Source organism: Oncorhynchus gorbuscha, linkage group LG17, assembly GCF_021184085.1.
Source record: "Oncorhynchus gorbuscha isolate QuinsamMale2020 ecotype Even-year linkage group LG17, OgorEven_v1.0, whole genome shotgun sequence".
Taxonomy (NCBI): domain Eukaryota; kingdom Metazoa; phylum Chordata; class Actinopteri; order Salmoniformes; family Salmonidae; genus Oncorhynchus; species Oncorhynchus gorbuscha.
In genome coordinates, this window is record NC_060189.1 from 37,279,526 (window position 1) to 37,423,704 (window position 144,179).

A 144,179-nucleotide genomic window follows, 5' to 3' on the forward strand; every position below is an offset into this window, starting at 1 on the left:
GTATTGATAGCTAGCATAGCATTAAGCCTAGCATTCAGCATGCAACATTTTCACAAAAACAAGAAAAGCATTCAAATAAAATAATTTACCTTTGAAGAACTTCAGATGTTTTCAATGAGGAGACTCTCAGTTCGATAGCAAATGTTCAGTTTTTCCAAAAATATTATTTGTGTAGGACAAATCGCTCCGTTTTGTTCATCATGTTTGGGTAAGAAAAAACGTTGTTTAGAATCAATCCTCAAGGTGTGTTTCACATATCTATCGATGATAAATCATTCGTGGCAGTTGACTTTCTCCTCTGAAGAAAATGGAACGCGCATGGACCTGGAGATGCAATAATTTTGACGGAGGACACCGGGCGGACACCTGGTAAATGTAGTCTCTTATGGTCAATCTTCCAATGATATGCCTACAAATACGTCACAATGCTGCAGACACCTTGGGGAAATGACAGAAAGTGCAGGCTCATTCCTGGTGCATTCACAGCCATATAAGGAGACATTGGAACACAGGGCATTCAAAATCTGGACCATTTCCTGTATGAAATTTCATCTTGGTTTCGCCTGTTGCATTAGTTCTGGGGCACTCACAGATAATATCTTTGCAGTTTTGGAAACGTCAGAGTTTTTTATTTCCAAAGCTGTCAATTACATGCATAGTCGAGCATCTTTTCGTGAAAAAATATCAAAAATTAAAAGAGTGCCATCTATCTCGAAGAAGTTAATTACATTGTGTCTACCAATGCTCCAGGTATTTAGCAAATAACATTTGCTAAATAATTATGACAACTCAGCAACACAATGGTACCAGTGGGACGGGAGCGTCCCACCTCGACAACAGCAAGTGAAATTGCAGGGCTCCAAATTCAAAACATCAGAAATCCCATAATTAAAATTCCTCAAACATACAAGTATTATACACCATTTTGAAAATAATCTTCTTGTAAATCCAACCACAGTGTCTGGTTTCAAAAAGGCTTTGCGGCGAAAGCACACCATATGATTATGTTAGGTCAGTGCCTAATCACAGAAAACCATACAGCCATTTTCCAGCTAAGGAGAGGGCTCACAAAAGTTAGAAATGTGATTAAATGAATCACTAACCTTTGATGATCTTCATCAGATGGCACTAACAGGACTTCATGTGTTTTGTTCGATAAGGTTAATATTTATGTCCAAAAACCTCAGTTGAAATTGGGGCATTATGTACAGTAATCATTGTCTCAAACAAATATCCGGTGAAAGTACAGAGAACCACATCGAATTACAGAAATCCTCATCGTAAACATTGATGAAAAATAGTGTTTAACATACGATTAAAGATTAAACTTCTCCTTAATGCAACCGCTATGTCAGATTTCAAAAGGGCTTTACTGCAAAAGCACACCATGCGATTACGTTAGGTCAGCGCCTATCCACAGAAAACCATACAGCCATTTTCCAACCAAGGAGAGGTGTCACAAAGTCAGAAATAGCGTAACATTAATCACTTACCTTTTATGATCTTCATCTGGTGGCACTCCCAGGTCTCCAAGTTAGACAATAAATGTTTGTTTTGTTCAATAATGTCCCTCTTTATGTCCAAAAACCTCAGTTATGTTGGTGCGTTTAGATCAGTAATCCAAAGGCACAATGTGCGCTCACAACATCCAAATGAAACGTTTTTTAAAAGTACAATAAAAGTTCGTAGAAACATGTCAAATGATGTTCCTTTATGCGCCCATCCCGTTAGCGGGATCATTTCGTCAACCATCGCTGAATAGCAGAGCGCCAAATTATAATTAAATTACGAAAAATATTTAATTTTGATGAAATCACAAGTGCAATATAGCAAAACACAGCTTAGCTTGTTGTTAATCCACCTGACATGTCCGATTTCAATAAAGCTTTTCGGTGAAAGCATACCAAATGTTTATGTAAGGACATCTCCTCAGTAGACAAAATATTACAAACAGCTAGCAGCCAAGTAAAAAAAAGTCAGAAAAGCAATAAATTAAATCACTTACCTTTGATGATCTTCAGATGTTTGCACTCACGAGACTCCCAGTTACACAGTAAATGTTCATTTTGTTCCATAAAGATTATTTTTATATCCAAAATTCCTCCATTTGGTTGGCGCGTTATGTTCAGAAATCAATTTAGCTTCTTCAATAGGAGAGAGAGAGAAAATGGCTGCTTCAAGCTGTTGCGCATAGAAAACGCTGCTGGCACCCAGCCATACAATGACGGGATGTGATCTTTCTCACTCCTTTTTCAGAATAAAAGCCTGAAACTATGTCTAAAGACTGTTCACACCATGTGGAAGCCATAGGAAAATGAATCTGGTTGATATCCCTTTAAATGGAGTGAAGGCAGGCTATGGAACATGCAGCTTTCAAAATAGAGGCCACTTCCTATTTGATTTTCCTCAGGCTTTTTCATCCAAACATCAAAATACTGCCCCCTACACTCAAGAGGTTAAATAATATTTAAACTGGACAAAAAATGTGCGCTCCCGATCACGCGCTGTGCTCGTGGCTGGAAATTTCCACTGACCTCTCATTGAAAGTGATGTATCTCCCTCATTTTTCAGAGTAAAAGCCTGAAACAATGCCTAAAGACTGGCCACATGCAGCGGAAGCCATAGAGATCATGTACTGGGTCCTAAGTCTTTGTATGGTGGATAGGCTTTCAATGGAAAAACAGTCTTTCAAAATAATAGTAGTTCCTGGATGGATTTTCCTCAGGTTTTCGCCTGCCATATCAGAACTGTTATACTCGCAGACATTATTTTAACAGTTTTGGAAATGTTAGTGTTTTTTATCCAAATCTACTAATTACATGCATATTCTAGCTTCTCGGCCTGAGTAGCAGGCAGTTTAATTTGGGCATGCTTTTCATCAAAAATTCCTAATGCTTCCCCCTTCCCTAATGAAGTTAATTGAGCTGGGCTTGGGTCATTGATAAGTCATTGTCTCAACGTTGCTTTATAAGGTGGATTCCATCCTCCTTATAAAACGTGTTTTGCATCCAAAAGGTATCGAAATTGTCAACAAAAGTTAAACCCATTGAGCTGCAATAATCACATAGCCAGTTGTGAAGAGAAGGAATCCTGCTAAAGCACTCAATGCCACGGTTCAGAGAGGGCACAGGGCCAGATATGACAGTTATTTTATCAGTGTCTAGCAGAGTCAATCAGCTCTTTGAAATCCAGTTTCAACTATTCAAATCCGTCATTCATAATGTCATTAAAACACACATGGACTCCAATATAATCGATTTCCGTGTCCTGATGTCGTAAATTCGGGAGCATTTTAGTTACGTAATTTACTCAAGCTCCGGGATAGGACATTGTTTTAGTACCAGGAACCGTCACATTTCTTACCATGGAGTGGCCCAAAATCACGGCTGGCAAGAAGGATGAGGAAATACGCCCACTTCCACTCTACACAGGTTTCGCAGAACCCTTTAAGGATGGCGAGTGGCAGGATAACTTGAGCCTGTAGGTCTCCACGCCTGTAGAAACAGGTACATCAGTAAAAAAAGGTGGAGGAAGATCAGGTTACAGCACGGCAAAACTGTTTGCTTGTGGGAGGCCACTGTCTTCGGCTTCCACGGCTTGTGACATGCGACCATCGTTGATTGCCATGCTCCTATTCGACTTCACTATCCCCTGGTGAATAAACTCCGGTTAACACCGGCCATTCGGATAACGACCAGGCAGAGATGCATCCAACAAGCGTGAACACTGTCCAGGCACCGTTCATAGAAAAGGTGAACATTCCACTCTGCGTTTTCCCAGTTTCTTACGTAGTCCGGCAACCTGTGTGATCAAGGAAGCCACCTCAAGCCTATAATACTCGGCAAGCAAACAGTGGCCTCATTGAAACCTTGAGAGGTCCAGTTTGTCCGTAGTACATACAGCTCCTACATTGCTGGAACCGTACATTTTCTCTCCAGACAAAGGGGGCTCCTTTGCTAAACTGATCTGGGACTAACTTCATGCAGCTTAGCTAGATTAGGGTCTCTGTCAAGCAGGTTCCAACCTGTCAGTTAACCTGTTAAGTCGACCCTCTACTTTTTCGAACATTCTGTTAAAAACATTTCAGCGCCCTGCTACTCAGGCCAGGAATATAGTATATGCATATGATTAGTATGTGTGGATAGAAAACACTCAGACGTTTATAAAACTGGTTAAATCACGGCTGTGACTATAACAGAACGTGTGTTTCATCGAAAAGTGCAGGAATATCTGATCACTGAAAAAGGAAATAAATATCCATTCGCGACTTCAAGGCATTGTTCAAAGTGAATCGAATTAAATGAGGCCGAGGTTGCAGTGCCTACAGCTTCCACACGTTGTCTAGAATCTTGTCTCCGACCGGATGTTTTGGTCGAGCTCTCTCCAAGACATTTTTTCGAAACAGACACCTATAGAATTTACATCGCCTCCTGATGAATTTTATCGCTTATTAATGTGTACTAATACCTAAAGTTGCATTACAAAAGTATTTCGAAGTGTTTTGTGAAAGTTTATCGTCAACTTTTTGAATTTTAAAAAATGACGTTACGTTATGAAACGCTATTTATTTTCCGTTTATCACACAGTCTTCATAGATCGATATCTAGGCTATATATGGACCGATTTAATCGAAAAAAAGACCCAATAGTGATTATGGGACATCTAGGAGTGCCAACAAAGAAGATGGTCAAAGGTAATTGAATGTTTTATATTTTATTTGTGCGGTTTGTGTAGCGACGACTATGCTAATTATTTTGTTTACGTCCCCTGCGGGTCTTTTGGGGTGTTACATGCTATCAGATAATAGCTTCTCATGCTTTCACCGAAAAGCATTTTAAAAATCTGACTTGTTGCCTGGATTCACAACGAGAGTAGCTTTAATTCAATACCCTGCATGTGTATTTTAATGAACGTTTGAGTTTTAACTAATACTATTAGCATTTAGCGTAGCGCATTTGCATTTCCAGAGCTCTAGATGGGACGCCTGCGTGCCAGGTAGGACCAAGAGGTTAAGCGGGATTCCGGGACAAGAAATAGCGGTCCTAGCTGTTAAAAGCTAACCGCATTACACAATCCATGCAAAAAGAGGTTTATTATTATTATTTATATTTAACAAAAATGTATTATGTTTTAGTCAAAAATAACAAGCCGGTCGTTTCCAGCATACAGTGTTCAGCTGCGCACTCTGATGACGTAGAAGTAGTCAGTCAATTAGTCGATGACCTAATAAGTCCACATCATGGTGGATTCCATTCTGGACAGCTGAGTTAACTTGAGCACCTGTCATTACAATGTCTTGTTCCACTGTCATTTAGAAACACTCATAGCCATAGTGCATTCGGTAAGTATTCAGACCCCTTCCTGTGGTGGCGCAGCGGTCTAAGGCACTGCATCTCAGTGCAAGAGGCATCACTACAGTCCCTGGTTCATTTCCAGGCTGTATCATATCCAGCAGTGATTGGAAGTCTCATAGGGCTCACAATTGGCCCAGCATCATCTGGGTTTGGCTGGGGTAGGCTGTCATTGTAAATAAGAATTTGTTCTTAAACTGACTTGCCTAGTTAAATAAAGGTTCAAATGTATTTATTTAATTTTTTAATTTCACATTTTGTTAAGTTGTGACCTTTAAATAAATAAAAACCTCATTAATCTACACACAATAACCCACAATGACTAAGAAATAACAGGTATTCAGATTGTTTTGCAAATTTCTTATAACACATAAGTATTCAGGCCCGTCGCTATGAGACTTGAAATTGAGCTCAGGTGCATCCTGTTTCCATTGATCATCCTTGAGATGTTTCTATAACTTGATTGGAGTTGATCTAGAGAAAAAGAAACACACACCTATTTAGGCGAGGTGCTGGCTAGCGGAGTGGAAAACTTGAAAATAAAGGGGAGCCGCACACTCTAAGAGCTCAGATGCAAACATTTTATGTCCAATGTTTCGACAGTCAAGCTGTCTTCATCGGGGTATAAAGACAGCTTTCCTGTCGAAACGTAAGACATTACATTTTTGCAGCTGAGCTCTTAGTGTGTGCGGCTCCCCTTTATTTTCAAATGCAATTGATTGGACATTCTTTAAAGGCACTGACCTGTCTACATAAGGTCCCACAGTTGACAGTGCATGTCAGAGCAAACACCAAGCCATGAGGTCGAAGGAATTGTCCATAGAGCTCCGAGACATGATTGTGTCGATCTGTGGAAGAGTACCAAAACATTTCTGCAGCATTAAAGATCCCCAAAAACACAGTGGCCTCCATCATTCTTAAATGGGAGAAGTTTGGAACCACCAAGACTCGTCCTAGAGCTGGCTGCCAGCCAAACTGAGCAATCAGGGGAGAAGGGCCTTTGTTTGGGAAGTGGCCAAGAACCTGATGGTCAATCTGACGGTACTCCAGTGTTCCTCTGTGGAGATGCTAGAAACATCCAGAAGGACAACATCTCTGCAGAACTCCACCAAACAGGCCTTTATGGTAGAGTGGCCAGACGGAAGCCACTCCTCAGTAAAAGGCACATGACAGCCCACTTGGAGTGGGCCAAAAAGCACCTAAAGACTCTCAGACCATGAGAAACAAGATTCTCTGGTCTGATGAAACCAAGATGGAACTCTACGGCCTGAATAGCAAGCGTCAACATCTGGAGGAAACCTTGCACCACAGTGGCAGCATCATGTTTTGGGGATGTTTTTCAGCAGCAGGGATTGGGAGAAAGCTGAACGGAGAAAAGTACAGAGATATCCTTGATGAAAACCTGCTCCATAGAGCTCAGGACATCAGACTGGGGGGAAGGTTCACATTCCAACAAGATAACGACCCTAAGAACACAGTCAAGACAACGCAGGAGTGGTTTTGGGACAAGTCTCTGAATGTCCTTGAGCGGCCCAGCCAGAGCACGGACTTGAACCCGATCTAACGTCTCTGGAGAAGCCTGAAAATAGCAGAGCTTGAGATGATCTGCAGAGAAGAATGGGAGAAACTCCCCAAATAAAGGTGTTCCAAGCTTGTAGTGTCATACCCAAGAAGACTCAAGGCTGTAATCACTGCCAAATGTGCATCAACAAAGTACTGAGTAAAGGGATTGAATACTTATGTAAATGTAATATTTACGTTTTTTATATATACATTTGTCATTATGAGGTATAGTGTGTAGATTGATGAGAGGGAAAATAACCACATATTGCATGTTAGAATAAGGCTGTAATAGACAAAATGTGAAAAAGGAAAGGGGTCTGAATATTTTCAGAATACACAGTATATGCAATCAAGGCAGACAGAGATTTGATCATAATAAAGATTGCTCCATTGCAATAACAGTGCAACATTTTTGTAGTGCAAAAATATTTGACATGGACTTGGACATGCTCTACCAAAATGTCACCATATGTTGACAGTAGCTACAGTTGAAGTCGGAAGTTTACATACCCTTATGTTGGAGTCATTAAAACTTGTTTTTCAACAACTCCACAAATTTCTTGTTAACCAACTATAGTTTTGGCAAGTTGGTTAGGACATCTACTTTGTGTACAACACAAGTAATGTTTACAGACAGATTATTTCACTTATAATTCACTGTATCACAATTCCAGTGGGTCAGAATTTTACATACACTAAGTTGACTGTGCCATTAAACAGCTTGGAAAATTCCAGAAAATTATGTCATGGCTTTAGAAGCTTCTGATAGGCTAATTGACATAATTTCAGTCAATTGTAGGTGTACCTGTGGATGTATTTCAAGGCCTAGCTTCAAACCCAGTGCCTCTTTGCTTGACATCATGGGAAAATCAAAATAAATCAGATAGGACATCAGAAAAAATAATTGGAGACCTCCACAGGTCTGGTTCATCCTTGGGAGCAATTTCCAAACACCTGAAGGTACCATGATCATCTGTACAAACAATAGTACGCAAGTATAAACACTATGGGACCACGCAGCCGTCATACCACTCAGGAAGGAGACGTGTTCTGACTCCTCAAGATGAACGTACTTTAGTGTGAAAAGTGCAAATCAATCCCAGAACAACAGCAAAGGAACTTGTGAAGATGCTGGAGGTAACAGGTACAAAATTATCTATATCCACAGTAAAACGAGTCCAATATCGACATAACCTGAAAGGCCACTCAAGGATGAAGCCACTGCACCAAAACCGGCATAAAAAAGCCAGACTACGGTTCGGAACTGCACATGAAGACAAAGATGATACTTTTTGGAGGAATGTCCTCTGGTCTGATGAAACAAAAATAGAACTGTATGGAGGAAAGGGGGGATGCTTGCAAGCCGAAGAACACCATCCCAACCATGAAGCATGGGGGTGGCAGCATCATGTTGTGAGGGTGCTTTGCTCCAGGAGGGACTGGTGAATTTCACAAAATAGATGGCATCATGAGGCGGGAAAATTATGTTGATATATTGACGCAACATCTCAAGACATCAAATGGGTCTTCCAAATGGACAATGACCACAAGCATACTTCCAAAGTTGTGGCAAAATGGCTTAATTAAGGACAACTAAGTCAAGGTATTGGAGTGGCCATCACAAAGCCCTGACCTCAATCCCCATAGAAAATATGTGGGGAGAACTGAAAAAGCATATGCGAGCAAGGAGGCCTACAAACCTGACTCAGTTGCACCAGCTCTGTCAGGAGGAATGGGCCAAAATTCACCCAGCTTATTGTGGGAAGCTTGTGGAAGGCTACCCAAAACATTTGACCCAGGTTAAACAATTGAAAGGCAATGCTACCCAATTCTAATTGAGTGTATGTAAACTTCTGACCCACTGGGAATGTGATGAAATAAATAAAAGCTGAAATTAAATCATTCTTTCTACTATTATTCTGACATTTTACATTCTTAAATTAAAGTGGTGATCCTAATCGACCTGAGACAGGGAATTTTCACTAGGATTAAATGTCAGGAATTGTGAAAAACTGAGTTTAAATGTATTTGGCTAATGTGTATGTGAACTTCCAACTTCAACTTTACATGACAGGTACATGCAAATTACCTAAAACCTAAAGGGTATAGGAGAATTCGTTATAGTCTTTTCCAGACTCAAAACCTGAGAGTTACTCTATATTCCAATGGAATAACATTCAGGCTCCCACCACTACAAACCCCTTCGAAGAGATGCTGTCAGAGGATAGAATGAAAGAGTCAGAGAGAAAGAGACAGACCTGTGCAAGACATTAGGAAAATAGAGAGAGAAGAAAGATTGACAATTTAGAGCTAATTCCTCCTAACACCTTCAGAGTGTTTCTGAGGAAAATAAACTGCATTACACAAACAAGGCGCATCAACCTAATCCACAATGCAACACACCAGCATTACAGTGGACAGTTCAACACCACGACAAGGCTGTAAAAACAGGTGATAAAGACCAGATGTCATTAAAATGACACTGACACTTTCTTCAGAGTGGCTTAACGCAGTGTGTATGTTTGACACCGCTCAAATGTATCCAAATTACTACTGCCATGGCATTCTATGTTCTCCAGTAGAGCATTTCTTAAGCCATGTAGTCTATACTGGAGCCTGTGTCTGTGTCTTTGTGCATGTGAGTGCATGAGAAACCCACCAAACCACCGACAACATATCTGTCAATCAATGATACGTGTTGGCCTTTGCATTGTTATGAAGCCTTGACTTTCTGTTTGTGAAGTGTCTGGGTCTGTCCCAAATGGCACCTTATTCCATATATATTCCAATTCTTTTGACAAGGCCCCATTGGGCTCTGGTCAAAAGTAGTGCACTATATAGGGAATATGGTCCCATTTAGGAAGCATCCTCTCTCTGAGAGCTATTGCTGGAGTACAGCGAGCCGAGGTGATAACATGGGACAGGAGGTGTTGTGTGTTAGTCACCTTAGACGGCCCAGTCTATTTCGGTTTGCATGGGGCTTTAAATATTTATTAGTCATTAATTTGCCAAGGCGAAGGTGAGCAAACAGGGCTACACGCGTCTGGTCGGCAGGCCTGTAATGATCATCACACTGCTTATCTCCAGTAGTGGTGCGTGGGTAAAATCACTGGGAAGCCAAGCCAGAAAAAAATTGCCATATTACAACCAGGCAAAATAAGAAGACACAGTGGCATTCAACCAAACCTTTGTTTCAACACAAAATCCTAGAGCAACCTCTGTCCGGTGAAGTCCACAAAGCATATTGCATGTAATAAACTGTTACGTGACCTACGGCATGGTCAAGCAAGTTAATGTTTTCAACATTTACGGACTACTAAACAACTATTGATTTAGAACCACAGAGAGTTACTGCAAGTCGCAAAGAAAACAGGAGCTGCCTCCACTTATTCCAGCACCATTTCAATTTCAACATACCGTAATTGCTGGACTATAAGCCGCTACTTTATTCCCACACTTTGAACCTTGCGGTTTATACAATGACTTGGCTAATTTATGGATTTTTCCTGCTTTCGCAAGATTCATGCTGCCGCCAAAAAACTGAGCACCGTCACATGACGTAAATCGAGCGCGCTCAAACTTCCCATCATTCTGATTACGGTAGTAATTGTGTCACCCTCATCATGGCAAAGACATGGAGAAATGCATATGATGCAGCTTTCAAGTTGAAGGCGATCGATCTGGCTGTTGGAAAAAGAAATAGAGCTGCTGCATGGGAGCTTGGCCTTAATGAGTCGATTATAAGACTTTGTAAACAGCAGCGTGAGGAACTGACTCAGTGCAAAAAGACAACAAACCATTCAGAGGGAAGAAAAGCAGATGGCCCAAAGTATTTGCAGTCACTCGACATCAGTGTAAATCGTGCATTTAAGGTGGCGCTCCGTGTTCAGTGGGAAGCTTGGATGACAAGTGGGGAGAAATCCTTCACTAAAACGGGCCGCATGTGAAGAGCAACTTAAGGTCAAGTCTGCATGGACAGCATGGAGCATTGTCAAAAAATCCACTATCATCAACGGGTTTCGAAAGGCTGGACTGCTGCGTGTGCTCAGCGGGGTATTTGCCTCCGGATGAAAGTGACGAGAGCGACAATGAAAACGATCCAACACAATTCTGAGGCTATTCAACTCCGACACCGAAGGAGATGACTTCAGTGGTTTCAGTGCACAGGAGGAGGCTTGGTAGGCTACTGTTTTAATTTTTGTTACAAGCCATGTTTCGTTAAAGCCTATTTATTTTTGTTACAAGCCATGTTTCGTTTAAAGGCTGTGTAAAGTTCATTTGTTACCGGTAGGCACCTGCGGCTTATAGACATGTGCGGTGTATTTATGTACAAAATACATATTTTTTTATAATTCAGTGGGTGCGGTTTATATTCAGGTGCGCTTAATAGTCCAGCAATTACGGTAATCAAATCACCTATGCTTAGTCTAATGACTGTCATACAGTACACGCTTTGATTTTATTGTCTTAGACTACCTGACTAAAATGCTTGCCCGCTAGCCTAACTTCCATTCATGGGCAACATTAGCTAGTTACCATTATTAGCATTCTACATCTAGCTACATATTGAACTGCTATCCTCTCATTCCAGGGGCACAATGTATGCATTTGTAGTTGGATCAGAATCACCATTATAATCATTGGCCAATACTGAGAATTAAGTAAAACTACAAGTCCAAACCCCTATCTCCTTCCATGGTTAACATAGAAAGGGGACCATTTTTGCTAGCTAGCTGGCCAATGGAGGACAACAACACAACGAGAAGCAACAATTCAAGTTGTTTCTGTCAATGACATATTTCTCTTCATGCGGTGTGGTAGGAGTGAAGCCAAATCCAAACTGGCTTCCCTTGACACTTTTCTTTGGTGGACCATTCACAGTTGATCTCATTCAGTGTAGCTCAACGCTGATTAGCTATTATTTTATACGTTTTTTATGAAAGGAGGCGAAATGCTCGCTGGCTTCCCTTGCATTCAATGCTACAGACAGCAATAATGTCACACACTTTATGACCAGACAGCATCAGATAGATGGCTTACACATACAGAGACAGAAGGGTGCTGTTTTGCTCACTCAGATGCTTCCTCCAGTGAGATATATTCAGCCTCATGCGAATTGAAGGAAAATTATGAAAAATATAAATTATTTTGAGATTTTTTTCTTGGTCAAATTTTTGGGAAAGCCTGGCTTCCCTCGGCATCCTCCATGAATACACGTCACTGCCTATCTCTGTGATGGTCAGAGATTAAACAGAAGCAGAGAGTAGAGAGCAGTCACCTCAAGATGACTTTCATACTCAGCTCTCATTCTGCTCTCTCACACCCAACCTGTTCTGTTACACACGCATGTATGCATGCACACTCACACCCAACATGTACTGTCAAAGTACACCCCTTCATGTATTTGTTTAAGCTATTAATGCATTTGCCGACTACACAACAGTGGTATGCCTGATCACCGACAATGATGAGCCTATAGGGAGGAGGTCAGAGACCTGGCAGGACCTGGCAGTGTGGTGCTAGGATAACAACCTCTTCCTCAATGGAATGATGACAAAAGCATTACAGCCCAGTACATCACTGGGTCCAAGCTTCCTTCCATCCAGGACCTCTATACCAGGCGGTGTCAGAGGAAGGCCCTAAAAATTGCCAAAGACTTCAGCCACCCTAGTCATATACTGTTCTCTCTGCTACCGAACTGCAAGCAATACCAGAGTGCCAAGTTTAGGTTCAAAAGGCTTCTTAACAGCTTCTACACCCAAGCCATGAGACTCCTGAAAACTTAATCAAATGGCTACCCAGACTATTTGCATTGACCTTTTGGATATCAGAGCAGTGGTAACTCACCAGCATCACGACTGGGAATATGACTTTTCCGAATTGGATCCTTTGTTTGTACCCCCCCAGGTGAATTGAACTGATTCCAGAGGCTGATCCAAAACACCGCAGGTGGAGAAGAGGTATTCGGAGAGAACTTCAAGTCCGATTCAGGAGGCGCGCACATCCACCGCTTCCGAGTATATTACTCGCTAATGTTCAGTCTCCGGATAATAAAGTAGATGAGCTCAGGGCGAGAATCTCCTTCCAGAGCAACTCATGGTGTGATTTTGATAAAATACAGAAACTCAAGTCCTTTTGTTCACCCGACTTAGAATACCTCACAATCAAATGCCGACCGAACTGTCTCCCAAGAGAATTCTCCTTGGTTATAGTCACAGCCTTGTATATTCCCCCTCAAGCCGATACCACAACGGTCCTCAAAGAACTTCACAGGATTTTATGGAAACTGGAAACCACATACCTAAGGCTGCATTTATTGTAGCTGGGGATTTTATTTTAACAAAGCACATTTGAGAAAAACACTACCAAAGTTCTATCAACATATTGACTGTAGTACTCGAGCTGCTAAAACACTCAACTACTGCTACTCCAACTTCTGGGTTCCCATGGTAGCTGTTTAGGCCCCTTGCTTTTTTACATCTTTACTAACTACGTGCCACTGGCTTTGAGTAAGGCCAGCGTGTCTATGCAACCACAAAACAATAATCAGGAACTGTCAACGAACATTTCTCAGCGTAGCCTAGTGGTTAGAGCGTTGGACTACTAACCGGAAGGTTGCGAGTTCAAACCTCCGAGCTGACAAGGTACAAATCTGTCGTTCTGCCCCTGAACAAGCAGTTAACCCACTGTTCCCAGGCCGTCATTGAAAATAAGAATATGTTCTTAACTGACTTGCCTGGTTAAATAAAGGTAAAATAAAAAAAATAAAAAATACCTCTACTCCAAATGTCCAACTGCGTCCTTTACAGCCCGCTCGCTTCCAACCGCAGCTAATCTATTTTTCAATCTCAAGGCTCAATCATGTAACGTTGCATTAAAACCTCAGCTTCTTTAAATTACCTAAATATTGCATCATTAGAGTGCCATCCCAAAACCCCACTCATAACATATTACCATTCACATACTGTTAACCAAGTTTAGCTGTAGCTTTTTGGATTCCTTTCTCTGCATGTTGAACAAGTGCATTACTCAAATCGATATTGCCAACTAAACTGACTTTTTGCGATATAAAGAAGGATTTTATCTAACAAAACGACCATGCATGTTGTAGCTGAGACCCTTTCGATTGCAAATCAGGGGAAGATTTAAAGAAAGTAACTGAATATTTAATCGCTATTTGTGATTTTACGAAGCCTGTGTCGGTGGAAAAAATATGTTGATGTGGGGCATGCATGCTTTCGCTGTAAAGCCTATTGTAAATCAGACAATGCAGTTAGATGAACAAGACTTTAAGCTATTAACCGATATAAGACACTTGTACGTACCTAAATGTTTAACATCCATAATGTTTATGATTATTTATTTGAATTGCACGCCCTCCAATTTCACCGGAAGTTGTCGACCGGTGCCCCTCGCCCTACACAGAGGTTCCCTTACTTGTTCCAGCCTGCACTGTGAATGATTACTGAATGTATAATTTTTTGGGGGAAAAGCACAAGTGTTTGTGTGTTATTAGTTTAGTCAAATTGTGTTAGTCTATTATTGTGACTTAGATGAAGATCAGACCACATTTTATGAGTAATCAATGCAGAAATCCAGGTAATTCCAAAGGGTTCACAAAAATTTTCTTGCAACTGTATAGTCAGGCGGTTGAGAATGGGTTATTAGCAATTGTGTGTGTGGGTGAACAAACAGCCGACCCACTCACCACTACTACAAATATTGTCTCTGCACTTCATTAATTACCACACGTTCTCAGCTTGAAAATATCCTCTTCGCTCTATATCTCTCCAGCAGCTAATCGAATTGATCCTGTAAAAAGCACACTTACCTATTATCCTCAGAATGGGGAATGAACTGTAAATAATTCAGGTCTTTGAATAGAGGCTCAGCCTGCGTCCCAAATGGCACTCTATTCTGTTATTAGTGCACTACTTTTGAACAGAGCCACACAGAGTGAGTCCCAAATAGCATCATATTCCCTATATAGTGCTGAGACAGAGACGCTGGGCCATAATAGAGATAACTGAACTCAACACAATGAATGCAAGCATTTCAATGGCTAGGATTAAAACCACAATCCTGAGTCTGTCATTTTATCCTAAAGACAGCCACATCACTTGGAGCATTTGACAGCAGGAAAAATCCCAGATTATGCGTTTGGAGAGCAGACTCACTGCACTATAACATTGAAATGAAACTTTACTGTCCCATGTGACTCAGTTTCTAGAGCATGGCCCTTGCAATGCCAGGATTGTGGGTTCAATTCCCACGGGGGACCAGTACGAAAATGTATGCACTCACAACTGAAAGTCGCAAAATATATTTTATGTACTTGCATGCTTTTGTAATTTAATAGCACTCCAGAAAAAAACGCTTTACGAAATGACCTCAAAACACAATGTTGTGTGAGCCCTGCATATTTAGAGCGGCAGCGTCTCCAACTGCAGACGTGAGGATTCCTCAGTCAGATCGAGTACGACATTGTTATCTGGGAGGCAGCGATGAAGCATCTGCATTAGAGTAGCATGGATCTGTAGCGCCGACTGACACTCCTGTATGCTGCTGTCACCCTGATCCAAGAGAGCTGCTGGGATAAAGCAGGGACAGGGAACATAATCAGATTCGGGAGATTGCAGCCAGAAACATATTTCCCCCTTTCTGTCATTCTGACTGGAATCAAACAGCTGTGTCAAGGAGTCATTGTGATTAATCTGCTCTTTTGCCTTTTCAGCATTTAATTTAAGGTGCTTGGTAAACAAATCTGTGTCCCAAATGGCACCCTATTCCCTATGTAGTGCACTGGTCAACTGGGCCCTGGTTTAAAATAGTGCACTAAATAGAGAATTGGATGCCATTTGTGATGCAGATAAAGAAAGGTCATGGTGGCATTGAAATGGCTGTTCAGCATACAAGGAAAGAGAGACATGAATGTATGCATGCAGAGCTGAGATGGCTTTGACACATAAATCCTGCTTCATCTCTGCTGAGTCAACCTGCGAGGGCTTGTATGACATGGTAATCATGGCGTTCCCTGCATATTTTTGTCTGACATTATAACTGACTTAAAAGGTAGTTGTATTCTTTGATCATGACTTACAGTATTATGACATATTCAGATAATCTTCTAATGTGTGCTCATTTATCTATCTAATCAACTGTCATCAACTGCTAGCTAGCTAATTGTTTTATTTTTTAAATGTTATTGACCTTTATTTATAGGGATGAACTCGTGAACTCGTGGATATCATTTTTTGTCTCTGTATTTGTATTTAAAATGGATCCCCATTTGTTGCTGCTAAGGCAGCAGCTATTCATCCTGGGGTCGAGCAAAATTAAGGCAGTTATACAATTTTAAAAACATTTTCAATACATTCACAGTAGATTTCACAACACATTAAGTGTGTGCCCTCAGGCCACTACTCCACTACCACATATCTTAAACACAAAATGAATGCATACGTGTGTGTAGGGTGCATATGTTATAGTGTGCATGTGTCTGTGCCTGTGTTTCTTCACTGTTCCAAAAGGTGTATTTTTATAAAAATAAAACAAATAAAATGTTACTGCTAGCATGAGTTACTTGATGTGGAAGAGAGTTCATGGCTCCGTGTAGCACTGTGTGCCTCCCATAATCTGTTCTGGACTTGGGGACTGTGAAGAGACCTCTGGTGGCATGTCTTGTAGGGTATACATGTGTGTCCGAGCTGGGTGCCAGTAGTTCAAAGAGACAGCTCAGGTGGATTCAATACCTCTCACAAATAGAAGAAGTGATGAAGTAAATCTCTCCTCCTCTTTGAGCCAGGAGAGATTGACCTGCATATTATTAATGTTAGCTCTCTGTGTTTTAAAAATATATATATTTCACCTTAATTTAACCAGGTAAGCTAGTTGAGAACAAGTTGTCATTTGTATGACATGGTGTACAGCCGAGAGCCACCTGTGCTGCCCTTTTCTGAGCCAATTGACATTTTCTTAAGTCCCTCTTTGTGGCACCTGACCACATGAATGAACACTAATCCAGGTGCAAAACTAGTCACACATATTATCCAGATACTGACTGTTAGCACTTGGTGGCCTATAGCAGCTTCCCAAAGAATGGGCAATAGGTGAGGCACTGTTGGTTAAGGGCTTGTAAGTAAGCATTCCACGTTAAGGTCTACACTTGTTGTATTCGGCTAATATGACAAATAAAGTTTTATTTGATTTTAACTTGTCTCACCATCTGTCTCCAGTATGAAGGAAGTTAGAGGTAGTTTTGCGATCCAATGCTAACTAGTATTAGCGCAATGACTGCTAGCAATGACAGCTAGTCATTGCGCTAATGCTAGTTAGCAACTGTATGCAGAAACATAAAAATGGTATTCACAAGTTCATCTGACTCTGGAAAAATAGATAGGGTCTGTTTGCCAAAATCCTGAAGTATCACCTTAAGCAGCGAATCATGCTCTCTCTCTCTTTCGCAGATGAGCCCTGCAGAACACGAGTGACATTCAGGCCCTACCCTACTCAGGCCCGATTGCTTCCAATTGCCCTGCAATAACTTCCTCCGTTAGTATCCATTAGCTGCTCATCTGTCTGACCCTCGCTCCCTGTGCTGCTCGCGCTGCTTGCGCTCTTTGCATGTCTTGTGTCGTGACTATCATTAAAGTAATGATGGCTATTCATCAAATAATTACATACCACGTTCAATTATTATGCGATTAAATGAATCATATAACAATTAATTAAGTAGTAATCTGGGGCACCACAGGAAAAGTGTATTTAACCAGTTACCATTTCTGGAATTAACTCAAAATGTCAGAATCTCGACATCATAGCCATCATCCCATCAATCATTTATTAATTGTTACCTTGTCAGTCTCATTCTGAATGTTGCAAAATTATTGGATATCTGCCCGAACCCTAGCATAAATGATGATTCAGCGATATACAAATTGGCTCAATTATTCATTTTTAACTAACTAACTGAATAATCATACAGAAATACATAAACACACACACACGGTGTAGCTATTGGTTACTAACACAATGCAATGAAAGGTTCCTAGTGGATTAAACCAATATGACGGTTTTTTACACAAAATGGGGGATTCAAAAGAGAGGGAAGTGGAGAGACCAAGGAATTCAACTATCGGGACGTTTGTAAACTATGCCAATGGGAATATGACTAGTTTGCACCTGAACAACCGCTCATTCGTATTTAGAAATGCAACACACATTTACACTCGTTTGTCCTTGTAGTCTCTCTGTTGAAATCAAGCGGTCTTTATACTGAGAGTAATTCACAGTCTCTGGTTGTCCTGTCCTTTGTAGTTGTAGTAGGTTGGTCTCAGAGTGTCTGTTAGAACGCAACTTCCAGAGGTCTACGAATGGTAATTTGATAGGGAAATGTTCTTATTTTCTCGTCTTTGGTCGAGTTTACTAGACTATTTTACATATACAGCTGCAGACTGTGAACGTGTAGTCTCTATCTTCTTCACTAGTCGAGAGTTGTGGTGTATTCAGCTCGTGCTGCACGTATACTGGTCTGGTAGAGTCTAACCATTCGTGACGTCCTGTTCAACACCATCCACCTGCTTGGTCTGGTGTGATTTTCTTCTTCTCTGGACCATTCCAAATATTGTTTCATTTCATTCATCCAATCGTGGATGTTACAGTACTACAACATCTCTCTCTGTTGTAACAAAGGGATTTTTTACTTCCATTTCTGCAGAGTGGGAGAGAGAGTTCCTGCAAGGTATTTAAGGCCGTCATAAAACGTCCAACTTCATCCCCTCCCCACCCCTCTCTGGTGGGAGGGGGGGCTCTCTCAGATCCTCACCCAGGAGGGAAAGTCATGGCTCTGCTTGTGTGAGTGTCCATAGCAATGCTTCTGTTTGCTGCTCTGCTCATTGATGAGAGTGAGAAGATAGCTGTAGACAAGCTGCTTTTCGTCAGTCTAAACTCTGACAAAACTCAAGAAACATTATTATTTTCTGTAAAATAATCTCTCCTGTGGACTTTGACAATGTTCTGGTCTTATATTTGACAATGTTGAAGCACTTCTGAAACCATGATATGTATTTCATGGCAGAGCACAAGTAAATGGCTTAGCTTCAAAATGTTAAAGATTAATTTAATGATACCCGACCCCTACATGTACCTTAGTTATTGATGAAAAAACAGACCCTACCTGGCCTTAACCCAATGTATAATGTTATGGCCCATCGGGGTCGGGTAGCAGAGCCCTAATACACATCCATTACATAATACATGAAAAACAAGCACAAAACACAAAAAGCAAAACATAACCATAAAAAAGAAACACATTATTCAGTATTCAGTACCCTAGAGGCACCAACTCCAACAACTTTATTCCACATGAGAGGCACCAAAAAACAAAAAGCAGATTTACCTACAGCGGTTGTTCCTTTAAAAGTTCAGAGTTTATGCCACGACCGTTAGTGGTAGATGGTGGCATTCTGTCATTGCACCACACGTAATTTCTGGTCGATTTGTCAGCCAAACGTGAAGAACAAACAGAGCTATTTCGCCTACAAAAATAATATTTTTAGAAAAATGGAACATTTGCTATCTAACTGGGAGTCTCGTGAGTGAAACCATCCGAAGCTCATCAAAGGTAAACGATTTAATTTCAATGCTTTTCTGATTTTCGTGACCAGGTTGCCTGCTGCTATGCTAGGCTATCGATAAACTTACACAAATGTGTGTCTTGCTTTGGCTGTAAAGCATATTTTCAAAATCTGAGATGACAGGGTGATTAACAAAAGGCTAAGCTGTGTTTCAATATATCTCACTTGTGTTTTCATGAATATAATTATTTTCTAGTAATATTTATGTCTGTTGCGTTATGCTAATTGGTGTCAGATGATGACAACGCTCCTGGACCCGGATTGGGTAGTTACAACAGGTTAAGGGTTTTTAATTAATGAATGTGACATAGGTTCCATATACAACAAGACAAGCAGAGATGGAGAAAAAGACACAGAGCAGTTTAATTACCTCTGGTAATGGGGACTTTTCCAGCGATAAAGCTTCCACGACCTGTTCCTCGGACAGTGAACATCTGGCAATATCTACGTTTTCGTCCCCTTGGTCAGCTCGCTCTCTGAAAGTAAAGAAAACAGCTTATTTTTTATACATATGACCGTTCAATCTAAAGCAGCATATGCCATTTTTAGGATACGTCAATACAGCCCAGTGCTGCTTACCTGAGATGCTATCTTCGTAGGTGTCCGCTTTGACTTCCTTTGTGTCGGAAAAAAAGTTGCTTCCAGAACAATTATTTTTGATTGAAAATAAAATAGGTTTGACTCTCGAAAAAGACACAAATGTACCTCCAAAGTGTATAACAATTAGCCTGTGAATAACCACACCTTCATACAAATGTGCTACTGTATGCAGAAATCTTGACTCATAACCGAAGATGCCATATCCTGCCAGCATGCCCACAAGTGAGCCACTCAGGAGAATAAATTGTTGCAAGTTAGGGAGGAGGGCTAATTGCTGAATAATAGACTATTCATCCTTTATTAAAGAATAAAGAATAATCTAATAGCTGAGCTACGTGTGAACCCCCCCCCCCCCCCCTCCTATCACAGATCAGATTTGCTACTCAATGTAATAAAGTAATGACATTTCAAATAAGTTACCTTACTGGCTGACAATTTGTTAGCTACACTGTCCTTACGAACCACATCATTACAGCGGTATGTACCGGTATGTTAGTAGTTATACATCAAACTTGCCAGTATATTAACTATAGGCTATCTAACTACTCAATGTTTATTGACTTGATTATTCTCGTCATTCTTAGATTAGCTAAATTGTATAGGTATTGTGCTTTCTCAATGGACATTTGTGTGCTTTCGTAAATTCGCTCTGGCTATCTATAGGCTGGACAATAGAACGAGTCAAAATTCAACTAAGGTTGAAAAACGGCTTAAGAACATTGGTTAAACTGGAAAACTAGCGCGGATGGTGTCAACTGTTCTTATGTCTGCATAATGAAAAAGAAGGGAAAAATAAAAATGTCTGACTATTTCTGGTCTAGCGTTCGATGACAAATGAGCTCGCTGCTCAGACTTGCATAATTACAAAGAGGAGATTCTCCTGATTAACATGGTACCCATGTAACAGTTTTGCTTCCGTCCCTCTCCTTGCCCCTACCTGTACTTTCTCTGAACTTGCACAGCATAGTGATAAGTAAATACTTTGAACATGTATTACATTATCATGTCACACCCTGATCTGTTTCACCTGTCTTTGTGCTTGTCTCCACCCCCCTCCAGGTGTCGCCCATCGTAGACATCACCCCCTGTATATTTATACCTGTGTTCTTTGTTTGTCTGTTGCCAGTTTGTTTTGTTCGTGAAACCTACCAGCGTTTGTACCCCTGCTCTTGCCTGTTTCTCGCTCCTGTTTTCTAGTCCTTCCCGGTTTTGACCATTTTGCCTGCCCTGACCCTGAGCCTGCCTGCCATCCTGTACCTTACCCCACCTTACTGGATTATTGACCCCTGCCTGCCCTGACCCTGGCTGCCCAATTGAACCCTTTGCACACTCTCTGGATTATTGACCCCTGCTTGCTTTTGACATGTCATTTGCCTGCCCCTGTTTAAGGAAAAAACATTTGTTTCTTTGACACTGTCTGCATCTGGGTCATACCTTAAACGTGATAATAACATGCTCAACAAACTGTAGTTCAACTTTTTCATCTAGAAAAGTTATTTTTAATGACTTTTCCAAAGCTTTATAAAACATAATAAACTTTGGTGTTCTACCACTAAACCAGGTCTGCTAAACCTACCAGCCCAGGCTGAATATTAAAGCAACACACTGGAAGGTTATCCTACAAAGTGTTTTCTAAAGCTAACCAGCTTCAGCTAGCTTCACATTCCAGCTCAGGCTTCATCGTACTTGTAATATTCATATGTGTAAACATACTGAATTATAATTGGATGCATTTTAGCTGTATCATACTGTGCTATGATTGGTTAAGACCACCCAGATGGTTAGGTCATGGTCAGTTGATCATGGTTGGAGATACGTGAACGTTAAAGTTATAGCTAGCTAATAAAGAGCTACGTTAAGAAATATCCTGTAGAACTGCATTTTATTATTTTGTACAAAGCGTGCAAAACAAGACATTACGACGTTAACGCTAGCAGGCTTGTAACTGCACGTGCATGTCAAACATGGCTATTCGAACGCTGAACTCTTTACTGACAATGCTGAAACATCAAGTGAGTCAGTGTCACATTTTAATTTGAGTCTAAATAAAATGAAAGAAAATGTTTCTCTAAAATTCATTAGGCTATGATGTGAAATAGGCTTTTAGAAGTGCCATCTTTATTTTATTATTAATGCCATCTTTAGTGTGCTTATCAATGCACAAGAACCTTTTACTGTGCATTTCGTTTAAAATGCATTCTATCATTAAATGTGTAATGTGATGTATTTTATCATTGCTATTTCACAAAAAACATATTGATTAATAAAATATTTAATCAGTCATCTTCCTCAAATGAAGGGGATGATGACACAATCTTTGCAACAGGGAGGGAATCTGATTTAATTTATCCTCAACTCGCGGCTCAGTAATTTCAATAGGGTAAGATGCATTAGTTCTGAAGGATTCATTGCCATAGAAATGTATGTGGCTAAAAGGTGAGCCACTTTTGTATGACCGGTTATCCCGAGTTGAACTCAGAGTGGACCAAAGTTACTTTGCTAACTCCTCATACCTGCTTCGTAGGATACCCCTTGGCATGTGTCATATCAACCTTCAACATCAAATCCTTACATTCCCCATAAGCTAGCTAAGGTACAGCCAGCCTTGCTCTCATCTGCTGAGTGTAGCAACTACTGTAGCAGACTGTGTTGTGTCATCGGTGATGGTAGAGCTCAGGAAAGCTCAGGACATCCAATCACAAGCACCGAGTACAGAGCAGAGGCAGTTAGCCTCTTCCTTTTCCTCTCCCGCCATCTCTTTCCCCCTGTAACACTTCCTTACTGTGCCACACGAGAGCTGTGTTTGAATACCTATACTAATTTACAGCATACTAAATACATAAGGAGTATATACTACATATTATATACTATTAGTTCATTTTAGTATACTGTAAACAAATGTATCCTTTCAGTTGAGCGTACTAGCGCTTCACCTGTCTACAGGAAGTTGATGCTGTTACTATGCAACATCTTGCTAGCTTGTCAGCTTAACAAATTACTAGCTGGACATTTTACAACTTTGGGTGTGTTCTTAAAATCAATCTGGGTGTTCGTAAATTCAGAGCGGTGTCAGATTGTCCACATGTAAATTCAGTGTGTTTCGCTCTTAGATCGTTCAGAGTGCAAACTGGATGCTCTGACCAAGGAGTAGGGTTGATTTGAGCATTCTGACCTTAGCTTGGGTGCTTGACTGCCGTTGTAAGTGGATAACGTCGGTTAGCTTGCTAGCTACTTCCAGACACAAATTAGAGAACACCTCATTCTAACCAGAGTGTTGGTCACTGTAATTGTGCTGCTGGCAACAATTGAATTGAGCTTTTTTTGCCACCAGCCATATTCAACGGGTGTTGAGTGTTCGTAAATTCATCAGTTTATATGCTCTCTGGTCTGGTACACTCAGACGAGATGAGAGTGCTCGGAAATTGGAGTAGATAGCCAGAGCGAATTTACAAAAGTACCTGAATGTCCATTGAGAACGCACAATGCCTATACCTGTCATGTTTTGTCATATATTGTCATGTCTTGTCCTTGTGCTTTCTCTTCTATTCGTTTCCCCCTGCTGGTCTTATTAGGTTTCTTTCCCTCTCTCTCTATCCCTCTCTCTCTCTATCCCTCTCTCTCTATCGTTCCGTTCCTGCTCCCAGCTGTTCCTCATTCGTCCTAACTACCTGGTTTACTCTTTCACACCTGTCCCCTATTTTGCCCTCTGATTAGAGTCCCTATTTCTCCCTCTGTTTCTGCGTCTGTCCTTGTCGGATCCTTGTTTGATGTTTGCTGTGCTGGGTTCTTGTTCCGTCGTGTTTTTGCCTTCTTCAGATGCTGCGTGTGAGCAGGTGTCTATATCAGCTACGGCCTGCGCCTTCCCGAAGCGACCTGCAGTCTGTGGTCGCATCCCCTGTTGTTCCCCTCTACTGACTAGAGGGTTTCAGTTTTCCTGTTTGGACTTCACCTGTGATAGTATCCAGGATTATCGTTTTGTTAAAGACTGGAATAAAGACTCTGTTTCTGTTAAGTCGCTTTGGGGTCCTCATTCACCTGCATAACAATACCACTTAGCTAAATTAAGAATAACGGGAATAATCAAGTCAATAAATGTTGGGTAGTTAGTTAGATAGCATATAATTAATATACTGGCAAGTTTGATGTATTAGTAGCCAACTAATGTTAGGTAGCTAGCTAACATACTGATACAGACTTCTGTAAAGATATGCTATGTGGTTCGTAAGGATAGCGTAGCAAACAAAATGTCAGCCAACATAACGTGTAAAGTAACTTTTTTGGAAAGTAATTACTTTGTTACATTGCTTCTTCGTCATAGTTAGTTTAAAGGCTGCATATTTTCCAGCATTTTCTTCAAAACAATGTGAAGCCACGCCCATTTTCTGAAGAATTGCATTATGGGCCCTAAAATCACGGAATTAGTGACCACCGCTTGTACACTTCGTATTTTGGCGAATGTAGTATGACATCCGGGACCTTTTATATATCGATACTATGAGCAATAAGTATACTATATGCTTAATTTACATCACAAATAGTACGGGTGGTGCGGTTAGTATGAATATTCGAACACAGCTCAGGTTTAAACTAGAGCATGGGGAGCTCTGCCCAACAGCATTACACAGGTTCTAACAATCCAACTTGAGCTGGCAAATGTGGAAGTGAGCAAACCAACACCATGTAACAGTTCAGTATTGATTTAATATATGCTTGAGAGTTCGGAAAAAGACTAGCTCCACTCAAAATGTGAACAAGACGGACAAACATCACTCAACATTCATCATCAACAGTACATACTTAAAACGAGACAAGGGCAGGAGCAGGTCAGAGGGAAACTTGGCACAAACACAAAATTCTTCAAAAACATATTCAAATTTAGATTTTAAATCATCACCAAAACCAAGTGCTCCACTTACCTGCTCCTTCCTCTTCAGCGGCTTTAGCTATGTTTGCTACATACTTCATTGCGGAGAGGAAACAAATGTCCGTGGGCATGACGTAGCGTTTGGCTTGAGCAAGGAGTAGCCAGGGAACTCTACATCTCCCCCATTACTCGTCAATGCAGGTGAACATCTACTGTACTACTGAATTTGCTGCTTGATTGAGAATACTATGGTAGTAATATCTTCATTGAGTAGCCTATTGATTGAATGTAAATTACTATTTTTCTGATATTGCCCAGGGAAGATTTCATATTAAGTGGGAGTGGTGATAAATGATATCCAGGAACCAGGGTGAGGAAGTGGGTTGAAGGGAGGGATGGGAGGGGGAATGGCCACGACACTGCTGAATGGACATCAGGTCCACATGGATGTGCTGAGTGAAGAGGAAATCTCATTCTGGTCCTGAGAGTGGGATATAGACAAGGAAATTGAGAATAGGGTCTCAGGATCAGAGATGAGAGGTTGACAAAAAAATGCTGTATAGGCTAAAGTCTATTCTCATGCTAAACCTAGTCAGTCATAATCTGGTGAATATGTTAAATACATGTTCAAAAGACAAATTAATGAATTCTTACGAAGTTATTTGTTCCAATGTATCTATCGATAAGAGTCCTACTAATCACCCCAATCAACTGCGAACAACCACAAACAGGCAACCCAAACAACTGCAAACAAGTACCTCAAACAACCCCAGAGAACCACAACCAGCCACAAACAACCACAAACAGGTACCCCCCCCCCCAAATAAATAAATAACAACAACAACATTAAACAACCACAAACACAAACAGGTACCCCAAAGAACCAAACAACCACAAACAGGTGCCCCAAAGAACCAAACAACCACAAACAGGCAACCCAAACAACTGCAAACAAGTACCTCAAACAACCCCAGAGAACCACAACAAAACACAAACAGGTACCACCACCCCCCCAAAAAAATAAATTACAACAACATTAAACAACCACAAACACAAACAGGTACCCCAAAGAACCAAATAACCACAAACAGGTACCCCAAATAACCACAAACAGGTACCCCAAACCACCACAAACAATCACAAACAACCACAAACAGGTACCCCAAATAACCCCAAACAAGTGGTACAGGTGCTCTAATGCCATGTACCTGAGGGATAATTTGTCACTAGCTCTGGTCCAGGGCATAGCTAGTAGCTAGCTATCTCTGGTCCAGTGTATAGCTAGTGGCTCTGGGCCACACTAGCTCTGGTCCAGGGTGTAGCTTGTAGCTGGCTAGGTCTGGTCCACATTAACTTTGGTCTAGCTCTTGTCTGCACCAGTGTTGGGATTAGTTACTTGGGAAAGTAATACATTACATATTACTCTATCATTAACAAAAGTAAGGCATTACTTTACTATATTACTTTGTGTGGAAAGTAATGTGTTATATTGCTAGTTAAATTACTTTCAATAAAAAATACATTATTCTATTTTTCACTGTGGGAAGGAGCAAGGCTAGCCGCGTGTGTTCTTAAAAAGATAGGTTACTTACTAACTCAGGTTTGATCACTAGTTTCTCCTTTTATCTGTGGCAATGCTTTCCTGTGCTAGACGACAAGTGCTGCGGCTATATACAGTATGTGCTGCTTAATTAGCCATAATATACTGTAAGCCATACATCTGTTCAGACCTTTTCATATAAAATCGTTATTTCGAGCTGCCAGTTCTGGTTATAAACCGCAGGTACACGGACCTATAGAGATGTATAAAGGTAAAGTGAATCTCTAAAATAATGGTGTTCCAAAAAAGGTCCAGTTGCCAGGACCACAAATAGAAAAACCATCTAGACACCATTGCCCTAGAGCACACAAAAAACTATACATACCTTGGCCTAAACATTAGTGCCATAGGTAATTCCACAAAGCTGCGAACGATCTGGGAGACAAGGCAAGAAAGGCATTCTATGCCATTAAAAGGAACATAAAATTCAACATACCAATTAGGATCTGGCTAAAAATACTTGAATCAGTCATAGAGCCCATTGCCCTCTATGGTTGTGAGGTCTGGGGTCCACTCACCAACCAAGATTTCATAAAATGGGACAAACACCAAATTGAGGCCGATTAGGCCGATACCCGCTAATTATCAAAATCCAGAAAAGAGCTGTTCAATTCCTTCCATAACAAAGCCATCACCTACAGAGAGATGAACCTGGAGAAGAGTCCCCTAAGCAAGCTGGTCCTGGGGCTCTGTTCACAAACACAAACACACCCCACAGAGCAGCACCATTAGACCCAAGCAAATCATGAGAAAACTAAAAGATAATTACTTGACACATAGGAAAGAATTAACAAAAAAACAGAGCAAACTAGAATGCTATTATGAAAATTGGAATGGGTCTAGGGTTTCTGGGATAATGGTGGTGATGTGAGCCACTACCAACCTTTCAAAGCGCTTTGTGTCTACGAACGTGAGTACTACTGGTTTGTAGTCATTTAGGCAGGTTGCCTTTGTGTTCTTGGGCACAGGGACTATGGTGGTCTGCTTGAAACATGTTGGTATTACAGACTCAATCAGGGACATATTGAAAATGTCAGTGAAAACACCTGCCAGTTGGTCAGCACCTGCCCGGAGCACACGTCCTGGTAATCCATTTGGCCCCGTAGCCTTGTGTATGTTGACCTGTTTAAAGGTCTTACTCACGTCGGCAACACAGCTGATGCTCTCATGCATGCTTCAGTGTTGCTTGCCTCGAAGCGAGCATAGAAATGATTTAGCTCGTCTGGTAGGCTCGTGTCACTGGGCAGCTCGCGGCTGTGCTTCACTTAGTCTGAAATAGTTTGCAAGCCCTGCCACATAAGACGAGCGTCGGAGGCGGTGTAGTATGATTCAATCTTAGCCCTATATTGACGCTTTGCCTTTTTGATGGTTCGGCGCAGGGCATAGCGGGATTTCTTGTAAGCTTCCGGGTTTGAGTCCTTCACCTTCAAAGTGGCAGCTCTACCCTTTAGCTCAGTGCGAATGTTGCCTGTAATCCATGGCTTCTGGTTGGGGTATGTACGTACAGTCACTTTGGGGATGACGTCCTTAATGCACTTATTGATAAAGCCAGTGACTGATGTGGTGTACTCCTCAATGCCACCATAAAAATTCCAGAAAATGTTCCAGTCTGTGATAGCAAAACAGTCCTATAGTTTAGCATTTGCTTCATCTGACCACTTTTTCACCACTGAGTCACTGGTGTTTCCTGCCTTAATTTTTGCTTGTGAGCAGGAATCAGGAGGATAGAGTTGTGGTCGGATTTACCAAATGGAGTGCGAGGGAGAGCTTTGTACGTGTCTCTGTGTGTGGAGTACAGGTGATCTATAATTTTTTTCCCTCTGATTGCACGTTTAACATGTTGATAGAAATTTGGTAGAACTGATTTCAGTTTCCCTGCATTAACGGCCAGTAGGAGCGCCGCCTCTGAGTGAGTGGTTTCCTGTTTGCTTATTTCCTTATACAGTTGACTGAGTGCGGTCTTAATTCCAGCATCTGTCTGTGGTGGTAAATAAACGTGATCGTGATCGTACCTCGTCTAATTTATTGTCCAATGATTGCACGTTAGCGAGTAATATTGACGGTAACGGCAGCTTTCCCACTCGCCTTCTCCGGGTCCTGACAAGGTATCTGACTCTTTGTTCTCTGTACCTGCGTTGCTTGCTCTTGCAAATAACGGGGATGTCGGCCCTGTGGGGTGTTTGGAGAATGTACTGTGCGTCCTCCTTGTTGTAGAAAAAATATTTGTCTAATCTAAGGTGAGTGCTCGCTGTCCTGATATCCAGAAGCTCTTTTTTGCCGTAAGATGCAGTTGGAGAAACATTATGTACAAAATAAGTTACAAATAACGCGAAAACCCACCACATAATACACAATTGGTTGTGCGCCCCTAAAACTGCTGCCATTTCTTCCGGCGCCATATTAATGTTTGGGGTTCTTTTGGGTTCCTATTTGGGGTTGTTTCATTTTCTATTAGGGGATGTTTGCTGTTGTTTGGGGTGGTTTGTGGTTGCTTGGGTTTGTTTGGGATACCTGTTTGGTGCTTGGTGTTGTTTGAGGTACCTGTTTGCGGTGATTAGTATGATCCACTGATAATGCTATTGACTATTTACATCACTATTCCCTTGATACCATACCTTGAATAAATCATTAGTGGATATACTGCATCTTCATGCAACATCGTTTTATAATGTTATGTCAGTGCCAATCATATTTTATATCCACATGTCTGTCTGAGTGCTATTCTATGACTGTAATAATGTAGGTGGTGTATTATTTATGTGGCTAGCGGCTTTTAACCCAGTTAGAATGCAATCAGCAGGATTATTGACGATTGTAGGGAGGCATGAGACACTTCAATTCCCAGTGTCAATAATGTAAGTAGCAGGGATCTCCAAGAGCGGGCGAACATGTTCATTAAGGCGTTAAAGATGCCTCGGCAGCCATTATGCCTGGCTGCGTCCCAAATAGCACCTCATTCCCTACATAGTGTACTACTTTTGACCAGAGCTCTATGGGCCCTGGTCAAAAGAAATGCACTGTAGAGGGAATAGGGTGCCATTTGGGACGCAGACCCTGACTGAGATGGGTAGAGCAGGAAATCATAGCAGCTTCCCTCCAATCCACTTACCCAGCGAGCGGAGAAATGCCAGATAATAATGTAATGAATCAGAAAATATGCAATTCTGTTACATCTATCAGGCCACTCTGTCTATATGTGGGAGGGTGCAATGGCTAATTCACATTAGATTGGAGAATCAATCTACACACCACAGCAATTCATCCCGCTGTTGTCGCTTTCCAGTGGCCAACATATATTAATGTTTAACATTTAGGGTCAGATCCATCATGAGGTGTTTAGATATCACAGGGCCAGGTGGAGGAGTCTCTCTCTCTCTATTCTCTCTCTATCTCTCTCATACTCATGGTTGTTCTAGCTGAAAAGGAGCTATCAAAAGACAACGATACACACTAAGGGTTCCTGGAGTAATCATGGTTCCACATAGAACCATCAACCTCACCAACAAAATATTGATGAACCAACCATATTTTCTTAGTGTGTATACATATAGAGTTTAGCATCCTCCATGTTGGCACCAACCATCCCATAACGATAACATTCTAATTTGCATTCTAACTAGAATGTGTTGAGGAACTTTCTTTGCCATGATGCCTGTCATTAAAATTCTGAATCTAAACTGAGTTGTACTTGTATAATGTAGCTTGTTTATATGTGGCTCTGGTTCTATCCAGTCTGATTTTGTGGTTCAATCAAAGTCTCTCAGCACCTTCAGTACAGTTTGGTGATCAATAGTAGCACAATGACACCAAATTAATCCATTCACAGTCATGGAAAGGCTAAAGAAAGCCATGATACCTGTATTGAGACGAACACATTACATTCCTTTCTAAGAAACACATATGATGCTATTTCACTCAAGAATAAAGAGCAGATGTAAAGTTTCATTAATAAATTGGTTTGAAATCCTCTTTATGTTTTGAAGCCGGCAATAATGGTAGCGATAGTGAAGGGTGGCAGCCAATGTTATGAGCAATGTATCCTCTATTCCTGTAGGACACATTCTCCCAGCCAGACATCCTATAACTATTCTCTAGAAGGAGACATAGGCTCACTTGACATTGACATAAACACTCTATCTCAGCCAGCAATGTCTCTAATACTCTCAAATAGATTTTCATTGAATGGGATAAAAAGCTGTCAATGTCATGTTGCTTTGATCTGTGAATATTCTCCATATTTTATCTCAGTGGATAGTTGCATTTCAGCTAGACCAGACGTGTCCTTGATTATGATAATTGTCTGAGCATGTTTTTGATAGTCTCACATGATTATTGACAGAAAATAACAGTCCTGAGGTGCTTGTAAAGTAAAGAAACTCACATTTTCATCTCCCAGGGAAACCATCTGTCGGTCAAGAAAGCCCCGTTACTCCATAATATCTCTATTTTAGCACTTAATCAATTCTAGTAGATGCAATGACAACCCAAGACAACATTTAACACAGATTTTATATTTTCAGCTCATGTTTGCGCACCTTCTTATTTGCTCAGAACAGAAGAGGCAGTCTATCTCAGGCCAAACCATTAGTGCTGGGCACCATTTTTCATAATCCAGTGGAACCCCTTAGATCAATACTCTCCTGTGTGTGTGTGTGTGTGTGTGTGTGTGTGTGTGTGTGTGTGTGTGTGTGTGTGTGTGTGTGTGTGTGTGTGTGTGTGTGTGTGTGTGTGTGTGTGTGTGTGTGTGTGTGTGTGTGTGTGTGTGTGTGTGTGTGTGTGTGTGTGTGTGTGTGTGTGTGTGTGTGTGTGTGCATGCCAGGGTGTGAGGAAGAGAGCGTGTGTATGGTTGAGTCTGCCTGTGTGTGAGGGGAAAGAGTGTGTTTGTGTGTGTGTGTGTGCTGGGGTGTGAGGAAGAGAGTGTGTATGTGTGTGGGAGTGTGTGAGAGAGTATGTGGGGGAAGTAGATTGTGTGTGTGTGTGTGTGTGTGTGTGTGTGTGTGTGTGTGTGTGTGTGTGTGTGTGTGTGTGTGTGTGTGTGTGTGTGTGTGTGTGTGTGTGTGTGTGTGTGTGTGTGTGTGTGTGTGTGTGTGTTTACTTGATAATTGTACCTCTGGTGAGTTGGGAGACCATCATTCAGGGGTCCCTTACTCAATAGAAACTGCACACAGTGTAAGTGTGTGCACAAGTCAGTGCGTGTGCCTGTGTCTGTGTGTTTAATTGAATGGAAGCTGACCATGGTAATGATCATGAGGCATGGAGCCCAAATGTTCCTGGAAGCTTGGGACCAATATATCCAGCAACTGCAGCAGGGCATTAAACACTGAGTTCAGGGGTAGTCCACTGCTATTGTTTTCTTCTTGATAAGTGCGGTGAAATATGTTGTTATACGGTGCCAATGGCGACGCAGCTTCAGACACCTCAGTCATTTTGAAATCTCTGCAGTGATTTGCACACTAAGGAGGTACATCTCTTCAACTGAACAGACCCTCTTCTAAGGGAATTTATCGCAATGTATGTTCTATCAATCCTGTCTTCCTCCACTATCCCTTTGTATCTTCTCTTTACCAATCGTGAGGAAAGCACTGTCAACGCACTGTCAACTATGTTGTCTCACCGGGCAGTGACCTTCTGGTACTAAGACAGTGTTTGTATCCAAAATGGCACCCTATTTCCTACATAGTACATACTGTTGACCAGTGTCCTACAGTAGTGCGTTATATAGGGAATAGGGAGTCTGTTGGGATGCAACCTCAGTGTCACCCGTGTGATGTCCCACCCTGCAGTGACCCTCTGGTACTGAGGGGATCAGGCTGTCAGTTTAACAGTGGCCTGACTATTAGTTGCCTGGCCAGCACAGTTACTGTAATTGTTCAGGGATGACAATGGACAACCAATGACATGATCACTTAAAATATAGAGTCGACAGGCTACAGAGTCCAAGATTAAACATCAATGTGCTATTCCAATGTGCTAGTATTCACCTGTATTTTAGATATTTGTTCTGTGGTTGTGGTAATAGAAATACAGAAATATAGAAAATAAAGCACATTGGTATACAATATACAACCAACGAAACAGAGAAGTATTGTACTCATACCAATTAAAATGATACGATTGCAATCTAGATTATTTTCATGAAAACAGTAGTCCACTTGTCCTCGTCAATCTGTCGTGTGACTAACAAACAGAAAATGCATCTCAAAACTTAAAGCAATGGTCCTTAAAAACACTCCCTCTAAGCTTACTCTGTAAGCATAGCAAACATGATTGCATGCCCTGTGATTTTTTTTAAAGAATACAGTGGATCAATTATAATTATACCATGGATATGGAGAATATAAAACCTCATATAAAACCTCAACTGATAGTTGCTCCCAGGCATTTATGACTGAGGAATGAGGACCATGCAGCACAGCCACTGCATGCACTGTCTGAGCTTCTGTTGTTCCAGAAACTAAGTCCTTCACATGATAACGTTTCAGACCATAAACAAACCTAAACAAGCAATACCGGGGATTAATGAGGGGGTACACTTTTGGGGGTTTCTTGCATTGGAATTATATTGAATTCTGCTTATATCACACGATAAACAACGTTAAATGCAGAGACTCCGAGACCATTGATTGAGTGCTTTGAAAGTGAACGTTTTGGAGTGAAATCTGTAGCCTATCGCCGTTGCGCTGTATCACTACAATGGACAGCACCCTACATACTAGAGCAAGGCTGATTTGGTATTGAATATAGGCTACAAAACAGATAGGGTAATTCCCCTTTTACAAACAGCCTATGTGAATGCAGCCATACGCACGGCTGTTTTACCAAAATAACGGTAACTAAAATGCTGAAAGTAGCAGCCTAGTTATTCATGCACGCAAACAAAAATACTGAATAGCAGTTTAGCGTAGAATATCGACACAACTGCAAACGTGAACAGAACAAAACAGTGGTACCAAGTAGTAGGCCTAGTAAACAAAATATAATATTGATAAAGGCATGACACAATCTATATTTAGGCTAGTTACATTAACAGTAAACAAACACAACAAATAAAAGGCGAATGTAGATCCAAATAACCTAAACATGGCCTACAGCCTACTACAGTGAGATGCAGCTGTCTCGCCAAATAAATTGGCTTATAGGCACGCTTCAAACTCTAGGACAATTTGACTACTATTCTAATGAAAATAATTGAGATTGCAAATGGATCATATTACTTGGTATGAGTAAAACACTTGTCTGTTTAGTTGGTTGTAATGTCATTTAAATAGCATTCCAATGTCATATACTTTATATATTTCTGTATTTCTACTACCATAACCACAGAACAAATATCTAAAATACAAGTAAATACTAGCACATTGGAATAGCACATTGAAGTTTAATCTTGGAATTTGTAGCCAATCGACTCTGTATTTTAAGTGATCATGTCCTTGGTTGTCCATGGTCAACCCTGAACAATTACAGTAACTGTGCTGGCCAGGCAACTAATAGTCAGGCCACTGTAAAACTGACATCCTGATTCTCTCATAACCAGAGGGTCACTGCAGGGTGGGACATCACACGGGTGACACTGAGCTTGCATCCCAACTGTTATGTACTATGTAGGAAATAGGGTGCCTTTTTGGATACAAACACTGTCTTAGTACCAGAAGGTCACTGCACGGTGAGACAGAACATAGTTGACAGTGCGTTGACACTTCCCTCACAATTCACACTGGGCCCGTGGCAGACCTGGACAAAGTACCACACATATAGTATGAGTACAATACCTTCAAATCTATCCTCAATATGAAAGTATCTCACTCACAGACACTGATCTCCCCAGAGAGGGAGCATTTATTTATTTACTTTTATAGATGACCACACAACTGAAGGAGACGGAAGTGTGAATTTCAAGGCTGATTACTGTCTCCACCGCCACACCAAGAACATAGGTTAGAGATCATTTAGATAGGTATACTGTTTATACACCTAATTCATTCCTCTGCTCTCAAGAGGAATCACGGGAGAATATGTGTGTACACACACACTACAGTATACTGTGTACACATGTAAAGGACGTCATGCTGATTGCTTAGCGAGTACCAATTCTTCCAGATTGAGCCCATACCTGACGCAAACTCAGGACCTCTGCCTTGCTAACACACATGACCTCCCTCCTGAAGCATTTTACCAGTCGGCGCCTCGTGAAAAGCTAGCTATTCGCTGGCGCAAGAAGTGACACTTCAGGCTGAGGAGTACATTTCACACATCCCCATGTGCGACACACACAAAGACTCACAGCTCAAGACTAATGAGGAAAACAGCCGAGCCATGACCTGGATCGGTACCGGATCATGTAATTGCAGCCATCAGTAGAAAAGGTGGCAGAGAGCCAAAGTAGACTACAAGTCTGTCTGATCTTCAGTGCGGGCAGAGTTTGGCTAAAGTATAAATGACCTTTCACTAGACTAGAGATTCGTTAAAAAATAGATGCTAGAATAGAAGCTTCATGAAATGGAATGTCAGAGGTTGACAAAATGTCTGAGGATGAGGGATGCAACTTACTACTGTAATCTATATCATTTTGGAATGTTAGAGATATAAAAGCCTTCCCTCAATGTTCCACATTCCTTAGACAAGCGATTTGATATGGGACACAATACATTTTGTGACAAACAAATTGCAGTATCATCATCTCAGAATTTGTTCTCAAGGGTACCATTCAGTGTTTGACTTTCTTTTTTTAAACATTTATTCTCCAGCCTTCACGTGTCCCTTCCAAATTAGGGCCCGACTTTTGTGAGAGCTGAGGACACATTTTGGTAGAAAAATAACTCAAAGCATCGATGATATAGACTCTCTACATAATTTCCCAGAGACCCAAGACCGTAGCATCACAGATAAAACATTTCTTAAGTGATAAAGAGATGCAATAAGACTGATAAAGCAACAAGATACAAATAAATAATCAAATACGAGGCAATCAATTTTTTCCAACAACAATTCAATGTCAATTGAATGTATTTACATTACACTTTTGTGCAAAAAACACATGGATTCAAAAGACCTTACATTATGAGCTGATCATTTCAAGGCACATATAATATATTACCATAACATATTTGTTTTGCTGAACATAAACTCAAATAGTTGCTTTGTATCCAACTATCTTGACAGATGTGCTTGTTGATCTTTCATTCTCAACTATACGACGTACAGCTTCCTTATGCTTTAATTATGCTTTAATTTTCGTTTTTTTGGAAAGCATAAGATACAAACCTATGACCTGTGCATGATTTGCTGAGTCAAGCTGGTTTTTTTAAACAGCTTGGGAAACAATCAAAAAGGTTCAACAAACTCCATTACTACAGTAGCCTACTACCATTTCATGAACAGTATTTCCAAGTTGTGGTGAATGACCACTGGCCAACAACATAACCGCGTGTTGTTACTGAAATAAGTACTTGAATCAGATGCCACATGTATCAAGCATCTCAGAATAGGAGTGCTGATCTAGGATCAGTGTAGCCAATTTTGTATAAGATGACAGAGGGGGACGTGATCCTAGATCAGCACATCTAATCTGAGACACTTTATGTCTACCAGCCCTGGAATCCATGCAGCCATTTGACCAACACTTCTCAAAACTGTGTTCATAGAAATGTGTCTTTGTTATGTAGATGAGATGATGAAAGAGAGACACTCACTGCAGTATTACTTACATAGGCAGAACTACTATTCAATACTCAGCAATGTCCAAGCAAATAAAAAGATCAAGAATCATGAATGAATCATTGACAATAATGAAAAATTCTGCCCTCTTGTGGTGCATTTGAATGAACAGATTCTCTCCCTCTTTCCCTTTCTCTTTCCCTCCACCTTCCTAGACTCTCTCCCATTCTCTCTCAAATCCTTACTGTGAGAAAATATGTATCCCCAAAGCTCATTTCCTGAATGGTTGGTCCTTTCTCTCTGTCACATTGAGTTGCCACATCAAGTCTATGACATAAACCCTTTTTGTTTTAATTTCCTATGCCAAAACATGGGATGTAGATATATCTGTTATGGACATTGTGCATGTTAGACTCATTACTGGCTAGGCTATTTTTATAGGAATGAGTAGACCGTCTGACTATCATATGACTTCCACATGGCCCAATCTTTATGGAGCTCAAAATATAAGATGATGAAAGAAAGCTCTGATTGTAAAGAACTGTCTGCACAGAACCGAGTTACACAACTTTGAGAAATAAATAACTTATAAATCAATTAGCATTTTTTACTAAGGGAATATAAAAGTTAGCTGAATTCAACATTATAGCCCAGCCGGTGTATAAATTACATTGCAGACACAGAGGTCTTTGAAATATACTTTTCAGTGTACTGTATGTAGTTAAGTGTATTTGTTAATACAAAGGGGGTTCTATAACACTCTGCTATGCAAAACCATCATGTACGGCAAAAGTCTGCGTCTGCTTGAACATTGTTCTTGCAGTATACTGTGCTATTGCTTCCCAGAGGGCAGTCTCTGAAGCCAATGCCCCCATTAGGGGTATAAATGGGCTGTATGCGGTAGTCTCCCTTGAGGAGCTGCTCGTTGTTCAGGGACGCTATCTGGAAGCTGGTCTCAGTCATTTCCAGTATAGAGTTATCCTTTTTGGTTCCTGCCTCGCAGTAGTCGTCTTTTCTCCTGCCCTTATTGTATTTCCACTTGGCCGAGGACGACCGGCCCTTCTTGTGCATGTGCCAGCAGAATATGCTAAGGAGAAGCACCAGAACTACGATCACGGCCCCTCCGATGAGGCCAGCCAGAAGAAAGGGAGAACTGGGGTCCTGCTGGGTGGCCTGCTCCGGCCCCGGTGGCCCTGTATTATTACCTTGGCCATAGGAGACCGGCTTAGTCACAGCCTCTGAACACACTGTATCATCCTTGGGCCGGTAGTTATTGAACGCATCCAACGGGATGACACAGATCCGGTAGGTGGACTTAGGCTTGAGGTTGACCAAACGTATGCCCCGGTGCTCCCCTCCCACCATCCTCTCCCTCACTGTGTCTCCAGACAGGCTGGGACCCATCTTGGCCCAGGTGACCTTGTAGGCTGTGACAGGAAAGGAGGCCACCCAGCTGACGTGGATGGCTGAACCATTGAGTATGGTGAACTTGATCTGCAGGGTCTCCCGCTCAGGGTCCAGGGGTGGCAGGTTAGTCCTCTGTTCCCCATCTCTGGAAGGGGAGGAGGGGAGGAGAGGGGGGTTATGTGTGGGTGATAAGGGGAGCCTTAATGGGGGAGAGAGAGACTCTGTGTCTGAGGGGTAGCCTGTGGAGGAGGGAGGGAAGCGGGTGGTGAGGCCTGGCGAGGTGGGGGGCAAGTGGGTGGGCAGCAGGGCAGCCGTGGTGCTGCGAGGGCACTGGATGAGCTCGGTGTTCAGCTCTCTGATTACCATGCCCCGGACAGTTTCGGGCTTCTGGCACATGAAGCCGCGCACGTTGAGGGAGACTGGCAGAGACTTTAACCACAGTATGACCCAGTTAATGCTGCAGTCACACAGCCAAAGGTTGTTACGAACAGTGAGCTGTCTGAGGCTGACGAGGCCATCAAAGACCCCCTCTGTCAGGGACTGCAGCTGGTTGTTGGAAATATCTAGCCTCTCCAGCTTTCTCAGCCCCGCGAAGGCCGTCACAGGGATCTCATTCATCTGATTATCCTGAAAGTTCAGCTTCACCAGAACATCCCCTGGGAGAAGTGGGGGCGGGTAGGTGAGGGAGTTCCGCGCCAGAGACAGCTCCCGTAGTGTCACCAGGTCCTGGAAGGTTCCAGGGGCCACACCCTCATCCGTCAGCAGGTTCCCGTCCAGCAGGAGGCGCTCTAACCTCGTCACATTCCTGAGCGCCTCCTCGGTGATCACTGCAATCCGGTTCTCGTCCAATCGCAACTCTTTGAGGTCCTCAGGGAGACCAATAGGGACACTGCTCAGGTGGTTCTTGGTGAGGAAGAGCATCTTGAGGCTGACGGCCTCCCTGAATGCCCCTTCTTCCACCCCAACTGTGGAGATAGAGTTATCGTCCAGGTGGAGCTCCTCCAGCCACAGCAGCTGAGCCAGCGCGGCCCTGGAGATGGTCTGGATGTTGTTCTCCTGCAGGTGCAGTACCCGTACATTCTTGGGCAGGTTGATAGGAAACTCGTCCAGCTGGTTACCATAGAGATAGACAGTCTCCACGGAGGCGACGTTGTGAAGCTCCGAGGGGAAGCCGGCATTGTTGATCTGGTTGTTGTGGAGGTAGAGGGTCTTGTAGCCCTCTCCGATCCCTAGAGGCACCGAGGTCAGGCTCCTCTCATTGCAGTAAACAAAGGTCCTGTCACAGCGGCACTCCTCTGGGCAGCTTGAGCCAGACGCCCGGTAGAACTGCATGTGCAGGCCCAGCAGTATGGGTATCCATGGCCTGAGGAAAGAGGCCCAGTCCTTATTCCACACGCGCAATGGATGTAGCTCCATTATAAACGATAGGTCAGAACTGATGGAGCTGTCGTTAAAAGAACGACAAATGACAATCACAACAGCCAGTAGCAAAAGAGGGAAAAAAAGAACAAAATAGTAAAAATCCACCCGAATAAAAAAGTTCTGTAACCAGCCGTGAATGCTTAGTTTGCTGCTCCAGCAGTAAGCAGTGGTGGAGCGGCAGCAGCAGTGCTGGAAAAGGCCTCTGGTGGTAATTCCTCCGTAATTGCCTGTCCTAAGCGTCCTAACACAAGAGCAATGGTCTCATTAAGCAATGTGCCTCCTTCACCGGCCGCCATCCACACTCACTAGCTCGCTACGGGGGATGATAGCAAAGCTCATCACATTTTCACTCTCAGTCAGCCGCCGCAGTGCACTGTAAGGGCCAATTTAAAATGGTGGCTACCAGAGAGCCATGTATGGTACACTCAGGGTTATCATCGGAGAGACCCCTCCTTCTCCTTCTCTTCCTCTCTCTCTGTCTTTCACTCTCTTGTTGTTTCACTCGCTCACGTTACACACGGCTGGGCCCAGACTGATGCTGCCTCCGTTGGAATTGACATTTGGATCCAGAGGCCTATTTTCAAAGAGACAAATGGAGAAATCAGTTGGATGATCTTAGAATGCATGCTTTCCCTCTAAATTAACAGAAAGGAAGACTTCAATTTCTATCCCTCAAATACAAAGTGAAGCATTGTAAATGAGAGAGAACAGACTCAAAATGAATTGACGTATGCATCACATCTTGTGAAGCATATCTTTCAACAAAAGTTTACCAGACCTATGCTTTTCAACAATATCATGTTGACAGACTAGTGGATGGTAAATATGATAGACACTTATTTCATATCCTTCACCAGACATGTGTTGCAGCAGTGGATGTTATATAAAACAGTGAATGTTGAATAATGCTCTTGTTGTAAAAAATAATGTAACACTTTACATGACAGTTTCCTTACAGCTATAATTACGTCATGAAACAGCTGGCCATTGTGATCTGTAGCATAGTATTACAAATGAATCACAGGTAGAAGTGTCAATGGAAATGTCCATTTTCTAACAGCAGTGTAATATTTTATTTCTGTCAATTTGGTTGTAAGCTTTCAATGAAAGTGAAAATGGAACACAATGTGAATCATTTGTAGGTTTAATCCAATTGTGGCCATATAATAATGGAACAATGGAAACATTATTGTATGGAGTTGCGCATTTTCAGTGCTGTGAAAAGGGTATTTTCCCCCTTTCTAATTTTCTCTACTTTTGCATATTTTTGATACTGAATGTTATCAGATCTTCAACCAAAACCTGATAGATAAAGGTAACCTGAGTGATCAAATAACACAACAATTACATACTCATTTAATTTATTTCATAAACAAATTTATGCAACACCCAATGATCCTGTGCAAAAAAAAGTAATTGCCCCCTTACACTCAATAACTGGTTGTGCCACCCTTAGCTGCAATGACTCCAACCAAACACTTCCTGTAGTCGTCGATCAGTCACTCATGTCACTGTGGGGGAATTTTGGCCCACACTTGCATGCAGAATTGCTTTAACTCAGTTATATTTGTTGGTTTTCAAGCATGAACTGCTCGCTTCAAGTCCTGCCACAACATCTCAATTGGGATTATGTCTGGTCTTTTGATTAGGCAATTCCTAAATGTAAAATGTGTTGTTTTTTAGCCATTTTCATGTAGACTTTATTGAATGTTTTGGATCATTGTCTGGCTGCATAACCCAGCTGCGTTTCAACTCACAGACAGATGGCCTGACATTCTCCTGTATAATTCTCTGATACAGAGCAGTTATACTTTTGACTCATCTGTCCATAGAACAGTCTTGATGATCATCCAGGTGCTTCCAGGTTCTTTCTGGCAAATTTCAGTCAACTTTTTAGACAAGATGGGTCCCATTTTGTCTGGCAAAAACCAAACACTGCATTCCACAGTAAAAACTTCATACCAATGGTCAAGAATGGTGGTGGTAGTATGATGGTTTGGAGATGCTTTGCTGCCTCAGGACCTGGACGACTTGCCTTAATAGAAGGAACATTGAATTCTGCTCTGTATCAAGGATTCTACAGGATAATGTCAGGCCATACATCTGTGAGGTGAAGCTTGAAGCACAGTTGGGTCATGCAGCAAGACAATGGTCCCAATTTTTATTTATTTTGTATATTTATTTAACTAGGCAAGTCAGTTAAGAACAAATTCTTATGTTCAATGACGGCCTAGGAACAATGGGTTAACTGCCTTGTTCAGGGGCAGAACGACAGATTATTATTTAAAAAATGTATTATAATTATTAATTAATTAATATATATTTTTAACTTTGTAAGCTTTGGGATTTGATTTTGCAACCTTTCGGTTACAATGCTCTAACCACTAGGCTACCTGTCGCCCCAAAACAAATAATCAAGTCTACATAGAAATGGTTAAAAAGCAACACATTTCAAGATTTGGCATGGCCTAGTCAAAGTCCAGACCTAATCCCAAATGAGATTTTGTAGCAGGACTGGAAATGAAATCAAAATTCTTCCACAGCGATGTGAGAGAATAAATAACAACTACAGCGAGCATTTGGGGTGGCAGGTAGCCTAGAGTTTAGAGCATTGGGCCAGTAACCAAAAGGTTGCTGGATCAAATCCCTGAGCTGATATGGTAAAAATCTGTCGTTCTGCCTCTGAACAAGGCAGTTAATCCACTTTTCCCTGGTAGGCTGTCATTGTAAGTAGGAATTTGATCTTAATTGGCTTGCCTAGTCAAATAAAGCTTTAAACAATGGTTGTAGTCATTGGAGCTAAAGGTGGTACAATACATTATTGAGTGTAAGGGGGCAATACATTTTTCACACAGAGTGTTAATTAAATAAATAAGTATACTTTTTGGGGGGTTATTTGTAAACTCAGGTTCCCTTTATCTAATATTAGGTTTTGATTGAAGATCTAATAACATTCAGTATAAACAGGGTTGGCTAGGTTACTTTCTAAATGTAATCCATTACAGTTACTAGTTACCTGTCCACATTTTTTATCAGTAAATATTCCAGAAAATGATGTCATGGCTTTAGAAGATTCTGATAGGCTAATTGACATCATTTGAGGTGTACCTGTGGATGTATTTCAAGATCTACCTTCAAACTCAGTACCTCGTTGCTTGACATCAAGGGAAAATCAAAAGAAACCAGCCAAGACCTCAGAAACAAAATTGTAGATCTCCACAAGTCTGGTTCATCCTTGGGTGCAATTTACAAACGCCTGAAGGTACCATGTTCATCTGTACAAACAATAGTACGCAAGTATAAACACCCTGGGACCACGCAGCCATCATACCGCTCAGGAAGAAGACGCGTTATGTCTCCTATCAAATGATGTCAATTAGCCTATCAGAAATCTTCTAAAGCCATGACATCATTTTCTGGAATTTTCCAAGCTGTTTAAAGGCAGAGTCAACTTAGTGTATGTAAACTTCTGACCCACTGGAATTCTGATACAGTGAATTATAAGTGAAATAACCTGTCTGTAAACAGTTGTTGGAAAAATGACTTGTGTCATTCACAAAGTAGTAACTAACTTGCCCAAACTATAGTTTGTTAACAAGAAATTTGTGGAGTAGTTGAAAAACTAGTTTTAATGCCTCCAACCTAAGTGTTTGTAAACTTCCGACTTCAACTGTATGTACAGTACTAGTAAAAAATGTTGGGTCACACCACTCATTCAAGGGTTTTTCTTTATTTTTACTATTTTCTACATTGTAGAATAATAGTGAAGACATCAAAACTATGAAATAACTCAATGTAGAACCAAAAAAGTGTTAAACATTTGTTTTGTATATGCAGTGGGGCAAAAAAGTATTTAGTCAGCCACCAATTGTGCAAGTTCTCCCACTTAAAAAGAGGTAATTTTCATCATAGGTACACTTCAACTATGACAGACGAAATGAGAAGGAAAAAAATCCAGAAAATCACATTGTCGGATTTTTAATGAATTTATTTGCAAATTATGGTGGAAAATAAGTAATTGGTCACCTACAAACAAGCAAGATTTCTGGCTCTCACAGACCTGTAACTTCTTGTTAAAGAGGCCCCTCTGTCCTCCACTCATTACCTGTATTAATGGCACCTGTTTGAACTTGTTATCAGTATAAAAGACACCTGTCCACAACCTCAAACAGTCACACTCCAAACTCCACTACGGCCAAGATCAAAGAGCTGTCAGAGGAAAGCAGAAAAAAATTGTAGACCTGCACCAGGCTGCGAAGACTGAATCTGCAATAGGTAAGCAGCTTGGTTTGAAGAAATCAACTGTGGGAGCAATTATTAGGAAATGGAAGACATACAAGACCACTGATAATCTCCCTTGATCTGGGGCTCCACGCAAGATCTCACCCCGTGGGGTCAAAATGATCACAAGAACGGTGAGCAAAAATCCCAGAACCACACGGGGGGACCAAGTGAATGACTTGCAGAGAGCTGGGACCAAAGTAACAAAGCCTGCCGCCAGGGACTCAAATCCTGCAGTGCCAGTACAAGCCAGTACATGTCCAGGCCCGTCTGAAGTTTGCTAGAGAGTATTTGGATGATCCAGAAGAAGATTGGGAGAATGTCATATGGTCAGATGAAACCAAAATATAACTTTTTGGTAAAAACTCAGCATGTCGTGTTTGAAGGACAAAGAATGCTGAGTTGCATCCAAAGAACACCATACCTACTGCGAAGCATGGGGGTGGAAACATCATGCTTTGGGGCTGTTTGCTGCAAAGGGACCAGGACGACTGATCCATGTAAAGGAAAGAATGAATGGGGCCATGTATCGTGAGATTTTGAGTGAAAACCTCCTTCTACCAGCAAGGGCATTGAAGATGAAATGTGGCTGGGTCTTTCAGCATGACAATGATCCCAAACACACCGCCAGGCAATGAAGGAGTGGCTTCATAAGAAGCATTTCAAAGGTCCTGGAGTAGCCTAGCCAGTCTCCAGATCTCAATCCCATAGAAAGTCTTTGGAGGGAGCTGAAAGTCCGTGTTGCCCAGCAACAGCCCCAAAACATCACTGCTCTAGAGGAGATCTACATGGAGAAATGGGCCAAAAAACATTACAGAAAACATTTGACTTCTATCATTGCCAACAAGGGGTATATAACAAAGTAGTGAGATAAACTTTTGTAGGTGACCAAATACTTATTTTCCACCATAATTTGCAAATAAATTCATAAATCCTACAATGTGATTTTCTGTTTTTTTTCTCATTTTGTCTGTCATAGTTGAAGTGTACCTATGATGAAAATTACAGGCCTCTCTCATCTTTTTAAGTGGGAGAACTTGGACAATTGGTGGCTGACTAAATATGTTTTTGTCCCACTGTATTTGAGACACTCCAAATAGCCAGCCTTTGCCTTGATGAAAGCTTTGCACATGCTTGGCATTTTCTTAACAAGCTTCATCTCGAATACTTTTCAAACAGTCTTGAAGGAGTTCCCACATATGCTGAGCACATGTTCACTGCTTTTCCTTCACTCTGCAGTCCAAAGCAAAACATCTCAAACAATCTCAATTGGGTTGAGGTTGGGTGAGTGTGGAGGCCAAGTCATCTGATGCAGCAGTCCATCACTCTCCTTGGTCAAATAGCCCTTACACACCCTGGAAGTGTGTTGAGTCAATGTCCTGTTGAAAAACAAATGATTGTCCGACTAAGCCCACACCAGATGGGATGGCGTATCGCTGCAGATTGCTGTGGTAGCCATGCTGGTTACGTGTTCCTTGAATTCTAAATAAATAACTGACAGTGTCACCAGAAAAGCACGCTCAAACCATCACACCTCTGCCTCCATGCTTCACAGTGGGAACCACACATGTGGAGATCATCTGTTCATCTACTCTGTGTCTCACAAAGACACAGTATTTGGATCGAAAAATCTCAAATTTGGACTCATCAGACCAAAGACAGATTTCCACAGGTCTAATGTCCATTGCTTTCCTGGCCCAAGCATGTCTCTTCTTCTTATGATGTCCTTTAGTAGTGGTTTCTTTGCAGAAATTCGACCATGAAGGCCTGATTCACGCAGTCTCCTCTGAACAGTTGATTTTGAGATGTGTCTGTTACTTGAACTCCGTGAATAATTTATTTTGGCTGCAATTTACAAGGACGGTAAAACATAATAAAATGATCCTCTGCAGCAGAGGTAACAAGGGGGCTTCCTTTCCTGTGGCGGTCCTCATGAGAGCCAGTTTCATCACAGCGCTTCATAGTTTTTGCGACTGCACTTGAAGAAACTTTCAAAGTTCTAGAAATGTTCTGGATTGACTGACATTCATGTCTTAAAGTGATGAGGTACAGTCATTTCTCTCTCAGCTTATTTCAGCTAACCCTAACCCTAACCCTAACCCTTGCCATAATATGGACTTGGTCTTTTACCAAATCTTCTGTATACCACCCCTACCTTGTCACAACACACTGATTGGCTCAAACACATTAAGGAGGAAATCAATTCTGCAAATTAACTTTAAAGAAGGCACACCTGTTAATTGAAATGCATTCCAGGAAACTATCTCATGAAGCTGGTTGATAGAATGCCAAGAGTGTGCAAAGCTGTCATCAACTTAATGGGAGGCTACTTTGAAGAATCTCAAATATAAAATTAATTTTGATTAGCTTAAAACTTTTTGGGTTACTACATGATTCCATTTGTGTTATTTCCAAGTTTTAATGTCACTTTTATTCTACAATATAGAAAATAGTATAAAGTAAAATAAAGAAAACCCCTTGAATGAGTAGGTGTGTCAAAACATTTAACTGGTACTGTATGTACTATACCAATCAAAAGTTTGTACACATATTCATTCAAGGCTTATATATAAATATATACAATTTTATAAGTCAAAAAATTGATGTAGCAACTGCAGATTGTCCCTTTTTAATTCTATAAAAAAAGTGTGCGAGTTTGAGCATGTGTCAATTAGGCCTATGAATTATTTTGTTTATCAGCATGAATTAGATTGAGCAATAAAATACCCATTTTATTCCATAGGCTTGGATCTGCACTATGCAGCTGTTGCAAGAGTGCATTTTTACTGGCTGTCCACTGGTTTCAAAAACTATGATTGATAAGCAGCTTCAACTTCTTCAATTCAACCATTATTGGGTTCAAATACACAGAAAGATTAGTGAGCAGCCATCCACAACAACCACAATCTAAAAGGCTCAAATAGCTAAATGAGAGAGCTGCATTGTGATTCACATCAATGCGCTATGTAGATATCAATAATAAGTCATATCCGTATCGCCGTAGACTACACCACTCCTGTCATCCTTACCCCCTAGTGTTTATTCAAGTTGGATATTCTTTGGATGCCGACAGCAGTCGCACCATTGGAAGACATAGCATAGACTGTAGCCTACAAAAGCCTATTCCTTTATTTTCTCATGATCCATTGAACACATTTGGTGTGTCATCATAGTGGTCTCTGACTTGTGGTCAGACTCGCTCAGGTGGAACAAACATAAACTTGCAAATTTTTTCAATGCTGATTTGAATGTCATTGAAAAAAACAGAGAAATCTCAACCATTTTTCCTTCGCAAACATACATTCTGAATTTAAAGGTAATAATTTTCAAAAAAAAGTATCTGTAATCTGATTACAATATTTTGGCTGGAAACGGAACGGAATACAGTTACTGTTTTTTGTAATCCGTTACTCCCCAACAGCCAAAATAAAGAAGATACCAACATAAAGTGTCTTAGGGCGTTGGGCCACCAGAACAGGTTCAATGTGCCTTGGCATATATTCTACAAGTGTTTGGAACTCCATTGGAGTGAAGGGACACCATTCTTTCCAAATTCAATAATTTGGTGTTTGTTGATGATGGTGGAAAACGCTGTCTCAGGCACTGCTCCAGAGTCTCCCATAAGAGTTAAATTGGGTTGAGATCTGGTGACTGCGACACACATACGCTCAGATAGGCTCTACCTGTGCAGAACACATGCCCCTTTGCTGGTGGTATAATCAACTCACTGCCCACAAGTCGTCATAAAGCTTGCCACCCCACACCCGGTCCCGGTTGCCCCTTTTTCCCAGTATGCCCTGTACAGAGATTGTGCGCACGGTATCCAAACATGCATGATTTGAGACATGCGGTCACAGGTTGAGTATGTGTAGCTAACTACCCAGTTTAAGTATCAACATTACTGCCACAGCAGCATACCATTTGATTAACACTTGATAACACTTGATGTAGCCTACATCATCAATATTCGATCTGGTTGGTTGATACGTGGAGCAGAGAGAGGCAGAAAGACATACAGACGTAACAGTCATTAAAAGAAATAGAGCTAGCTAAAGAGAAGATTTACATCAATCATCAACATCAATGATCAGCTGATTGCCCACCCTCTTCTCCTGATGTCAATCATGTCTATAGGAGGCACTGTAACTACACTGAACAAAAATATAAATGCAACATGCAACAATTTCAAAGATTTACAGTTGATATAAGGGAATCAATCAATTGAAATAAATTAATTAGAACCAAATCAATGGATTTCACATGACTGGGAATACAGATATGCATCTGTTGGTCACAGATACCTTTAAAAAAAGTAGGGGCCTAAAAAATTCTCAGTATCTGGTGTGACCACCATTTGCCTCATGCAGCGCGATACATCTCCTTCGCATAGAGTTGATCAGGCTGTTGATTGTGGCTTGTGGAATGTTGTCCCACTCCTCTTAAATGGCTGTGTGAAGTTGCTAGATATGGTGGGAACTGGAGCACACTGTCGTACACGTTGACCCAGAGCATCCCAAACAGGCTTAATGGGTGACATGTCTGGTGAGTATGCAGTCAATGGAAGAACTGGGACATTATCAGCTTTCAGGAATTGTGTACAGATATTTGAGACATGGGGCTGTGCCTTATCATGCTTAAACATGAGGTGATGGTATCTCTGTGCATTCAAATTTCCATCAATAAAATGCAATTGTGTTCAATGTCCAAAGCTTATGCCTGCCCATACCATAACCATGGGACACTCTATTGACATCAGCAAACCGCTCGCCCACACGACCCCATTAAAGCTTTCTGCCATCTGCCCGGTACAGTTGAAACCGGGATTCATCCGTGAAGAGCAGACTTCATCAGCATGCCAGTGGCCATTGAAGGTGAGCCTTTGCCCACTGAAGTCGGTTACAACGCCGAACCTCAGTCAGGTCAAGACCCTGGCGTGGACAACGAGCATGCAGATGAGCTTCCCTGAGACTGTTTCTGGCAGAAATTATTTGATTGTGTAAACCCAGTGTCATCAGCTGTCCAGATGGCTGGTCTAAGATGATCCCGCTGGTGAAGAAGCCAGATGTGGAGGTCCTGGGCTGGTGTGGTTACATGTGGTCAGCTGTTGTGAGGCTGATTGGACATACTGCCAAATTCTCTAAAACGAAGCAAGAGGCGGCTTATGGTAGAGAAATTAACATTCAATTCTCTGGCAACAGATCTGGTGGACATTCCTGCAGTTAGCATCCCACTTGCATTTTCCCTCCAAACTTGAGACATCTGTGGCATTGTGTTGTGTGACAAAACTGCACATTTTAGAGTGACCTTTTATTGACCCCAGCACAAGGTGCACCTGTGTAATGATAATGCTGTTTAATCATCTTATTCATATGCCACACCTGTCAGGTGGATGGATTATCTTGGCAAAGGAGAAAAGCTCACTAGCAGGGATGCAATCAAATTTGTGCACACAATTTGAGAGAAATAAGCTTTTTTTGCAAATGGAACATTTCTGGGATCTTTTATTTCAGCTCATGAAACATGGGACCAACACTTTACAAGTTGCAATTATATTATTGTTCAGTGTAGCCTGCTTACAATTTGTGATTATGAGTGAATGTGTTTTGTTGCAGAAAGAAATAAGCCTGTGTAAAACGTTCACTACAGAGCTAATTGTTATGTTACCAAACTCAAGATATGAATTATGAAAGTAAAAAAACAAAATTGAATCAGGGGGAATGCCCTTTTATTATTTTGAGCTCCTGCCTCGAGAAAGGGCTGCGCGTGCGTGCACACACGCACACACACATTTGAAACTCGCAATGCACGTTTGAGACCCCTCATTTAAACTCACTGAGATCTCTTCTTCTAGCCATGGTAGCCAAAAGAATCGGTAACTGGGCATTTTTATACATGACCCTACGCATGATGGGATCTTAATTACTTCATTAACTCAGAAACCACACCTGCGTGGAAGCACATGCTTTCAATAGACTTTGTATCCCTAATTTACTCAATTGTTTTCTATATTTTGGCAATTACCTGTACATTTTCAACGTTTTAAAATGTATAGAACATTTTTTTTGCTGCATGTGCTGAAGCTGGCAAGAAATGCTGAATGAAATAATCAGAGTGAGAGAGAGAAATAAATAGAAAAACAGATGCATACATAAATGAATAAATAGATCAATAAATAAAGAAATAAAGTAAATTGAGTCAGGAATAAAGAAAAGCTCCCAAATGTATTTTGAATTGTGGTGAAGTAAGTGCGTGATGCTAAAGAGATCACTGGCTCTGGGCATTGAGGTGTTTAATCTGTCAAATGCCACGGTGATGGGCAGAGATTTGCTCCACTGCACTCACAAGAAGCACTGCACAGTCCTCCAATAGTAATGAGAGAGAGAGAGAGACACATGAATAATTACATTTCATAGTGTCTCTCTCTCAAAACACATATACATGCATGCACACATACACATACACACATCAGTTCTATTCACATTTGAAATGTTGTGATTCAGTTTTTTTAGTTAGAGGGGGAACAGAATCTTGCAACTGAAGCTAAAGCATGGGAAACAATACTCCAGTGAAGTTGATTTGCCTATATATGCCATTGATGACGATTATGCTCTAAAACATAAAATGGATAGTTGACATCATACCAGATGCAAAAGAGCATGTGGGTCATTCTTGAAATAAAGTGGCATTTGGGGGAAAAAAATATTTGGATACATCCTATTCTAAACCAACTAATATGGTAGCTTAATGATGTTTAATAATTTTTACCACAATGATAACATTGTGCCACTGGTAAGAGTAATAACATCAATGATGGTAACACCAACAATATATTTTAGGCAAATTATTAGATTTTCTGAAATGGAGGACACAAATGCTAAATCCTAAGGCTATCAATACTTTAAACATCTTTTGCTAAAGTGATATGATTAATAATCTTTCTGACAATGTTATTTCCCTTCATTTAAATTTAGTAAAACTAAGTGACACTTTGGATTTAGACACACCAAATGATCAATGGAATCCTCAAATGTATGACATACTAAAAAGGTGTGATTAACTAATAATTTCCTTTAAAATAGACCCTTCCTCCGGTAACAATTTGCCACTAGAGAGAAGACTCAAGGTCCCTGTATATCTTTGTAATGAGTGATTTTCAAGGCGCTAACACCAATGACATAGAACTGAGGGACACACATTATACTGCTCTTTTTTATTTATTTAAATTGCCTTTTTTTGTTCTATTGATCTGTACAAAATATGAAATACTTTTGTTCACTTTCTAACATTCTAAATAATAGATATCTCTAAATCCCCAAAACAACTCTACAACTCCACACATCACTACTAGGACAAGCCTGTTTGCTTGCCCTAAGTACTTTAAGCGATGAATAAGTATACAGTCTTGTAGTAAAGGACTTGCATTATGTTTTATAAATAATAAACAGTTCAATATAAACAAAATAATGTTTGTTGCATAACTATTATTCATTTTAATGTGTTGTGTATGGTTGCAAATGCCACTGCAATTCAAGAATGACCCATGTAAGACAATGATTCACATTTAAACATGAGTGGACTAATTCAGTTATATTCAAGCAGTAAAAAATGTACTTGCAATCCACCTCCCATAACTGACAATATCTACCCTATGCAACCTCAAGCAGTATCAATATTTAAAGCTGAAGGGGCTGAGCAGGGGCGTCACGCAACCCAAAAAAATCTGAAGGGAAAAATAGTACTTGAGGATGGCTGGGGGGGTAGTCTGGAGGCCCCCCCCCCCCCCCACTGAAGTTGAAGAATTTAGCATTTTTCAAACACCTGAACCTGCTTTTTACTGCAATCTATAGCCATAATCATTGTTTAATTCTATGTAAACAAAAAAATATACATATTTTTCGGCATATCTAAGCATACCTCTTTAGCTGTCTGTATCCTCATGACTGGGGGTTCTTTTTTTAAAAGAAACTAAATATGTTTCTCTACATCTCTGCTAAAGTCTGGGTTAAAGTTTGAAAGGAATGTGAGTCTTATTCAGTACATTTAGTTATTGCTTGCTTTTCTTAAGTATTCCAACCTTACCAGCATGCATGCCAGCTAAACTAGTTAGGGAAGCTAGCTACTCTAACTTGATTGATAGCCTGAAAATGGCCTCTTGGTAGCTAGTTATGAGGTTTGGAGATCGGGAACCTATTTGGGCTAGCTAAAGCCAACTTCATATAATTGCTAGGTGTCTAGTAGTGTTAGAGGGAGAATAAACTGGGCTAATCTGAGGGGGCATGTGTCCCTGTGCCTCCTATGGGCTTGACAACTCTGGGACAGAGCTCCAGATATGACCACATGAATTATAAAGGTAGAGAAGAGAGATGGGGACAAGTAATGAAGTTACAAATGGCTGGCTGTCATTTCCTCAAATGTCATTGAAAATGTCCAAGACATTATCTGATAATGTAGTGTAAACCTCTACTTTTTACCCTGCCAGGACAGAAGGAAATGAAGCCTGGCTGACAACTGGTGTTCCTCAAGGGTTCTTTGGGAAGGATGATGGTTCAATGTGTAACCATACTGACCCAAAGAACCCTTGGAGCCCTTTAATGGTTGTTTGCTATACAGAAAAGGGTTCTTTCATCTTTTGGTGGTAATTAAAATGTCGGGGTGGCAGCTCATTCAAATATTTTGGGGTGTGGTTTGCCCACAGCTTTTTTTGTGCAACCTTGAGTGAGAGTGTCATTCCAGTTTATCTAATCTGTTGTGTTTTGCTATTATATGACTAAAATGATTATAGCTGGTAATGGTGTTTCAGGTAACCCTCAGATATGGCCTTGTGTCACTAATGAGCTATGGACTAAATGGTTTTTAAAAATAATCTTCTTTCTGGCTAACCAGAAAAAATAACCCTGTATGGTTCTTCATAAGGTTCTCTGTAGAACCTTAGAAATTGAGAATGGTTACCTGAAACAATGAACCTGAAACAATTCTCCGTAAAGGTACTATAGACAATGGGAGGCACACAGTACTACATAGAGCCATAGCTACATAGAACTCTACAGACACATTTACACATGATAAGACACGCACTCTACACATGTGGACATGTATGTTGTATTGTAAATATGTGGTGGTGGAATGGTGGCCTGAGGGAATACACTGTATGTGTTGGGTAAGGTGTTATATAATGTAATGTCATGTAGTATTTGAAACTGTATGTAACTGTCTTATGTTGCTGGACCTCAGGAAGAGTAGCTGTTGATTTGTTAGCAGCTAATGGGGATCAATAATAAATGCAAAATACAAATACTATAAAGAACCATTAAAAAGGGTTGAAACCATAGTGGAACCCTTTTTTTGTGCTATATGGAACCTTTTTTTATAGTTCTTTATAAAAACCATAGAAAAGGGTTCATAGCACCATAAAGGTTCCATTTAGAACCGTATGAGCATGGTTCTTTATAGAACCTTCAAAAAACGGTTCTATATAGCATCAAAAAGGGTTCCACTATTGTTACAAGCCAAATAACCCTTATTTGGCACTATATATAACCATTTGTTTTTGTGTAACACTGATCATCCGCTTCTGAACTGGATAGTGAATACCTAACTCTGTCCCTAATCCAGGTGAAGCACTGGACTGGCAACATCTTTAAATAGAATCCTGAGCCGATGTGTCAATATAGCCAGCAATTTAAATAAATGTCAGTTACAGCTGCCAATTGCAGCGTAGGTAAAAGTTCCTTATCATTACCAATATGTCACGAACCGCAGGTGAATTTCAAACGCTGCGCAAAAAGGGAAAAACGACACTCACAATGCCAATAGATTTGTCTGAAACGGCTCACTTGAAGTACTTGATTTGAAATCAAATGGAAAATACATATAAAGTACATTTAAAAAGAATATGTAGTCAGTGTTTCATATAGGCTTGTTTTACATGTCGAAATAAAATACAAAACCATAGGCTATATTGTGCGTAAAACATAAACCATATGCGTGAAATCAAATGTATCCTATTTTAGCTAAAGTTTTAAAATATATGTATATTTACCACCGTAGTGTTATTAGGCTATAGTGGACAGCGCTGTAGGTAATTAATAACGCACATCCAGATGTCAGCGATAAAACTGGTTTTAGGCAGTAAGATGGTCTTCACCTTTTTCAGGAATGCTGAACGTCGTTTTATTGTATATCCATGGGGCATGGTGAACTATCCCTGGTCCGTTTCCCCCGTAAATGACACCCAGCGCAGGCTTTCACTCTGTCGGGCTTTCAGGCTTCCACATCTTGACTGGTGTACTCCAGGGTCCTAGCGGCTCTGCCCGAGAATTCCCGGAGGCGGGTGGTTGTTGTAGGGGGGCATGCTGGGGGCATGCTGGTCCGGGCAACGATTCAGTTTATCCCCGGTATGCTCCGCTACTCCTGTACTCCGCTGGCGATGCCACAGCAGCAGTCCTTCGCCTCCCGGGCTGGTTCAGAGGCGCCACCAAGTTCAGCGCTGCCTTCAAAAGATTAAAGGATTACATTCGGGACTTTTGTCTCCCACCCCTTCATGTACACCCAAAAGAATGGACTACGCGCAGTTCTCAAGAAAGCAGCCCGATTTCCTAGCCATAAACGACTAACATTGGATTGTTTATTGCTAATGCAAGAATTGCCTTTTCCCCTTGAAACCCATGGGAGACGTTAACTGTAATGAATTCAGCTGATAGCGATCTTTCCCAACTGCTCTCTCTCTCTCTCTCTCTCTCTCTCTCTCTCTCTCTCTCTCTCTCTCTCTCTCTCTCTCTCTCTCTCTCTCTCTCTCTCTCTCTCTCACTCACTCACTCACTCACTCACACACACACACACACACACACGCACTCTCTTCCTCACACCCTTTCGCACACCTAAGCGTTTCTCACTCTGTCACTCTCATCATTTAAAAATGACTAGCCGTCCTACACTACACACTAAAACATGTGTGTTCCTCAAGAGTTCTTTGGGAATGGTGATGGTTCTGTGGAACCATAATGACTCAAAGAACCCTTTGAGCTCTTCAATGGTTCTTTACAGTTAACAAATGGCTTCTTTGCTCTTTTAGTGATAATTCAAATGAAGGGGAGGATGATTGTTTTAAAATATTTTTGAATGTCATTCCAGTTTATGTAATGTGTTGTGTTAGGCCATATTTTGATTTATTATGAAGGGCTATGGAGTGATGCTGGTTTATGAAAGACTCAAGTATGGCCTTGGGCCAATTGAGAATGGTTGGTTGACTAAATCAGTCAGTAGGTTTCAATTCCCTCTTCAGGGACCCCAAAGCTGTTCCAGAGGTAAAATCATGATTTTAATTCAATTGGGTGATGTTTGAAAGCAACCAGATTAAAGTATGATGACCAAAGTACGAAACATTACTGTTGCTTCTAAATTGATTAAGTTTGATCATAAAGTTACTGGGCCCCTCCACCATGTCAAACACTTGGATTAATTATCAGAGTGAGAATATGACATCACCTTAACTCAAATTTGAATACACCAATGGTAAAATTATATTATCTTACGTAATTTAAATTTGCACTTGTAACCAACATCGGAGAAGGCATGTTTGCGGAGAGGCGTGGTTTATATAGGTAGGTACTCTACTGGTGCCAAAATTGGACCGTAGGATGTCAGCAAATATAATTAAAAGTTGATCTTATTCATATATGGCATAGATACTTTGTGTCTGGTTTTAAATACAGTTGAAGTCGGAAATTTCCAAACACCTTAGCCAAACACATTTAAACTCAGTTTTTCACAATTCCTGACATTTAATCCAAGTAAAAATTCCCTGTTTTAGGTCAGTTACGATCACCACCTTTTTTTAAGAATGTGAAATGTCAGAATAATAGTAGAGAGAATGATTTATTTCAGCTTTTATTTATTTCATAACATTCCCAGTGTGTCAGATGTTTACATAAACTCAATTTATATTTGGTAGCATTGCCTTTAAATTGATTAACTTGGGTCAAACGTTTCGGGAAGCCTTCCACAAGCTTCCCACAATAAATTGGGTGCATTTTGGCTCATTCCTCCTGACAGAGCTGGTGTAACTGAGTCAGGTTTGTAAGCCTCCTTGCTCCCACATGCTTTTTCAGTTCTGCCAACACATTTTCTATAAGATTGAGGTCAGGGCTTTGTGATGGCCACTCCAATACCTTGACTTTGTTTTCCTTAAGACAGTTTGCCACAACTTTGGAAGTATGCTTGGGGTCATTGTTCATTTGGAAGACACATTTGCAACCAAGCTTTAACTTCCTGACTGATGTCTTGCGATGTTGCTTCGATACATCGACATCATTTTCTTTCCTCATGATGCCATATATTTTGTGAAGTGCACTAGTCCCTCCTGCAGCAAAGCACCCCCACAACATGATGCTGCCACCCATGTGCTTCACGGTTTGGATGGTGTTCTTCGGCTTGCAAGCCTCCCTGTCTTTTCTCCAAACATAACGATGTTCATTATGGCCAAACAGTTATATTTTAGTTTCATCAGACCAGAGGACATTTCTCCAAAAAGTACGATCTTTGTCCACATGTGCAGTTGTAAACCATAGTCTGGCTTTTTTTATGGCGATTTTGGAGCAGCGGCTTCTTCCTTGTTGAGCAGCCTTTCATGTTATGTCGATATAGGTCCGAGGCATGCATCAAAATTGCTAAGCAGTTAACTTTGAAGCAGTGTCCCTATGTGTGTATTGCTTTAACAGAAGTATGTCATCAGTGGTGTCTGAAGCGTCGTTTGATCACGTGCTTTTTAAAATGTATTTTGCAAAATGCGAGATCCCACAGATTTTGCCATGGTTCTGGTGCTTTCTTCAATTCCAAGCTGCTTTGCAACACCGACCTCTACTGGACACCATACTTACAAATACAGTTAGGATTTTGTACAAAAACTTTTATCTGACCGGTAGGTTTCAGGTAGATTAGGGAACTATGGAACATTCAGGGACATGCGGTTAAATCCAGTTTAAGACACAATATTTAGAAACCACACTTTCTGCACTGTTGTTCAAATACTTTGTTTTACTTAGTATATGTGACCCGTTTCAGAAAACTAGGCGTATTTTGCGAGTCACGACTTCCCAGGAGAGCCATTTAAACCCTTTTAATTTAATTTGATCAAAATGCGTAATCTTGTCGAACGCAGCTTTAAAAAAAATGTATTGTGTAGTGGAGCTGCATAAGTGTTGCTCTCCATTTTCTGGAGGATCAAGTTTTGAAATCAGTGGAAACAGAGTATGATAGCTAAAGAGATGGAGAAAGCACCTGTTTTTTGAGATGACATCTTCAAACTAAGGGCAACCATCGTATGGCATTCTTGACAGGGAGACACGCGTCCATGATGCATGGTGATGTCTGCATGTAAAATAGTCTAGTGTTATCCAGTTACAATTTCAAATATTACAGGTTTCTAATTTTGACAGAAAGTGGTTTCATTTCAAGCTAAAGTAGCTAGCTAGCTAACCTTAACTGGCTGGCCCCCTAGTTGACGTTATTATTTGTTTCCCAGAGCTGTTTTTTTAATAGTTAGAGTCTAATGTTAGCTAGCTAACATTGTACCTGGTTGGTTAGTGCCTAGCACTGTGGCATTGTTGCCACCATGTTCATTGTTGTTTAACTATCTAACATTAGCTGGCTGGCTCGTTATCTAACGTTATGCGATGTGTGTGATCTTAAACGTTGCTTATCTAGCTAGGTTAATTGTTTACCTAGCTAGCTAGCTAGCTATATGTCTTAAGCTAAAGTGTACTGTTAGCTAGCCAGCTAACGTTATTATTAGTTTCCCCGAGCTGTTTGCTTTTCTAGTTCGAGCCTAATGTTAGGCAGTGTTGGCACTTTCTTCATTGTTGTTTAACTAGCTAATGTTACCTGGCTAGTTCAATAGCTAACGTTACACGGCGTGTGTACAACACCCGTTGAATATGGCTGGTTTCTGCAAAAAAAAGTGTTTCATGTTATCCAGAGGTAAACAAATCATTGGCCAGAAAGTCAAGTGTTCGCTCCGAGAGCAAAATGAGATGGGTGGAGCTAAAGCTTAAGAGGGTGTGAACGATGCTGAATGGGTGTAGACAAAGAAAAGCTCTTTAAAAACATTCAAAAGTGAGTTTACAAGTTGATCAACTTTCAAAGCAGAATACTTTCCCATTGTTCCTCAAATGCAATGTATGATGTACCATTTTGTAGCTCTGAGTCTCTACTTTTATTCTTTGTAAAAAACACAATTTCAAATTTTTCTACACAAGACCGAATCCAGGTGGTGAGTCACAAATATGTAGATAACACACACTCATGCATGCACACAGGCACACAAATACACACAGGTCTTTAACCTGTCAATATCATCATTAGTATTTTGTGTCCACTGCCTCTATGTGACATTATCAGGAGCTTTGTGGCTCTAAGTTCAATTGCCAAACACCACATCTGCTCTCTTTCTCCGACCACTTCCATAATTAAAAGTATATTTAAATTTGGCTGTTGGTTACTAAATCATGAAGTGATGGGCCATATCAGGCCCTCACTGACAATATGTCCTTCATGGTGGTTTATTAGGGTGGTGTTGGTATAATCTGTGTTATAATGAGACTATGTTAGCCCACAGAATTAAAGCTTTAAAAGGACAATCTGGAATTGGTAGGTTCATTTTTTAAACTTTTAAATGAATGATATTATAACTTGTTGTTGTTTGAATTCATTATTGCCCCTTTAAGTACAGAGGCAGCTGCTAAATGAACAAACGCAGTGGTGCTGAACACATATTCAAAGCACTGTCTGATATTAAATATATGTATTATATACTCTCTAACTCAATACAGGATAGCAGAATGATTTCTGTCTTGTTAAGTGTTCCACAACTGGAAATGAAACATCATCAAGCTGGTATTTGTACATTTCATATGGCACTTATTTGAGAGACAACAGGGTTTGAGGTTGTAAAGGAAGATCTGTGGTAAAGTTTGTATGTGAATCGTGAAATTTAAGCCACTATATGTGGGCTATATGCAGTGAGTCAGGTGCTGCAAGTTCAACATGCTATATGAAGGTGGCAGTAGTGTACAGGATTGTACCACATCTGGAGTCATGATACAGTATGTCACACATGAAGGACACCCAACCTTATGGATATAGACCTTCCCTTTGACCCCTTGAAGTGTGGTGCCATGAACAGTCTGTAAAACATATCTTTGCGACCTTGCAAGTACATAGAGACACAAAGCTATTCATTAGAACATACATACAGTGGGGCAAAAAAGTATTTAGTCAGCCACCAATTGTGCAAGTTCTCCCACTTAAAAAGATACAAGAGGCCCGTAATTTACATCATAGGTACACTTCAACTATGACAGACAAAATGAGGAAATAAAATCCAGAAAATCACATTGTAGGATTTTTAATGAATTTATTTGTAAATTATGGTGGAAAATAACTGTTTTCTCTGCTGTTGCAGAGAAAACAGTCTATGACTTGGGTGACTGGAGTCTCTGACAATTATATGGGCTTTCCACTGACACCGCCTATTATATAGGTCCTGGATGGCAGGAAGCTTGGCCCCAGTGATGCACTGGGCCGTACCCACTACCCTCTGTAGCGCATTACGGTCATATGCTGAGCAGTTGCCATACTAGGCAGTGATGAAACCGGTCAGGATTCTCTTGATGGTGCAGCTGTAGATATTAATGAGGATCTGGGGATCCATGCCAAATCTTTTCAGTCTCCTGAGGGGGAAAAGGTTTTGTCGTGCCCTCTTCACGACTGTCTTGGTGTGTTTGGACCATGACCATTCCTTAGTGATGTGGACACACAGGGGAACTTGAAGCTCTCAACCTTTTCCACTACAGCCCTGTCAATGTGGACGGGGGCCTGTTCGGCCCTCCTTTTCCTGTAGTCCACGATCAGCTCCTTTGTCTTGCTCACATTGAGGGAGAGCTTGTTGCCCTGGCACCACACTGCCAGTTCTCTGACCTCCTCCCTATAGTCTGTCTCATCGTTGTCATTGTGATCAGGCCTACCACTGTTGTTTTGTCAGCAAACGTAATGTTGGTTTGGAGTAGTTTTTGGCCATTCAGTTGTGGGTGAACAGGGAGTACAGTAGAGGACTAAGTACACAACCCTGAGGGGCCCCAGTGTTGAGGATCAGCGTGGCATACGTGTTGTTGCCAACCCTTACCACCTGGGTGCAACCCATCAGGAAGTCCAGGATCCAGTTGCAGAGGGAAGTGTTAAGTCCCAGGTTCCTGAGCTTAGTGATGAGCTTTGTGGGTACTATGGTGTTGAATGCTGAGCTGTACTCTATACATCGCATTCTCACATAGGTGTTCCTTTTTTCAGGTGGGAAAGGGCAGTGTAGAGTGTGATTGAGATTGGGTCATTTGTGGATCTGTGGATCTGTGGTATGCGAATTGGAGTGGGTCTAGGGTTTCCGGGAGTGTGCTGTTGATGTGAGCCATGACCAGTCTTTCAAAGGACTTCATGGCTACCGACGTGAGTGCTACGGGGCGGTAATCATTTAGTTAGGTTACGTTCACTTCCTTGGGCACAGGGTGGTTTGCTTGAAACATGTAGATATTACAGACTCGGTCAGAGAGAGGTTGAAAATGTCAGTGAAGACACTTGCCTGTTGGTCCGCGCATGCTTTGAGTACATGTTCTGGTAATACATCTGGCAGTGCGGTTTTGTGAATGTTGACCTGTTTAAAGGTCTTGCTTACATCGGCTTCCGAGAGCGTTATCACACAGTCATCCAGAAAAGCTGGTGCTCTTGTGCATGCTTCAGTGTTGCTTGCCTCGAAGAGAGCATAAAAGTTATTTCGCTCGTCTTTTAGGCTCGCGACACTGGGCAGCTTGCGTCTGGGTTTCCCTTTTAAGTCCGTAATAGTTTTCAAGCCCTGCCACATCTGATGTGAATCAGAGCCGGTGTAGTAGGATTCAATCTTAATCCTGTATTGACGCTATGTCTGTTTGATGGTTCGTCTGAGGGCATAGCATGATTTCTTATTATAATCCGGATTAGTGCCGCTCCTTGAAAGTGGTAGCTCTAGCCTTTAGCTCGATGCGGATGTTGTCTGTAATCCATGGCTTCTGGTTGGGATATGTATGTACAGTGGTTCCTCCTTTAAAAGTTGTGTCATACTGTAGCACACCTTACAGGCTGCTGGAGCATTCTATGACATGTTATTTAATTGTTACACATTTTTTATGTTAATGCAAGTTAGTGCTAGTTTGACCACCAGAAGGCTTTGAGAAGTTTGACCACCAGAAGGCTTTGAGAAGAACTTTGAGAATCATTCGATAGTCTCCCATATTGGCATTACTAGAGAATTGAAAACATTTTTTGTAATAAAATAGTACATGGGATGAATTTGATTAATATTATTGTGTTTCTATTCCGAGAAAAACAAAAAACAAAACCCTCAGGCTTCCTTTAGGATGGAATGGAACATTTTGCGCTGTACAATGTGATGGTTGGGTGTAGGCTACAGCATAAGAGGGTTGGATGATTCTAAATGAATTTCTAAGGGAAATAACATTTCCACAGCCTAATTATAATGTAACCAATATTAATTAGCCTATGGTAGGCCTACAGTATATCTATAAATATTTTTTTCAATGACATGACTCTCCGCCAATAATTACAATTAGAGGATTGGAGGATTCTAAATTAATATCTAAGGGGAATTTTCTGTTAGAATGTATTGGAATATCTAAGGGGATTTTATATAATTCTAAATGAATTATTATTAATAATAATAATAATAATGCTTTGTATAAAAAGTTTTGATATTTTGGAGATTTAGTTTTCATTTAACCTAGAGTGAGTGAGAAAAAATGCTATTCTTGAACATGGGGTGAGACATTCTCACTAATTTGTAAATAAAGGAAGTTTGTTACTTAGAATGATTTATTTCTGGAGAAGCCTAACTTGATAATTTAGCAGACATCACTTCTTATATTCAGTTAACACATATATCTTAAGAATATCACGGAATATAATTGAACATTTTAGTTTCACCATGCATGTCTCAGAGCAGTGTGAAACGGTGCTGAAGTAGACGTCCACAGCGGGAAGGCTATATATAATGATATTTTGGAGATGATTTTGTAAAAAAAAAACAACAGTGAGCGAATGTAATTTGAATAAATGCCTAAATATAATAGCCATAATGATGTTGTACAAAGTGTACAAAGTGACCATGTGTGTTTGAAAGAGTATTTTCCAGTAAGCAACAATTTGTTTGACTTCATTAGACAACGTTGTTCCAGTATTTCTGTAATTCAGTGATATTTATTCCCATAGTAATTCGTTATGGATCCATAACTAAATCAACATCTGCATTTTGAAAGAGTATTTTTTATCATTATTTTATTAACTAAAGCAGAAAGATGCTGATGAAGAAATACAGTACTGTACAGTATATGCTTTTACATTTGTAAATAAAATATTTCAAGTATTTTGAAAATATAAGCCACCTGCATTTGTTTATTAGGCTACTTTGCAGTCTGACAAGTAAATATAGCCAACAATGCATACTGTAGTAAACATGGGAAAGTGCCTAATTCCTTACATAAGGGAGAGCAAGCCACGTCCAGACTTTCTCCGTGACCTCAAGTACCTTCAATAATGACTGTACTAGAGAATGCAGGTACACAGGAGACCGGAGTTCAATTCCCCAACGGGGAGGAAGGAGTAGGATGTCCTTGTAAATAAGAATGTGTTCTTAACTGATTCCATGATTCTTATTTCATTTTAAAATGATTTTGTTAATTAATGAAAGCGTAAAGATGCCATTATTAGTAACATTGTTTTAGTTTGTACTAAGAACAGAACAGCGGGAACGTTTCCCTAGTCAGCGCCATTATTAGTGCAATGCCCCTTAAATATTTTGGAAATGATTTTGTTTTCAAATAACGTAAATTCAGCGAGAAAAAGTCCATTCTTGAAAATGGGCTGAGACTGTTACTAATTTGTAAATAAAGCCTGTTTGTTATTTATAATTAGTTATTTCTGTTTTTAGAGGGAGAAAAAATACAAATCTACAGTCATCTCATAGGTCTCGCAGTCGAGGACAGCATGGGTATTGCACCAACATCTGTAGCAACACAGCTTGCACTGCTATATGGTGTCTTAGACCATTGCACCACTCGGATGCTGTACAACATGACAAAATAAGCAAAATAATCCTAACAAAAGTTTTAGTAAGTAATACTGAAGTCGTGCACAATTATCCGTTTCTATTTAGGTTTATGTCACCCATTCATTGTCAGTTAGCTACACAGTAAGCCCCAAAAGCATAACCAGTGCTGTAACTCCCCTTTGCTGGTCTGGAGCAATGAAGTGGTGATGCAGGGTACCGTACTGAACCACAAATTACCTCTAAGTCCCGCAGCCTAAGCTCGCAACTTTTAAAGGAGGAACTACTGTACGGTCACTGTGGGGAGGACGTTGTCAATGCACTTATTGATGAAGCCTATGACTGAGGTGGTATGCACCTCAATGCCATTGGATGAATCCTGGAACATATTCCAGTTTGTGCTAGCAAAACAGTCCTGTAGCATTACATCTGCATCATCTGACTACTTCCATATTGAGCGAGTCACTGGTACTTCCTGCTTTAGTTTTTGCTTGTAAGCAGGAATCAGGAGGATAGAATTATGGTCGGATTTGTCAAATGGAGGGCGGGGGAGAGCTTTGTATGCATCTCTGTGTGTGGAGTAAAGGTGTTCAAGAGTTGTTTTCCCCTCTGATTGTACATGTGACATGCTGGTAAGAATTTGGTATAACTGATTTAAGTTTGCCTGCATTAAAGTCCCCGGCCACTAGGAGTAGCGTTTCTGGATGAGCATTTTCTTATTTTCTTATGGCCTTATAGAGTTGGTTGAGTGTGGTCTTAGTGCCAGCATCGGTCTGTGATGGTAAATAGATGGCTACGAATAATATAGATGATAGCTCTCTTGGTAGATAGTGTGGTTTCAGCTTATCATAAGGTACTCTACCTCCGGCGAGCAATACCTTGAGACTTCTTTAACATTAGACATCGCGAACCAGCTGTTATTGACAAATAAGACGCACACCCCAACCCCTCGTCTTACCAGACGTAGCTTCTTCTCTGTTCTGCCGGTGCATGGAAAATCCCACCAGCTCTAAATTATCTGTGTCGTCGTTTAGCCACGACTCAGTGAAACATAAGATATTACATTTTGTAATGTCCAATTGGTAGGGTAATCTTAATCATAGTTCATCAATTTTATTTTCCAATGATTGCACGTTAGCCAGTAAAACGGATGGCAGTGGGAGTTTACTCACTCGTGTACTGATTCTCAGAAGGCAGCCGACCTGCGCACCTTTTCCTCCGTCTTTTCTTCACGCAAATGACACCGATTTGGGCCTGTTCCCGGGAAAGCAGTATATCGTTCTCGTTGGACTTGTTAAAGGAAAAATCTTCTTCAGGTTTGAGGTGCGTAATCACTGTTCTGATGTCCAGAAGATATTTTCGGTCATAAGAGGCGTTAGCAGCCACATTATGTATTAAGTTTAAAAATAAGTTACAGACTCAAAAAAACGTACAAAATAGCCCAGTTTGTTATAGGAGCATGTAAAACGTCAGCCATCCTCTTTGGCGCCATCTTGGACAGAGGATCTCGAAATCTCTGCGCAAGAACATAAATACACTAACACGGAACATAAAAACACTAATGCTAGGCTATTTTCTGGCAATTGTGCTGTTATTATGTCCCAGATGTTATAAATGGCCCATTTGCAAGGTTGACTTGTCATTTCAATAGACAGGCTACAGATAAAAATCTGGGTTATTTAACAAAATGTTGCCATAGTTTGCTTAGATAAAGGCAGGTAGCATATAGGGTTACATCTGATTTAATATAGTCTACAGTAGCCTAGACAAGATGTAGACAAGATGTAAACTGAACAATTTAGCAGCTTTCTTAGTTCAAATACTGGAAACACTTATCTCCCTCACTAGCTTTAAGCACCAGCTGTCAGAGCAGCTCACAGATCACTGCACCTGTACATAGCCCAACTACCCTTTCCCCTACTGTATTTATTTATTTATTTAGCTCCTTTGCACCCCAGTATTTCTACTTTGCACACTCATCTACTGTCAAATCTACCATTCCAGTGTTTCAATTGCTATATTGTATTTACTTCGCCACCATGGCCTATTTATTGCCTTTACCTCCCTTATCTCGCCTCATTTGCTCACATTGTATATAGACTTATTTTTCTACCGTATTATTGACTGTATGTTTGTTTTACTCCATGTGTAACTTTGTGTTGTTATATGTGTCGAACTGCTTTGCTTTATCTTGGCCAGGTCACAGTTGTAAATGAGAACTTGTTTTCAACTTGCCTACCTGGTTAAATAAATATGGGAAAATATATACATATACTAATTTATTCAACATGAATAGGAAGGCGATTTCGTAATAAGAAGTTATTGTGTTTCCTAACAGCCTGCTGGAATAGGCTACTGAAGATGTGGTTACAATTTCGCTGAATTCAATATTAATAATATGTGTAAGAACTGAATATGCTTGTCAACAACAACCTTTTTTTAACCTTTAACCTTTAACCTGTAGCCTAATCTGACTACTTTTAACTTCAATCTAAAGCGTTCATAATAACACAAGGCTACAACAACAATAAACTTAAGTTATAGCCTATTTATTAAATTGGTTTGCCACCTCCAGGTAGGCTACACAAGTGGTACAAATTCATTTGCAATGACTCCAGTGATATCATCATTTCAACATATTTATTGTATAAAATGGTAGCCTACAATGGCATATAAACTCAACAAAAAAAGAAATGTCCTCTTATTGTCAACTGTGTTTATTTTCAGCAAACTTAACATATGTAAATATTTGTATGAACTTACGATTCAATAACTGATTCAATAACTGAGACATAAACTGAACAAGTTCCACAGAAATGTGACTAACAGAAATTGAATAATGTGTCCCTGAACAAATAATGTGTCCCTGAACAAAATCAAAAGTAACAGTAGGATCTGGTGTGGCTACCAGCTGCATTAAGTACTGCATTGCATCTCCTCCTCGTGGACTGCACCAGATTTGCCAGTTCTTGCTGTGAGATATTACCCCACTCTTCCACCAAGGCACCTGCAAGTTCCCGGACATTTCTTGGGGGAATGGCCCTAGCCCTCACCCTACGATCCAACAGGTCCCAGACGTGCTCAACGGGATTGAGATCCGGGCTCTTCGCTGGCCATGGCAGAACACTGACATTCCTGTCTTGCAGGAAATCCCGCACAGAATTAGCAGTATGGCTGGTGGCATTGTCATGCTGGAGGGTCATGTCAGGATGAGCCTGCAGGAAGGGTACCACATGACGGAGGAGGATGTCTTCCCTGTAAGCTCAGTCTGATGATGCTGTGACACACCGCCCCAGACCATGACGGAGTCTCCACCTCCAAATCGATCCCGCTCCAGAGTATAAGCCTCAGTGTAACGCTCATTCCTTTGGCAATAAACACAAATCTCTCCCCTGGTGAGACAAAACCGTGACTTGTCAGTGAAGAGCACATTTTGCCAGTCCTGTCTGGTCTAGTAACGGTGGGTTTGTACCCATAGGCAACATTATTGCCGGTGATGTCTGGTGAGGACCTGCCTTACAACAGGCCAACAAATCCTCAGTCCAGCCTATCTCAACCTCTTGCGGACAGTCTGAGCACTGATGGAGGGAATGTGCGTTCCTGGTGTAAATCTGGCAGTTGTTGTTGCCATCCTGTACCTGTCCCGCAGGTGTGATGTTCGGATGCACCGATCCTGTGCAGGTGTTGTTACATGTGGTCTGCCACTGCGAGAACGATCAGCTGTCCGTCCTGTCTCCCTGTAGCGCTGTCTTAGGCTTCTCACAGCACGGACATTGCCCTGGCCACGTTTGAAGTTCTCGTGTCTCCTTGCAGCATGCCTAAGACACGTTCATTTGGGGACCATGTGCATCATTCTTTTGGTGTTTTTCAGGGTCAGTAGAAAGGCCTCTTTAGTGTCCTAAGTTTTCATAACTGTGACCTTAATTGCGTACCGTCTGTAAGCTGTTAGTGTCTTAATGACCGTTCCACAGGTGCATGTTCATTAATTGTTTATGGTTCATTGGAAAGTGTTTAAACCCTTTACAATGAACATCTGTGAAGTTATTTAGATTTTTACAAATCATATTTGAAAGACAAGGTCCTGAAAAAGGGACATTTCTTTTTTTGCTGAGTTTACATTAATAGGCTACTTGATGGCGAACAGAGGAAAATGTATAATTCTCCACTTTTAGCCTAATGTCAGTTCCATTGAGGACTTTTCCCTTAAAAAGAACCGCGGGAGGGAGTTTCATAACTTCCACTCCATTCTAGCGTATTAATATGTTTTATGGAAAAAGGTTTGGAAATAGGTGTCTCCATTAATGAGAATCTAAATAGCCTCCCTACAACTGGTAAAAGGTTGTCACAACATACGTGTGTGCTGCTCTTGCTCTTGCTCCTCTCGATCACCTGACTCAGCCAATAACTGTATACTCCGGCGCACCTGATCGGCTACTGCATGGCCGGCGGTGTCCCAGCCACCAGCTCATAGCCATTGTTGCAGTTCCCGCTACCACTCACTATCCTTGGTAGCGATGGTGATATGTGTGTGTTTTTACATGTGATTATCACATGAGTAAAAATGAATCTGCAAATTAAACTATTGTACTGTTTTTTTAATGTTTGTGTGTGATGATTAGGGATTAAGGTGCCTTGGGACCCAAAAACATAATCAGTGCTCTAACTCCACCTTGTGCTGGTCTGGAGCAATGAAGCAGTGACGCGGGGTACAGTACTAACCCACTGATTACCTCTAAAACCCGCAGCATATTATCAAAACTTTTAGTTGAACAACCACTGTAGTGGAAATCATTTCAGATAAAAAGTAAGCTATAGAGATTTGCAACCAGATTTTCTACCATGTCGAAGAGACAACTTTCAGGAGGCAAATATATATATATATATATATATATATATATATATATATATATATATATATATATATATATATATATATATATATATATATATAAATAAAAATAAGAAAAGAGGCACACTCTCTAAGCAAAAGAGATTCGCTGTTGAAATGTATCAGCGTGCAACAATTTCCATCAGCTGGTGTGGAGAACAACAAGCCTCCAAGGAAAGGCCATTCATTCACAGCGACAGACGAGCCCCTGTTCACTGGTTCTACTAGCAAAGAGGGCGAGTCAGGGCTATCCACTTCCACCAATGATGACAGCTGCCTGGGTGGACAAGAACAGGTGGTCTCACCAGGCTAGCCACACCTCCAAACATTGCCAGCGGAGACCCTAATATCTAGGACCCGTGCTCAGATTCGTCGCTCCACGTCCCCGATGACAGTGGTGCTGCTGCTGGTAAATCCGACTCCCAGACAAAAAAAAACATAAAATATCCCGGTGAGTGGCCAAAAGATATGAATGGATCTTTACAGGATATGTTAGCGCAGGCTTGGCCACATCAAGAGGGGAATTTCCCAAGATATATTTTCATTGGCCCACTACAATAGGAGGATGACGCACGGAGTGCTATCCATAGATGTTGGTATAGCCAAACCCTCCAATACTGTCCCATGCACTCGTTAAATACCTCAGTGACAGGGAAGGGCTTGGTGTATTTGGGCTCAAATTGAGTGAGGGTATCCCATACCCTTTCTTATAAGAAAAGGTCAAAAAGTATACCTGTTGTTAGTTTTATATTTATACTTAGAAATAAATACATTAAAAGTTTGGGGAAACCCTGCTATAAACAACCATTCAAAAAGGTTCTAGAAGGCCCCCAAAAATCCGCTTATGGTTATAACCTTTTTTTATGGCTCAATATAGCAGTTTTTCCCAAAATCAGTCCTTGTTTGTCATGTTTGGGATGCTCTGGATTAAAGTGTAAGACAGCGTGTTCCAGTCCCCATAAATACCCAGCAACTTCACAAGGCCAATAAAAAGGAGTGGGACAACATTTCAAAATGCCTGACTCAACAGCGTGATCAACTCTATGTGAAGGTGATGTGTTGCGCTGCATGAGGCAAATGGTGGTAACACAATATACTGGCTGGTTTTCTGATCCATGCCACTCATTTCTTTAAGATATCTGAATTCCCAGTCATGTGACATTCATAGAATAGGGTCAAATTAATATATTTAAATTGACTGATTTCCTTAACTCAGTAAAGTCTTTGAAATATATTTTATATATCAGTATAACTTATTTTTCCTAACCATTCTGAATGCTAGCTGCTGGTGAATACACATTCCCAGCTCTGGCTGGATTCAAATAGGAGTTACATGTATGTTTTGTTTGATAAAGTTCATATTTATATCAAAAACCTCAGTATACATTGGCGCGTTACATTCACTAGTTCCAAAAACATCCGCTGATATTTCAGAGAGCCACATCATTTTACAAAAATACTCATTATAAATGTTCATGAAAATACAATTGTTAGACATGGAAATATAGATATACCTCTCCTTAATGCAACCGCTGTGTCAGATTTTTAAAAAACTTTACGGAAAAAGCAAACCATGCAATAATCTGAGACAGCGCTCAGAAAAAAAAGAAATATTTTTCGCCATGTTGGAGTCAACAGAAATAACATTATAAATATACCCTTACCTTTGATTATCTTCATCAGAATGCACTCCCAGGATGATAATGTCCATTATTTATGTCCAAGTAGCTACTTTTGTGAGGGCGTTTAGTACACAAATCCAAACGCTCGTGCAGGCCCAGCCGAACGTCAGCTGGGCCTGCATATTATTATTAGTATTGGATAGAAAACACTCTGAAGTTTCTAAAACTGTTTGAATTATGCCTGTGAGTATAACAGAACTCATATGGAAGGCAAAACCCTGAGACAAAATCCAAACATGAAGTGGGAAATCTGAGGTTTGTAGTTTTTGAACTCACCCCTATCGGAAAAACAGTGGGATATGGGTTATTTTCCACTTCCTAAGGCTTCCACTAGATGTCAACCGTCTTTAGAACGTTGTTTCAGGCTGCTCATGTGAAGGGGGGCCGGATGGGAGCTGTTTGACTAAGGGGTCTGCCTATAGCCTCGTTCTCAGTCATACATGAGAGGTATCTCTCGTTCCATTTCTTTTCTAGAGACAATGGAATTCTCCAGTCCGAACATTATTGAACTTTTATGATAAAAACATCCTAAAGATTGATTCTATACTTAGTTTGACAAGTTTCTTCGACCTGTAATATAACTTTTTGAACGCGCTTTTGGATTTGTTTACCAAACGCCCTAACAAAAGAAGCTATTAGACATAAATGATGGACATTATCGGATAAAACAAGCATTTATTGTGGAACTGCGATTCCTGGGAGTGCATTCTGATGAAGATCATCAAAGGTAAGTGAATATTTATAATGGCATTTATGAATAATGTTGACTACCCAACATGGCGGATATTTCTTTGGCTGGTTTGGGTTCTAAGCTCCGTTCTCAAAATATGCTTTTTCTGTAAAGTTTTTTTAAAAATCTGACACCGCAGTTGCATTAGGGAGAAGTGTATCTAAAGTTCCATGTATAATAGTTGTATTTTCATCAAAATTTATTATAAATATTTCTGTGAATTCACGTGGCTCTCTGCAATATCACTGCATGTTTTAGAACTAGTGAACGTAACACACCAATGTAAAATAAGATTTTTGGATATAAATATGAACTTTACTGAACGAAACATACATGCATTGTGTAACATGAAGACCTATGAGTGTCATCTGATGAAGATCATCAAAGGTTAGTGATTAATTTGATCTCTATTTGTGCTTTTTGTGGCTCCTCTCTTTGGCTGGGAAAATGGCTGAGTTTTTCTGTGAGTTTGTGGTGACCTAACATAATCGTTTGTGGAGCTTTCGCTGTAAAGCATTTTTTGAAATCATACACTGTGGCTGGATCACCGACAACTTTATCTTTAAAATGATGCCTAATACTTGTATATTTGAGAAATTTGATTTATGAGATTTTTGTTGATTTGCATTTGGCACCCTGCAATTTCATCAGCTGTAGGCAGGTTAAGACTTCACTTGATGAAGGCTACATTACTGACAAAATGATGAATGTGACCTTTTGGGATATAAAGAAGGATTTTATCTAACAAAACAACACTAGATGTTATAGCTGGGACCCTTTGGATGACAATTCAGAGGAAGATTTTCAAAAAGTAAGTGAATATTTAATCGTTATTTGTGAATGTATGGAACGTGTGCCGGTGGAAAAATATTTTGATGTGGTGCGCTGTCCTCAAATAATCGCATGGCATGTTTTAGCTGTAGTAGCTACTGTAAATCAGACAATGCAGTTAGATTAACAAGAATTTAAGTTTTCAGCCAATATAAGACACTTATATGTACCTAAATGTTTAATATCCATAATTTTTATGATTATTTACTTGAATTGCGCACCCTCCAGTTTCACCGGAGGTTGTCCCGCTAGCAGGATACCTATCCTTAAAAGTGTGGACCCGAATAGACACTGGACCAGTGTTAAATTTAACACTGTCAGTGTTAGATTTAACACTGGATAATTTGCTGTGCACACCCACCAAGACATGTAGACATCCATAACACCTCATCAGCCCCATCAAATGGAAAAACAATGAACATATTTCTCAGACCCGAGGACTAGGAGAGAAATGGTGGCAGTGTTCAATCAGCTAATTTGTTCAATATGCCAGTTCTCTCAGTCAGAGTCAAATTATCAGGCTAAAAAAGCCCTGGGTACAACAGACATTGAGCTGGGTGGCAGGCTGTGAAAACAGACTGGCAACAGAGAGACGCCTGTTAATGGCCGGGCTACAGACAGACAGGAGATGAGGGACATGAGAGCAAAGAAGAGGGAGGGTTATTGAGCAAAGAGGAGCTCGCTCTCTTTCTCTCTCTCTAGCTTTCTCTCTCACTACATCTACCGCTCCTCTCTTTTTATTTGTCCCTCCGACTCTTCCTCCCTCTCTACAAATCTCTATCCCCTCTACTCAATTCTCTCATTTCTTATTTTTCGCACCAATTTTTTACCCCCCTCTCTCAAACTCACCCCCTTCTATCCAACACTCCACACGTCCCTCTTTCTCATTCATCTCTCCTTCTCTCCAACTCATTATGCCTTTTCCTCTTTGTCAAATTCTACCTCTGCCCGCATCTCTATTGCCACAACTCCCTCCAAAAAAACTCCCTCTGTATCTCCTCACCGTACTTTGTCTTTGATATCGAGGCTGATTGGGGATATTCCACTCTGAGTTTTACAACCTAAATCCATTGTAGTTCTGCCAGTGTCTTTTCTCTCTGTGCTCTTTTCTGACCATTAACATTCTTTGTCTGACCCATTTTGACATCATCCGACATCAAAGGAGTTCCCTGCTGTGGATGTTCCATCTCTTAGATCATCAGTTTGACTCAAAAGTATTGCACTATAAATTCAATTAAATCTAATTGTCACATGCTTCGTAAACCACAGGTGTCGACTTACTGACAAGTTGAATCAAGGGAATAGTGTGCCATTTGGGAAACAGACACTATCTCTAGCCAGAAAACATGGAGCTCTGTTCTGAACACAAAGCCTGTCTGAAAAGATGCAACCTCTACTGGTTGTAATGGAACAAAAAGTAAGCTACAGTAATAGCATCCTGAGAGACCATCATGGAGTCCAGTTTACCAGCATTCATCTCAAGCTGGCCCACAGGCCATACTAGAACACAACACCACTCCCTCAGTCCAATCTAACAATCTAATGCTTAATTATTTCGTCAGTTGTTGTAATGTAATTTCACCCCATAACACAAACATTAACAAGTGCTATTGTCTTTGAGAGTCGCTGAACATACATTATTGTGATTGATGTTGTTTTTGTGATAATCGTGCCATGCCTTCTCAAAAGACGGTTGAGTAAACAGACAAATAGCTTCAAGCAATGGACAGGTTTCTCCCTTTTGGCTGGTCTCTCTCTCAGCTGGGCTCTATCTCACACCGTTGAAGACACTGGCTGCTGCCTGCTACACTCTAAAAAGTAAAGGTTCCTGGAGGATCCTTTAGGGGTTATTCAAATTGAGACTGTGGGGGAACCACTACAAGTTCTTCAAAGAACCCCTTTTAATGGATCCTTAAAGAACCTTTTGAAGAACCTTTTAGGCTATGTTTGTTTAACTACCCCCTCCTCCCATGTTATTATTAATATGCATTACAATAACAACAATAACACTATATTAGTCGTCAGTGTTTATTATGATTTTAGTGGGAAAGCAGAATTTAAAAAAATCTAAATATGAGGTAAACTCCCAGCAGAGCACCAAGTCCAATGGATATATCCTCTGGCATGTTGATGTTCTCCGTATCCATAACCCTAATGATTTTGCAGTGCATGGTGATCGAACAGGTTTCCTGTTATATTCATCAGGTGTAAGGAGGGTAAAGTCTGTGAATCCAAAACAGATGTTTAACAAAACATGCACACAACAGTATTTATACCTTGTTTTTTGTGGTAAAATGAATTTAAAAAAGCTGTTTTGATAATGGTTTTCATACACATACCTTGTCCATAATGTAGAGGCCTGTGGGATTTTCATTGAAGAGGTAGGGGAGGAGGATGATAAATGTGATCTGCATAACATATCAATACCACCTGCAGACACAGACACAAAAGTGAGCAGTTCATTAATCTGCACCCAATACTGCTAGCCTTCAACCAATTATTATAGCCTACATATTATTACCTCTTTGTGGATTGATATCCATTGAATTGTGTACATTTTCTGTTTTAAAAAGATTTACACAAATATGAAAACATAGATGGTATCATCATAAAACAAAATCAATGTAGATCATACAAGGGACAAACCTTACCTTAAATTGAGGAGATCTTAACATTGTTCAGTTAAATGCCTGCCCCTGCTGTTCTTTCAAATCCAAATGTTAAATGTTTCAGTGGGGCAACTAAGGAGGTTCCTCGATGAACCCCAGGTCTTGGAAGAACCTTTTGTCTGCAATTTTCAGTGCCTAGAACACTACGGTTCTTCTAAGAACTTTGAGGATCTTAGAAGAACCCTTGTTGAACCCCTAATATGTAGAGTGTAAACATAGCTAGTTACACCAGAGAAAATGAGAGAGAGAGAGAGAGCGAGAGAGAGAAGCAAGAGCTGCTTCGCTTCTTGCCTGACTGCTGCAGCCCATACAGTACCTCCTCCCGGGGAGGAGAGGGGGAGAAAGGAGCAAGTCAAGTTGTTGACACAGAGTTAAATATATAGGAGAAGCCAGGGTGATAAGAAAGATAAATAGGGTAGGGCTAAGAGTTGGGTTGAGAGGGGAAGAATAGGAACATTTTGAAAAAGTTTCAGTAGGAGAAAGCAATGGGGAAGCTAGAGAAAGTGCAAGACACTGAAGAAAGCAGAACATGCTGTCCCCCAGTGACTCTTCAAATGGATACATTGATTATTATCATTGTCAATTACCATTCCTTTTCACATCATATGCCTGCATCATACAGAGAGGAATTTTAGCCAAAGGAAACAGCACTCCATCACGTTCCTCCTTTCCATTAAAAATACAGAGGAGTTGCAACAGTTGCTCACCCCATAATTACACTGTTTCAAAATGTCAGTTGGTGACTTTCGTGGATTTTGCCGATCTAAGTGAAGTGCTCGTGAAGTGAAGTCACAAATGCTCCTTTCTTCTCTGGCATAATGTTCCTTTCTCTCTCCATGATCCAGTCAGATTCACACTGGTTCTTTTTCAGGCTAGATCCCAAATGGCACTCTATTCCCTATAGTGCACTACTTCTATCTGACCAGGGTCCATAAAGCGCTATATAGGTAATAGGGTGACATTTGGGATGCACCCCACCTCACATTCTAGATTTCATTCAACTGTTACAACTCTCTCAGGTAACTTCAAATCCCAATCCCCACTTCCAAATCTATCCTCACGGTAGATCCGTTACTCACAGTTCTGCGTGAACATTTTGTATTTTTTACTTCTTGAAAATGCTGGATATCACAAGACCATCCAGGATCAACAGAACAAAATGACAATCCAGGATGAACACAACTATGACAATGCAGGATCAACACAGCTAAATAGCGGAACATAATCGGAAACAATTTGAGCTGCTTTCCCCCAATCCTCACACAAAGTCATTAGCTCTAAATGATGATCCAAAATCAAGTGTAAACGCATCTTAATGACAATCCAGGATCAATCCGGACATTCTCTGCTATGATTCGGCCTGCTGTACAGCACAGTAAACATTAACTAGGCCAGTGAGTGATGGTAATGTGAGGCATATTAATGAACAGGACAGCTTTCTTCTCCAATTATTAACCAGAGGGTGGGACCTGAGGAGATAACTCTTCTTCGGGTGGCACAGGGCCGAGCACCAGCGGCTGTCACGCCGCCACCCCACACAGCAGATTAATGGAAGGATGCCGCTGCAAATGAATCACATATGGCTCATATCCTTCTCATCCATGAAAATGCATACGTGTCAAGGATGTTTTTCTTTGTCAATTCTAAAGTGTGATTCAAAGTGGAGCCCGGTACTCTGTTCTTCTAAGAAAAGGGAGATGAAAGAGAAATGTAAATCAAGGAGACCAAAGTCACCTACCTGTGAGTGTGTGAATGTGTGTGTGCTTGCACATGTGTCCACGTGCCTTCGTGCGCATCCAGGGTGGGAAATCATTACCATTGAGATTTTTCATTGTATAATTCATGTGTTCTGGTCTGTTCTGGGCTCCACCTGGGCTTTAGGTTCATCACATGACACATGAGATTAATTACAGTGGTGTTAGGAAGCTGAGGAGCCAGCACCTGTCCCGTCAGAACCATACATCAGCATTAAGAAATCAGCCCTCTGCAAACCCTATTTATCAGACCCATTAAATGGCCGTAAGGGCCCAAAGTGCTGCAGGAGCTGTGTAGAGAGAATACCATTTGAATGTGTATTTAAAGGTCTGGCCCCAAGCCCACCTGAATCGCAAGAGGAAAAAAGGGCTTCTTTTAAGTTTCTGTAATTATTTACAGATAAGGTAGATTAGCTCGAGAGCAATATTGCAACGACTGCAAAATGTTATTTAAAATTGGTGTATCAACTAAAAAACAAAATGGCTTCTTTGTAACTATAATGATGGTACATTTGGTGGTGAGGATTTACATTACATTTAAGTCATTTAGCAGACGCTCTTATCCAGAGCGACTTACAAATTGGTGCATTCACCTTATGACATCCAGTGGGGCAGCCACTTACAATAGTGCATCTAAATCTTTTAAGGGGGGGGGTGAGAAGGATTACTTTATCCTATCATAGGTATTCCTTAAAGAGGTGGGGTTTCAGGTGTCTCCGGAAGGTGGTGATTGACTCCGCTGTCATGTTTGTCATTTATTATCATGTCTTGTCCCTGTGCTCCCCATGCTATTCGTTTCCCTCTGCTGGTCTTATTTGGTTCTTTCCCTCCTTCTATCCCTCTCTCTCCCCCTCCCTCTCTCACTCTCTCGCTCTCTCTTCTCTCTATCGTTCCGTTCCTGCTCCCAGCTGTTCCTATTCCCCTAATCATCATTTAATCTTCCCACACCTGTTCCCGATCCTTTCCCCTGATTAGAGTCCCTATTTATTCCTTTGTGATCCGTTCCTGTCCCGTCGGTTCCTTGTATTGTATTCACCATGCTGTGATTGCGTTTCGCCCTGTCCTGTCGTGTTTTTGCTGTGATTGTGTATCGCCCTGTCCTGTCGTGTTTTTTTGCCTTCATCAGATGCTGCGTGTGAGCAGGTGTCTCTGTCGACTACGGCCTGCGCCTACCCGAAGCGACCTGCAGTCTGTGGCCGCTTCTCCAGTTATTTCCCCTCTACAAGTCTAGAGGATTTCTGTTATTCCCTGTTTGGACTTAAATAAACTCTGTTTCTGTTAAGTCGCTTTTGGGTCCTCTTTCACCTGCATGACAGAAGGAACCGACCAAGGAATGGACCCAGCGACTTCAGACGCTCGTTACACTGCCGTCAAGATCCAAGGAGCTATGCTCGGCAGACACGAGCAGGAATTGTCTGCTGCTCGCCATGCCGTGGAGAACCTGGCCGCTCAGGTTTCCGACCTCTCTGGACAGTTCCAGAGTCTACGTCTCGTGCCACCTGTTACTTCCTGGCCTGCCGAGTCTCCAGAACCTAGGGTTAATAACCCACCTTGCTACTCCGGGCAGCCCACTGAGTGCCGCTCCTTTCTCACGCAGTGTGAGATTGTGTTCTCTCTCCAACCCAACACATACTCTAGAGAGAGAGCTCGGGTTGCTTACGTCATTTCACTCCTTACTGGCCGGGCTCGAGAATGGGGCACAGCTATCTGGGAGGCAAGGGCTGATTGCTCTAACAAGTTCCAGAACTTTAAAGAGGAGATGATTCGGGTTTTTGACCGTTCAGTTTTTGGTAGGGAGGCTTCTAGGGCCCTGGCTTCATTATGCCAAGGTGAACGGTCCATAACGGATTATTCTATTGAGTTTCGCACTCTTGCTGCCTCTAGTGAGTGGAACGAGCCGGCGCTGCTCGCTCGTTTTCTGGAGGGACTCCACGCAGTGGTTAAGGATGAGATTCTCTCCCGGGAGGTTCCTTCAGATGTGGACTCTTTGATTGCTCTCGCCATCCGCATAGAACGACGGGTAGATCTTCGTCACCGGGCTCGTGGAAGAGAGCTCGCATCAACGGTGTTTCCCTGCTCCGCATCACAACCATCTCCCTCCTCTGGCTTTGAGACTGAGCCCATGCAGCTGGGAGGGATTCGCATCTCGACTAAGGAGAGGGAACGGAGGATCACCAACCGCCTGTGCCTCTATTGCGGAGTTGCTGGACATTTTGTTAATTCATGTCCAGTAAGAGGCCAGAGCCCATCAGTAAGCGGAGGGCTACTGGTGAGCGCTACTACTCAGGTCTCTTCATCTAGATCTTGTACTACTATGTCGGTCCATCTACGCTGGACCGGTTCGGGTGCTACATGCAGTGCCTTGATTGACTCTGGGGCTGAGGGTTGTTTCATGGACGAAGCATGGGTTCGGAAACATAACATTCCTTTCAGACCGTTAGACAAGCCTACGCCCATGTTTGCCTTAGATGGTAGTCATCTTCCCAGTATCAAATTTGAGACACTACCTTTAACCCTCACAGTATCTGGTAACCACAGTGAGACTATTTCTTTTTTGATTTTCCGTTCACCGTTTACACCTGTTGTTTTGGGTCATCCCTGGCTAGTATGTCATAATCCTTCTATTAATTGGTCTAGTAATTCTATCCTATCCTGGAACGTTTCTTGTCATGTGAAGTGTTTAATGTCTGCCATCCCTCCCGTTTCTTCTGTCCCTACTTCTCAGGAGGAACCTGGCGATTTGACAGGAGTGCCGGAGGAATATCATGATCTGCGCACGGTCTTCAGTCGGTCCCGAGCCAACTCCCTTCCTCCTCACCGGTCGTATGATTGTAGTATTGATCTCCTTCCGGGGACCACTCCTCCTCGAGGTAGACTATACTCTCTGTCGGCTCCCGAACGTAAGGCTCTCGAGGATTATTTGTCTGTGTCTCTTGACGCCGGTACCATAGTGCCTTCTTCTTCTCCGGCCGGGGCGGGGTTCTTTTTGTTAAGAAGAAGGACGGTACTCTGCGCCCCTGCGTGGATTATCGAGGGCTGAATGACATAACGGTTAAGAATCGTTATCCGCTTCCCCTTATGTCATCAGCCTTCGAGATTCTGCAGGGAGCCAGGTGCTTTACTAAGTTGGACCTTCGTAACGCTTACCATCTCGTGCGCATCAGAGAGGGGGACGAGTGGAAAACGGCGTTTAACACTCCGTTAGGGCATTTTGAGTACCGGGTTCTGCCGTTCGGTCTCGCCAATGCGCCAGCTGTTTTTCAGGCATTAGTTAATGATGTTCTGAGAGACATGCTGAACATTTTTGTTTTTGTCTATCTTGACGATATCCTGATTTTTTCTCCGTCACTCGAGATTCATGTTCAGCACGTTCGACGTGTTCTACAGCGCCTTTTAGAGAATTGTCTCTACGTAAAGGCTGAGAAGTGCTCTTTTCATGTCTCCTCCGTTACTTTTCTCGGTTCCGTTATTTCCGCTGAAGGCATTCAGATGGATGCCGCTAAGGTCCAAGCTGTCAGTGATTGGCCCGTTCCAAGGTCACGTGTCGAGTTGCAGCGCTTTTTAGGTTTCGCTAATTTCTATCGGCGTTTCATTCGTAATTTCGGTCAAGTTGCTGCCCCTCTCACAGCTCTTACTTCTGTCAAGACGTGTTTTAAGTGGTCCGGTTCCGCCCAGGGAGCTTTTGATCTTCTAAAAGAACGTTTTACGTCCGCTCCTATCCTCGTTACTCCTGACGTCACTAGACAATTCATTGTCGAGGTTGACGCTTCAGAGGTAGGCGTGGGAGCCATTCTATCCCAGCGCTTCCAGTCTGACGATAAGGTTCATCCTTGCGCTTATTTTTCTCATCGCCTGTCGCCATCTGAGCGCAACTATGATGTGGGTAACCGTGAACTGCTCGCCATCCGCTTAGCCCTAGGCGAATGGCGACAGTGGTTGGAGGGGGCGACCGTTCCTTTTGTCGTTTGGACAGACCATAAGAACCTTGAGTACATCCGTTCTGCCAAACGACTTAATGCCCGTCAAGCTCGTTGGGCGTTGTTTTTCGCTCGTTTCGAGTTTGTGATTTCTTACCGTCCGGGTAGCAAGAACACCAAGCCTGATGCCTTATCCCGTCTGTTTAGTTCTTCTGTGGCTTCTACTGATCTCGAGGGGATTCTTCCTTATGGGCGTGTTGTCGGGTTGACAGTCTGGGGAATTGAAAGACAGGTTAAGCAAGCACTCACGCACACTGCGTCGCCGCGCGCTTGTCCTAGTAACCTCCTTTTCGTTCCTGTTTCCACTCGTCTGGCTGTTCTTCAGTGGGCTCACTCTGCCAAGTTAGCTGGTCATCCCGGTGTTCGAGGCACTCTTGCGTCTATTCGCCAGCGCTTTTGGTGGCCGACTCAGGAGCGTGACACGCGCCGTTTCGTGGCTGCGTGTTCAGACTGCGCGCAGAAGAAGTCTGGTAATTTTTTTCTGCTTCTGCTCCTGGTCTTGCTGGGTCTCAGTCTGTTCCCTGCCATCGCATCTCTCCTGTTCTTGTCCCTGCCCTTGCTGTGTCTCAGTCTGTCCCTAGTTCTCATTTTTTTTTTTTAGAGTAGTACCCTAGTTTCCCTTTTTATCGTTTTTCGTTACGGTCCTGAGGAGAGGAGTTGGGTTCTTTCTCGGGACGTGCTGGACCGTTTGATCTATGATTTCCTCCGTTGCCGCCAGTGTTCCTCCTCGAGAGCGCCAGGAGGCGCTCGGTGAGTGGGGGGGTACTGTCATGTTTGTCATTTATTATCATGTCTTGTCCCTGTGCTCCCCATGCTATTCGTTTCCCTCTGCTGGTCTTATTTGGTTCTTTCCCTCCTTCTATCCCTCTCTCTCCCCCTCCCTCTCTCACTCTCTCGCTCTCTCTTCTCTCTATCGTTCCGTTCCTGCTCCCAGCTGTTCCTATTCCCCTAATCATCATTTAATCTTCCCACACCTGTTCCCGATCCTTTCCCCTGATTAGAGTCCCTATTTATTCCTTTGTGATCCGTTCCTGTCCCGTCGGTTCCTTGTATTGTATTCACCATGCTGTGATTGCGTTTCGCCCTGTCCTGTCGTGTTTTTGCTGTGATTGTGTATCGCCCTGTCCTGTCGTGTTTTTTTGCCTTCATCAGATGCTGCGTGTGAGCAGGTGTCTCTGTCGACTACGGCCTGCGCCTACCCGAAGCGACCTGCAGTCTGTGGCCGCTTCTCCAGTTATTTCCCCTCTACAAGTCTAGAGGATTTCTGTTATTCCCTGTTTGGACTTAAATAAACTCTGTTTCTGTTAAGTCGCTTTTGGGTCCTCTTTCACCTGCATGACATCCGCTGTCCTGGCGTCGTGAGGGAGTTTGTTCCACCATTGGGGGGCCAGGGCAGCGAACAGTTTTGACTGGGCTGGAAGTCAAAACTGTGTGCTGGAACAGTGTTGTCAGAACATTGTAAGCTACTGTATGTGTTCATATGAAGTTGATATTTGAAACATGGACAGGCCAAGGCCAACAGAGTGCCATACATTATCACAATCCAGGCTTTTCATATTAAAGTCCAGCCAACAGAGAAATTGAGTCACACATCGAGACGTGCAGTATAACACTGCATGTGGCATACTCCATTTCAAAGTAGTGGGGAGGGCAGGGAGTTTCAGACCTGCATTAGCCATGTTCAGGAAGGAATACCACATTCCCAGTCATGGCACATTCCTGGGACAGGCAAAAAAAATCCCGTGGGGGACAGAGATTGGCTTGTGTCCAGTCCAACTGATAGCTAGACCTCATAACAAGAAGGACTTGTTTTTAGTGAATGGCCTCTTTGCATGCACAGCGGGAACATGAAGCTTGGGCTTTCTGACTGTAGGCCTCACAGGCAGGCTCAGACCTGGAGCTAGCCCTCCTGTCTTATGTCCCTCTCCACATCACCACTGGGCTCTGGGCTTAGCTGTATTATTATTATTCTTCCACACTCGGCTGGAGTCTGTGTGCCTCAAACAAGCGCAGGTATTGTGTTTTGTGTTCCACACGGAGGGAAAGAAAACGGGAGGGAGGGGGGCTACCAGTCACATTTCCCATCAGGGTCCGTCTTGGCAGCGGAGGGAAGGAATACCCCAGTCATCTTTCAACAGTATCCACTAATGAACCGTTTTTATATGACAGCATGTAATTACAAACACGGCCAGCCATGTCATGAAACCTTTTTTCCTACCTCTCTCTCTCTCTCTCTCTCTCTCTCTCTCAATTCAATTCAATTCAATTCAATTCAAGGGCTTTATTGGCATGGGAAACATGTGTTAACATTGCTAAAGCAAGTGAGGTAGATAATAAATAAAGTGAAATAAACAATAAAAATTAAACGATCTGCAAGGCAGAGTTCATCCCAGCCTATGCCTCCCTCCAGTCCCTCCACTTCTTGGCACTGACGGAAACATGGATCACCACAGATAACACTGCTACTCCCACTGCTCTCTCTTCGTCCGCCCACGTGTTCTCGCACACCCCGAGAGCTTCTGGTCAGCGGGGTGGTGGCACCGGGATCCTCATCTCTCCCAAGTGGTCATTCTCTCTTTCTCCCCTTACCCATCTGTCTATCGCCTCCTTTGAATTCCATGCTGTCACAGTTACCAGCCCTTTCAAGCTTAACATCCTTATCATTTATCGCCCTCCAGGTTCCCTCGGAGAGTTCATCAATGAGCTTGATGCCTTGATAAGCTCCTTTCCTGAGGACGGCTCACCTCTCACAGTTCTGGGCGACTTTAACCTCCCCATGTCTACCTTTGACTCATTCCTCTCTGCCTCCTTCTTTCCACTCCTCTCCTCTTTTGACCTCACCCTCTCACCTTCCCCCCTACTCACAAGGCAGGCAATACGCTCGACCTCATCTTTACTAGATGCTGTTCTTCCACTAACCTCATTGCAACTCCCCTCCAAGTCTCCGACCACCACCTTGTATCCTTTTCCCTCTCGCTCTCATCCAACACTTCCCACACTGCCCCACTCGGATGGTATCGCGCCGTCCCAACCTTCGCTCTCTCTCCCCCGCTACTCTCTCCTCTTCCATCCTATCATCTCTTCCCTCTGCTCAAACCTTCTCCAACCTATCTCCTGATTCTGCCTCCTCAACCCTCCTCTCCTCCCTTTCTGCATCCTTTGACTCTCTATGTCCCCTATCCTCCAGGCCGGCTCGGTCCTCCCCTCCCGCTCCGTGGCTCGACGACTCATTGCGAGCTCACAGAACAGGGCTCCGGGCAGCCGAGCGGAAATGGAGGAAAACTCGCCTCCCTGCGGACCTGGCATCCTTTCACTCCCTCCTCTCTACATTTTCCTCCTCTGTCTCTGCTGCTAAAGCCACTTTCTACCACTCTAAATTCCAAGCATCTGCCTCTAACCCTAGGAAGCTCTTTGCCACCTTCTCCTCCCTCCTGAATCCTCCTCCCCCTCCCCCCCCTCCTCCCTCTCTGCAGATGACTTCGTTAACCATTTTGAAAAGAAGGTCGACGACATCCGATCCTCGTTTGCTAAGTCAAATGACACCGCTGGTTCTGCTCACACTGCCCTACCCTGTGCTCTGACCTCTTTCTCCCCTCTCTCTCCAGATGAAATCTCGCATCTTGTGACGGCCGGCCGCCCAACAACCTGCCTGCTTGACCCTATCCCCTCCTCTCTTCTCCAGACCATTTCCGGAGACCTTCTCCCTTACCTCACCTCGCTCATCAACTCATCCCTGACCGCTGGCTACGTCCCTTCCGTCTTCAAGAGAGCGAGAGTTGCACCCCTTCTGAAAAAACCTACACTCGATCCCTCCGATGTCAACAACTACAGACCAGTATCCCTTCTTTCTTTTCTCTCCAAAACTCTTGAACGTGCCGTCCTTGGCCAGCTCTCCCGCTAATCTCTCTCAGAATGACCTTCTTGATCCAAATCAGTCAGGTTTCAAGACTAGTCATTCAACTGAGACTGCTCTTCTCTGTATCACGGAGGAGAGTGCTCACGGAGTGCTCTCTCCTCTGCTCTCATCCTTCTAGACCTATCGGCTGCCTTCGATACTGTGAACCATCAGATCCTCCTCTCCACCCTCTCCGAGTTGGGCATCTCCGGCGCGGCCCACGCTTGGATTGCGTCCTACCTGACAGGTCGCTCCTACCAGGTGGCGTGGCGAGAATCTGTCTCCTCACCACGCGCTCTCACCACTGGTGTCCCCCAGGGCTCTGTTCTAGGCCCTCTCCTATTCTCGCTATACACCAAGTCACTTGGCTCTGTCATAACCTCACATGGTCTCTCCTATCATTGCTATGCAGATGACACACAATTAATCTTCTCCTTTCCCCTTTCTGATGACCAGGTGGCGAATCGCATCTCCGCATGTCTGGCAGACATATCAGTGTGGATACCACCTCACCACCTCAAGCTGAACCTCGGCAAGATGGAGCTGCTCTTCCTCCCGGGGAAGGACTGCCCGTTCCATGATCTCGCCATCACGGTTGACAACTCCATTGTGTCCTCCTCCCAGAGCGCTAAGAACCTTGGCGTGATCCTGGACAACACCCTGTCGTTCTCAACTAACATCAAGGCGGTGGCCCGTTCCTGTAGGTTCATGCTCTACAACATCCGCAGAGTACGACCCTGCCTCACACAGGAAGCGGCGCAGGTCCTAATCCAGGCACTTGTCATCTCCCGTCTGGATTACTGCAACTCGCTGTTGGCTGGGCTCCCTGCCTGTGCCATTAAACCACTACAACTCATCCAGAATGCCGCAGCCCGTCTGGTGTTCAACCTTCCCAAGTTCTCTCACGTCACCCCGCTCCTCCGCTCTCTCCACTGGCTTCCAGTTGAAGCTCGCATCCGCTACAAGACCATGGTGCTTGCCTACGGAGCTGTGAGGGGAACGGCACCTCAGTACCTCCAGGCTCTGATCAGGCCCTACACCCAAACAAGGGCACTGCGTTCATCCACCTCTGGCCTGCTCGCCTCCCTACCACTGAGGAAGTACAGTTCCCGCTCAGCCCAGTCAAAACTGTTCGCTGCTCTGGCCCCCCAATGGTGGAACAAACTCCCTCACGACGCCAGGACAGCGGAGTCAATCACCACCTTCCGGAGACACCTGAAACCCCACCTCTTTAAGGAATACCTATGATAGGATAAAGTAATCCTTCTCACCCCCCCCTTAAAAGATTTAGATGCACTATTGTAAGTGGCTGCCCCACTGGATGTCATAAGGTGAATGCACCAATTTGTAAGTCGCTCTGGATAAGAGCGTCTGCTAAATGACTTAAATGTAATGTAAATGTAAAAGGTAAACATTACACATACAGAAGTTTCAAAACAATAAAGACATTACAAATGTCATATTATATACATATACAGTGTTTTAACAATGTACAAATGGTTAAAGGACACAAGATAAAATAAATAAGCATAAATATGGGTTGTATTTACAATGGTGTGTGTTCTTCACTGGTTGCCTTTTTCTCGTGGCAACAGGTCACAAATCTTGCTGCTGTGATGGCACACTGTGGAATTTCACCCAGTAGATATGGGAGTTTATCAAAATTGGATTTGTTTTCGAATTCTTTGTGGATCTGTGTAATCTGAGGGAAATATGTCTCTCTAATATGGTCATACATTGGGCAGGAGGATAGGAAGTGCAGCTCAGTTTCCACCTCATTTTGTGGGCAGTGAGCACATAAGCCTGTCTTCTCTTGAGAGCCACGTCTGCCTACGGCGGCCTTTCTCAATAGCAAGGCTATGCTCACTGAGTCTGTACATAGTCAAAGCTTTCCTTAATTTTGGGTCAGTCACAGTGGTTAGGTATTCTGCCGCTGTGTACTCTCTGTGTAGGGCCAAATAGCATTCTAGTTTGCTCTGTTTTTTTGTTAATTCTTTCCAATGTGTCAAGTAAATATCTTTTTGTTTTCTCATGATTTGGTTGGGTCTAATTGTGCTGCTCTCTCTCTCTCTCTCTCTCTCTCTCTCTCTCTCTCTCTCTCTCTCTCTCTCTCTCTCTCTCTCTCTCTCTCTCTCTCTCTCTCTCTCCATCTGATGTTGAATTCATTCTCTGTGCCAGTTTGTACATATACATTTGGAATCCAATTCACACCCCTGACAGTGTGGATGTTGACAGACTCCCCGTACTAATATTTTGACATAACTGTACAGAGCAGTCTTCCTCCTACCTTATGGAAGTATTCAGATACAGACGCACATACCAAACACCTGTCAGTGGGTGGAAACACTGTCATTTGTATCATGATTATCTGTAAATTGTTACACAGTTTTTAAAAACGTGGTTGAAACTGTAAAATGGGTTAGTTCATATGCAAGAAAGTCAGTGTGTAGTTTATCAAGTGTATTTTTCTACACTTATTGTGAAATAATGTTATGACAATGTTATGACAAGAAACTTTCCCTAAGCGGAGAAAGATGGAGAGAAATATCCACATGCCAGAGATCTTATTTTCTAGTCTCAGTACTGTCCCTGCTGCCCTTGAAATTCTCAAAATGGCAAACTAATTTGTCAGCTTTTAGCTTGGTTTTCTACCACTTCTGACCTTAGACCACCCTACCCTACCAAACCAATCAATATCCCGAACACACACACACACACACACACACACACACACACACACACACACACACACACACACACACACACACACACACACACACACACACACACACACACACACACACACACACACACACACACACACACACACACACACACACACACACACACACACACACACACACACCTAACACTTTTTGGGTATCCTTTTCCCTCCTCCCCACCACAGTTTTGGTTGAGGATAGGTTATCATGCTGCTTACAGTCATGCAGGCGAACTGGTAGATTCCTAACGATTTCCACTCTCTACTCTGTGAGACTTCCAGGCAGTTCAAGTCCCACGGCCAAGACCTCAGTCTCTCTCATCAGTATGCTGCACAGTAGAGCAGACAAATGCTTTCATCACAATGCAGAGGGCGAGCTAGGAGATGATACTTTGAGATGAAAACAGACAAATCATCTGTTTTCCAGAACGAGGGTGAGATTGGGATCTCCCCCTGATGGAGAGAGAATGGCTCTCTCTTTTTCTCTCTACTACTGCCTCTCTCTGTCTTTCTGTCTTTCTGTCTGTCTGTCTGTCTGTCTTTCTGTCTGTCTGTCTGTCTGTCTGTCTGTCTGTCTGTCTGTCTGTCTGTCTGTCTGTCTGTCTGTCTGTCTGTCTGTCTGTCTGTCTGTCTGTCTGTCTGTCTGTCTGTCTGTCTGTCTGTCTGTCTGTCTGTCTGTCTGTCTCTCTTTCTCTCTATCTGTGTCTCTCTCACTGTCTCTCTCAGTCTTGTATAACTAACCTTGTTGGGACACACAATTCCGTCCCATTCAAAATTATATTTTCCCTGACCCCGTACCCTAACCTCACCCTCTCCAGACCGGTATGATGTACAATATAGAAACAGGGCAGAAAGTTGCAATACGCACGTGCAACCCATGGTTTGATACCAGCATAAACCACAAAACCTAACCTTAACTATAACCCTAAAACTAACCCCAGCTCCAAACCCTATTGCTAAATCTAATTATAAGCCTAACAAATTCTACATTAACTCTAAACCTTTTAGAAATAGCGTTTGACCTTGTGGGGACTAACAAAATGTCCCTTGTTGGTCTGTTTTTTGTTTGTTTACTATTTTGTGGGAAATTCTGCTCCAAGAACAGGGATAATATCCTGCCACTGCAGATAACTTAATCATACTGTGTTGAGTCTGCCAAGATGCATATTCATGTGTCTTATCTACAATATGTCACAGTAAAGCTATTTCTAGGACATGGACTAAATTCTGTTGGGTTAGCTTCTAATAAAATATTCTACAACGTGTTCTACATGTGAAACGGTTTACTTATTTAAATAGTGGCTTACCATAGTTTGTTTCCATGTCCTGTAACACATGAATTGGATTGAGAACACAGGCAACAGCTCTCCTCTTCTCAATCTGTGTCTCCTGATAACTTGTACTTTGTTGTACTTTGGACAGTTACTTTGATATGCATTCTAGAGTTTCTTTGTTTCCCAAATCACAATTTTTCTAACTAAAATCCTTTTACTCCTCAAAATGTGTACTTCTCTTCCCACGTTTTTATGGTTATATTTTTATAGCCCTCCATGGGACAATGGGAATGCGTAGACAGCAAACACAGAGAGCTGGCCTGTGTTTAGCTAGCTAGCTCATTTGTGTGAGTGTACATTACCTATACATAAAATGCCTTGCATTGACCCTGTGTCCTAATTTACGACAGTCAGAAAAGCCTTGCTAATGGGCACACTCCTCCTAAAATAGCCTGCCTCACAGAGGCCACCATACATCATGTAACTGTGCCTGGGTTGCATCCTAAATGGTACCCTATTTACTATAGAGCACACTACTTTTGATAGGACTCTGGTGTCCACTCATTTCATTCCATCAGGCGGAAAGGAAAGGGAAGACCCCCGGCGAAAAAAACAAATGGCGTTAACAGGAGCACTTTCCTCCGGGCGATAAAGAGGGAGGGCACGTTCCTCCCTCTCGGTCTCTGCTAGCTGCACTCCACCATGTCATTCCAGGGGTACTTAATAGACCAAGTTGTTATGGACAGCAGTTTGTAACTGGAGATTTGTACCTTCCTGGGCCACGTCTTTATGCCTGCAGCCAAGACTCAATCAGCAAAATTATGTTGAAATTAAAGGTAAGAAGATGTCTTTCCAGACGTTGAAAATACATCTTATTTGGATATTGAAATTATGTCTTATACAGACGTCAAAAATACGTATTTCCCAGATGTTGAAAATATTTTTTTTCAGAATACTGTACATATTTTCTTGATGTTGAAATCAGGTGTATGTTACGTACTGAATGAAAGGTTAAAATATGTATTTTCCAGACGTTGATTTACATTTACAGACATTGAAAATCTTTTTTTAACGGTCATTGATTCTATGGCCAAATTTCAACATTATATCACAATAATTATTTTCCAAACCAATTAATAGGAAAGAGGAGCCAATTGGGGATTGCAACAAAACATGTATTATTGCTCCCATCTATGACATGCTTTTACTGTGTGTTATCTTTTTCAAAAGCTTTAAAACTGGAAGTGAGGATGTTCAAAGTAGTCCAATATACAAAATAAACCAACAGACCACTTCAATTACAACGGATTTTTTCCCCCTTGCAATGACTGTAATATGTTGTTTTTCTACCTTAGTTGAATGCGCTGAGTGTAAGTCACTCTGGATAAGAACGTCTACTGAATGACCAAAATATAAATGCAAAAACAAACACTTGCAAAGCGTGCTGGGCATTATTTTAATTAGCCCCCAAACAAGTACACACGTGGTCGGTGCGGACCAGATCCAAACCCGAACAAATCATAGATGCCTAGGCTATGTTTCACAAGTATGAACATCACAGTACAGTATAGCACAGTTTAGTACAGTGGAGCATAGTAGAAGATTGAAGAGTACAGTACAATATGGTACGGTACAGGACAGTATAATTTTATTCAGTAGAATACAGTACAGTACTTACAGTACAATAGAGTTTAATTGCATTAGACTAAAGTACAGTAGAGTACAATACAGTAGAGAATACTACAGTAAACGATAGTTTAATTCAGTGGAGTAGAGTACCGCACAATACAGTATAGTTGAATAGTTTTTCTTGGTGAGTGCAGATGCACCCAGGGACGGGGCTAGTGTACTACGGCTGTTCAAGATCAAAAACTTGTCTCGTCAGAAGAAAATAAATACAACAAATCTGGATAAACTAAGCTGAAAATAAATGTTTTACCAGGGAGTGGTCCTAAATCGGTCCAGGAGTTGTGCCTATGACCATTTTTCTTTTGTTGCTGATGTTGCATGGTCATGGAAAAACTTGACCCACATACTGTATGACCACTACTGGCAGCACATTTGTTTTCAGGTAGGTTCATTTGTATTTATTTTGTTTTTCATCATCATAATGCCAGGAAAGGGCAGAACAGCATCCTTGCCATGGAGGAAGGCTGTGCCGAGATGTACTCAATATAATCAGAAAACCCCAGCCAGTGTTAGGAACATTTCTGTGATAACCTGTGTTTGCAGTGAGGTCAAATTACTGTACCGTGGCCTACATCTCACCAACAAGAGCTACAATCCTCTGCTTTGATCCCTGCCAGCCCAGCCATCACTCAGGCTAGGGCCTGGGAGAATTCACTGGAGGTCCGACCGGACAGCCCCAGGTTCCAGGGCCCAGAGCCAAAACCCTGAAGTATTGCAGCAATCTCAATTAATGAATATTGTTTTAGTGGTGGTATCATTTCACGGCTGATACAGTGTGTACCATGAAAATAGCGAGCAGCGGGGGCAGCCTGTAACCGATCTGGGCGGTTGCCTTGCCAACAAAAACTGACTCACTTCTTGGAATCTTTGAATTTGCAACAATAAATCAGGACAGGGAGTAGCGGCCAGTCAATCTACCCAGGATCTGAAACTCAAGCCGTCACATTGTGTGTGTGGCTGGTGTGTGTGGCTGGTGTGTGTGTGTGTGCGCACATTTGCGCACGTGTGTACATGTGTGTTGGGTCTAGGGGCTCAAAGTGAGGCGTCTCTCTGGATCATATCTGTGCCACTTAATCATGTCTCTCAGCAGCTGAACAAATGGAGATTGACGTTGTTCCCACTTCTGCTCTCATCCCTGTGAGTGGCTTACACACGGGCATGACCGATCCCAGCACATGCGTGTCACAAGATATACGAGCGGCTGCACATATGAACTACTTCACAAAACGTGTTGAAGGATAGAGTGGAAGTGTGTACTACGTCAAACAGAGGATGAGCTAGGAATAGGACAGTTTTGGTCTCCACGTACGTGAGGCTTTTGTGACTTATGTTCTGACAAGCCCTCCCCGGCTAGCACAAACTACTTGGCTAACAAGCAATGTAGTCCAAAAGGGAGTACAAACTAACTCAGAGCAGACTTTCACAATTTCACTGGTCCAGGTAGTTTTAAACTTGCTTTTGGCTATAGTCTGGCTTGTATTATACCATATTGAAGTCATTACATTATAATATAGTTTGACTTGATATTGACACTGGGATATGGACTTTTAATGATTTGATACTTAACGTGACTGAATAGTCATGAGAACATAACCCAAAAAAGAGATGTAAGCCAAGTGTGATCGCTCCATAGACTTTGGCAAGTCAACTCGGGAACACTTATCTCATCCTGGTCTTATGAGGTAAAACAGACTTTCAAAAAAGCTTTTAGAAAGTTAACTTTTCTAATGGGACAAATGGTATCTTGAGATATTCACATGTAACTTAGACCTTCGCTTGAATCTTTGATGTCAATTGGAGAATTCAAAGTCTGAGTTATGCTTCCAAATATCGAATTCGGATTTGGCACCAATGTGCATATAATCAAAACAACACAAGGTCTAAAAATGTGCTTTACATGTGTTGTGGCTTATATTCTTTATTTTCTTATGATTCCATAACTCCTCCCTATATTCACAAGGGTCTAACAGTGGGTGTGGAGAAGATTTAAATGTGCCGCAATAACAGCGATATTCTTTGTGCACTACTCACAGTTCTCACTTTGTGTCACAGTTTCAAACTATTTCAAACTTCTCATTTCTGTCCAGACAACAGTATATACAAGCATAGACAAACAATGCTTTCCCCCCAAAACCTTCTCTGTGGTAATGTCATTCTACGGTACATGCAGTTGTGTCTGTGTACTGTGTATGTGTGTGTGTGCACGTGTGTGCATGTGTGTCCGTGTGTGCATTCTTGCTTGCTTTCTTGTGTGTACAGTATAAATAAATAAAACCCACCAAACAGTGCCATTGAGCCAACATCCACGCACATATATTACATCTGGTTTCTCAGATGGGGCTATAGATGTTCTCTATCAACATAATCATCTCCACATGCCCTGTGGAGTGTGCAATGTTATGTACACATTGCTCCCTAACCACCGCCTTCAGCTACAAATCACAATCAAAATGATTACCTCTCGGAGATTAATGTAGCCTACTACATGACCTGTTACAATAATGCTTCTGGGATGTGTGATTGAATGGTTGTAGTAATTTTGAAGACAGCGAATAATAGGCTACACAGGTTATTTTGTTCAAACTGAGATTGAAAATGTACCAAAACTTACAGTGCAGCTAAGAGTGTAATAATGTTTTTTAAGGTAAGTTTTGGTAATGGTGTAGACAGAGCCAGTGGGTGACAATCAGTGTTTTAAGAGAGTTACAGTGCAGCTAAGAGTATAATAATGCTTATTTTAGGAAGCTCTCTTAAACCACTGATTGTCACCCACTGGCTCTGTCTACACCATTGCATCATACCTAGGGCTAAACCATTTGTGTGCCCTACTCTCTACTCTCATTGGCTATTCTGAAAAAATATGAAAAATTCTGATGACAGAAGAAAAGGAGAGTGGAGCGAGACAACCCTTCAGAGACTGTGTGTGTTTGTTTCTTTATTTATATTTAATTGTATCATTTTCTTACATTTTCTCCCCAAATTCATGGTAACCAACAGTCTTGCCCAATTGCTGCAACTCCCATAAGGACTCGGGAGAGGCAAAGGCCGAGAGCCGGTCGTACTCCGAAACACAACCCAGCCAAGCCACACTGCTTCTTGACACAATGCCTGCTTAACCCGGAAGCCAGCCGCACCAATGTGTTGGAGGAAACACCTAGCAATTGTGTCAGCATGCATTGCACCCGGCTCACCGCAGGAGTCGCTAGAGCACGATGGGACAAGAATATCCCTGCTGGCCAAACCCTCCCTCTAACCAAACGACGCTTGACCAATTGTGCGCCACCCATGGGTCTTCCGGTCATGGCCGGCTGCGACAAAGCCTGGACTCGAACCAGGACCTCTAGTGCCTTAGACCACTGCACCACTGTCTGTTTCTGTGTGCTTGCGAGAGAGCTTTAGCAAAAAAAAAATTGATCTTCCCCCCCAAGCTTAGATGAGGTCGATGCTTTGTCTTCCATCTGGTCTGCCACCAGCGCTAGGCCCCTTTAATGTGAAAGACACAAGGTTAGGGGATCCACTTACTAAACAGCAGCAGCCTCCGCCAGGTAATCAACTAAGCATGGCATTGCAATTTGACCTGGGTCAACCAGGCTCATACCTCCACTTTAAGACAGGAGGAGAAAGCCCTGTGAATGTCCCAAATGGTGCCCTATTTAGTGCATTACTTTTGACCAGATCCCTTGATCCTCAGACACTCAGTCAATGGGAATTTGCATAACATGCTTTCTATTTAGTGTGGCCTCCACTGTTCTAATCTTGGTTATCTCTATATCCCTTTGTCTCAGTGTTTTTTGTGGGTTTTTTTCTTGCCTGGAAACAAAAATGGAAATGTTGTTTATAGACCATTGCATCATTTTGTTTGTTCCATAAATATTTTTAAATGTATGGTTTTGAATCTGTTTCCAAGGATGCCAACAGGCTGAACGTACGTAGGAGTTAGGATTAACCACTAATGGGGGTTAAAAAATGTGGCCTGCAGGAATGAGGTCTAATCCAAATGGAGCTGATTTGGATTTAAGCTTTTAATAAAGATGCAGAGCATCACACCCACTTGGCAGACCTAAACTTTTCCACTTCTCTTTGTTTCTTGGCAGCATCATGTAAAACAAAAGTAGAATACAACCCACCGGTTGCCAACCCATACTCTCCCAGACCTCTTTGAAATGCCCAATAAAGTCAATATAGTCATTTTCTCCTGTTTTCATTTCCCTCCTCCTCTGCCTCTGGAATGATGCTAATATGTTTTTCTAGCCAAGTGCCCCGACACCACAACAAATTCTTTAGGAGCGAAGCAAGAGTCTAATGTTTACCACCTTGGAACAAGTTTTGAGTCCATGCTTTTGGAAAATCTGCAATACACCAGCGGATCGTTAACAATCTTTTTTAACATAGCCCAGTTATTACAGAGCTAATGCTGCATTGGATGGGTTGATTTTCAGTTTCGGCTAAGTTTGCAAACTTTCTGTAACGTTCCTCAAATTCACAGGTTTTCCAGAAATCCCAGTTAGAATATTCCCAGAATCAGGAAGGAAAAAGCAGGAAATCCAGAATCAGCCAACCAGTATTTCTGGAAAACCTGGTGATTTGGGGAAAGTTAGAGTATTTTTTTAAACCTTGAGGAGAGTAGAGGATTCAATGCTAATGCAGCTCAGACCCACTGGCTAGGTCTCAATGGGAGGTGCTAACAGTATAAATGCATAAATAAATAATTTGGTCATTTGTATAACCGAAGAAAGAAGCTGGAGCCCGCTGCTAAGAAATGTATCATCTGGTCCATTGAGCAAGATCCCTCCTCAATGGAATACAGTTCAGCCGATTCTATTCAATTCAACAGTAAACTTATATTTTACAGTTGATATGTTCTATCTAGCCTGATCATAAGATGTAAAGACCTAAATATGAGACCGTTTTTATTGCTTCATTTGATAATATCTACTCACTATATGCTTCATAGGAAACCCCAGACAACTCTCTAAAATTAGTTGTGAAATTATTCTGTCTCGTACTGAAAAACTTCTACAGTTTGCTATAGAATACTACAGTACTTACTATAAAAGTCTTTAGTAAACTGTAGAATACTATACTACACACTGTAGTATCCCTCAATCATGTGTACACAGCAAATTCTCCAGTGTTAAATCAACACGGACAGTGTTAAATTTAACACTGGTCCAGTGTCTATACGGGTCCACACTTTTCTGTGTTAAATTAACAGACTGCTTAGTGTAAAGGCTTATTTGCATATTTTCCAGAGTGCCTTGCCTTTCAAGTAAATGGTATAGTTGCCACCAATGACTGTATTTGTTAGTGACAGACATGGCTGTTGAATTCATCAAGAAAGATTATAATCTGATATGTTATAATTAAAATTTAAATTACTTAACACAATTCAACAAGTATTTCAGAAAGTCACATTATGATGGATTACAAAGTGATGTGTGAATCATATTGCAATCAAGGCAGACTGGGGATATCTAGCATTTAGAATTTTTATTCAACCACAACCTGATTTTAGATTGACTGCCAGGTTGGGATGTATAAGATGTGAAAATAGCTAAAGCATCTAAACTGGAGTTTGGACAAATGTATGTTAATTATATTTGATTAACATTTGATTAATTATGCTACTTTGTTTCAAAAACATGTATAGAAACAAACCATTTCAAAAAATCCTTCCAGGTTATAGAAAGATCACACACACACACACACACACACACACACACACACACACACACACACACACACACACACACACACACACACACACACACACACACACACACACACACACACACACACACACACACACACACACACACACACACACACACACACACACACACACACACACACAACACTCCACTTATGTCAAGGATAATAACACAAACCACTATAGTAAATACTACAGTATAGTACGATCATCAAGAACAATACATTAATTACAATAGTATTTATACTATATGTAACTGGAAATACTACATTATACTACAATATACAACAGTAAATACTGCAGTAAAGTCTACAAAAACACTACAGTGAATGCTGCAGTAAAGTCTGCAAAAATAAAACAGGGAATAATACTATAGTATTTATACCATAGTATGCTGTAGTATTTTTTCATGTGGGTCATCTGTATGTTTTAGAGATCTGCCCTAAGGCGGAGTAAGATTTGACAAACTGAAAAACAAAACGATAAGCATAACATGAGGACAAGGTACTTTGTGACCAGCAAACAAGAGACCCCAAAAAATATATGCCTTGACATTGTTCACAGTTTGGAGTTAAGAGTTAAGAGCCCAAGTCATTGCTTAGCCTCAATATGTCTCCCGCCATTTGTGAAAGATAATACCCCTGGAACCATCCATTTACTACAGAGTATTGCTACTACCTAATTCAGCTCTGTCCTGGTTCTGGAAGCCCCTTTAACCTGTCTACAAAGCCAGGGGAACCAGCTTCAAACCAGCCCTGCCCGGGGAGAGGAGATCTAAAGATATACTGTTCTATAGTCATTAAGTCTTGTCGTCATTAGGTACCCAATGACTGTACGGTCAATGGGCAAGTTCAGCAAGTGTTCACTGTTTTGTGTGTGTGCACGTGGGCATGCACATGTATGGTGTTTCTGTGTGAACGTTTGTGTGTGTTCTTTTGTGTGTGTTTTTATCTTTCTACAACTACAGTGGCGTACAGTAGGTGACCTGTCCACGGCGACCCGACCAGCGATGAAACTGTTGTCAGCACTTTGTCACTGTCACATGTCTCACAACACGTAAATCCACTGTGACATAAGCAAAGGGAAAGCCCCAGAAGGGGTTGTTCCTTTTGTCAACATACAGAGTTGTAGCCAACATAAATGCATTTTCATCACAATATTTTGTATTTATTTATTTTACCTTTATTTAACCAGGCAAGTCAGTTAAGAACACATTCTTATTTTCAATGACGGCCTGGGAACAGTGGGTTAACTGCCGGTTCAGGGGCAGAACAACTTGTAGATTTGTACCTTGTCAGCTCAGGGGTTTGAACTCACAACCTTATGGTTACTAGTCCAACACTCTAACCACTAGGCTACGCCATAGGATTCATTTTAAACTGTTGCTTTTTCTAGTAAATACATTTTTTTTAAACTTCTTCAGGCAGTAGATATAACAAACCTAAAACTACAAAACAAAAACTGCTGGTAAAAGTTTGTATTCTATCTCATATTTTTGTAGAACAGTACAAAAGCTCTTTTTGATCTTGAGATGTTTTCAACGCTCTTCCGCTGTTCAATCGGCTTCATAGAAACACAACAATCATCCCATTGAATCACAATTCAGTTGTGAGATGTATTCAAATTCTGGTCTGTCTGAATTGTACTATTTCTATGAACAGCTCTGTCCAGGATTTAATGATTGAGATAGTATTTGAATGAATTAATGTCAGTAAATAGAACTGCAGGGCAAACAGCTACTGCAGGGCAAACAGGCACTGGGGGGATAGCAACCATAACTGTGGTTTCACCTTTGATCAAAACACTGTAAAAGACAAGTGGATGGGCTGCAAACACACTAGGAAAGCAGAGACATGAAATATGCACACACAAACACAACCCCCCCCCCCCACACACACAAACACACAAGTATGTCCTTGCAAACACATACAGTAGATATACACACCGAACTCTTCTAAGAGCCTATCGTGACAATGCTCAAGAGGCCTAGTAGTGAAGACCACCATTGAGACTTTCATTTTATTCCTGTTTTGACGAATGAAACAACTGATGTAAGATTTTGATCTGGTTCTGTCTGTTGTTTTAAATCTACTATTCCAAGCTACACTATGTCATGTCACATCTACTCCCGCTCCCCCTCGGTCAACGTCGCCAGTTTATTCATTATTACGCACACCTGCCACCATCGTTACGCGCACCTGCGCTTCATGAGTCACCTGAACTCCATCACCTTCCTGATTACCTCCCCTATATTTGCCATTCCCTTTGGTTCTTTACCCAGGCGTTATTGACTCTGTTTCTGTGTTTCATGTCTGTACGCTACTCTTGTTTTGTTCCATGTTTCATTTCTTTATTAAATTCACTCCCTGTACTTGCTTCCCGATTCCTAGCGTACACGTTACACACTGTAACGGAAAACTGTAAATTATACGGTCATTTTGTCTATTATCAACAGTAAAATACTCTGAAATGTTTTTATGCAGCATACTTAACATTAGGATGCATTGTGGGGAAATGTTGTGGGCGGGGAAAGAAATGCTGCATTTCAAATGGTACTGTAATTCCACCCCACAGAATACAGTACATTACTGTATTTTTGGAGCAACATAAACCTTTTGACCACTAGTGAGTGCATGGTATTTTTGTTTCCAGGTAATTAACATATTTTGAGGCATGCCTTGTAAGAAGCTATCTTTGAAGCAACAGTGAATTTAACTCCTATGTGGATATAGTGCCCCATCATTTTAAAATGTATAGGGTACAGATTGGAGTGGCAGCCAGTCTTAAATCTTAAAGCTGCAATGTGTAACTTTTTGGGCGACCTCACCAAATTTACATAGAAATTTGTGTTATACATCTGTCATTCTCATAGAAAGCAATTAAGAAGCAGTAGATCTACTCTATGTGTGCTTTTTCTATGCTTCCCGTTGTCAAGTTAATTTTTTTCTTACATTTTTTACCTTTTTTTATGAAACTTTTTTTAACCCCTATTTAGTTATTCAAGTTTAGTTTTTGTGTCTTTTACTGTCTGTTTTGTACACCAGTTTCAAACTGATGACAATTATTTTTTTATGATTTAAGATGGTACAATGATTCTCTACACTATACTTGCTTGTTTTGTCACATAACCTAAAACTAGCCAAATTATTAGACACTTTGCAAGCAGGAAATGGTGGCGCGATTTCGGCATAGTGCATCTTTAAATGGTTGAGCATTTTGCCATGTCCTTTTAGTCTGTTTTGCTCTGTAGATGCTGTCAGTTTAGAAGCCTTTGTTAAGCCCGCTAGAAGTGCAAGTAATATACTGTAAACCACCAAATATTCATTCAAATCTTTAAGTGTCTATTGACGCATGGGCGGCCTCTCAATCCACTACATCCGCATATGTCGGCCTTCCACATCTGGCGGTGGAAGGTGGCTGAGCTACAGTGGTGTTTGTCAGACCATGAGATATCCCAAAAATGGGTCTTCTTATGGAAACGTTTGGGCTACAAACTAATATGTAGCCTCCGAAACATTTGGGCTTCAAACTAATATGGAAAGATGAGATTCTCACAAACACGATGGTGTTTTCCATTTTGCTCTCCGACCCCCACAAGTGCCATGGGACTCGTCAGAATGTAAGTTGAGGAGAGATACTGTATTTATTTATATTACAGTAGATGTACTGTAAAATGAAATACAGAATTTTACTTGCCACTGAGCCTGTAAGCTACTGTCAAAATCAAGGTAACCCCTTTCCAATGAGCAAAATTCCCAAAAGTGGGGAAACGGTGAACAGTTATACGGATTTCATGGACTGCGGCCCGTCTGTCGTTATTCTAAATTCATGTTCAGATTTAAAGAACATACAACAATACATCAGATTAGATGAAATCTGTGTATTTTCAATGAATTGCATTTTGCGGTATCGCTGCATTTTACAATTCTGTTTCCAATAGGAGATTGTATGATAGTAATGGTACTTAGGTCAAAAACACTTGAATTTGTAAGTACATGTTAAAGCTGGTTTCAAATGGTATGGTAGTGAAGCAGTGCTTGATTAAACAAACTAGTAATTTGTATGTTGTAATTGTGTAATTACAATTGTACCAAGTATTTTATTTGTAAAAATATATAATACCACCATAAAGGCTTTACATATTAAGACAAGTCATTATAAATATATATTTATATATATTCTGTAGTCTTATCCTCCAAACACTAGCACGGAATTGAGGAGGAAATTCACTCAACAAAATAAATAAAGTAATAGGATAATGCCGTATTTCCATCTACATGGCAAATCTGTGAGCCTTACAATATATCAAAGACATATTTGAAAAGTACAGTATGTGTTTCACGCTGTGTCTTTGGACAAAATACTTGAAAGGCCGGCAAGAATTCAAACCGTCTTTGAAACTACCCTTGCTTGTGTGTTGCATTATAAATGAACACGTTCAGCTTGAGTTACTCCTTGTAATACATGCTGTGTTTACATGTGATCTTCATTTAACTTTGAATATGACTTTGAATATGGTTTCTTGTTTCACATTTGATCTCAATGTACTGTAACATTGAATATAACTCTGAGGATAGTTTTGTCGTTCATTATGTTTTCACCATACATACTTTTATAACGTTTATCTAACCTCTACCAAACATGTCTTAGTAAACATTGAAATAATGATCATAAAGATTTTAGTTAATTGTCCAGCAGTTAAGCGCATGCAGCAACAATTTAACGGTTCCCCATATAGATTCTCATTATATCAGGTAATTAGGTAGGCTGGCTCTTTACCTTCTCTAGGGCTGCTGTCAGGGACTCTAAATGCATGCAGTCTCGCAGTCCTCTGTGGCGCTCCCCCTTCCTCGTACTGCACGGTTGACTTGTAAACTTTCAGAGAACGAGCAGGAGACCGGGGCCACTGCTCAGCGGCTCAAGCAACTTTTCAGTGAGATCAACACCTCAGCATTTCCTTCTCTTCATACTGTGTAACTTAACCCTCTCACTCCCTCTGTCCCTCTTCCTCAACTCCCCCTCAGCCCTGGACCAGCCCTCCACAGGCAGGCATCACACCTCCAGTTGGGATTTCGACTTCCTCTCCTTTTTATTTAACCCCTAAGCCCAGCTATCGATGAGCTCACAGGTGCAGTAGGGTCGGGTTTCCAGGCGTTGTGAAGGAAGGAGAGCCTGGGGAAGACCAGAGAACACAGGGGAGAAGGAAAAAGTGAGAGTGGCCAGGCTGGTTGAGGAGTCTCTGTATCTCACAGATGAAGACCATGTGATGATCCATCCAGCAGGCTAAAACTCCCCAAGCTTTAGAACAGAATCGCAACTTCAGCAAAGGTTAAGGTAGGGGAAATGGTACTCTTGTGAACAATGAGTGGTTCCCCCAAAAATAGGTACAGAAACTTTTCAAGCTAAGCGGTAGTTTTTATGAGGTCAAAGTGAACAGTCTATTAGCGCTGTTATTTAGAAAGGTATTTCTACGGGTTCATTACAGTGTGATGTGCTTTTAAGTTATCTCAGGTTTACTTACCTATGACCTATTTTTACATGATGTGTCTCATCTGAATGCTGCAGAACACATGTGCATTGCATCATTAAAGGTAATGACATCATGTCATAACCCCTCCTAGTATTGACGGTAATGGAACCGTGTAGTAGTTCATTGGAGAACACCCCATTGGAGAACACCCCATTCTATATGGAGTGCACTACTTTAGACTAAAACCAGTGCATAATAGGGAATAGGGTGCCATTTGGGACGCAGTCAGAACATATATAAAATTCACTATTGACTTGTTAGTAGTAGTGGGACAAAGAAAATGTGTTTTCTTCAATCTCTTGTCAATAGGGATACTGTAATTCAAATCAACAGGACTGGATGGCAGTATGCCTAGAAACTTCTGTGTTTGTGCATGTGAATAATGGAGCCGTGTGGATCCACAGATGAGGTATTAGCCCATATTTATTATTTATCTGGGTGAGAGAAAGTGCTTTGACAAGGTCTAGGACAGGCTCCCACTGGTCTATGGCTGTCTCAAATTGAACCCTATTTTCTATATAGTGCACTACTTTTGACCCATAGGGCTCTGGTCAAAGTAGTGCACTACATAGGGAATAGGGTGCCTATGTTATTCTCCAGAGGAGGCTGGTGGGGCAGCTATAGGAGGACAGGGTCATTGTTACAGCTGGAATGGAATAAATGGAACCTTATCAAACACATCAAACATATGGATAGCACAGGTTTGACATTGTCCATTAATTCCATTCCAGCTATTACAGTGAGAGTTTATCCTCCTATAGCTCCTCCCACCATTATTTTCTGGTCCTCTCACTTAAAATCATTAGGGAGTTTTAACCCATATAGATTTATATCTCAGTTCTCTATCTTTATGCTTTTTGTTGTCACCCAGAAGGAACTTACATACTACTTACAATATTTTGTATTTAAAAAAAAAATCTCAGACATGGACAAGGACTAGAATGAACGGAATGCAATGTCAACTAAACAAAACTCCAAAACCAACCCGTTATAAACCCCTTACAGTAAAGAATTGGAATACTTGACACAGTTTTCAATCCTGCCGACTACACCACAATGTCTAATCTGTGCAATATTTTTGGGGGGACATTCAGGGAGGTTGTAGTGTCACATGCCATTTAAAGAACAGGTCATACCTTTGGTTAGATCATCTTTGCAGGTAATGCAATACAAGAAATATCACTCTGTCACTTTTTTTAAACACACCTCAGTAATGTGTCTGACTTGTATGTGTGAGAACATCGGCTAGAGTATCACATAAATTATACATGTATATCAATGAAGAAGCATTCAAAGACAAGAGATTCTTGTCGTTCTGTGAACCTTAGAGACCACACTCGATACATCACCAGCTCTTAGCTGTTCAGACAGACACAAATATAATGTTACCTCTGCAGATTGCAGGAAATGAACTCTGTAAGATGTCATTGTGTGTGTGTGTGTGTGTGTGTGTGTGTGTGTGTGTGTGTGTGTGTGTGTGTGTGTGTGTGTGTGTGTGTGTGTGTGTGTGTGTGTGTGTGTGTGTGTGTGTGTGTGTGTGTGTGTGTGTGTGTGTGTGTGTGTGTGTGTGTGTGTGTGTGTGTGTGTGTGTGTGTGTGTGTGTGTGCACCTTGAGTTGGTATGTGCTGTTATTATCTGTTATAGTAAGTCCCTGAGCAAGAATTCTCTGTGTGCCCTTAAAAGAAAAAACATGTTGATCTTAAATTTCACAGTAAACTATATTTTCACATGTATTACATTTAGAGTGCAAATGGTTTGGTTTTGCAAGTGATTGCTTATCATTTCCAGTCACAACTTGCAGACTTGTTTACGTGCTGCTGTGCATTATGTTGCCAACCTTACTTTGCTACCTGACAACTTTACGGTTTTTACATTTTAATTACCGTTTATATTTTTAGTTTTTCCCCCACACAACATTTTTTCATTCAACTTTTTCACTCCGGACGTTTTATCTGGACATGGTTCATCAGGACTTCCAACAGCTGAAGCTAAGTAGTAACATTAACATGATGCCTTCTTATTGCAGTCGCTGTACTCATAATATACAGGAGAATGATTGCCTTACGGCGAGGATAGCTGTGCTGCAAGCCCAGCTTCAGACGCAATTGTTAGGCAAGGGTAATTTCAGTGTAGGAAAGGATGAAACAGCATCTGTGCCACCAGTAAGTACAGATAGTAACATAAGTAGCATCTCTGCCACCAGTAAATACAGATAGTAACGTAAGTATAAATCCCCTCACACGGTTCCCGCAGCCGGACAACTTTCTCATGGCTTCTGGAGGGAAATGCTGTAGGAATGCTCAACCGGTGTCGCTCATTCAGCCGACAAAAACTTTCAAACGGTTCTCCCCATTAAGCAGCAAGTCGGAGTCAGAGGCCAAGCCTTATCTGGTCTCTACTCCTCCTTTAATGGCGTCAGACCGAGGGTCTGCATCTGTCTTCGTGCTCCAAGACCTTAGTGCTGCTTTTGATATCATCGATCACCACATTCTTTTGGAGAGATTGGAAACCCAAATTGGTCTACACGGACAAGTTCTGGCCTGGTTAAGATCTTATCTGTCAGAAATATATTAATTTCTCTCTGTGAATGGTTTGTCCTTTGTTCCATTTTAGGACCACTATTGTTTTCACTACATAGTTTACCTCTTGGGGATGTCATTCGAAAACATAATGTCAACTTTCACTGCTATGCGGATGACACACAGCTGTACATTTCAATGAAACATGGTGAATCCCCAAAATTGCCCTCGCTAGAAGCATGTGTTTCAGACATAAGGAAGTGGATGGCTGCAAACTTTCTACTTTTAAACTCGGACAAAACAAAGATACTTGTTCAAGGTCCCAAGAAACAAAGAGATCTTCTGTTGAGTCTGACAATTAATCTTGATGGTTGTACAGTCGTCTCCAATAAAACTGTGAAGGACCTCGGCGTTATTCTGGACCCTGATCTCTTTTTTGACGAACATATCAAGACTGTTTCAAGGACAGCTTTTTCCATTTACGTAACATTGCAAAAATCAGACATTTTCTGTCCAAAAATGATGCAGAAAAAGTCATCCATGCTTTTGTTACTTCAAGGTTAGACGACTGCAATGCTCTACTTTAACTGCCACCCGGATAAAGCACTAAATAAACGTCAGTTAGTGCTAAATATGGCTGCTAGAATCTTGACTAGAAGCAAAATATTTGATCATAATACTCCAGTGCTAGCCTCCCTACACTGGCTTCCTGTTAAGGCAAGGGCTGATTTCTAGGTTTTCCTGATAACCTACAAAGCATTACATGGGCTTGCTCCTACCTCTCTTTCTGATTTGGTCCTGCCGTACATACCTACACGTACACTACGGTCACAAGACGCAGGCCTCCTAATTGTCCCTACAATTTCTAAGTATACAGCTGGAGGCAGGGCTCTCTCCTATAGAGCTCAATTTTTATGGAATGGTCTGCCTACCCATGTGAGAGAAGCAGACTCGGTCTCAACCTTTATGTCTTTACTGAAGACTCATCTCTTAATTATGTATCCATGAACAATTATATTTGTTGAAAAAAAGGAAAGAGAAAGCTATATTTCTAACCAATTTCTGAGTTCCTCGGTCAAGCCATGTGGAAACTATGATCTTAATTAGCATTGGGGATGTCACACCCATACTGTGTGACATCCAACCCCACGATGGGGCTGGTTGTCACACTTGGACAAAGTGTGTTTGATGTCTAAGAACTCCATATTGGAATAGGATATGATGATAAATAGGGTTCCAATTTCAACCCAAGGCCTTGGTCCTTCCCCTAATATTGAAAAGAGTATTGTAAGATATAAAAGTGTGACAACCAACCCTGTTCTCCCCAATATTTTGTGATCCTGGATTTAGATCTCATGCTTTGCTGATCAAGTGATACAATGTAATTGTACATTAGAAGGCAATATTACAGTAATATTAACATTAAATTGCACGGTAAATCAACTTATCGAGCGGTATTGATTGATATAAAACTTTAAAACATATTACCCATCTTAACTTTTCAGAATAACCTTATTGTCTTCAGAATTTGAGAGTGGTGTCATGGGTGATGTCTCAATTGCTGTCTTGTCAGTGAGTATCGCTGAGCCAAAATTGACATTATGAGCCTCATGATCTCCGTTGTCACTCGTTTGACATGGATCATTTCTCATTAAGTATGTGGGCGAGACAAAACAATGTCCTTGTGCTCATTCCGAAACATTAGCCGATTAACATTAACGAGCGATTACACCCCCATTATTTCTAAGCACCCTAAACAGACTTAAGTGTTTGTTCTGATGGGTATTGTTTGGTGATCTCTGTATTTGAAGCACACCGCATTATTAATCCCAATAAAATAAAAAAGGAAATGTAATATAGCTACACATCCCAGAAAGTAATTTTTTTCACAGCTGCTGAAGCAAATTTATATTTAAAAATAACAATTGGAAAAAGCAACAATCATAGCAAGATAAACTTAATTATTATCAAAACATCAATAGACATGTAAATAATGTTATCTGAAATAAAATATAACCAAACATACCATTATTGTAGGAAAATTACAGGTAATGTGCATATTCTGTAAAACAAATATATACATTTTTTCCTTATATAATGTGCAGCTTTTTTTCCAAAGTATAATCCACATTAGTAATAGAAATCTGATTTACTGCCATTTTCTTGTAGTATCATTTTGTTTTTAGAATGTTGAAGAAAATATATAATTGTGAAGTAAATATAGAATTTTGAAATATGTACAGTATGTGGTAAAAATGATTGCCATGTAAAGGGGCAGTACACCAAAAGGAAAACTATATGTAATTTGAATGATAAAAACGGATTCTTCCATCAATCTTGACAGACGCCCCTAGCCCTGATTCAATCCTGAGCTGTATCACAACCGGCCATGAACGGTGGTCCCATATGGCGGCACACAATTGTCCGGGTTATAGGGGAGGGTTTGGACAGGGTAGGCCGTCATTGTAAATTACCGTCATTGTTCTTAACTGACTTGCCTAGTTAAATAAAAGACAACGACCAAAAATATGGCTTAGTTTTCTGTTTTTACTTTCCCCACAGCCAGCATTTGCATCGCTGCTAGTGACACAATGCCCATATCCTCAAAGTCACATCAAAACAAATGTTATATTATCCAAAATACCATAACAAGTTGCACATACAGAATATTGGAGTGTATTATTTGGGATCGGCGTCCCATCATCGGGACAGTTGTAAATCATGCAGCGTCTTGTGTCACCATCGCAGATTTGAGAGAATAAACAACTTTCGGTACATATAAGTGTCTTATATCGGATGAAAGCTTAAATTCTTGTTAACTTCTTGCGTCGAGCCATCCCGGATGCGGGATCGTCAAGCCTCAAGCTCATTACCATAACGCAACGTTAACTATTCATGAATATCGCAAATGAAATGAAATAAATATGCTAGCTCTCAAGCTTAGCCTTTTATTAACAACACTGTCACCTCAGATTTTCAAAAATATGCTTCTCAACCATAGCAAAACAAGCATTTGTGTAACAGTATTGATACCTATTGATAGCTAGCGTTAGCATTTAGCGCTAGCGTTAGCATTTAGCGTTAGCATTCAGCAGGCAACATTTTCACAAAAAACAGAAAACCATTCAAATAAAATCATTTACCTTTGAAGAACTTCGGATGTTTTCAATGAGGAGACTCTCAGTTAGATAGGAAATGTTCAGTTTTTCCTGAAAGATTATTTGTGCAGGAGAAATCGGTCCGTTTTCTGCGTCATGTTTGGCTACCAAAAAAAAACGAAAATTCAGTCATTACAACGCAAACTTATTTCCAAATTAACTCAATAATATCGACAGAAACATGGCAAACGTTGTTTAGAATCAATCCTCAAGGTGTTTTTCACATATCTATTCGATAAGTCACTCGTGGCAGTTTGGTTTCTCCTCTGTTCAAAATGGAAAAATGCACGCACCTGGGGATTACGCAATAGTTTCGACGGAGGACACCGAGCTGACACCTGGTAAATGTAGTCTCTTATGGTCAATTTTCCAATGATATGCCTACAAATACGTCACAATGCTGCAAACACCTTGGGGAAACGACAGAAAGTGTAGGCTCATTCCTTGCGCATTCACAGCCATATAAGGAGACATTGGAACACAGCGCCTCAAAAATCTGGCTCACTTCCTGTATGAAATTTCATCTTGGTTTCGCCTGTAGCATTGGTTCTGTGGCAATCACAGACAATATCTTGTTTTGGAAACGTCAGTGTTTTGTTTCCAAAGCTGTCAATTATATGCATAGTTGAGCATCTTTTTGTGACAAAATATTGCGCTTAAAACGGGCACGTTTTTTTTATCCAATAATGAAATAGCGCCCCCATAGGTTGAAGAGGTTAATATAACTGCACTGTCCAATTTACAGTAGCTATTATTGTGAAAAAATGCCATACTGTTGTTTGAGGAGAGCTGCCAACAACAAAACATTTTTTTTAAATAATAATAATAATAATAATATATGCTATTTAGCAGACGCTTTTATCCAAAGCGACTTACAGTCATGTGTGCATACATTCTACGTATTGGTGGTCCCGGGGATCGAACCCACTACCCTGGCATTACAAGCGCCATGCTCTACCAACTGAGCTACAGAAGGACCCCATTTAAGCCAGTAAAGGGAGCTTTACTATTCTTGGCTAGTGGAATGACTTTAGCTTCCCTCCAGGCCTGAGGGCACACACTTTTGAGTAGGCTTAAATTAAAGACAAGGCAAATAGGAATGGCAATATCGGCTGCTATCATCCTCAATTTTCCATCCACGTTGTCAGACACCAGTGACTTGTCATTGTTGATTTTATTTGCGCAAAATTTCATTGAAGATGCTCCAAAGATTTTTACTATCCTTCTTCATGTCATTTATCTTTGTTTCATAGTGTAGTTTATTCTTTATATTGAGTTTAGTCACATTATTTCTCAATTTGCAATAGGTGTCACGAATATTACCGAAGGTGGCTCCCCTCCCCGTTCGGGTGCCGCTCGGCGGTCGTCGTCGCCGGTCTACTAGCTGCCACCGATCCTTTTTCGTTTGGTTTTGTCTAATTGTTTTCACCTGTTCATTGTTTGGTTGTTAGGGTGGTAAGTTCGTTTCACCCACTTCTGTTAGATATAGACTTTCATTGAGCAATAAGTTTCATTCTTCATGTCATTTATCTTTGGTTCATTGTGTAGTTTCTTCTTTTTATTCAGTTTAGTCAAATGATATCTCAATTTGCAATACATTTGCCAATCAGTTATACAGCCAGACCTATTTGCCATCTCTTTTGCCTCCCTCTTCATAATACCATTTTTTAATTCCTCATCAATCCACGTGTATTTAACAGTTTTTTTTCACCGCTATAGGTTTGATAAATTCACCTCTGAAGGTGAAATGTGTACTTGCATTCTGAAATTTTGCTCTGATTTATCATCTAAAGGGTCCCAGAGATGACATCGTTTTTTAAAATAAAATCATTTTTCATATCCTAAAAAGGTCCATATTGTCAGGATTTGGCCAGGGTTGTTCCGGTTTTTGGTCACTAGATGCCCCCATTGTGCCTTTTGACCTTTTGTTTTCCCTTGATCCCCATTATTATTTGCACCTGTGCCTCGTTTCCCCTGATTGTATTTAAACCCTTTGTTTTCCTCAGTTCTGTGCTCTGTGTTTGTATGTTAGCACCCAGCCCTAGTACTCTGTGAACTCTTGTTGATCCCGGTGGACTCTCTTGTGGAATTCTGTTTTTTATTCTTGTTTGTTTGTTTTTTGAGTATCTTTTGAGGCTTTTTGTGCTATACCTTCCACCTTGTTGATTTACCTTTTTGTCTTGGAGGATTACCTTTGTTCTTGTGGAATTCCTTTTGAGGTTGTGGAGTTACATGTTTTCCTGAAGAACTTCACTTTTTACTTCATTAAATACACCGTCTCAAGTACTGCTGTGTCTGCCTCATCTTCTGGGTTCTGCCGACTATTCGTGGCTCAGTTGGTTAAGTGACTGTTTCTCACTCCGGAGACCTGGGTTCGTAACCGGGTCCTGACATATATAGCATGCATGATCGATTTTGTATTTCCACTCATTCAATTTTCAAAGAAAGGAATTGGTGAAAATCTCACCATAAACGTTGTTTCAACCAGCCAAATCACATTCATATGTGTTCCCCAGAGATCCTAGAACGTAGCAAGACTTCACTATATCATTAGGGGTGTAGTATATCCTAATAGGACACCATATTTGATCAGAGAGGGACGCCTTCATGGCACGCGGATGATGCAGGTGGTCTTCACTTGAACGACTTTAACTCAAATAGGCACCAATGAGGGTCAAACAAAGCTACCGGAGTGATGGCTGGAAGGGGGACCTTTCTGTTGCATTTCAAAGATGGTGGTGGAAAAGAAACAGCTGGTTTTTACTTTGTATTTTCTTCTACTAGATCTATTGTTTTATATTCTCCAACATTCAATTTTCCATTCCCACAAACTTCAAAGTGTTTCCTTTCAAATGGTACCAGGAATATGCATATCCTTGCTTTAGGGCCTGAGCTACAGGGCAGTTAGATTTGGGTATGTCATTTAGGTGAAAATTGAAAAATCCCTAAGTTTAAAGGAATTCTGAATTCTCTTCACAGAAGAGACAGGCAAGTATCCCGTCGTCAACAGTAGGAGGTAAACCAACAGCAGTAGGGTTGGTCACTGGTGAGAGACTGCCATGATGTTTGCGATAAAATGAAATAGATACAAACGATAAAGGCACAGTTCAGTACGCCATTAGTCCAGTTTGCATATTGTTACGGTGGTAAAAAAATGAAAAACAACTCTCGGTGTAGTTTTTATAGGCCTTAGCAGTGGGCTCCTGTAGGCCTACCAGAGAGCTGGTTGGTAATGAAGGGCCATGTTTATGAGGGCTAGAATAGCTGGGTAATTACATCATTTGTGACTGACATGAGAGTTCTTTACTAGGAGAGAAAAGAATATTTACTACCTGCAACATTAACCATGAAATACAACACCTGTAGAATAGGGAGCAGTAAATGGTAAGCAGACTCTATCTGAGAGGTAATAACTCATTTGTCAGAAACAAATGGATCTCCAAACATGGCCATGCCTTTTCGTACATACTGTACTGCATCTATAACGGAGTAAAAAGTATAAAGAAGTTATATCTAATTTTTTTAGCGTGACAGATACATTTGTTGCCAACAAATATCATTTTTGTATTAGGTAGCACTTTTTAATAACTCCTTGAAATAAAACATGTTTTTGTTTTACCCCTTTATTCATGATATACAATTGGTAGTTACAGCCTCGTCCCATCACTGCAACTCCAGTACGGAGGCAAAGTTTGAGAGCCATGCGTCCTCCGAAACACAACCCTGCCAAGCCAGACTGCTTGTTGACACACTGCTCGATTAACCCCGATTGAACCCGGGTCTGTAGTGATGTCTCTAGCACTGCGATGCAGTGCCTTAGACCGCTGTGTCACTCAGGGAGGCCCTAATAGAACATTTATAATGGATAAGTTAATTGTTTATTTATCAGTTATTAATCATTACTCCAATCATAAGATGTTTAATATAGGTCCTGATAAACCATTTACTAATCATTTGTTAATACGTATTTTTGTGTGGCCTCATCTAAAGTGTGGGCCATTGATAGACATTCCAGCAGTGCCTGATGCTCCTTAAGCTCTCAAAATAGCCTAGAACAGGGATCATCAACTAGATTCAGCTGCGGGCCAATTTTATATTGTGTGGATGGTAAGGGGGCCGGAACATAATACAAAAAAATGTTTTGTAGACTGCAAACAGATATAATATTTTACTAAAACATAATAATTTCAAACCTTTCTTACAATTGTACACAATCACACCATATTACGCATGGGAATACTTGGGAACAGACTTCCTAAATTAAAATCACTTGGAGATGATTTCCTGGTGTTTTTACAGTGTTTTATGTCCAACAATGTACATTTCTTCCTCAGAAAATTTGGGGCCAAAATAAACACCCATGGGCCACATTCGGCCCGCCGGCCGCCAGTTGGGGAACACTGGCCGGGAACGTATCAATGTTAAAATAATAAGCACACAACACAACATGTTAAAGGAAATACATGTATTATTTTATTCACAAAAACATTTGTGAAACAACTGTTGCAAGGACTTGAGGAAGAGTTGTAGTATCAATGTTTGCTAATGTCGTCAACCTCGCAAACGGGAACTATTCATAAAACAGGGAGATGTAGCCTAGACACAACAGCTAGCCGGACTTGCCAGTTTTTCTCTAGTGGATGTTTATTCCTTCATTTCTTCTGATATGTGAGTGAGGTAGACATGTTACATGTATGCTTTGCAGGTTAGAACTGTTACATGTATAACCTTTAAATGCTTCCAGAGCTTCAGTCTTAACCACAGACTATTTTTGCACAACTGTTTGGTGGCACCTTTGCTGGGCATTTAAAGGTATTAACCCTTTAAACGTAATGGGATAATTCAGCAAAATAATGTATTCTGAAATGTTTTTCCTTACCTCATAAGCACACTCTAAACCCCAAGGCATTTTTAACTCAAATACTAGTAAGTTGTATTCAAATGGTATTTTCAATTTAAATGGCTTAGGTAGTTCCTCACAGTATTCTTAACTCTGAAAGTCATTATGAATGCAGGTTACAGGTGAATACAAATTTAAACTGTTGGATACCCTACCACTGGATAGATTCCAATAGGAATTAAACAACATTTTGCAAGCCAGCATAATGTAATTTATAGTTAGGTTTGCAAAATTCAGGTAAATTTCCCCAGGTTTCCCAGAAATCCTGGTTAGAGATTACTGGATTTTTGGGGGGAAGGTTTGTATAATTTTAATATATATAAATATATACAGTGGGGCAAAAAAAGTATTTAGTCAGCCACCAATTGTGCAAGTTCTCCTACATCAAAAAGATGAGAGGCCTGTAATTTTCCTCATAGGTACACTTCAACTATGACAGACAAAATTAGGAGAAAAAAATCCAGAAAATCACCTTGTAGGATTTTGTATGAATTTATTTGCAAATTATGGTGGAAAATTAGTATTTGGTCTATAACAAAAGTTTATCTCAATACTTTGCTATATACCCTTTGTTGGCAATGACAGAGGTCAAATGTTTTCTGTAAGTCTTCACAAGGTTTTCACACACTGTTGATGGTATTTTGGCCCATTCCTCCATGCAGATCTCCTCTAGAGCAGTGATGTTTTGGGGCTGTTGCTGGGCAACACGGACTTTCAACTCCCTCCAAAGATTTTCTATGGGTTTGAGATCTGGAGACTGGCTAGGCCACTCCAGGACCTTGAAATGCTTATTACGAAGCCAGTCCTTCGTTGCCCGGGCGGTGTGTTTGGGATCATTGTCATGCTGAAAGACCCAGCCACGTTTCATCTTCAATGCCCTTGCTAATGGAAGGAGGTTTTCACTCAAAATCTCACGATACATGGCCCCATTCATTCTTTCCTTTACACGGATCAGTCGTCCTGGTCCCTTTGCAGAAAAACCGCACCAAAGCATGATGTTTCCACCCCCATGCTTCATAGTAGGTATGGTGTTCTTTGGATGCAACTCTGCATTCTTTGTCCTCCAAACACGACAAGTTGAGTTTTTACCAAAAAGTTATATTTTGGTTTCATCTGACCATATGACATTCTCCCAATCTTCTTCTGGATCATCCAAATGCTCTCTAGCAAACTTCAGACGGACCTGGACATGTACTGGTTTAAGCAGGGGGACACGTCTGGCACTGCAGGTTTTGAGTCCCTGATGGCATAGTGTGTTACTGATGGTAGGCTTTGTTACTTTGGTCCCAGCTGTCTGCAGGTAATTCACTAGGTCCCCCTGTGTGGTTCTGGGATTTTTGCTCACCGTTCTTGTGATCATTTTGACCCCACGGGTTAAGATCTTGCGTGGAGCCCCAGATCGAGGGAGATTATCAGTGGTCTTGTATGTCTTCCATTTCCTAATAAATGCTCCCACAGTTGATTTCTTATTGCAGATTTAGTCTCCCCAGCCTGGTGCAGATCTACAATGTTTTTTCTGGAGTCCTTTGACAGCTCTTTGGTCTTGGCCATAGTGGAGTTTGGAGTGTGACTGTTTGAGGTTGTGGACAGGTGTCTTTTATAGTGATAACAAGTTCAAACAGGTGCCATTAATACAGGTAACGAGTGGAGGACAGAGGAGCCTCTTAAAGAATAAGTTAGAGGTCTGTGAGAGCCAGAAATCTTGCTTGTTTGTAGGTGACCAAATACTTATTTTCCACCATAATTTGCAAATAAATTCATAAAAAATCCTACAGTGTGATTTTCTGGATTTTTTTCTTCTCATTTCGTCTGTCATAGTTGAAGTGTACCTATGATGAAAATTACAGGCCTCTCTCATCTTTTTAAGTGGGAGAACTTGCACAATTGGTGGCTGACTAAATACTTGTTTGCCCCACTGTAATGGTTAAATTATAATATTTGTCTAGGAACTGACTTGGTGAAGGCCACAATACTGAAAATGAAGTAATTCAACAACCGTGTCTCTGTCACTAAGAAAACACAGTCATGGTGGTAACTATATATATATTTTTTTACATTTTATTTAATTAGGCAAGTCAGTTAATAAGAACACATTCTTATTTACAATACAATACAAATAGCCTAGGAACAGTGGGTTAACGGCCTTGTTCAGGGGCAGAACAACAGATTTTTACCTTGTCAGCTCGGTGATTTGATCTTTTAGTCACTGGCCCAACGCTCTAACCACTTGGCTACCTGCCACCCCATACAATTGAATCGAAAAGGCAAGGTGTGGCTTAGTGTGGGTGTTAATTTTAAGTATTTTCCTTACAAAAAAAATGCATTTGTATTTCTCATATAAAGGTAGTACTGCTCACTTCAGCAATTTAAGTTTCTTAATCAAAATGTTTGAGTAGCCAGAATTTATCCAGTTTATCCAGTTTTACAGTGCAGTCTATGGACTGCTCTAAATATCCTTCTGTAGCTCAGTTGGTAGAGCATGGCGCTTGGAACGCCAGGGTAGTGGGTTCGATTCCCGGGATCACCCATACGTAGAATGTATGCACACATGACTGTAAGTCGGTTTGGATAAAAGCGTCTGCTAAATGGCATATATATTTATTATATTTATCTCGTGGAACGATTCTGCATGTAACCCGTAGAATCTGTCGCTGACGGGACGGAATAATGAGCAGCAGTGGATCTGAAGTTGGGTTGAAGGAGATCCTTAAACTTTGTATGCTTTGCGAGTGTGGACAAATTGGCCGAGAGAGATTCCTTTAGTGAGGATGGAGACTTTGCAAACCTCGCAAACACCCAATTTCTAACACATATGGACCCAGAACTTAATCACACAGCTGACCAAATGATGCAAGATTTTAGCTCTGTGTTAACTGAGATTAGACTGCTCTAAGGAGTGACTGCAATCCACACTTTAGTTTTGGTAAAAAAGTCACTACCATGAAAAGCTTATGTTAGCATTTTAGTGCTAAAAATGAATTTACTGCATGGTGATGCCACCATGGAAGGCCAAAACTCCCTCCCACCAAAACAGGTATACATTTCAAGTGGTCTTTTGCAACAGCACGAAGAGGGCATTTTATAATTGTCACAATATTGTTCCAACCTCATATTGTGGAAATATATAAAACACAGGAAAATCAAATTTTTGACAGCACTGGGCCTTAAAGGACCATCAAATTACACTGGTCACTCAAAACATAAAGTATTTATAAAGTATAAATAGACCACACATTAGATTAGGCCATGTAAAAATACTTAAGTAATGATTAGTAAATGGTTTATAAAGACCAATATTAAACACCTTATGAATGATCTCATGAATCATTATTCATTACTTTGAAAGTTGTTTATAAATGTGTGAACAACTAGGTTGCTAACATTTACAAATGTGGGAGTAATGATTACTAAATAATGAATAAACGATTTACTAATCCATTATAAATTCTCTATTACGTGGAATTATTATAAAGTGCAACCTGGTATTATTCTCAGTGATTGAATATACTATACAGATATATCGTCAGGAATTCAAGTCCCGAATCTTTCATTGATGTTAACTGAGAAAAATCGAATGTGGGACAGCTTTATGTTTGCTAAAGGTATAATTTGTGGGAAGGAGAAGGCAGGGGTGTGATTACAGTATAACCTCCTCAGGTCTGAATCATGTGGGGTGAGTTAATGTCTTAACAGTTTTTTTTTAAGCACACTCATAAAGACTTTATGTCCCCGGAATAACATGGTGTCAGGACCACAGACTGAAAAATGGTGTCAGGACCACCACTGAAAAATGGTGTCAGGACCACAGACTGAAAAATGGTGTCAGGACCACAGACTGAAAAATGGTGTCAGGACCACAGACTGAAAAATGGTGTCAGGACCACCACTGAAAAATGTTCTGAGATGTTTTCATAATGATTCATACACATAAAAAGTATTGTCTATAGAAAGTTTGTTTTGTGAAAGAGCTTATTTGACACTGATAGGAGCCTTAAACCTATCCAATAATTTCATCACGGCCTGTGTTTTATTTTAGTTGTGTTTTTGTATATGCATTCTTGGTTTCTTGAACTGTGTCTCAGATACATTCCTACCATTTATTATTTCTCCACAGTGCAGGAAATATATCATCCCTCTGGGCTAAATCAGCAAATTGCTCGAATATAAAACATTTGGTGTTCCTCAACTTGATTTCAGTCTTCGGTTGAAATTGTTTCAGCAGCCAAGGCCATTGTGAATGTGGAAGCCATTACACTAAAACCTTTGACAAAATATTTGACTGCATGTAAAATATTTTAACAGTCTACCTATAATCATATCTACCAAGACCTTCAAAACGGCTTCTGGATCTTCTTTTTCATATTATCCAAGGATAGGTTATTGTAAACACTTTCATCTGTTACCTATTTTTCATTGAACATTATGGTGCATGTTGTATGACACAGATTATGATTGTGTATGGAGTAAGGATTGATTGGTCACACAATGCTGCTTACAATGCTGATTCAATTATGTCTCATCAGCAACTTCCATAATTTGTAACATGGGAATTCAGAGGGCAATATACAACATGAATTCAGAGGGCAACATGGGAATTCAGAGTCCTCAGAGGGCAATATGCTCAGGGGAAGGATTCAAGAATAATGTCATATTTAGGCACAAAATAATAATAGAAAGACCTCACTATTGTATGCCGTATTATTCTATTTCAGATAGCTGTTATTTGGTGATTTCCAATAAATCCAGTGAATACAGGATTAGTCTTCACGCTCATTGAAGGCAGAAATTGTGCCCAGACTGAATTTCAATGTCAGTCACCATTCACCACCTTGATCATTGCATCGAGCAAAGGTACAAGCTACTAGCTAGTTAAATAGTGCAAATAGTCCCCAAAGCCCCTTTCCCTCCTCTCTTTTGTCTGGTGATCAGCTGTGGTATGTTCTAGTCCTGAAACTGACAATCATCTCCTTCGTCGGTCAGATCAAAGGCACCTAGACGACAAGGAGACTAGTCACAGGGGCTGACGGCTCTGCTCGTCATAGCTAGGCCTCTATGTGCAACAGGCCTGTCTGGAGCCTGGTGCTGACAGAGACTAACACGTCAAGAGCTGTCTGGTCCCAGGCATCCCCAGCTCCTCTACTCTCAGCTCCGAGCCCAGTGGTGGGGGTATCAGCTGTTCCTGTATGGAAGGGGTATCAGGCCCTGGTTGTCTGGGTCCTGCTCATTGCTTCAGACATAGTTATCTGATGTTGTTTGTGATGGCTGTCCAGACAAACCACTTCCAGGCGGTCTAAACTCTTCACCCACAATCACATTCCTGACTACGTTTTTTTTCTGGCCAAGCAGAGACAACACAGGGTCGACCGACAAAGGGTATTTCGGGAACAATGACCAGTGGGTTTTGAGTACCCGAGCAAGAGGAAGGATAATTTGTACAAAATAAAATAATATATATATACATATTTTTTGCATTGTTTATATTCTGTCTGTCTTGTTGTTATTGTATTCTCTTCTGTTATATTGCTCTTTTGGGTAGTTAACTCGTATTCCTATTCATGATTCTCAGAAAAGTAATGCTCTTATCCACTGAATTGGTATGCGGCAAAAAATAAATCAAAAATATTTTTTGCATGTCTAAACATTCAATGACACAAAACACTGTACAATATGGCTGTATTAGTGCTGGAGAGAGGCTTCATTCAAACTCCATACACCGTTTCATAATGTGTACATTTTTGTCCACTTCAGTGCATATGAACATACTGTCCCTAACTTAAAGCCCTCCGGACCCTGTCAAATTCAGGAAGCTCAGCATATTGTTTCACATCTCTCATAAAGAAACATGGAAAATGACTACATGTTTCAGGGTGAGCTCAACTTAAGCCTAGAGTGGAAGCAGCGTATGGTGTTGAAAGGAGTTCTACAAAATGGTTTTCCCTTTTTCCCCGGTGAGGAAAAAAAGAATGAGAGAAATAAAACTCGCAGAGAGAGAGCATACAGCAGCCAACAACTAAGCAGGAGAAAAGCTACTCCTATTTTACTAGTCTGCATTTTATATCCACCAAAATAAAAAAAGTCAGTTGCAAATGTATACATAATATTGAATGTATAGATTATTGAAGGTACATAGTAAATAAATAACCCACTTGCTGGCTGGTTGGGCGGTGGGGATATTTTCCTGAGGGATCTGGTGTTATTCGCTGTGTCCCAAATGGCTATTCTCTATATAGTGAACTACTCATAGGACTCTGGTCAAAATTAATGTGCTACATAGGGAATATAGGATGCCATTAGAGTTGCAGCCATGGAGTCCTGCCTGACTGCTCAGGGTTCATTCTAGGCCTGCCATGTGAAAAGGTTGACTTTAGGTCCACACTTTTGTAAAGGTGCTTGGGGTGATAAGCATAGGTCGAAGAATGTAGTGAAGGCAGGGTACAGGAAACTGGCACCAGTCTCTTGTCCACAGTGCTATTATGATCACAGACAGGGCAGACCTTGTCTGTGTCCCAAATGGCACCTTATTTCTTAAACAGTGCACTATAAAGGGAATAGGGTGCCATTTGGAATGCATTCCCTCAGCCCTGCTTCCCAGGGACAGACAACACTTCAGAGGGCAGAGAGGCCCGGCAAGAGGAGAGGAGCAAGAGGTGCGTCTTAAGATCTGCAATGAGCAGAATTCTTGTTTCGCCAACAAGACCAGCGGTGATTCAACTCTCTCTGACTTGTACGAGTCTTTTGGGACTAATTAATTGTTGTATGTTTTGAAACTGATAAAGGGAGAGGGAGAATGCGTGGGGTGTTGAAAGAGGAATGAGAGTGAAGGAGTAAAAAGGAAAACCCTCAGTGCCTGAGAGGTTTCAGCTTGCACAATGGTATGCACATCTTTCGTTAACTCTGTCACATAGTCATTGCTATTTTTGCACATGAAAAAGAAAGAGAAAAAGAGAGAGAAAAAGAAAAAGAAGAATGAACAAAATAAGTAAATGCCAGACAGTACATATAGAACATTTGTAGACTAAGGGGAGAGAGAAACTGAAATGGGCTCATGAGAAATGCTTCAGCCTCCACACACCCTCTTTCTGAATAAACTAACTTCTATCTGTTTTCCTGTCAGGTACTCAACACAAGGCAAAGATAATTATTGATGAGGAACAACATGACTTAGTTGAATACATGTGTGAATACCCTACTCTGTTTCCCCTTCCCTTTCCCGCTGACGACTAACAACATTTCCATTAAGAAAAATACTGTGACTTGCTTTAGCTCTATAAACATACAGTTGAAGGCGGAAGTTTACATACACTTAGGTTGGAGTCATTAAAAGTAGTTTTTTCAACCACTCCACACAAACCATCGTTTTGGCAAGTCGGTTAGGACATCTACTTTGTGCATGACACAATTCATTTTTCCAACAACTGTTTACAGACAGATTATTTCACTGTATCACAATTCCAGTGGGTCAGAAGTTTACATACACTAAGTTGACTGTGCCTTTAAACAGCTTGGAAAATTCCCGAAAATGATGTCATGGCTTTAGAAGCTTCCGATAGGCTAATTGACATCTTTTGAGTCAATTGGAGGTGTACCTGTGGATGTATTTCAATGCCTACCTTCAAACTCAGTGCCTCTTTGCTTGACATCATGGGAAAATCAAAAGGAATCAGCCCAGAACTCAGAATTTACAAACAACTGAAGGTACCACGTTCATCTGTACAAAGAATAGCATGCAAGTATAAACACCATGGGACCACGCAGCCGTCATACCGCTCAGGGAGGAGATGCGTTCTCTCTCCTTGGTGCGAAAAGTGCAAATCAATCCAAGAACAACAGCAAAGGACATTGTGAAGATGCTGGAGGAAACAGATACAAAGTATCATATCCAAAGTAAAACGAGTCGTATATCGTTACAACCTGAAAGGCCGCTCAGCAAGAAGAAGCCACAGCTCCAAAACTGCCATAAAGAAGCCAGATTACTGTTTGCAACTGCACATGGGAACAAAGATCGTACTTTTTGGAAAAATGTCCGCTGGCCTGATGAAACAAAAATAGAAATGTTTGGCCATAAAGAGGGAGGCTTGCAAGCCGAAGAAGACCATCCCAACCGTGAAGCACAGGGGGTGGCAGCATCATGTTGTGGGGGTGATTTGCTGCATGAGGGACTGGTGGACTTCACAAAATAGATGACATCATGAGAGGGAGGAAAATTACGTGGACATATTGAAGCAACATCTCAAGACATCTGTCACGCCCTGATCTTAGTATTCTTTCTTTTCTTTATTATTTTGGTTAGGTCAGGGTGTGACATGGGTGATATGTGTGTTTTTGTCTCATCTAGGGTGTTTTTTCACTGTCTAGGGGTTTTGTAGATTTATGGGATTGTTTTCATCTAGGTGTTCATGTAGGTTTATGATTGCCTAGATTGGTTCTCAATTAGAGGCAGGTGTTTATCGTTGTCTCTGATTGGGAACCATATTTAGGCAGCCATCTTCTTTGGCTATTTCGTGGGTTATTGTCTATGTTATACGTTTTCACATTGTTTATATAGCGGTCACGGTCGTCTTAATTGTTTTGTTGTTTTTGTTTAAGTGTTCTTCTTGTTCTTCATTTAATAAAGAAGAATGTATTCACACCATGCTGCGCTTTGGTCCCCCAGTCAGGAAGTTAAAGCTTGGTCGCAAATGGGTCTTCCAAATGGACAATGACCCCAAGTATTCTTCCAAAGTTGTGGCCAAATGGCTTAAGGACAACAAAGTCAAGGTATAGGAGTTTCCAACACAAAGCCCTGACCTCAATCCTATAGAACATTTCCCATATAAAATTTGTGGGCAGAACTGAAAAAGCATGTGCCAGCATGGAGGCCTACCAACTTGACTCAGTTACACCAGCTCTGTCAGGAGGAATGGGCTAAAAATTCACCAAACGTATTGTGGGAAGCTTGTGGAAGGCTACCCAAAATGTTTGACCCAATTTAAACAATGTAAAGGCATTGCTAATACTAATTGAGTGTATGTAAACTTCTGATTGTGATGAAAGCTGAAATAAATCATTCTCTCTACTATTATTCTGACATGTTATATTCTTAAAATAAAGTGGTCATCCTAACTGACCTATGGCAGGGAATTTTTGCTAGGATTAAATGTCAGGAATTGTGAAAAACTAAGTTTAAATGTACTTGGCCAAGTTGTATTTAAACGTCCGACTTCAACTGTATATTTGTGGCAGTGGATAGGATAGCCTGAATATATGAAAGTCGGTTTGGTGTTTCTAGCTTGAACGGTTTAAGAGAAACTGTTGGTGAGTTCTTTTATTATTTATGCAAATTTTGATAGTCATAGTTTAAAAAAAGTTTCTAACTTATTTGAAGTTCAGATAGCCTGAATGTTTTAAATGTGGCCTTGTAGCATAACTGGACAAGGAGAAGGACCATTTTAAATAGCTACTTCTGTAATCCTATGGTTCTCATTCAAACCCATGTTAATTAATGCACATTTTCAATGGTTATAGTTCAAAAAGTTTATATAATATGAAAAATGTTTAACACTAGATCTAAGTAGGGTCAGTTTGAACATCTCAGAGTTGGTTTGGAGTTGATAGCTTAAATGGTGAAAGAGAAGATAGGTCTATAATGTTTTTATTGTCTTACCATTCTAGTCTACGGACCTTTTTTTACCATTGAAATGCACTGGCATCCGTAGCAATAGCTCTGTTTGCGCTGCTCAATTACGAAACATGAGAGAACTGTTAGCTGCCGTTAGCTAGCTACTTTTCATCACTCTAAACCAGGGGTGTCAAACTCTTTCCATGGAGCACCTACGGTCTGCTGGTTATGGGGGTTTCTGTTCAATTAAGACCTACAAAACCAGGTGAAAGGAGTTCTTTACTAACTAGTGACCTTAAATCATCAATCAAGTACAAGGGAGAAGCGAAAAACCTGCAAACACTCAACCCACCATGCAATGAGTTTGACACGTGCACTAAACTCTGACAAACAGCAGTAACGTTTGATTGGTAGAAGATAATTATGTTCTGAGTCAAGATTTAAATGTATTTTTATTTATTTATTTATTTCACCTTTATTTAAGTAGGCAAGTCAGTTTTAAACAAATTATTATTTACAATGATGGCCTACAGAAAGGCAAAAGGCCTCCTGCGGGGACAGGGGTTGAGATTACAAATAAAAAAATAAAAAACATAGGACAAAACACACATCATGACAAGAGAGACAACACAACACTACAAAAAGATAGCCATGAGATAACAACACAGCATGGCAGCAGCATAATATGGTAGCAGCACAAAATATGGTACAAATGTTATTGGGCACAGACAACAGCACAAAGGGCAAGAAGGTAGAGACAACAATACCATGATTGAGTCTTTGAATGAAGAGATTAGTTTGAGTGTTGCAGCTCGTTTCAGTCACTAGCTGCAGCGAACTGAAGACACGAGCAACCCAGGGATGTGTGTGCTTGGGGACCTTTAACAGAATGTGACTTGAATAACGGGCATTGTATGTGGAGGATGAGGGCTGCAGTAAATATCTCAGATAGGGGGATTGAGGCCTAAGAGTGTATTATAAATAAGCATCAACCAGGGGGTCTTGTGACGGGTATACAGAAATGACCAGTTTACAGAGGAGTATAGAGTGCAGTGATGTGTCCTATAAGGAGCATTGGTGGCAAATCTGATTTCCAAATGGTGAACATATCTAGCCACTCGACAGCATCCTGACCTGCCAATCTAGAAATGACGTCTCCGTGATCTAGCATGGTTAGCATGGTCATCTGAATCAGGGTTAGTTTGGCAGCTGGGGTGAAAGAGGAGCGATTACAATAGAGGAAACCAATACTAGATTTAACTTTAGCTTACAGCTTTGATATGTGCTGAGAGAAGGACAGTGTACTGTCTAGCCATACTCCCAAGTACGTGTATGAGGTGACTACCTCAATCTCTAAACCCTCAGAGGTAGTAATCACACCTGTGGGGAGAGGGGCATTCTTCTTATCAAACCACATGACCTTTGTTATGGTGATGTTCAGAACAAGATTCAGGGAAGAGCAAGCTTGTTGGACACGAAGAAAGCTTTGTTGTGGAGCATTTAACAAAAAATCCAGGGAGGGGGCCAGCTGAGTATAAGACTGTAACGTCTTCCTACTGCCTGAGATATGTTGTTGATGTAAATTAAGTAAAGCGTGGGGCCTAGGATCGAGCCTTGGGGTACTCCCTTGGTGACAAGCAGTGGCTGAGACAGCAGATGTTCTGACTTTATACACTGTACTCTTTGAGAGAGGTAGTTAGCAAACCAGGCCAAAGACCCTTCAGAGACATCAATATTCCTTAGCCAGCCCACAAGAATGGAATAATATATCGTATCAAAAGCCTTGGCCAAGTAAATACAAATAGCAGCACAACATTGCTTAGAATCAAACGCAATGGTGACATCATTGAGGACCTTTAAGGTTGCAGTGACACATCCATAAATAGCAGAGAGGTGCTTGCCTACGGAGCTGTGAGGGGAACGGCACCTCAGTACCTCCAGGCTCTGATCAGGCCCTACACCCAAACAAGGGCACTGCGTTCATCCACCTCTGGCCTGCTCACCTCCCTACCACTGAGGAAGTACAGATCCCGCTCAGCCCAGTCAAAACTGTTCGCTGCTCTGGCCCCCCCAATGGTGGAACAAACTCCCTCACGACGCCAGGACAGCGGAGTAAATCACCACCTTCCGGAGACACCTGAAACCCCACCTCTTTAAGGAATACCTAGGATAGGATAAGTATCCCTCTCACCCCCCCCCCCCCCCCCCTTTAAGATTTAGATGCACTATTTTAAAGTGACTGTTCCACTCGATGTCATAAGGTGAATGCACCAATTTGTAAGTCGCTCTGGATAAGAGCGTCTGCTAAATGACTTAAATGTAAATGTAGACCAAGAAGTCATACCCTATAAGGTTTGTGAATATTCATAAAAACGGCTCTATTTGGGCTGATCAGTGATGAGACATGAGAGAGCTGTTAGCTGGCCCTAGCTAGCTATTTTTCGTCACTCTAAACTCAGACAAACAGCCATTACTTTTGATTGGTAGCAGAAAATTATGTTTCCAGACAAAGAGGTCTTACCCTCTAATGTTTTGTCTAACTTGGGAAAGTGGTAAAAAAAGTTACTAAAAAGCTAAAACAGCTTTAACATTTGATCGGTACACAATAATTATGTTCTGATTCCAGATTGTATTAGCAGAGAATTAGACCATGAACTCTTTCCTTATAACATTTTGCCTAAGTTGTTGGGAAAGTGGTCACAGTAACTGATTTGTGTCAAAAGTTACATTGTATCAATGGAATCTTTTGAACATTGAAAAAATACCATTAAAGTGGACAGTTTAATTAGTTTAATAAAAGTTTAATAGTTTAAAAAGTAAAAAATAATATCAAAATGTTATATGCAAGCACACTATTCTAACCTGTCTGCAGGTTTTGAAGTCTGAATGGCGTTTTTAGTTCAAATGGTGTAAGAGGAGTAGCGTTGTATAGAATAATAACTATGTCAGAAATAAGTTCTACAATTTTTTATGTGTGGCTGCTTTTGCAAGCCACATTAATGAATGGAACAGCAGACCAGCAGTTAGGGGGGATTTTCATGAAACATTACTTATCCAGGGATCAATTTAGCATATGATTAAACATAGTTAACAAATTATGGTGACAGCATGAATTATGATTATGGGAAAATTATATAAATTACAGTGAGGCAGTATAATACACTCTCTGTGATTTATCTGGAATTTAATCGTTTGGGGGCAAAAGTGAAAAATGATATTAGCAGATGCAAAACATATTAATGTGTGGTTAATGAACCTTTCGACAAGTAGCATCACTCAGCTCAGTGGTAATGTTGCATGGCGTTCAGAGGAAAAACCACTGAAAATAAATGTTATTAACATGGCGATTAAAGAGGAGGAGGGGCTTAACTTATCACCTAGAGGAGCCACGCCACAGGGATTCATGGTGAGCAGGGGAACAACCAGGGCTCCAAAGCTGAGGTGTAAGCAGGGGAACAACCAGGGCTCCAAGGATGAGGTGTAAGCAGGGGAACAATCAGGGTTCCAAGGATGAGGTGTAAGCAGGTGTACAACCAGTGCTCCAATGACGAGGTGTAAGCAGGGGTAAAACTAGGGCTGCAAAGCTGAGGTGTAAGCAGGGGAACAACCAGGGCTGCAAAGCTGAGGTGTAAGCAGGGGAACAACCAGGGCTCCAAGGGTGAGGTGTAAGCAGGTGTACAACCAGGGCTCCAAGGATGAGGTGTAAGCAGGGGTACAACCAGGGCTCCAAAGATGAGGTGTAAGCAGGGGAACAACCAGGGCTCCAAAGATGAGGTTTAAGCAGGGGAACAGCCAGGGCTCCAAAGATGAGGTGTAAGCAGGGGAACAACCAGGGCTGCAAGGATGAGGTGTAAGCAGGGGAACAACCAGGGCTCCAAGGATGAGGTGTAAGCTGGGGAACAACCACGGCTCCAAAGATGAGGTGTAAGCAGGGGAACAACCAGGGCTCCATGGATGAGGTGTAAGCAGGGGTACAACCAGGGCTCCAAGGCTGAGGTGTAAGCAGGGGAACAACCAGGGCTCCAAGGATGAGGTGTAAGCAGGGGAACAACCAGGGCTCCAAGGATGAGGTGTAAGCAGGGGAACAATCAGGGTTCCAAGGATGACGTGTAAGCAGGTGTACAACCAGGGCTCCAAGGACGAGGTGTAAGCAGGGCTAAAACCAGGGCTCCAAAGCTGAGGTATAAGCAGGGGCACAACCAGGGCTCCAAGGATGAGGTGTAAGCAGGGGAACAACCAGGGCTCCAAGGACGAGGTGTAAGCAAGGGTAAAACCAGGGCTCCATGGATGAGGTGTAAGCAGGGGTACAACCAGGGCTCCAAAGATGAGGTGTAAGCAGGGGAACAACCAGGGCTCCAAAGATGAGGTGTAAGCAGGGGAACAACCAGGGCTACAAAGATGCGGTGTAAGCAGGGGAAACAACCAGGGCTCCAAGGATGAGGTGTAAGCATGTGTACAACCAGGGCTCCACGGGTGAGGTGTAAGCAGGGGTACAACCAGGGCTCCAAGGCTGAGGTGTACAGGAGTGGGAAGTAACCAAACAATCCATAATAAACTACATAAATAATGCAGTCATAGGCCTAAAAACCGTGTTGTCATGCTAGAAACAGACTGAAGAGGCAACTGTGTGACCTACAAAACATGTAATGAAAGGATGAATGAAATAATAACTTGAAGTGACAAATTACAAATAACTTGGTGCTGAGAAGGTTTTCTCTCTTTCTGTTACTTTAGTCAGTATTTTTTGTTGTGGACTCCCTGGAATGCTAGGTACAGTATGTCTGAGCTGCTGTTTGGATGCTATAGGCCAGTGGTTCCAAAACGTTTTATAGTCCCATACCCCTTCAAACATTCAACCTCCAGCTTCGTACCCCCTCTAGCACCAGGGTCAGCATACTCTCAAATTGTTGTTGTTTGCCATCCTTGTAAGCCTGCAACACCAACACTATACGATACAGTTATTAAACATGAGAATGAGTGTCAGTTTTTGTCACAACCCGGCTCGTGGAAAGTGACAAAGAGCTCTTATAGGTCCTGGGCACAAATGATAATATAATAATAATCAATAATTTTTCTCTTTATTTAACCATCTTACATATAGAACCTCATTTGTTCATCAACAATTGTGAATAACTCACCACAGATTAATGAGAAGGGTGTGCTTGAAAGGATGCACATAACTCTGCAATGTTCGGTTGTATTGGAGAGAGTCTCTGTCTTAAATCATTTTCCACACACAGTCTGTGCCTGCATTTAGTTTTCCTGCTAGTGAGGGCCGAGAATCCACTCTCACATAGGTGCGTGGTTGCAAAGGGCATCAGTGTCTTAACAGTGAAATTTGCCAAGGCAGGATACTCTGAGCACAGCCCAATCCAGAAATCTGGCAGTGGCTTCTGATTAAATTAAATTTTCACAGAACCATGTGTTGCAATTTCGATGAGGCTCTCTTGTTCAGATATCGGTAAGTGGACTGGAGAAAGGGCGTGAAATGGATAACGAATCCAGTTGTTTGTGCCATTCGTTTCGGGAGGGTACCTGCGTAATTGCGCACCCAACTCACTCAGGTACTGCGTTATATCACATTTGACATTGTCCGTAAAACTCGAGTTAATTTGCACACAAAAAATCCTCCTACACTGATGGAAATAACTGTGTGTTGTCCTTGATGATGCAGACAGAGAAGATTTCCAACTTCTTAATCATAGCCTCAATTTTGTCCCGCACATTGAAGATAGTTGCAGAGAGTCCCTGTAATCTTAGATTCAGACCATTCAGGCGAGAAAAAACATCTCCCGGATAGGCCAGTCGTGTGAGAAACTAGTCATCATGCAAGCGGTCAGGCAAGTGAAAATGATTGTCAGTAAAGAAAACTTTAAGCTCGTCTCTCATTTTTAAAAAATGTGTCAATACTTTGCCCATTGATAACCAGTGCACTTCTGTATGTTGTAAAGGCGTTACATGGTCATGGCTTTTGCGCCATAAGTACAGATATCAACATCAGCAGCAGCAGCTACTTTTGGCTACATACGGACCATTTATCAAGGTACAAGGTGAGACCCAAATGCAGACACAGGAGGCAGATGGTTGAGGTCTTACAATGTTTATTAATCCAAAGGGGTAGGCAAGAGAATGGTCATGGACAAGCAAAAAAGTCAAAACCAGATCAGAGTCCAGGAGGTACGGAGTGGCAGACAGGTCAAGGCAGACAGAATGGTCAGGTAGGCGGGTACAAAGTCCAGAAACAGGCAAGGGTCAAACCGGGAGAACTAGAAAAAGGAGAATGCAAAAAGCAGAAGAACGGGAACACCTCTGGTTGACTTGGAAACATACAAAACGAACTGGTACAGAGAGACAGGAAACACAGGGATAAATACACTGGGGAAAATAAGCGACACCTGGAGGGAGTGGAGACAATCACAAGGACAGGTGAAACAGATCAGGGCGTGACACCGTTAGTGGAATTTCCGGCAGAGAGTAACGGTTAATGTGATTGGATAAAAATTATTTGACTAGGCTACCTGTAATTGACATTGTGTTGCTATATCGCTAAACACTAGATGGTTTAATGACATTTTTGGCAGTGAAACAAGGCTACTCAAATGAGAAAAAAACCTCACCCAAATGTATAGCCCCGTTGGAAAATATAAATGGACTGTTTGAAAATATGAAAAAAAATGTCATGTTTTGTCTTATATTGTCTTGTCATTTTGCTTTTCCTTCTGTTCGTTTTCCCTCTGCTGGTCTTTTTAGGTTCGTTCCCTTTTTTCTCTCTCCCTCCCTCTCTCTCTTCTCTCTATCGTTCCGTTCCTGCTCCCAGCTGTTCCTATTCCCCTAATCAATCATTTAGTCTTCCACACCTGTTCCCTATCTTTTCCCCTGATTAGAGTCCCTATTTCTCCCCTTGTTTTCCGTTTCTGTCCTGTCGGATCCTTTTATATTGTTCACCGTGCTGTGTCTTTGTATCGCCCTGTCGTGTCGTGTTTCCCTCAGATGCTGCGTGGTGAGCAGGTGTCTGAGTCTGCTACGGTCAAGTGCCTTCCCGAGGCAACCTCCAGTTTATGATCGAGTCTCCAGTCTGTTCTCGTCATTACGAGTGGAATTGTTTTTTATGCTTTATTTACCGCTCCGATTTGTCTAGGAGCATTGCATATTTCCTTTACTGGATTAAAGACTCTGTTTTCGCCAAGTCGCTTTTGGGTCCTCATTCACCTGCATAACAGAAGGATCCGACCAAAGAATGGACCCAGCGACTACAGACGCTCGTAAAACTGCCCTCGAGATCCAAGGAGCCATGCTCGGCAGACACGAGCAGGAATTGTCTGCTGCTCGTCATGCCGTGGAGAACCTGGCCGCTCAGGTTTCCGACCTCTCTGGACAGTTCCAGAGTCTTCGTCTCGTGCCACCTGTTACTTCCTGGTCTGCCGAGCCTCCGGAACCTAGGGTTAATAACCCACCTTGTTACTCCGGGCAGCCCACGGAGTGCCGCTCCTTTCTCACCCAGTGTGATATTGTGTTCTCTCTCCAACCCAACACATACTCTAGAGAGAGAGCTCGGGTTGCTTACGTCATATCACTCCTTACTGGCCGGGCTCGAGAGTGGGGCACAGCTATCTGGGAGGCAAGGGCGGATTGTTCTAACAATTACCAGAACTTTAAAGAGGAGATGATTCGGGTTTTTGACCGTTCAGTTTTTGGTAGGGAGGCTTCTAGGGCCCTGGCTTCCCTATGCCAAGGTGATCGATCCATAACGGATTACTCTATAGAGTTTCGCACTCTTGCTGCCTCTAGTGACTGGAACGAGCCGGCGCTGCTCGCTCGTTTTCTGGAGGGACTCCACGCAGTGGTCAAAGATGAGATTCTCTCCCGGGAGGTTCCTTCCAGTGTGGACTCTTTGATTGCTCTCGCCATCCGCATAGAACGACGGGTAGATCTTCGTCACCAAGCTCGTGGAAGAGAGCTCGCGTCAACGGTGTTTCCCTGCTCCGCATCGCAACCATCTCCCTCCTCTGGCTCAGAGACTGAGCCCATGCAGCTGGGAGGTATTCACATCTCGACTAAGGAGAGGGAACGGAGGATCACCAACCGCCTGTGCCTCTATTGCGGACTTGCTGGACATTTTGTCAATTCATGTCCAGTAAAAGCCAGAGCTCATCAGTAAGCGGAGGGCTACTGGTGAGCGCTACTACTCAGGTCTCTCCATCTAGATCCTGTACTACTATGTCGGTCCATCTACGCTGGACCGGTTCGGGTGCTACATGCAGTGCCTTGATAGACTCTGGGGCTGAGGGTTGTTTCATGGACGAAGCATGGGCTCGGAAACATGACATTCCTTTCAGACAGTTAGACAAGCCTACGCCCATGTTCGCATTAGATGGTAGTCATCTTCCCAGTATCAGATTTGAGACACTACCTTTAACCCTCACAGTATCTGGTAACCACAGTGAGACTATTTCTTTTTTGATTTTTCGTTCACCTTTTACACCTGTTGTTTTGGGTCATCCCTGGCTAGTATGTCATAATCATTCTATTAATTGGTCTAGTAATTCTATCCTATCCTGGAACGTTTCTTGTCATGTGAAGTGTTTAATGTCTGCCATCCCTCCCGTTTCTTCTGTCCCCACTTCTCAGGAGGAACCTGGCGATTTGACAGGAGTGCCGGAGGAATATCATGATCTGCGCACGGTCTTCAGTCGGTCCCGAGCCAACTCCCTTCCTCCTCACCGGTCGTATGATTGTAGTATTGATCTCCTTCCGGGGACCACTCCTCCTCGGGGTAGACTATACTCTCTGTCGGCTCCCGAACGTAAGGCTCTCGAGGATTATTTGTCTGTGTCTCTTGACGCCGGTACCATAGTGCCTTCTTCCTCTCCGGCCGGGGCGGGGTTTTTTTGTTAAGAAAAAGGACGGTACTCTGCGCCCCTGCGTGATTATCGAGGGCTGAATGACATAACGGTTAAGAATCGTTATCCGCTTCCCCTTATGTCATCAGCCTTCGAGATTCTGCAGGGAGCCAGGTGCTTTACTAAGTTGGACCTTCGTAACGCTTACCATCTCGTGCGCATCAGAGAGGGGGACGAGTGGAAAACGGCGTTTAACACTCCGTTAGGGCATTTTGAGTACCGGGTTCTGCCGTTTGGTCTCGCCAATGCGCCAGCTGTTTTTCAGGCATTAGTTAATGATGTTCTGAGAGACATGCTGAACATCTTTGTTTTTGTCTACCTTGACGATATCCTGATTTTTTCACCGTCACTCGAGATTCATGTTCAGCACGTTCGACGTGTTCTCCAGCGCCTTTTAGAGAATTGTCTCTACGTGAAGGCTGAGAAGTGCTCTTTTCCTGTCTCCTCCGTTACTTTTCTCGGTTCCATTATTTCCGCTGAAGGCATTCAGATGGATTCCGCTAAGGTCCAAGCTGTCAGTGAGTGGCCCGTTCCAAGGTCACGTGTCGAGTTGCAGCGCTTTCTAGGTTTCGCTAATTTCTATCGGCGTTTCATTCGTAATTTCGGTCAAGTTGCTGCCCCTCTCACAGCTCTTACTTCTGTCAAGACGTGTTTTAAGTGGTCCGGTTCCGCCCAGGGAGCTTTTGATCTTCTAAAAGAACGTTTTACGTCCGCTCCTATCCTCGTTACTCCTGACGTCACTAGACAATTCATTGTCGAGGTTGACGCTTCAGAGGTAGGCGTGGGAGCCATTCTATCCCAGCGCTTCCAGTCTGACGATAAGGTTCATCCTTGCGCTTATTTTTCTCATCGCCTGTCGCCATCTGAACGCAACTATGATGTGGGTAACCGCGAACTGCTCGCCATCCGCTTAGCCCTAGGCGAATGGCGACAGTGGTTGGAGGGGGCGACCGTTCCTTTTGTCGTTTGGACAGACCATAAGAACCTTGAGTACATCCGTTCTGCCAAACGACTTAATGCTCGTCAAGCTCGTTGGGCGTTGTTTTTCGCTCGTTTCGAGTTTGTGATTTCTTACCGTCCGGGTAGCAAGAACACCAAGCCTGATGCCTTATCCCGTCTTTTTAGTTCTTCTGTGGCTTCTACTGATCCCGAGGGGATTCTTCCTTATGGGCGTGTTGTCGGGTTGACAGTCTGGGGAATTGAAAGACAGGTTAAGCAAGCACTCACGCACACTGCGTCGCCGCGCGCTTGTCCTAGTAACCTTCTTTTCGTTCCTGTTTCTACTCGTCTGGCTGTTCTTCAGTGGGCTCACTCTGCCAAGTTAGCTGGTCATCCCGGCGTTCGAGGCACTCTTGCTTCTATTCGCCAGCGCTTTTGGTGGCCGACTCAGGAGCGTGACACGCGCCGTTTCGTGGCTGCTTGTTCGGACTGCGCGCAGACTAAGTCAGGTAACTCTCCTCCTGCCGGTCGTCTCAGACCGCTTCCCATTCCTTCTCGACCATGGTCTCACATCGCCCTTGACTTCATTACCGGTCTGCCTTTGTCTGCGGGGAAGACTGTGATTCTTACGGTTGTCGATAGGTTCTCTAAGGCGGCACATTTCATTCCCCTCGCTAAACTTCCTTCCGCTAAGGAGACGGCACAAATCATCATCGAGAATGTGTTCAGAATTCATGGCCTCCCGTTAGACGCCGTTTCAGACAGAGGCCCGCAATTCACGTCACAGTTTTGGAGGGAGTTCTGTCGTTTGATTGGTGCGTCCGTCAGTCTCTCTTCCGGTTTTCATCCCCAGTCTAACGGTCAAGCAGAGAGGGCCAATCAGACGATTGGTCGCATACTACGCAGCCTTTCTTTCAGAAACCCTGCGTCTTGGGCAGAACAGCTTCCCTGGGCAGAATACGCTCACAACTCGCTTCCTTCGTCTGCTACCGGGTTATCTCCGTTTCAGAGTAGTCTGGGTTACCAGCCTCCTCTGTTCTCATCCCAGCTTGCCGAGTCCAGCGTTCCCTCCGCTCAAGCGTTTGTCCAACGTTGTGAGCGCACTTGGAGGAGGGTGAGGTCTGCACTTTGCCGTTACAGGGCACAGACTGTGAGAGCCGCCAATAAACGTAGGATTAAGAGTCCAAGGTATTGTTGCGGCCAGAGAGTGTGGCTTTCCACTCGCAACCTTCCTCTTACGACAGCTTCTCGTAAGTTGACTCCGCGGTTCATTGGTCCGATTCGTGTCTCCCAGGTCGTCAATCCTGTCGCTGTGCGACTGCTTCTTCCGCGACATCTTCGTCGCGTCCATCCTGTCTTCCATGTCTCCTGTGTCAAGCCCTTTCTTCGCACCCCAGTTCGTCTTCCCTCCCCCCTCCCGTCCTTGTCGAGAGCGCACCTATTTACAAGGTACGTAGGATCATGGACATGCGTTCTCGGGGACGGGGTCACCAATACTTAGTGGATTGGGAGGGTTACGGTCCTGAGGAGAGGAGTTGGGTTCCGTCTCGGGACGTGCTGGACCGTTCACTGATTGATGATTTCCTCCGTTGCCGCCAGGATTCCTCCTCGAGTGCGCCAGGAGGCGCTCGGTGAGTGGGGGGGTACTGTCATGTTTTGTCTTATATTGTCTTGTCATTTTGCTTTTCCTTCTGTTCGTTTTCCTCTGCTGGTCTTTTTAGGTTCGTTCCCTTTTTCTCTCTCCCTCCCTCTCTCTCTTCTCTCTATCGTTCTGTTCCTGCTCCCAGCTGTTCCTATTCCCCTAATCAATCATTTAGTCTTCCACACCTGTTCCCTATCTTTTCCCCTGATTAGAGTCCCTATTTCTCCCCTTGTTTTCCGTTTCTGTCCTGTCGGATCCTTGTATATTGTTCACCGTGCTGTGTCTTTGTATCGCCCTGTCGTGTCGTGTTTCCCTCAGATGCTGCGTGGTGAGCAGGTGTCTGAGTCTGCTACGGTCAAGTGCCTTCCCGAGGCAACCTCCAGTTTATGATCGAGTCTCCAGTCTGTTCTCGTCATTACGAGTGGAATTGTTTTTTATGCTTTATTTACCGCTCCGATTTGTCTAGGAGCATTGCATATTTCCTTTACTGGATTAAAGACTCTGTTTTCGCCAAGTCGCTTTTGGGTCCTCATTCACCTGCATAACAAAAAATAAGCATTGCGCGTACCCCTGTTTGGCAATACCTGCTATAGACAACTATGTTTGTGTGGATGAAGTAGAAAACAAGATCTGTTATCCTCTATCACTCTCACTCTTTTTGTTGAGTTGTCATTGAGTATTTCGATCGACGAGAATGTAGAGTGTAGTGAGGCCTGGGGTTTTCTTTCTTTAGCAGTGAAAAATAAATAAAAAAGGAAACATTTTTTCTGAAATCAATTCTTGTAACTTTCCTTTTCATGTTGTTCTTGAGTTGAGAATGATGTTTTGCTCTGTATGTATGGGGATCCTGTGGTCTTTATTTCATGTAATGATGGATGTATACTGCTGGTTATACATTATACAGGGAAGTCAGTTTAAAAAAACTCTACAGTATCAGTGGGTCCCCCGAGGCACGGTTGAGCGAATGTAGGCTAATGCAATTAGCATGAGGTTGTAAGTAACAAGAAAATATCCCAGGACATAGACATATCTGATATTGTCAGAAAGCTTAAATTCTTGTTAATCTAACTGCACTGTCCAATGTACAGTAGCTATTACAGTGAAATAATACCATGCTATTGTTTGAGGAGAGTGTACCATTATGAACTTGAACAGTTAAACCAATTAGGCACATTTGGGCAGTCTGAACAGAAATAGAATGGTTCATTGGATCAGTCTAAAACTTTGCACATACACTCCTGCCATCTAGTGGCCAAAATCGAAATTGCAGCTGGGCTGGAATAAAACATTATGGCCTTTCTCTTGCATTTCAAAGATGATGGTACAAAAAATACAAAACAAATGTCTGTTTTTTTCTTTGTATGATCTTTTACCAGATCTAATGTGTTATATTCTGTTAGATTCATTTCACAAGTGTTTTCTTTCAAATGTTTTCTTTCAAATGGTATCAAGAATATGCATATTCTTGCTTCAGGTCCTGAGCTACAGGCAGTTAGATTTGGGTATGTCATTTTAGGCGAACATTTAAAAAAGGGTTGGATCTTTAAGCACAATTAAGTATTAGTTTTAATTATACAACGGTACTGTTGAATATTTATTTCTAATTGGCTTGAAGGGCATTCTATTTTTCTGTTTTATTTTCACATACACCGGATAGGTGCAGTGAATGAAATGTGTTTTACAGTGTCAGTAGTATGGCACCCTTGGAGTAAATGAGGGTTAAGTGCCTTTGCTCAATGGCACAGCGACAGACTCTGGACTAGAGAGGGCATTGTTTATCTGTAATGCATGGCAATAACCAACGGCTATGAAGTTCATTCTTACATGTTCTATTTTTACATTATTGCCACTTGCTAACATAGCAAGTCTCTCTTTGGTAACCAAGGCAATTACAGTAGCCATTGAGTACACTTTCTAGCTACTTCAGTGGATGTTGAACCCATTTCTAGCGATAAGTGTGTTCAATTATAGGTGTGGTATAAGCAAGATAATCAACTCGGGGCTCTATGCGTTCGGTGGGAAATAATGCAACTCCACGGAAGGTTAGTGCAACAACGCACAACACACCTTCCACGTCATGCATTATTTACCACATAACGCAATAGCCCCTCGTTGATTATCCTTTAAGTATTGAGATTGTGTACAGTATACAGATGACGGTGTATTCCTCTTTGTCTGTAAACCCCTCTCATTGTGCTCAGTAGCATAAATGTTTTCAAGCATGCCATGGCCAGCTGATCTGTAGAGTAGCTTCTGTTGGCAGGGCAGTCTAACAGTTTATTAAACCAGTGTTCAGAAAGGAAACTGTGACATTTAAGGTTCTCCCAGATGATCAAAAGGTGTTTAGAGTTAACCAGTGTTAGGGAAGCTACTCTGAACATATAGTTTACCAAGCTACCAATTACTTCACACTGGAAGAAGTTAACCTATGCTAAAGCTACCATTAAAAGCATGTAGTTTACTTTGAAAGTGTATTTCACCACTTCCAAACTACTTTGTGGAAAAATTAACATATCTAAATCAGAAATGTTATAGACTACAAATATCAAAAACAGATCACTCTGGAGTTGAGCTAACCTACAGCATAATGTAATTAAAATAATAGTTGAACTACATGTAGTTCACTACTCCCCAGCACTTGTGTTGTCTGATAAATATGGCGCATTTACATTGTTTTGAGTCAAAAAAACAAACAGGGAATATTGAATACATATTGAATGCATATTCAAAGAGTGAACTAATCTCAACAGTCAGTACATCTTTAAATATATGACTATTTTTTATATACTAAGATATAGTTATTTTGTAGGCACAAATATTGTGACATTCAAAGGGGCCCCAATGAATAGGTGACATACATTTTCTTATCCACCACTCCTTAGTAATATATTTTCCAGGGTTTAAATGTGTGTTATGTAGGCAACAATCATAATACCACAGGAAATCTGTAGGCCTATCTACCATAATCGGAAGATTTAAGGTGATGTCCACTTACTGGGGTCCTCTACACCCTGAGATGCCCAATATATATCGCTTATACCTCAGAGCACTCAATTCCTAATGGAGTGCAGTTGTGGACATGCAATCTTAAAGTTAGATAGCCCTGCTGTGGCCTGTGGGCTGGACCAGAAATCAGCCCTGGCATTTCTAACACACCAGCCCTTTTTTTTCTTGAGGCTCCCACATCTGCCCATTTTTTCAGCCTGGTCTCATAGCATAGTAAACGTAAATCAGGGGGCCTCAAATTAATATGAAATTATACTTTTAGAATGGTTATATAAGAAAGAAGGTTACTTAAGGCAAAAAGGGTGGATGGTTGGGTATATAACGCGAATGTCATCATGGACAACTTTATCATTTTAGCAATTTTGCAACTACTTACTACTTTTTAGATACTTTGCAACTACTTAGTATGTTACCTAACCCTTCCCCTCAACTTAACCCTTTAACATAAGTCCCAACACTAACCTTAATACAATTCTTTAAAAAATATATCTATATTTCACCTTTACTTAACCAGGAAGGCCAGTTGAGAAGTTCTCATTTACAACTGTCACCTGGCCAAGATAAAAAGCAATGCAGTGCGACAAAAACAACAACACAGAGTTAAATATAAACAAATGTACAGTCAATAACACAAAATAGAAGAAAAATCAAAAAATCTATGTACAGTGTGTGCAAATGTAGAAGAGTAGGGAGGTAAGGCAGTAAATAGGCCATAGAGGCAAAAATAATTACAATTTAGCATTAATACTGAAGGGATAGATGTGCAGATGATGATGTGCAGGTAGAGATATTGGGGTGCAAAAGAGCAAGAGGGTAAGTAATAATATGGGGATGAGGTAGTCGGGTGTGCTATTTACAGATTGGCTGTGTACAGGTACAGTGATCGGTAAGCTGCTCTGACAGCTGATGCTTAAAGTGAGAGAGGGAGATATAAGACTCCAACTTCAGAGATTTTTGCAATTCATTCCAGTCATTGGCAGCAGAGAACTGGAAGGAAAGGCGGCCAAAGGAAGTGTTGGCTTTGGGTATGACCAGTGCAATATTCTTAACTCCTAACCCCTAGCCTAGCTAACGTTAGTTACCTAGCTAACATTAGCGTTAGCCACCAAGCTAACATTAGCCACAACAAATTGGAATTCATAACATACACGACATGACCAAAAGAATGAGGAGACCTGCTCTTTGAACACTTCATTTCAAAATGACATGCATTTTTATGGAGTTGGTCCTCTCTTTGCTGCTATAGTAGCCTCCACCGTTCTGGGAAGGCTTTCCACTAGATGTTGGAACATTGCTGCAGAGACCTGCTTCCATTCAGCCACAAGAACATTAGTGAGATTGGGCCTTGATGTTGGGAAATTAGGCCTGGCTCGCAGTTGGCGTTCCAATTCATCCCAAATGTGTTCGATGGGGTTGAGGTCAGGGCTCTGTGCAGGCCAGTCAAGTTCTTCCACACCAATCTCGACGCACCACTTACATTTGACAGAGGCAGCTCTAGCAAGGCAGAAATTTTACAAACGGACTTGTTGGAAAGTTGGCATCCTATGACAGTGTCACGTTGGATGTCACTGAGCTCTTCAGTAGGGCCATTCCACTGCCAATATTTGTCTATGGAAATTGATGGCTGTGTGCTCGATTTTATACACCTGTCAGCAACAAGTGTGGCTGAAATATCCAAACCCACTAATTTGAAGGGGTGTCCACATACCTTTGTATTTTCAAATTTGTAACATATTGAACAAATTGTAATTATTAACATATCATTCAAAATGGATAATGCACATCCACAAATGAATACATATTATACAAAATGTAACATACCATACTAATTGAAGTATCCCGGATTTACTTTTACTATGTTACGTCTACCACTGAGTACAGGTAGATTTTTTCCCTTGAGTCCCCCAGTATTAGCCAAATAATGATTATTTTGAGCAAAAAAAAACACTTCTTTTGCCCAAACCTAGGCCAACTGAGCTAAAAATAGATCAGCCCATCTGACATTTTCCGAAATGGGAGATGGCCAGTCCGCCCCTACCTGTGAGTCTCATAAATACTGCCGGGTGAGACGGTTTTCAGCAGCCTTCACACCCTGATCAGCGAGAGGCAATGAAGACGATTGATGACAGTTTGGGCTACGTCTGAAGGAAACGCCCCGATGAGGAGGCAACCTCTTCATCGGAAGCAAATTATTTTTTTTCTCCATCGCTCCCCACCATGCTTTGGAAGATTAAATTGCCAGCAGGTTGTCTCCTGCAGGCAGGAGAGTATTACTCATGAGAACACTTGCTTTGAAGAGAAGGAAGGCACCGCTTCCTACCACCACCTGAACACAAGACTGAGGAAGTGAAAATATGAAACAGTGCAGTCATGGTCTTGAAAACACAGCTGCTTATGGTGGAAACAAAAACATTTCAATTTCTGCTGTTATATGACATAGCTGAGACGGTTTTCCATTAGTGTCGTAACCCTATTTATTTTACTTAATTATCTATCACCTTCCCCCGAAGGACCCATGATAGATAATGAGCCTGTGATAGCTAATTAAGTCACACAATCATGCCCACTAACATGGGATTGTTACACCTAGGGAGAATTAAAGAAGGGAACCTCCAGACAGTGAGACTGACATGCCAATTACACAGCGCTGATGTCTTTGATAGTGATCACTCGTGTCTGCCATCGTTTTGGGCAAAAGGATAATATAACAAATTGTTTTTTTCCCTAAATGATACATCCACCAATTTTTTGCATTTGTGTTTTTTTATCAGAAATTATTTCTTATGGGTACTTTCATGTGTGTGTAAATATGTTGCTGCTACAGTTTATCTTTCCTGTTGCCTAAACATTTGACCCCTATGTACATACAGTGCATTCGGAAAGTATTCAGACCTCTTGACCTTTTCCACATTTGTTACGTTACAGCCTTATTCTAAAATGTATTACATTTTTCCCCCTCATCAATCTACACACAATCCCTCATTATGACAAAGCAAAAACAGATGAATTTTTAAAAAAACAACTAAAAAATCACATTTAAGCAAGTATTCAGACCCTTTACTCGGTACTTTGTTGAAGCACCATTAGCAGCGATTACAGCCTCATGTCTTCTTGGGGGTTTATTTATTTATCTTTATTTAACTAGGCAAGTCAGTTAAGAACAAATTCTTATTTACAATGACAGCCTAGGAACAGTGGGTTAACTGCCTGTTTGGGGGCAGAACGACAGATTTGTACCTTGTCATCTTGGGGGTTTTGAACTTTGCAACCTTCTGGTTCCTAGTCCAACGCTCTAACCACTAGGCTACCCTGCCGCCCCAACATGCTTGGTACATCTGTATTTGGGGGGTTACTCCCATTACTCTCTGCAGATCCTCTCAAGCTCTGTCAGGTTGGATGGGGAGCGTTGCTGCACAGCTATTTTCAGGTCTCTCCAGATAGGTTCGATCGGGTTCAAGTCTGGGCTCTGGCTGGGCCACTCAAGGACATTCAGAGACTTGTCCTAAAGCCACTCCTGTGTTGTCTTGCTCAATTTTGAGTCTCATAGCAAAGAGTCTGAAAATGTATGTAAATAAGGTATTCCGATTAAAAATAATTATATTATTTGCTACAATCTTTAAAAACCTGTCTTAACTTTGTCATTAAGGGGAATTATATATATTTTAAAATTAATTTTAGAATAAGACCGTAATGTAATAAAATGTGGAGAAAGTCAAGGGGTCTGAATACTTTCTGAAGGCACTTTATCTACTTCAAATACCTCGTACCCCTGCACATCAACTCGGTATTAGTACCCCGTGCATATAGCAAAGTTATCGTTCCTCCTTGTGAATTTATTCCTCAGGTGATGTTTTTTTCTACATTTTTCTCTCTGAGTTGTTGGGAAGGGCCCATAAGTAAACATTTCACTGTTAGTCTACACCGCATGTGACAAATACAATTTTATTGATTGATTAAAATATTAAAGTTGTAACGGCGTTCATCTGTTGAAAGAAGAGAGTCGGACCGAAATGCAGCGTGTTGGTTACTCATGACTTTAATGAATGAAAATGCGGTACATGAAATAACTGACAGACGAAAACAACAAACGGAACGTGAACCTATTACAGCCTATCTGGTGAAACTACACAAGGACAGGAACAATCACCCACGAAATACAAAGCGAAACTATGGCTCCCTAAATACGGTTCCCAATCAGAGACAACGATAAGCACCTGACTCTGATTGAGAATCGCTTCAGGCAGCCAAGCCTAACAACACCCCTAATCAGCCGCGATCCCAAATAATACAAACAATACAATACAAAAACAACATATAAACCCATGTCACACCCTGGCCTACCCAAACATATAACAAAAACACAAAATACAATGACCAAGGCGTGACAACAGTTCTCAGATTTTTTATTAATACATTTTAAATGTGTATGAAAATGTGTTTCTTTTTTTGCAAAAAGGGTTGTTTAGCTGTAATGAAATGTTTGTATCCTATATATTTGACAGTGATATGTGGTTGCCTCACCTAGCTACCTTAATTAACTTCTTGGTGACAGGGTGCAGTATTTTCACGTCCGGATGAAATGCATGCCCAAATTCAACTGCCTGATACTCATCCCCAGAAGTTAAGATATGCATATTATTAGTAGATTTGGATAGAAAACACTCTGAAGTTTCTAAAAACTGTTTGAATCATACCTGTGAGTATAACAGAACTTATTTAGCAGGCGAAACCCAGAGGACAAACCATATTTTTGAGGTCACTCTTTTCAATGGGTTTTCATGAATCCAGATTTCTAAGGGACCTTCTTGCAGTTCCTACCGCTTCCACTGGATGTCAACAGTCTTTAGAAATTGGTTGAGGTTTTTCCTTTGTGTAATGAATAAGTTGCCCTGTTCAGAACGAGGGTCACTTCAAGTGTACTGTTAGAGGTGTGTGACCAGAAAGCTAGCTACAGTTTGTTTTCCTCCTGTATTGAACACAGATCATCCCGTCTTCAATTTTAATGATTATTTACGTAAAAGTAGTTTGTTTGAAATATTTTGGCAAAGTTTACAGGTAACTTTTCAGATATTTTGTAGTCACGTTGCGCAAGTTGGAACCAGTGTTTTTCTGGATCAAATGCGCCAAATAAATGGACATTTTGGATATATATCGACGGAATTAATCAAACAAAAGGATCATTTGTGATGTTTATGGGACATATCGGAGTGCCAACAAAAGAAGCTCGTCAAAGGTAAAGGCATGAATTATATTTTTATTTCTGGGTTTTGTGTGGTGCCTGCAGGGTTGAAATATGATTTTCTCTCTCTGTTTACGGAGGTGCTATACTCAGATAACAGCATCGTTTGCTTTCACCAAAAAGCCTTTTTGAAATCTGACATGTTGGCTGGATTCACAACAACTGAGGTTTTAATTTGGTATCTTACATGTGTGATTTTATGAGATGTTACGGATACAGTTATCCTGTGTGTGTGTGTGTGTATCCTGTGTGTGTGTTTCTTTTCTCTCCTTCTCCCCTCACAGGTGAAAATCATCACTCCCCAATCAGTCAACAATCAATCATCAATCAGAAGACACACCACCTATTTCCTAACCTATCACAGTTCCTTCCCCATGGTTTAAAAACCCCATCATTTGTTTGTTCTAGAGCTCATTCTCTCTGTAAATGCCATGTATGTAGGTCTCTGTGTTTCACTCTTGCGTTGTGTCTTAACCTCTCTTTTGTTTAAGCACCTCATAGCACTTTGTCATCACCTGTGAGTATTGTTTTTGGTTATGGTGTTTGTTTGTTGCTGGTGGGAAAAGGGGGAAACCAAGACAAATCGCCCATGGGCATACTTTGTTAAATACACTAGTTAGAACTGGGCGGACCACCCACTGTATTTTTGGTTAGTTAGCTGTTGTTAAAGTAGGCTAGTCTAGCTTAGGGGTGTTTTTGAATACTTATTGTTTCTTTCCTTGGGTCCAGCTCAGCCCCTTTTCCTGCTCCCCCCATTACCGTGTGTTTATAAATAAACCTGGAGTTTGACGGTAGATTTCTGTTGTCGTGGTTATTTCGTTCACACTTTTACTTTGTCACAATAATAATTTGAATGAGTTATGTTACGGGTCTCATTACCACCCCCCTAGACTGTCGGGCCAAAAGGGATTCGTAACATAAGATTTCGATTTTTATAGTAATTTATTTTAATTGGGCGCTCTGCATTTTCACTGGCTTTTTGCCAGGTTGGACGCTAGCTAGATTTCTTAAGATGGATGCACGCTCTGGATACGAACTGAAAGGTTTTACACATTCTCACATTACTGTACTGAATTATTTATTTTTAAACCTAGCAGTACTACTTATTTCTGAGAGTGAGTTGGAAATGTAGCATTTTGCGTCTCTCTGAAATGAAAACAAGGAATATATTTTAAACAAATTCATGTCTGTCATTGAACAACACCATACCATGATTAGAGAATGAAAAAATACCAATCTCTTTCAAAATGTCTTTAAAAAATACAAGCTAATTTACCAACATTTCTAAAAATGGATATATAGAGTTTTGGAATGAAACTCTATACTTCACCCCAACTGCCACTTGTCAATACTCAAAAATTCAAAACCCATTTGTGAGCATCTTGTGTTCCGCAGTTTTGCAACATGATTCACTATGAAACATTGCCAGACAGGCGCACACTCTGGTAATAGATAGTAAAAAAAGTTGTAAAACAAAACGGCAACGTAGCACTTGCCAGTGAATAGTTGATTGAGCTAACGTCGCCTGCCTGCTCAATGTGCCTGCTAGCGACTACTCGCTAGCTTCATTGACAAACACAGAGATGGAACATAGCTAGCTAGCTGGTGATTTTGGGCACTGATATACAGCATGTAAAAGCTGTTGCTTTATTTATGATAATTTGACTGCTTGCTGATGATTAAGTTGTATATGTGTTTTCTTCAAACAGTCCCGAGCACTTGATATTGTCTGTAGTATAATACTAGTTTTCATGCGCATTTGTGTCCAGACTCAGAGCTTCAAAATAGTATATTGTACACTGCGGTTGGAGGAAACATAGGAAAGCTGTGCTACTTTAAAAGTTGATAAACATTTCATCCTACTTACAAGACAAGTAGTAGGATAAATGCAATTTAAAAGATTTTGATGAGATTTTCACACTCCCAAGAGAGCTCTCCTTTGTTTACGCCCATTAAGAATCGTTCAAACTCTTAAGCTTTAGACCACCACAACCAAATCAAATCAAATGTTATTTGTCACATACACATGGTTAGCAAGATGTTAATGCTAATGCGAGTGTATCGAAATGCTTGTGCTTCTAGTTCCGACAATGCAGTAATAACCAACAAGTAATCTAGCTAACAATTCCAAAACTACTACCTTATAGACAAGTGTAAGGGGATAAGAATATGTACATAAAGATATATGAGTGAGTGATGCTACAGAGCGGCATAGGCAAGATACAGTAGATGGTATTGAGTGCAGTATATACATATGAGATGAGTATGTAAACAAAGTGGCATAGTTAAAGTGGCTAGTGATACATGTATTACATAAAGATGCAGTAGATGATACAAATATATACAATAATAATAATAATAATAATAATAATAATAAGGTAGCATTGTTTAAAGTGACTAGTGATATATTTTACATCATTTCCCATTATTAAAGTGGCTGGAGTTGAGTCAGTGTGTTGGCAGCAGCCACTCAATGTTAGTGGTGGCTGTTTAACAGTCTGATGGCCTTGAGATAGAAGCTGTTTTTCAGTCTCTCGGTCCCAGCTTTGATGCACCTGTACTGACCTCGCCTTCTGGATGATAGCGGGGTGAACAGGCAGTGGCTCGGGTGGTTGTTGTCCTTGATGATCTTTATGGCCTTCCTGTAACATCGGGTGGTGTAGGTGTCCTGGAGGGCAGGTAGTTTGCACCCGGTGATGCGTTGTGCAGACCTCACTGCCCTCTCAAGAGCCTTACGGTTGTGGGAGGAGCAGTTGCCGTACCAGGCGGTGATACAGCCCGACAGGATGCTCTCGATTGTGCATCTGTAGAAGTTTGTGAGTGCTTTTGGTGACAAGCCAAATTTCTTCAGCCTCCTGAGGATGAAGAGGCGCTGCTGCACCTTCTTCACGATGCTGTCTGTGTGGGTGGACCAATTTAGTTTGTCTGTGATGTGTACACCGAGGAACTTAAAACTTACTACCCTCTCCACTTTAAGTTTTAAGTTCCTCGGCGTACACATCACAGACAAACTGAATTGGTTCCATCAATGTGGATAGGGGGGTGTTCCCTCTGCTGTTTCCTGAAGTCCACAATCATCTCCTTAGTTTTGTTGACGTTGAGTGTGAGGTTATTTTCCTGACACCACACTCCGAGGGCCCTCACCTCCTCCCTGTAGGCCGTCTCGTCGTTGTTGGTAAAGACCACGCCCTGTGTATGTGACAAATAAAAATTGATTTGATTTGACAACATATTCACTTAGGATCTTACTTGGTAGATGCCAGAAAAATACTGCAACAACCATGTCACTGTCACTAACAAATACAGTCATGGGTGGTAACTCAATTCAATTCACCTGAACTGCAAGGCAATCTGGGAAATATGAAAATAAGGCTTTACACTAAGCAGTGTGTTAACACAGAAAAGTGTGGCCCCATATAGACACTGGGCCAGTGGAGATTTGCTGTGTAGAGAAGGGACTAGTAGGGAATAGTAGGGCCGTTTGCAGGATGCTTCAATAACCATGACCAAATCCACTTCAAACCAAGTGTTATGGCAATCAAAATCCACTTCAAACCAAGTGTTATGGCAATCAAAATACATAAATTGGAGGACATTATAAAAATTCTGGTATCTATATAAAATGTTTTGTATAATATTTGTTTTCAGAGAACACATACCAATAGAGCATTATGTGTACATTGAGAGGGTAGCTGGTTTCTCTATTACAGTTCTACCAAGTATTCATAGCACTGACAGTCCTTTATGAGTTGTTTTGACTGCAACTAAGCATACATTTCAGGTCATTTAGATTTTGTACACAGTCACACCTAGTTATAACCAGTTATAACCATTGGCAAGTTCTTTTCAGGTGATCTGTCTCACTCCAACATGTTACTCTCCATCCTCTGAAGATATTTATTACTTAAAATGATGTCTCCTCAGAAACATGGATATTTTTAAATATATATATATTTTTAGATTTGCACTAGAATAACTATACCGTTCAGCTCTGGATAAGAGCGTCTGCTAAATGACTTAAATGTAAATGTAAATGTAATATTTATTACTTAAAATGATGTCTCCTCAGAAACATGGATATTTTTAAATATATATATATTTTTAATACACACCAATACAGCTCTCTGTATTGCTATTCTATCAATTATGTATACCATTGGCAGATATTTATATGCACAAAAATACAGTATCTTTGGTTTTGCACACAGTCATGCGATACATGGTATAGAAAAGTACAAACTTTGGCAAGTACATGGGCAGCTATTTCTCTGAGGATGATCTGTCTAACTGGTAAAAACACTGATACAGGTCCTCCACCCTGTGTTGGTATGGATAACTTATTACAGTTTGTCTCCAGAGAAACCTAGATTAAATTAAAGGTCTTATCTATCAAATGAATAAAGGTGAAAGTA

The 144,179-nt window shown here is 41.5% G+C and overlaps 1 protein-coding gene across 4 annotated transcripts; it reads right to left on the reverse strand.

Annotated features, from left to right (window-relative positions):
- Nucleotides 1–35,262: 35,262 nt before the first annotated feature.
- si:dkey-87k14.1 (leucine-rich repeat transmembrane protein FLRT2) lies at nucleotides 35,263–99,418 on the reverse strand. Of its 4 annotated transcripts, none has more exons than XM_046309371.1 (3): nucleotides 99,116–99,418; nucleotides 53,522–53,867; nucleotides 35,263–39,670 (listed from the first exon to the last, which is right to left on the reverse strand). In XM_046309371.1, the coding sequence occupies exon 3, from the start codon at nucleotides 39,088–39,090 to the stop codon at nucleotides 37,045–37,047; it is 2,046 nt and encodes a 681-aa protein (XP_046165327.1). In that variant the 5' UTR covers nucleotides 39,091–39,670; nucleotides 53,522–53,867; nucleotides 99,116–99,418; the 3' UTR covers nucleotides 35,263–37,044. The 4 variants fall into 4 exon arrangements, with proteins under 4 accessions (XP_046165327.1, XP_046165330.1, XP_046165329.1 ...); XM_046309374.1 differs by lacking the exon at nucleotides 53,522–53,867 and adding an exon at nucleotides 72,986–73,076; XM_046309373.1 differs by lacking the exons at nucleotides 53,522–53,867; nucleotides 99,116–99,418 and adding exons at nucleotides 72,986–73,076; nucleotides 73,298–75,621.
- Between the last annotated feature and the right edge of the window lie 44,761 nt (nucleotides 99,419–144,179).

Bases quoted from the DNA above. Each gene is read 5' to 3' on its own strand.
- si:dkey-87k14.1 (XM_046309372.1), bottom strand. From the start codon at position 39,090: ATGGAGCTACATCCATTGCGCGTGTGGAATAAGGACTGGGCCTCTTTC.